The sequence below is a fragment of the Solanum verrucosum genome, unplaced genomic scaffold, assembly GCF_900185275.1.
Source record: "Solanum verrucosum unplaced genomic scaffold, falcon-dt-bn FXZP01000139.1, whole genome shotgun sequence".
Classification (NCBI taxonomy): Eukaryota; Viridiplantae; Streptophyta; class Magnoliopsida; order Solanales; family Solanaceae; genus Solanum; species Solanum verrucosum.
The window spans coordinates 50,807-194,985 of record NW_026020364.1 but is presented as its reverse complement, the minus strand read 5'-3'; the positions used below and the strand labels follow the sequence as shown (position 1 = coordinate 194,985).

Sequence of the window (144,179 nt, the reverse complement as noted above, 5' to 3'; positions counted from 1 at the left end):
TCCAAATGACATCAGTAGATTGAATGTATGAGTATGCGAGGGAAAAACTAAACATGACATAAGCTTGAACTGAATTCTGAAAGAAACACTTACTTCAGCTTTACTCAACTCAATGCAAAAATAAACAACAGTAAAGATGTAGTTTATATAAAGCATTTAAATAGTAAATAGCAACTCAAAGTATTGGAGAAATATGATAAAAACTAAATTTATATATATAATAAAGCAATATAATTCTGTGGGAGTTTCTCTAACCGACAACCATTACTATGAGTTATGTGATGATTCAACGCCTCGCTCACGCTGCCAGAACTGTCCTATAACTTGTCGGGATATAAAACAGCTCAACTAAGTGGATCCACTAGTCTATGCTAAAAGCATTACTAAATCATCTAAAAAGTATGACCCTTTCAACCGACGTTGGCTACATGGTTTATGGAGACTTGAGTTATTATTAACTCGTCCCCATATTAGTGATCAATATTACTCCCAAAATATACGCATCTCGTATGTTTAAAAACATAACTCTTTCTCTGTGGTTTGAGGTTATTACTCAAAAATCTATCTCTTAAAAGAGATTAAACTCAAAACTACTCATGAAAACTCATTCTGAAATCTGTGTTTCCTCTCATCTTAAATGTGAAAACATCTACTCTTTGGGAATACATAGTCCCCATATAACATTTTAAAGAAAATGAACTCGACTCTACTCTTTCTTAATATCAATGTTTTAGTCTTAAAACAAGTTTAAAAGATTTGTAAAAGACTTCTTAAAATGACTCGAAGAACCCTCAAGACTTGACTCTCAACTCTACCTTGAATTTGATTTATGAATTCAAGGTTTTGCTTTGTGATAAGAAAGATCTCGTGATGTTTAGGAGTGTTTTTAGATAGGTAAACATGCGAAACGATCAAGAAATCACTGTCTGGAATCAAGTCCGCGACATGGAGATGGATTTTAATATTTGGTCACGAAATAAATTTTGAGGCAGAGGGGTCCGCATTCTCTCCGCGTCGCGGAGAGAAAAGTTCCACTGCTAAGGAACAGGTCCGCATCGCAAACCTGGTACCCAGTTTCTGCCTGACTTTTTCCTTCTTCACTTTCTAACCCCAATTCTTCTAAATTTGATTCTTTTTATCAATTCCTCTTTAGATTCGGATACCCAGTACATATACACAAGAATCTACTCCTAAAAGACTCTAATATCGACACGATTCCATCAAGAACTCAACAATTCCATCAAATCTTAAGAACGAAAGCCAATTTCAAGAACACAATTCAAGATCATCCAACTTTCAACTTTCAAGAATGAATTCCGCTGAACTAAACATGATTGGCGCTTAGGTGAACAAACCCAACACTATGAAAGTCTCATATACTCTTTTAGGGATCAAACCTTGGCGAAACGACTTTGATTCCGCAAGAAATCTCCAAGAACGCCTTGACTTTTCTCCTTTTTTCTCCTCTCTCAAAGCCTCAGCGTAATTCATAATTGCGTAAACTTAACAAACTCAGTTTAGACCCCAAATAGATTACTAAAAACCAAATAATTTAATTGGGTAATGAAAATACCAAAATACCCCTCTAAAATTTGGTTGATTTTCCTTATTCAGACAACCTGACTTCAATCAAGCAAATCTCCCCCATACAAACTCAAAAATTAGCAAACTCGGTGGTGTTAGAAAGATAATTCAAAGACCTTTCATTTGATATCATGTAGCCCACCAAGCCCATCCTTTACCAGGAGTTATGGTCGTTTGAGAGTATGGAGAACTACTCTGAGATTACTAGCATGATCTTCTTCATTCCTTAAATAGATTAGAATGTCATCAATGAAAACAATAACAAAACATAACTAAATAAGCCTTGAATACTCTGTTCATAAGGTCCATGAATGCTGCCGGAGCATTGGTCAAACCAAAGGACATAACTAGGAAATTATCATGACCGTAGTGGGTCTTGAAAGTTGTCTTAGGGATATCACTTTCCCTTACTCTCAACTGATGAAAGCTAGATCTGAGCTCTATCTTAGAAAAACAAGTGGCACCCTGAAGTTGATCGAAAATATCATCCATTCTCCGAAGTGGATACCTATTCTTGATAGTAACCTTGTTCAACTGACGGTAATCTATGCACATCTAAGAGAACCATCTTTCTTCCTCACAAATAAGACTGGAGCGCCCCAAGGTGAGACACTTATCCTAATAAAACCCTTCTTAAGGAGTTCTTTCAACTTCTCTTACAACTCTTTCAACTCTGTTGGTGCCAATCAATATGTCGGAATAGATGATGCTTATCGTGACAAATAACACGAACTACGATTCGAGTGTCTACGATCGTCGATAATATAGTAACCCAACTGAGGGTTGAGGTCGTGTCCCAAGGGAGCGGTTTTGAGAATATGCAGCCAACAAGAATTTTGTTCTAATCAGTCGTAACTAAACAGATTTGCGAATAAAAAAATTATAAATCAATGGGGGACACAAAAGTTTCAAATATCGATTTAGGGGTTTTGTCAATAAATCAAATAAAAATAGTAAAATGCAAAGGAAAATCAAGTATGAGGGGAGATTCTTGGGTGTGACCGCAATACAAATAAATCTAGATTGTTCAGTACAAGCTTTCGATAGAAAATCTGTAGATTAATAGTGACTAGGCTAAGCTTTAAATGGAAATAAGCTCTCTCTCGAGCAACTAACCCCGTTTCAAATGGGTTCCTCTGGAACACCCACTTGCCGCATGAAGACCAGCCTACACCTTACCCCACTCACTCTCTCGAGCTAAGTGTTAGGATATGGGATTAGGGCTTACCCTTTCGAGCTGAACCTCATGTCAACCCACTCCTTAGGCCAACAGTCTAGCGGTCTTGGTTTCGCAACCTCTCTCTCGAGAAGCCGAAAACACATAGGTGGTTTTGTATTTGCAACTACAAACCCATTAAATTAAACCATAACCACTAGGTGAAATCACCATTAAACCACATTTAAACCATCAACTAGCAAGACCCAACCACAATATTAACTCATATTTGCTAAATCATACCCCAAGAATGGGGTTTTTAGCCACACATCAAGAAATAAGAAATTATACATTCAATGATTTTGAAATCAAATGGGTAAAGAGAAATAACTCTTGATTTAGGCAAAGAAAGAAGAATCAAGGAGACCCACTTCCAATTTTGGGAAGATGAAACCCTTTTTTCTTTAAGTCTTCAAAACTCTCTCAAACTTGAGAGAAAATAAGAGTTACAAAATAAAATATTTAATTGTGAGTATTCTAATGAAGCTTGATACTTAAAACTAATATAGAGCTAGTATTTATAGTGTTCATAATTAATGTTGCAGTGGATCATACGGCGAGGTTAGTTGGAATTGCGGATCAACTGAGCGATTCGCCTAGCGTCTGGTTCATTGCCTTACCTGCTTGCCTATAAAATATCTGCATTCTGGATCATTGGGAGGTATAGTACTGCTTCGTGGAACTTTTTAGCAACACGTCGACTGCTCCTTTTCACCGTTAAATTGATCCTCTTCCTTTAGGGCTCAACTCACTGGAACAAAAGCCGGAGTAAGGCTCTTTGGCGATGCTCAGGCATCCATTTCTTCACTCTTTTCACTCTTTTTGTTCCTTTTTACGACATAGTGTCCATGCTTTCCTTAAATCTTCAAATACCTGAAACTTAAGAGTTTTTATCAGATATTGGGATAAAAGAGGCATTTGAGGACACTAATTCTATTAAAATATGGCCCTAACTGAGTCCAATTTGAGGACTCATCAACACCCTCAACTTAAACTTTTGTTTGTCCTCAAGTAAAACTCAGTTCAGCAGTTCAAATATGATGTCTCAAACAGTGCTACACAAGACCCAATCATGAACATACACAACAAGACTCAAACTACTCATGCAAAGATCAATTGTGTACTCAAAGATTCAAGTTGTGACACACCATTACAAAAAATTCTCATACTCGCAATACTTGCTTCAAATGAGGGTTCAAGCTCAACAGTAGTATCTGAATGCCCTCACACAAAGAATGATTCCATATTCACACACAAATGTATATTCATTTAAAGATCAGGAATCAGATGCAACGCACACACTCAAAAGAAAAGAACATAATGCATGCTTTCACCCATAGGTTTCCCCGTATTTTCCGAGCAACTTTCATTTTGGCTTACTCAAGATCAAAAAGGTCTTTCTAAGGCTTGAAATGGGGCTAAGTGCAAAGGTATGGTCATTTAGGCTCATTGACTTTTTCCTCATGAGATGTGGTATTCTCAAGGCATCCCCTTCTTTTCTTAATCAATTTTTTTTCTAGTGCTTCTAAGTCATCTCTTTAGTCATCTCCATGGATTGCTTGGAAACCCAATTTCTTCTGTACTTTTATTTTTCATTCTTCTCTTTTCTTTTCTTTTCTTTTATTTATATGAAGGGTTTCCATTCTACCGCAACACCATGGGTTAAGGGAGACTTTTCTTGCACTTCTTGACTTCTCCTTTTCCTTTTTCACCACACCCCCAACTTAGGCTTGGCCTAAGTTGGCTATTCACTAAACCACAAATCAAGAGGATTATAGGTAGTGGATCAAGTAAGGTCTAGGGTTCATCAATGTTCTTTCAAAGAAGGTCAAGGTTCAAGGGGTGTTCAAGAGAGATTCACAAATTCACAAGGTAGGCCACAAATGAGGTATATGTAAAATTGGCTCACACTCTTCAAAATTGCCTAAGATCATGTCAAGAGAAAGCTTTACTTAGTCGCCTGGACCAACGGGGAAAATTCTAGTATCTATCATGCATGTTTCAAAGTAAGCTCAGCACAATAGGCATCGACACTAAAGTCAAACAAGACTCTACACTTTTGCTAGTGTGCAACGGTCATCACAATAGAATCGATTTGATAAATGACTAATCACAACGAGATGCAAAGAGTTCACATATTGTGTATGCAACTTCATTTGGCCTCATCGTAGCCGTACATTCATGTCCGTTTGACTGTAAGCACTATTCAAGTCATCAGTATTGATCAAAATCGAGACTTTATTTTCTACAAGAACAGCCACTTTCAACACAAGAGGTGGCAAAAAATTTTGAAAAATGAAATTTTTCAGAAGGGTCAAAATTATTTTTTAATTAAACCAAAAGAGAGCCATAAGCTCAAACAATCGCAAAGAAGTTTTTGAAAAACACAATTTAAAACAGACAACTCAAATGTACACCAAAACACAAGTATCAGAAACAAGCAAAACAAGGTGCGCCTCACCCTACCACAAATAAAAACATTTGTCCTCAAATGCAAATAACAAAAAAAAATCAATGCAAATGAGTACAAAATTGCTAAAAATAAATTCGGGGTTCGAAAAACCAACATTAGATGCCGATTAAAATACTTTTGAAATGCTAGGCAGCAATGTAATCCACTCCAAGCACTAATTATAGACTACAATACTAAAGGCAAGCAATAATCTAGAAAATATTACCTTGATGTGAAGTTGAGAAGTTTAAAAGGAGGGAGAGTGGGAAAATTTAAAAAATTTGAGATTTTTGGCACTTTATAACCGTTCAGTTCTTGTCCATTCGGCGATGTTAGTCAACTCGTCAACCCACTCAGCAGTTCACCGAGTGGTCATTTATCTCACCCTTTTTTCAAAATCATCAATTTTCTCGGGGTAAGATCGGCGGTCTGCTTCAAGATTGCCAAACAGGTTGGCGATGCGCCGAGCTACTTTTCGAGTTCACCAAGTTTTACAGGCTCTGTACAACTCTTGTATTGAGCCAAATGGCAGATCCAGTCGGTCTAGCCGACCTGTTTAGCGACTCGCGAAATGGACTTTCTGCGAGCCAACCTGAGATTTTCCACACTTTCCTCGGTTTATCTACAACATCAACACACTATTATTTATAAAAGTAAAATCCCAAATTTACAACCTTGGGTTGCCTCCCAAGAAGCGCCTTATTTAACGTTGTGGCACGAAACAACTACTCACTCAAGTTCCATTAGTGAGGTCTGCCTCATTTTCATGAGGCCACCCCTTTTTTGGCTCTAGGTAGAGGCCCTGTATACACAAACAATAAACAAAGAAAAACAAAACTAAATGTAAAATTAGTAAAAACTACACTAAAAAGAACAAAAAGCTCTAGTTAACTACATTTTCACGTGACACCACTCCGCGGCAGCGGCACCATTTTGATGCATTTCCTGACCAATGACACAAACTACGGTTTCAGTGTATATGATCGTCAAAAATATAGTAACCCAATTGATGGTTGGGGTCGTGTCCCAAGGAAGCGATTTCGAGAATAAGCAGCCAACTAGAATTTTGTTCTAATCAGTTGTAGCAAAAGAGATTTGCGAATAAAAACATTATAAATCAATGGGGGACACAAAAGTTTCAAATATCGATCTGGGGGTTTTGTCACGAAATTAAATAAAAATGGTAAAATACAAAGGAAAAACATCTTTGAGGGGAGATTCTTGGGGTGTGACCGCAATACAAGTAAATTTAGATTGTTGGGTATAAGCATTTGATAGAAAATCTGTAGATTAATAGTGACTAGGCTAAGCTTTAAATGGAAATAAGTTCTCTCTCGAGCAACTTACCCCGTTTCAAATGGGTTCCTCTCGGACACCCACTTGCCGCATGAAGACCAGTCTACGCCTTACCCCACTCACTCTCTTGAGCTGAGTGTTAGGATATAGGACTAGGGCTCACCCTTTCGGGCTGAACCTCATGTCGACCCACTCCTTAGGCCATCAGTCTAGCGGTCTTGGTTTCGCGACCACTCTCCCAAGCAAGCCAAAAACACATAGGTGGTTTTGTATTTGCAACTACAAACCTATTAAATTAAACCACAACCACTAGGTGAAATCATCATTAAACCATATTTAAACCATCAACTAGCAAGACCCAACAATAATATTAACTCATATTTGCTAAATCACACCCTAAGAATGGGGTTGTTAACCACACTTCAAGAAATAAAAAATTATACCTTCAATGATGTTGGATAAATATGATAAAAACTAAATTTATATATATAATAAAGCAATATAATTCTGTGGGAGATTCTCTAACCGACAACCATTACTATGAGCTATGTGATGATTCAACGCCTCGCTCACGCTGCCAGAACTGTCTTATAACTTGCCGGGATATAAAACGGCTCAACTAAGTGGATCCACTAGTCTATGCTAAAAGCATTATTGAATCATCTAAAAAGTATGACCCTTTCTACCCATGTTGGCTACATGGTTTATGGAGACTTGAGTTATTATTAACTCGTCCCCATATCGGTGATCAATATTACTCCCAAAATATACGCATCTCGTATGTTTAAAAACATAACTCTTTCTCTGTGGTTTGAGGTTATTACTCAAAAATCTATCTCTTAAAAGAGATTAAACTCAAAACTACTCATGAAAACTCATTCTGAAATCTGTGTTTCCTCTCATCTTAAATGTGAAAACATCTACTCTTTGGGAATACATAGTCCCCATATAACATTTTAAAGAAAATGAACTCGACTCTACTCTTTCTTAATATCAATGTTTTAGTCTTAAAACAAGTTTAAAAGATTTTTAAAAGACTTATTAAAATGACTCGAAGAACCCTCAAGACTTAACTCTCAACTCTACCTTGAATTTGATTTATGAATTCAAGGTTTTGATTTGTGATAAGAAAGATCTCGTGATGTTTATGAGTGTTTTTAGATATTTAAACATGCGAAACGATCAAGATATCATTGTCTGGAATCAAGTCCGCGACGCGGAGATGGATGTTAATATTTGGTCACGAAATAAATTTTGAGGCAGAGGGGTCCGTAATCTCTCCGTGGCGCGGAGAGAAAAGTTCCACTTCTAAGGAACAGGTCCGCGTCGCAAATCTGGTACCCAGTTTCTACCTGACTTTTTTCTTCTTCATTTTCTAACCCCAATTCTTTGAAATTTAATTATTTTTATCAATTCCTCTTTAGATTCAGATACCCAGTACATATACACAAGAATCTACTCCTAAAAGAATCTAATATCACCACGATTCCATCAAGAACTCAACAATCCCATCAAATCTTAAGAACGAAAGCCAATTTCAAGAACACAATTCAAGATCATCCAACTTTCAACTTTCAAGAATGAATTCCGTTGAACTAAACATGATTGGCACTTAGGTGAACGAACCCAACACTATGGAAGTCTCATATACTCTTTTAGGGATCAAACCTTCGTGAAACGACTTTGATTCCGCAAGAAATCTCCAAGAACGCCTTGACTCTTCTCCTTTTTTCTCCTCTCTCAAAGCCTCAGCGAAATTCATAATTGCGTAAACTGAACTAACTTAGTTTAGACCCCAAATAGCTTACTAAAAACCAAATAATTTAATTGGGTAATGAAAAGACCAAAATACCCCTCTAAAATTTGGTTGATTTTCCTTATTCAGACAAACTGACTTCAATCAAGCATATCTCCCCCATACAAACTCAAAATTTAGCAAACTCGGTGGTGTTAGAAAGATAATTCAAAGACCTTTCATGTGATATCTTGTAGCCCACCAAGCTCATCCTTTACCAGGAGTTATGGTCGTTTGAGGTTGACCCAAAATTCATACTTAACATACTTGCCAAATTCCAAGATTTTTATTCCTTCCAAAAATGGTTCATTCTAATTCTAGCTCTTTCAAATAGTGGGGTGTTACACTAAGATAAGTGTACATGCTTGACAACAAAAGAAAGATATAATGTAGGCTCTGTTTGATTAAAAGGATGTTTTTATGTCGTCTTATGATGTTATGCCTAGGTTAAGCACTGACATGGTGGTTCACAAGTTGCCGACTGACCCTACGTTTCTGTTGGTTAAAAAATAGTTGAGAAATCTTAAAACTGACATTAGTGTAATAATTTAAGACATAATCACAAAGCAACTTGAAGACAAAGTCATTCTAGTCGCTCAATATCCTTCTTGGTTAGCCATTATCGTGCCTATCCCAAAGAAAGACAACAAGGTTCAAGTGTGTGTTGATTATCATGATTTGAATATAGAAAGTCCAAAAGATGACTTTCCATTGCCCAACATCCACATTTTGTTTTACAATTATTCCAAGCATGAAATTGCATCTTTTTTGGATCACAAGTGGGGTACCATTAGATTATTATGGATGAAGAAGATGCAGAAAAAAGATCTCTATCACATCATGGGGTACCTAATGTTATTGAGTCATGCCAATTGGGCTAAAAAATGTGGGAACAACTTATATGAGAGCAATAAAAATCATGTTCCATGATATGATGCATAAAGAAATAGAAGTTTATATGGATGCGTGTTCATTAAATAAAAAATTGTCAGATCATGTGAAACACTGAAGGAAATTCTTCGAAAGGCTCCGCATGTATAATCTCAAGCTTAATCCTACAAAATGTGTATTTGGAGTATCGTCAGGAAAGCTTTTGGGGGTTATAATTAGCCGACGAGGTATTGCGTTAGATCCTTCAAAGATAAAATCCATTAAGGAATTGCCACCGTGAAAGAACAAGAATGAGGTGATAAGCCTTCTAGGAAGGCAAAACTACATCAGTAGATTCATTGCTCAACTCACAACAACTTGCGAAGCCATTTTTTAAGATATTAAAGAAGAATGTTATGGTCAAATGGATCGGATAATGTTGAGAGGCTTTTGATAGAATCAAAAGGTACTTGTTGAATCTCTCTATGTTGGTTCCTCCTAAGCCGGGAAAACTATTGATATTGTATATTTTAGTGTTGAATAATCCTTTTGGCTGCGTATTGGGTCAGTATGATGTCACTAGTAAGAAAGAAAAGACCTTTTATTACCTCAAAAAGAAATTTACCGCTTCTGAGTCTAAGTAGACTCTTCTTGAAAGAACGTGTTGTGCCCTGACTTGATTCGCGCAAAAGTTGAAGCATTACCTTCCGTCTTACACTTCTTACCTCATTTGTTGCATGGATCCCTTAAAATACATTTTTCAAAAGCCCATGCCCATGGGTAGGCTTGCGAAATGGAAAATATTACTTGCAGAGTTTGACACTATCTATGTGACACAAACAACAATGAAAGCCTAAGCATTGATTGAAAAATCATTTGGTAGAGAACCCCGTTGATGAAAAATATGAACTAATTAAGACCTACTCTCCTTGCGAAGAAATATCATAAGTTGATGACGTTATTCTCAATAACAATCAAGGATGTGCTTTGTTCTTTTACAGAGTCTCTCACAATGAATCAGTTGGGATAGGAGTTGTTTTTATGTCTGAATTAGAGGAATGTTACCGTATAACAACCCAACTTAGATTCTATTGTACCAACAATATGTCAGAGCATGAAGCTTGCATATTGGGTTTGAGATTAGCTACTGAAATAGGCATCCAAGAATTGTCAGTGTTAGGAGACTCAAACTTGCTAGTTCATCAAATTCAAGGAGAAAGAGAAACTTGTGACCTAAAGCTCATACCATATCAACATTTGTTATAAGATCTTTGTTGGCGGTTTGTGTCAATAAAGTTTAGACACATTCATAGAGTTTATAATGATAGTGATTATGCATTGGACACTTTATATTTGTTGCTATAACGTCCTTATGAAGCTCATATTGATCCTTCATACATACAGATTCATGATCAGTGTGCTTACTACAACATGGTTGAGGAGGAATTTGACAGTAATGTAACACCTCGTATTTGAGAAAATAGAAAAATGCAGCTTTCTAGGACCTCGTGCAAGAACCATGGAAGCCATCGACGGTCCGTGGTCAGACACACGGTCCGTAGGTGGGGTCTATCATTGTGCACCAAATGTTTATGGTCTCTGACCCCACCCACGTTCGACCAAGACGGTCCATGGTTGGACCAACGGACCATAGGTCTGACCGTAGGTGAGGGTCAGCAGCTAATTAGAGGAAAATTGTTGTTGGGTCAACTTCAAACTGCCATATCTTTTAGCACAAAATGAATTAGGTGGCTCATGACCTACAAAATGAAAGATAATTGAATCGTCTTTCCAACACCACTGAGTTTGCTAAAATCCCATTTCGAAGTAAAAAGTTATGCTTGTTTTAGTGAAGCTCTATCGAGCAAAGCTTTATCGACGAACCCTACCTACGGTTGTTAGGTCAAATGATGGCCCGTTAGTCCTGTAGTAGGTGGCACTTGTCAGATTTAAGTCAAGTTCATTTCGATCATTTCCCCTATGCGTTTGGCACTTAAACTATGTCGTTTGATGCCTAAACTACGTCGTTTTACTCAGTTTAAGCCTAATAACTTAGTCAAACATACCTAGAACCCTCATTCTCCAAAAATTATCCAAATTATAACGAATAAAAAAGACAAAGAGGCGCCAGTTTCATTCAAGAACAAGCAGTAGTGTTCTTCAAGTTTCCGCCCTGAAATCAAAGGATTTTTCCGTAGATTTTGTCACCACGTGTGTGGGATTTCACTAGTGGGTTCCTTTCATCCACTAGGTCCCTAGAATCTAGTCAGTTCGTTGATTCTCCGTATCTTGTTTAGACCTAGGGTTTCAAAAACCTTGGATATTTACTGTGATTTAGCTATTGTTGCATCCTAAATTGAAATAGCTTGTTTCTTGGAAAGTTTGCTTAATTCCTTGTATGAAACTCTAAACCCTAGTTTATGTAGATTCTCCTAGTTCATGAATTACACTTGCTAGGTCAGTTAAACAGAAAATCATGGATCAGATTTCGAATGTCACATTATCAGTATATAAATGTTGCATTCTCAATTAGCATGTCAGTATTTTGAGCTATTCAATATTCCAGTTGCATTTGTGTCATATACATATTTAGTTGGAAGTAGACTTAGCACCGAGAGGACTAGGGTTCAATGTACCCTCATAGTCCCAGAACTATGTGCCCCCGTAGGATTATAAGTCCCCTCTATTGGGCATCAGATTCAGTGATCATGCCAGTCATGCCTTTATACCCCTGGCAAGGTATATTGGGTCCTCTCGATGGGGCGTATACATCGGATTCCACACTTAGCTCACGTGGTTTTATGTCGGTTAATAGTAGCTCCACTGTCAGCCTCTCAGTACATTTGACCAGGTTTTCAGTATATACTTCATCATTCAGTTTAGCATGTTATTCTCATTATTAGTACTTGGTCATTGCATTCAGCTTAAGTTTTTAGTTAAGTTTTACTACTTACATTCTTGCTCAGTTTTTGTCATTACTCAGCTACGTTTTGTCAGCTTAGTATCTATATCATGCATGCTCAGTACATTCCAAGTACTAACGCATACTTTACGCTTTATCTTTTCATGATGTAGGTTTAGGTACTCAGCATCCAGATCACGCTTAGATCGATTCTCGGTCCTCATTCAATAGCTTTAATGGTGAGTCCTCATATTCTGAGGACAATAGACATGTTTTTCATTATAATCTTTTTATTCCATTTTCAATTTTGTTAGAGTTAGCTAGGGGGCAATTCCAAGAAACTAAACTCAGTTAGAGGCTTTTAAGACATAGTAGTAGAATCAACTTGAATTGTTAAGTTCATCTTTCAGTTGTTATTAAACTCTTAGTATGTTTTATACATTTAGAATAGTTGGGCATTCCCCACTTTCAGTTATCCATTGTTTTAGCTTCTGCATAGTACATGTTTTATTCAGTTATTCTCAGTATGCTTGATATATGCCAGACACAGGGTTAGGTTGGGGTTACTTGTGATCCTAGGTCCCACGTTACGCAAATGAGGTAACCTCGAGGCATGACAAACATGGTATCAGAGCATTAGGTTCAAGAGTCCTAGAATGTCTGAAAGTCGCACAAGTAGATTATCTTTCATGGTTGTCAAGTGCACCACATCTATTAGAGGGAGGCTAAGAAGTGCTTTACGAAAAAAATCACTTTCTTTGCTATTTTTATCATGCGTGAGTATGAACTTTATTCAATCTCCTTCTAACTCCTGCTTTTCGCATTTTGGAAAATGTCTCTCAGAAGAGTTAACGCAAGGAATCAGCAAGCAGCTCCAGCAGACCAATTGAAGGAGCGAATCATGCATACCGAGTTCAGGGCTGCTTACCAAGTACTTTCTCAGGCCATGACTACCTAGGTAAATCAGTAGGTTATGGTCCCAGATCTGCCACATACTAACACTACTACAACAAGAATCCAAGACTTTAATTGGATAAACCCTATAGAGTATCATGGGTCTAAAGCAAGATTAGATCCACAAGATTTTCTCGATGACATTTAAAAGGTAACAAATATTATGGCCATCACTTAAGTCGAGAATGCAGATTTGGCCACCTATTAGTGGAAAGGAGTGACCTACACTTGGTACCGATAATGAAAGGAATCTTGTGGTATTAATGCATGTCCAGAAACCCTTTCAGAACCATTCTTAGTCTCTACTTCGGTTGGTGACCCAGTTATTCCTAGATGGGTATACAAAAAGTGCCCTATCATAGTCTTTCATAAAGTCACCTTAGTAGATCTTGTAGAGTTAAAATGGTAGATTTTGATATCATTCTAGGCATGGATTTGTTACATTTCTTTTATGCCTCAGTCGATTGTAGAACTAGAATCGTTTAGTTTCAGTTTCGAATGAGCTAGTCTTATAGTGGAAAGGTAGTAGCTCAATGCCTATGGGTTGATTTATCTCTTACCTTAAGGCCAGAAAAATGATTTCCAAAGGGTATATCTATCATCCTGTTCGGGTTAAGGATTCAAACACTGAAACCCCAACTCTTGAGTTATTCCCAGTAGTAAATGAGTTTCTAGAAGTGTTTCCAGAAGATCTTCCCGGAGTTCCCCCCGAAAGGGAAATCGACTTTGGAATAGATCTCCTTTCAAATACCCAACCCATTTCGATTCCTCTTTACAAAATGGCTCCATCTGAGCTAAAGGAATTGAAAGAAAAATTGAAAGACCTTCTAGATAAGGGTTTCATAAGACCTAGTATCTCTCCATCAGGTGCTCCAGTGTTGTTCGTGAAAAAGAAAGATGGTTCTCTCACAATGTGCATCGACTACCGTCAATTGAAAAAAGTCACCATCAAGAACAAGTATCCCATCCCCAGGATTAATGACTCATTCGACCAACTTCAGGGTGCTAGTTGCTTTTCTATGATAGACCTCAAATCCGACTATCATCAGCTTAGAGTTAGAGATAGTGAAATTCCAAAGACAACTTTCAGGACTTGATATGGTCATTATGAATTTGTAGTTATGTCTTTTGGACTAACAAATACTCCTGCAACTTTCATGGACTTAATGAACAAGGTATTCAAATAGTATTCGACTTGTTCGTTATCGTCTTTATTAATGATATACTAATTTATTCTCAGAGTAAGGAGGAGTATGCGACTCATTTGAGAGTTGTTCAGCAAACTCTCAAAGATTGTCAGTTATTCGCTAAGTTTAACAAATGTGAATTCTGGTTACAGTCGGTCACTTTCCTCGGTCATGTGGTATCTAGCAAAGGGATCCAAGTAGATTCTTAGAAAATTAAGGCAGTGAGACACTCGCCAAGACCCACCTCTCTAATAGATATTAGAAGTTTCTTGGATTTGGCTGGTTATTATAGGAGATTTGTTGAAGGATTTTCATTCATAGCTTCCCCATTGGCCAAGTTGACTCAGAAGAAGGTCAAATTTCAATGGTTAGATGAGAGTGAGAAAAGCTTCTCAGAACTGAAGACTAGGTTGACTACAACTCCGATCTTGACTCTACCAGGTGGTTCAGATGATTATGTAATTTATTGTGATGCATCCCGAGTCAGCCTGGGTTGTGTGTTGATGCAGAGAAGTAAGGTCATAGCTAATGCTTCTAGACAGCTTAATTTCCATGAGAAGAATTACCCGACTCATGACCTCCAGCTTGTAGCTGTAGTATTTGCCCTAAAGATTTGGAGTCACTACCTGTATGGTGTCCATGTTGCTGTATTCACAGATCATAAGAGCCTCCAGTATGTGTTCACCCAGAAAGAGTTGAATCTTCATCAGAGGAGATGTCTTGAATTCATCAAAGACTATGAAATGAATGTGCTTTACCACTCGGGTAAGGCCAATGTAGTGGTTGATGCTCTCAGCAGGTTGTCTATGGGTAGTGTAGCACATGTTGAGGAAGAAAGGAAAGAGCTAGCCAACGATGTTCACTGGCTTGCTCACTTAGAAGTTTTCCTTACGAACACATCAGATGGTGGGCTGATAGTTCAAAATGGACCAGAATCTTTGTTCGTAGCGGAGGTTAAGGAAAAACAAGATAGTGGTCCGATATTACTTCATTTGAAAGGTGCAGTTCATTAGCAAAATGTTGAGGTTTTCTCCCGGGGGAGATAGTGTGCTTCGATACCAAGGTCGCTTATGTGTTCCTAATGTGGGTGAGTTGAGGCAGTAGATCCTTATAGAAGCTCATAACTCTAGGTATTCCATTCATCCATGTGACACTAAGATATACTGTGATCTATGGGAAATCTTTTGGTGGAACGGCATGAAGAGGGACATAGCAGAGTTTGTGGCTAAATGTGTTAAGGTAGAACATTAGAAACCATGAGGTATGACTCAGGAGATTAACATTCCTACATGGAAATTGGGAGTGATAAATATGGACTTCATTATAGGCTTACCCTATACTCGCAAATAGCATGACTCCATTTGAGTGATAGTAGACAGAGTCACTAAGTCCGCTCACTTCCTAGCTGTCAAGACTATAGATTCAGTGGAGGACTACGCCAAACTCTACATCAATGACATAGTCAGGTTGCTTCCCTTGTCTATCATCTCAGATAGAGGTCCTTAGTTTACCTCTCATTTCTAGAAATCATTTTAGAAAGGCCTTGGTACTCAGGTAAATCTCAGTATAGCATTTTATCCACAGACGGATGGTCAGGCAGAACATACCATTCAGACCTTAGAGGACACGTTAAGAGCTTGCATTATAAATTTCAAGGGCAATTGGGATGATCACCTACTTCTCATAGAGTATCCTATAATAATAGCTTTCATTCTAGTACTCAGATGGCCCCGTATGAGGAACTATATGGGCGTAGATACAGGTCCCCGATTGGTTGGTTTGAAGTAGGTGAAGTACCCTTGATTGGGCCAGATTCGGTTCATGAGGCTATGGAGAAAGTTCAACTCATCAGAGATAGATTAAAGATAGCCCAGAGTCGTTAGAAGTCCTATGCAGATGTGAGGAGAAGGGACTTAGAGTATGAAATTGATGATTGGTTTTTTTTTAAGGTGTCACCTATGAAGGGGTGATGAGATTTTACAAGAAAGGGAAGCTCAGTACTAGATACGTAGGTCGGTACAGAATCCTAAAAAGGCTTGGCAAAGTGTCTTATGAGTTAGAGTTGCCAGCAGAACTAGTAGTGGTTCATCCAATCTTTCACATTTCCTTGTTGAAGAAATGTATGGGTGATCCGGCATCAATAGTACTATTATAGATTGTGGTTGTGAAATATAGTCTCACCTATGAAGAAGTTACAGTTGAAATTCTTCACCGTTAGGTTCGTAGGTCAAGAAATAAAAGAGTCGCTACAGTAAAGGTTTTGCGGAGGAGTTAGTCAGTGGAGGGAGCTACTTGGGAAGCAGAAGCAACCATGATGGCCAAGTACCCTCATCTCTTTCTTCTGATTCCTTTTTAGCTTCAGGTAATAGTTCCTCTCCAGTCTCTCAGTTTACTCGTGCATAAATTTAGTCTTAGTCTCTTGTTCCTTCACTTGTTCTTGCATTTCAGCATATTCGCATGTTCATGGAACTCTGATTAGTTAGATATTAGTTTTTAGTACTTAGTAGTAGGGATTGCAACTCCTTCCCTCCATACTCAGCTTGTTTAGACTTCATTCGAGGACGGACGTTCCCAATGGGGAGATTTTCTAACACCTCGAATTTGAGAAAATAGAAAAAATGTAGATTTCCAGGACCTGGTGCAAGAACCACGGAAGCCATCGATGGTCTGTGGTCTGACACACGATCTGTAGGCGGGCTCCGTCGTTGAGCGCCAAATGTTTATGGTCTATGACCCCACCCACGGTCAACCAGGATGGTCTGTGGTTGGACCTACGGATCGTAGGTGAGGGTCAGCAACCAATTAGAGAAAAATTCCTATTGGGTCAACTTCAAACATTCATATCTTTTAGAACAAAATGAATTAGGTGGCCCATGACAATCAAATGAAAGATAATTGAATCCTCTATCAATGCCACCAAGTTTGCTAAAATCCCATCTCGGATTAAAAATTTATGTTTGTTTTAGTGAATCCTTGTCGGGCAGAGCTTGAGTGACGACCCCTACCAATGGTTGGTAGGTCAAATGACGGTTCGTCTGTCCTATAGTAGGTGGTATTCGTCAGATTTAAGTCAGGGTCATTTTGGTCCTTTCCCCTCTGCATTTGGTACTTAAACTATGTCATTTGATGCCTAAATTACATCGTTTTACTCTATTTAAGCCTAATAACTTAGTCAGACATACCCAAAACCCTCATTCTCCAAAAATCATCAAAATTAGAACGAAAAAAAAAGGAAAGAGGCGCCAATTTCCTTCAAGAACAAGCAGCATTGTTCTTTAAGTTTCAGCCGTGAAAGCAAAGGATTTCTCCGTAGATTTCGTTACCAGGTATGTGGGATTTTACTAGTGGGTTCCTTTGATCCACTAGGTCCCTAGAATTTAGTCAGTTCCTTGATTCTCCATATCTTTTTTAGACATAGGGTTTCAAAATCTTGAATATTTACAATGATTTAGTTTTTGTAGTATCCTAAATCGAAATAGCTTTTTTCTTAGAAACTTTGCTTAATTCCTTGTATGAAACTCAGAACCCTAGTTTGTGTAGATTCTCCTACTTCATGAATTACATTTGCTAGGTCAGTTAAACAGATAATCATGCTTTAAATTTCGAAAGTCATATTATCAATATATAAATGTTGTATTCCCAGCTAACATGTTAGTATTTTGAGCTATTCAGTATTTCAGTTGCATTTCTATCATATACATATTCAATCTAGAGTAGACTTAGCACCAAGTGGACTGTGGTTCAACTTACCCTCAGAGTCCCAGAACTACGTCCCTCATACGATTATAAGACCCCTCTATTGGGCATCAGATTTAGTGATCACGCCAATCATGTATGTATATCCCTAGCAAGGTATATTGGGTCCTATGGATGGGGCGTATACATCGGACTCCACATTTAGCTCAGGTGGTTTTATGTCGGTTAATAGTAGCTCCAACAGTCAGACTCTTACTGCATTTGACCAGGTTTTCAATATATACTTCAGCATTCAGTTCAGCATGTTATTCTCATGATTAGTACTTGGTCATTACATTCAACTTAGCTTTTCATTTATGTTTCAGTATTTACATTCTTGCTTAGTTTATGTCATTGCTCAGTTATTCTTTGCTCGGCTTATATATATTTGTTCAACTTAGTATCTATATCCTCCATGCTCAGTACATTCCAAGTACTGATGCATACTCTACGCTACATCCTTTCATGATGTAGGTTCAGGTACTCAACATCCAGATCACGCTTAGATCAATTCTCAGTCCGCATTCAGCAACTTCAGTGGTGAGTCCTCATATTTTGAGGCCAATAGACATGCTTTTCATTTTAGTCTTTTTTATTCAGTTTTCAGTTTTGTTAATGTTAGCTGGGGGGCATGTCCCAGCAACTCAACTCAGTTAGAGGCATTTCAGACATAGTAGTAGAATCAACTTGAATTGTTAAGTTCATCTTTCAGTTGTTATTAAACTCTTAGTATGTTTTATACATCCAGACTAGTTGGGTACTCCCCAATTTCAGTTATCCATTGTTTTAGCTTCCACATAGTATATGTTTTATTCAGTTATTCTCAGTATGTTTGATATTTGCCAGGCACAGAGTTAGCTTGGGGTCACTCGTTATCCTAGGTCTCGTGTTATGCCATGGGTGTAGCCTCAAGGAGTGAAAGTTAAACATTGATTCCATGATATTAAAGCATACCTTAAGTCAGGAAAGTGTCCGACAAATGCAAATAGTAAAAAAAAGAACTATTCGATCACTAGCTAGCGGGTTTTTCTTAAGTGGGGGAATTATTTATAATAAAACCCCTGATTTGGTCTTCTAAGCTATGTAAATTGTAGAGAGGCTTCAACGGTCATGATTGAAATACACTCTGAAGTTTGTGGACCGCGCATGAATGGGTATGTCCTAGCAAAGAAAATTCTTCAAGTAGGTTATTATTGTTTTACCATGGAGTAAGATTCCATACAATTTATTTGTAAGTGTCATGAATGCCCAATACATAGTGATTTGATACATTCTCCTCCCTCAGAGTTGTATGCATTGTTCGCCTCTTCACCTTTTGTAGCATGGGGAATGGATGTGATTGGACCAATTGAACGAAAAGCATCGATATGTATTTTGATCTTAATCTTGTGGATGCTTGAGCTTGTGGCCCCTTGTTTTGAATGGAAATGGTTTTGAACCTATTTTTTAAAAATAAATTGTCACCTCTATTGTGTGAGATTGTGGTTGTTCTTGTGCAAATTTGAGTATCAGTTGTGATCAATACCGATGACTTGAATAGTACTCTTAATTGAACGAAATGAATGAGCGGCTACGATGAGGCCAATGAAGTTGCATAGACAATGTGTGAACTTTTAGTATCTCGTTGTGACTAGCTGGTTATTGAGTGAGTCTCTTGTGATGAGCATTACACACTAGCTAGAAAGTGTGGAGTCTTGTTTGATATTGGTGTCAATGCCTTGTGTGATGAGATTACTTTGAAAAATGTGTGTGATGACACCTAGAATTTGCCCCGTTGGTGCGGTTGACTAAGTGATACAAGCACTTGAAATGATCTTAGGCAACAATATTGAAGAGTGAAACAATTTGACAATATATCTCTTTTGTGGCCAACCTTGTGAGATGTGTGAACCTTGCTTGAACCCTCTTGAGGGTTATCCTGTTCTTGGAAGAAACTTGAACAATTGTGATCCCTCTTTATCCATTTACCCATAACTTTCATGAAGTGTGGTTTGTTGAATAGCCAACTTAGGCCAAAAGCCTAAGTTGGGGTGTGGTGAAAAGAGAAGGAAAATCAAGAAGTGTGAAAAAGGCCCCCTTGAGTAATGGTTTTGAAAAAGATGGAACCCTTCCATGTAAAAAAATAGAGAAAAAGAGAAAAGAAGAAAGCAAAGAAAAAGAATGAAAAAGTTGCAAAATAAAGTAGTGGAAGTTACAAAAGAAATAGGGTATCCGATAATTCATATGAAGTTGAATAATGGGGTGGATTATGACCATGAGTGAAATGTTAAAAAAAAAGAGGAAAGTGATGTTCAGACCATACTTCATGAAGGTAGAGGCCACTAAGCCTAAATGACCATACCTTTACACTCAGCCCAATTACAAGCTTTGAAAAAACCTTTGTGATCTTGAGTGAACTGAAACGAATGTTGATTGGAAAATAAGGGTAAACCTATGGGTGAAGTCATGCATGTGTTCATCTTTGTGAGTGTGAGAGTTGTATGTGATTCTGCAACTCTAAATTGTTAAAGAATTTTGTGTGAATATGGAATAATCTTTGTTGTGAGGGCATTTGAGTACCTGTGTTGAGCTTGAACTTGCATTTGAAGCAAGTATTGTGAACTTGAGCATCTTTGATAATGATGAGTCATAATTTGAATCTTTGAGTGTACAATTGATTATTGCATGAGTAAGTTGAACCTTGTTGTGTGCATTCAAGTTGAGTCTTATGCAACACTATTTGAGACATCCTTTTTGAACTGCTGATCTTGAGTTTTACTTGAGGACTAACAAAAGTTTAAGTTGGGGGTGTTGTTGAGTACGAGATTTGGACTCATTCGGGGATTTGTTTATATAGATTTAGTGTCCTCAAATGCTTAATTTTTGCCATAAATGATGTTAAAGCCATATGGATTGAGGAGCAAAGCAAGGACACTAACAGGCAAAAACGAACAAAACAAACTAAAAAAGTGAAGAATGGCAAGCCTGATGATCGCCAAGAGCACTTGGCGAATTACCAAGTGGCTGACTGCCTAAGTTCCAGTGTGTCAGCCCTGAGGGAAGAAACCAAGTCGGCGATAGAAAAGGGGCAGTCGGCGAATCACTGAGCAGTTCCGCGATGCAAAGAGTGATCGCCCAAAGTTACAGGACTTGAGGATGCTGAGAGTCAAGGCAAAAAGGCGATAGAAGAGACCAAAGGGTGGTTCTTCGAACCACTCGGCGATCCTGACTTACTTCGCCTAATGGCCAATTGTGGCTTATTTTTGGCGACTATAAATTAGATTTTGAACAGTTAATTTAATATGCTGAATTAGTCTAGAACAATTTTCTCTTGAGTTTTTGATAGTTTCTTAGTAGACTTGAAGGCTTTTTGAGACTCAATTTCGAGATTTTGCAAGTGGGTTTCAAATTTTCTGCAAATTGAAGCATTGTAAAGGCTTAATACTCATACCCAGTTGATGGCTAATCGATTTGGTAACCGTTTTCACTCTTTTATGATGTTTCGCTAAAACCCCAAATCTTAGGGTGTGATCATGTGATTATGGGTTGAATTAGTTTATGGGTATTGTTAATTACTAGTTTAAATGCTATATTGAAGTGGGTTTAATCATTAGTTGTGGTTTAATTTATGAATTGTAGTTGCAAATGCAGTTCTAACCTTGTGTTCTTAGCTTGCTCGAGAAAGAGATTTTAGAACTAAGATTATTGCTTAATGATTTGTAGGTATTGGGTTGAGCTATGTTAAGCTCGAGAGACTGAATCCTATCCATCTAGATCGAGAGAGTGGATGAATTAAGGTGTGGGTTGTTCTTCATTGCTATGCTTGTTGATGTTCGAAAGAAATCACCTGATTCGGGATAGTTGTTCGAGAGAAAGATATCTCCCTTATAGTCTCGCCTACCCACTGATTTTTAGCTATTCAATAGTAGTTTCAATTACCCATATATCAAAATTTTCCTATAATCAATCACATCCCGAGAATTCCTCTTCCTTTTGTTATTTCAAATTGTTTGTGATTGTGTTGTAGTTGATAATTGCAAACTAAAAAAAACCCCATTTGACATTCATGTCACCCTTTTTGATTTGTTTCAGGTCTTTTTCGATAATTTCTATTCCTATATCTAGTTAGATCACATTCGTACTTCTTAATTGAATTTGAACGTGTACCACTCCCTGTGGAATTCGATCCCAACTCATTTATTGGGTTTTATATTGCTTAGCGATCGTTTACACCTAGAATTGGATGAGGTGTGCTTGAAACGTTATTCATCAACCATATATCAAAAGTTGGAACATAAAAAAGTTGTTTCTTTTATATTGAAGAGTAAGATGCCATTAAATATCATAGATTCTATTATGTTAAAGATTTATTTTGTTTATGAAGTACAAACGAACACCCCCTGTATTTATTTTCCCACTACAAGAATAGTAAAACATTATCCTTCCCTAAATTTCATTAATGATGAATTTATCCCGTATTACTAGTCAATTTGACTTTTAACCGGATGAAAATAAATATAAAAGTTTGATGATTAGTATTCCGCTAAATATGAACTCACCCACAATACGTTAATTTTTTATCTCTTGGCTATCCCATAATGAACGATCATTGACTACTTATTTTCATTCAATTCAATAAAGTTTTAAAAGTTTCTTAATAGAACATCTTTTACATCATTCCACAATCAGATAATTCTAAAATTCTACATCATAATATTGTATGCCATTATGAATCTTTTTTCGTGAGTACATATAAAATATATTTCTCCTTCGATGCAATCTACTACAGCATGTATCCGAAATAAGTATCAGAGTACACTTTTAATCTCTCCATGATTCCCTTGAGCCAAGTGTTAAAACCCACTATCTTGTGGGTGAGTATATATTTAGCAGAATACTATTAATAATTGTCAACTTCTTTTCATTCGGTTCAAAACAAAATGAATAGTAATAACAATTACATTATTCATCAATCGAATTTGGGGAAGAGTCATATTTTACCATTCATGAACTAAGATAATAATTAGCATGTGGATTCCCTCTGTACATCATAAGCAAAACAAACCATTAAGATAATGAAGTTTAGATATTTAATGTCATCTTACTACCAAATACTAAGAACATCATTTTTTATATTCCACCTTCTGCTCTATGATATAAGAAAACTTTCGTCTCCTGAACATGTGAGGAATTTATCCTTTCGAGATGTGTTATAGAGAGGCTATGATGGATATCTATGAGAGATGGATGAAGAAGTTTCTAACTCCATAGATCACAATGTTGAATATAAAATGTTATTGTTCTTATTTAGGAGTGAGATGGAAATAAATATCCTAGATTTCATTATGTTAAAGGCTTTTTTTGCTTATGGAGTACAAACAAACACCCCCTGGTATTTATTTTCCTACTACAAGAATAGTAAGATATCATCCTACCCTAAATTCCATTGATGATGAATGTACCCATTATTACTATTCATTTGAATTTTAACCGTATGAAAAGAAGTATAAAATTTTAATTAGTAGTATTCTGCTAAAGATGAATTCACCAACGAGACATTAGTTTTTAGCTCTTGGCTCAAGTTAATCATCGAGAGAGATTAAAAGAGCACCATATTTGTTATATCTAATACTAGATGAAGGACTTTGCATCTAAGGAGCTATCCATTTTTGTAGATACTCATGATAAAAGATTCATAGTGCATTTACTGTAAGGATGATTTTTTTAAAAATAGTTTATCTCATTGTGGAATGACTTAATAGTTGTTTCGCAAAGAAACATTTATAACTGGATAGAAGTGAAATGAAAATTAGTAGTCATTGATCATTCAAGATGGTATGTGGAAGAGATAAATTTGAGGTTTTTCAAAGCTTTGAACCCAAAGAATGGGTGAAGAAAAAAATCGTATTTTCTAAGGAATTTTGTTCTAGTTGTCGATGTATTTCCTAGGTTGCTTTTGTAGTAGTTTACCTGATGGTAAAATAATTTTCATAGCTCACAAATAAAATTTATTGTCTTTTAGGATAGGAAGAAGAAGAGTAGGTGAGAAATTCAAATCACGTATCGTAAAAGGTGGAGATCATTGGTATCTATAGTAGATGAGAAATTAAAATCACGTATCTTAAAAGGTGGAGATCATTGGTATCTAAATTTTGGACTTGATTATTATGGAGTATAGCTATTCTTCTTTTTGGTATAAATTCTTATTGTAAATATCATTGTTTCCTGTTCTCTCTCCCTCTCTCAATATATATATATATATATATATATATATATATATATATATGTATGCTAGTTCTTGGGAACATGTGTTGCACGTTTGTCCCTTGTAATTAATACAAGATTTCTATATAATTAAAAAAATTGAATTTCATAATAGAATATATGTGTGTATTTCACGCTACTTAGTATAAATATTGTAAAGGATTTAAATACAATTACAATATGTATAAATAGTTATTCATAAAATTAAGCAATCAAAAGAGAAGGAGTGTAACACCAGATTAAAGCTTAACATCAAATGGACAATCTGACAATCATATCAAATAGTTTTAAGAAATTGTATCATTTTGATATGTAGATTTCACATGAGTTATTAGTTGTGAAGATGTCATATAATGTTTGAAGAGAATATATAAAAAATTATCAATATCCATTACATTTTTATAGCATTACAATAAATTATACAACTTCAGATGTACATTATGTTCATCCCACAAATATTCAAAAATAAGATGAAATAGAGTAGACTAAAAACAATAAAATAGCTAATGAATTCTAAAACTTTAAATAACAAAAATTAAAGAGAGAAACAGTTTCAGTTTAAACGAATGGAAGAACTTCCTCAATAATTAACAAAAGCATAAATAGATTTACCTGTTTTTCGTTGCATATGTGATGAGCAATAACATCCATCAACAATCATCCATCAACAATTATACATTAGAATAACTAAGTGTATGCATTAACATAAAATGAGTGTGATGAGCAATATAATTACATCCACTAATTATCATCTATCAACAATTATACATCGGAATAAAAAGTGTATGCATTAATATAAAGTGATTTTGAAAACAACTTTTTGGTATGTATCATTATACGTCAGAAATTATAAAGTCATTTAAAATTGATGATATACGTAACATCTATGAGAATTAGATTGGTTAAAGTTGAGATATGTAAAGTTTCTAAGTAAAATCTAAATATGTGTGTCATATTAAGATGTCTGGTAATTCAAAGGACATTTTGTTGTTTAATGTTTAAAGATATTTCAGTTTTTAAAAGATATAATTTACTGTCTTTTGTTGTTACGAAACACTTCATCTACCAAACTCATTTTTAGAATTCCGTGAATTAATTCTATCTAGAAATATAATGGATTAATACCATATAATTATTATTTAATATTTTATTAATTAGTTTTTTTAATAATATTTAAATTTAGTGAAGGGGTAAAATCGTAATCCCATTTTGAAGTTAAGATCTTCCCACTTATAATAATACATGATAATTAGTTTTTTTAATAATATTTAAATTTAGTGAAGGGGTAAAATCGTAATCCAACTTTGAAGTTAAGATCTTCCACTTATAATAATCTATGATATATATATATATATATATATGACTTAACTTTTACTTTTTAATGTCGAGGAAAATAGAGAGATTTGATTGGATTTTCAATTCTTGATTATCAGTTTTTTCTCATTTTTATTTTGATTCCCCCAATCTGCCAGATATATATATGTTGGTTTCCATTCTTATCTTTCCTTGTTTCCTTTAAATTATATTATGTGTTTCCTTTGATTTATATTATTTGATTACATCTACCTTATATGCATGTTATATATATGTGAAAGATCAAACCATTAATCTAGTAGTTACATGTTGAGAGCTACTATAAATAAGTTTAAGTCCCCAAAGTGGACCGATGTAATGACCTCTAGGTTATTTCTCTATTTATGCTACTTGTTCGTCATTTAGAACCTTTCTATAGTGACCCTAAGTTATTAATGACTTGCTCGGACTGACAGTTCGGTCACCTGGTCGTATGTGTGGTTTTGTGAGAGTGTTAGTATTTTATAGTTTGTAAACCTTGAACGGTCAGTTTTGATCAAAAGTTCAAGAAGATGACCTTATAATCAAATTATGATGATTTTAGTAGCTCTAGAAGGGTCATTTTAGGATATTAGCATGGTTGGAATTACTCTCAAGGCTGTTAGTGTGGGTTTATGCAATTACTCATTTTAACTTTCAAGTTAAGGTCTATGTTTGACTTTAGTCAACCTTCTATGTAAATGAGCTCAGATGAGAATTCTTTCAGCGTGGTTAGCTCTGAAATGTTGACTTTGGTCTAGATTAACCCTTCATTTGGTTCTCGAGGCTTTTGGGTTGATTCTGATCCCCCTCGTGTATTTTTGCTTAAAATGGGGTTAGGTGTGGGACCCATATTCTATCAAGATGACCTCGTATGGAAGTTTTGATTGCTCCATTGAGTTTTCAATGTTGAATTTGAGTGGTTGACATATATCGTTTGCGTGTATGGGTTTCTAAACTAATCTCGAGCCCCCAAGCAAAGCTGGGGGGAACTTTGCTAAAAATTTATGGTGCTTGAGTTCTTGTGCAACTGCTTTTGCACCCCTGGGTTCACTAAAGCGAATGTCACTTATGCGAGCAAGGCTCTTCTTAATCGAGGACAATTAGGCAGTTGTCGCTAAAGCGACCCTGGGTACGCTTTTGCGAACTAGTTCACTTAAGCGAGTCTCACTTTTGTGGTTGATGAGTCAGGAGTTTGACTCATTTAGATCTTTTTATTCAATGAATTAGTGTCCTAAACTAATGTTAAAGTGTTTATTTGCAGCAATGAAGGTTTAAGAACAAGGCAATGACATTACGATGCGAAAAGGAGCGAAAAAGTTGGAAAAGCTGAAGAAATGGATAGCTAGAGCTCGCAAAAGCCAATTAACGACTCGCTGAGTGAAAATCCAGCTCGCCAAAAAGTCTAGCTAATTGGCTCATGAACGAAGCCAACTCAGCGAATGAAAAGGCAATTCGGCGATGCACCGAATGGATTGGCAAGCTCCACCCAGCTCGCCTAAATGTACAGAACAATTGGGTGCAAAAGTCAAGAAAAAAGGCAAGAAGAAATGCTTGTCGGTGGATTGCGAAGGTGTTCGGCAATCCCGACTATCTTCACCGAGTGAGCCCGCGTTATCAAATTTTGGGAAAATTTTAGAAATGTATAAATTGATGTTTGAAGAGAGAAAAAACACCCTGACACAGTTTTTAGAGATTCTTACATACTTTGACATTATTGAATACTCTTGGAGAGGTTTTTGAGCCTAGGTCATTGAGGATTGAAGGTTCAAGTCCTAATTTCGGCATTAAGCATTGGAGATTTCGTCTTTCGAATGGAACATCTTTTTGGTAACGATTTCTTGTTTTTTCGATGTTAGGATAAACCCTATTTTCTTAGGGGTGTGACTATGTAATTGAATACATGAATTAGTTATGGGTATTGTTAATTTCTATATTTAATGTTGTTTTGAAATGGGTTCAATCTAGTCATGAGCATGCAAAATCTAGGCTTGCCTTTATGAGGCATGTAGCTTAAGGGACATTAGTGGTTGCTTAAGTGAAGGTCGCTTTGTGTTTTTTGTCTAGTGTTGGTCGCAAATTAATCAGTTATTGGATATTTTTTTTGCGATTTCTCCTCTATCCGAGCTCCCATTTCAGAGATGCAAAGTTCTAGGCAATCGTTGGAAGCATATATATTGGGGTTTGTGATCTAGAGCTTTTGAAGAACCTCCATTTGAGGTAAATTTGCATTTTTTATGCTGCCTTGGCCTATTTGTTGTGGTTATTTCATGGTTGTTTGGTTTGGCTTTTTCGGGCCCCTGATTGTGTTCAATTTTGGAACATAAGTTTTTAGCATAGTTTCGGACCTCTTGCTTAGTCAATTTCAGAAATTTTGATGTGGGTCCCATAATTCCTGTTTGATTCTTAAATTGGTCTATTTAAATTTTATGTGCTTTTGATATCTAAATGACCCAACTGACATAGTGATCCTACTTTAGATAGCGTGGCATCATTTGGAGGCTTTTTAGAAAGGAAAAGCTACAACCTTGTGATTTGGAGCGCACGCGGTTGGCCTACATGTAGGCTATATCTTCCTTTCTTTTTAGATTGAGCTTGAATGCATAAACTCATGTTGACTGGAGTGAGTAGGGGGCGGGTACCTAGCTATTTCTACTTCTCTTCTTAGATACCATGTTTTTTGAATGATCGCTATTGTTCCGGGATTAGTATCATGCTAGCTTGGGGTTGTTTTGAGTGTTGTTGCATGCTATTGTGTTTTACCTTCGTTGTTAATTGATATTTTGAGCATGTTTAGCGTTAGTCTAGGTTAGACTTGTATTGCCTTAGACTTGTGACCCTATTAGCCCTGTTTTAACTCCGACGTCATTTGAGACGGACTAGATCCATGTAGACTGAAATAGCAGACTAAGGTCTGATAGAATGAGCTTTAGTCTGGGAATTTTTGCAACTTTGTAGACTTTCTTTCTTCTCTCTCTATTTCTGAGTCTATGATGGGTTATCGAAAGTTGTGTGCTTTCTTGGGACTAGAGTGTTTTAGTCTTGGAGATTTTGTGATGCTTGTGAATGGACGTTGATCCACGGTGGCTTGGAGCCTACTTGAGATCCTCTTCGGAGTTGACATACCCCGGGGTCACTCTTGCTAGCTGCACAACGTATGTCTCTAAGAATGGACTGGATGGCTTGGCGGCCTTGATATCTGAGATCCTCTTCTAAGTCGATACGCCCCCGGGTCATTCTTGCTAGCTGGGGTGGGAATAGATTGGTTGGATGAGAGGCCTAGACTAATTGTCACTCTTGGTACCTAGGCAGGGAGTTGACTAGAATTGATAGTTAATTGGGCTGGGAGCCCAATTGTTTGGTTCATGGTACTCTTCTCTAATTAGATTTAGCTATACTATGTACTTGTCGGTCTTATGCTGCAATTCAGGTTTTATTTAATCTTGAACATGACTGTACCTTTTGGGCTTATAGAGTCTAGTTAGGTTTAGTTTAGCTTTACTTATATTTACTTTCGGTATACTGTGTGATTTCTTTCATATCCACTTTGACCTCTACATGTGTCTAGATTCTATGTTTTTAGATTGTTTTTACCTTTCTTGCTCTATCGACATGTGATGCCTACTCGGTACCTTTGTTTTGGTACTCATGCTACACTCTGCATCTTTACGTGATGCAGGTTCTAGTACCAGTTACCAACGGTGATCGTCGTTCCATATTTTACAGCTTTGGGATATTGAAGACGAGGGTGAGAACTTAGCATCCTGAATCAATTTATCTTCTTCTAAATATGTTAGCTAGTCTTTTGCCTTTGAGACGGCTTGTTGTGGTCCACTCTTAGAACTTGTATTTGCTCATATTAGACAGTTATATACTTGTGACTTCAAGTTTTGGGAGGGTTTCTAATATATATAGTTTTTGTTTGTTTCCGTTTCTATCATATTTTTACTGCTACTGTTATTTCTGCTTGGTTCTGCCCTTATACCCATTACTTGTCATTCTGGGTTACAATTGGCTTACCTATTGTTGGGTTATAGTAGGTGACATCATAAATCAAGGAATAAGGTAGCTACAACTGAAATAAACAGACGTGTCTCAAAATGCAAAAGACAGTTCAAACTATACGGAAGGAAACATGTATGATCCAGAATGCCATAAGCTCACCTCAAATCCGAGTCTTCCTACAATTTGCAGGATACCAACACGAGTAATTGGTGCTCCGATCTGCATCACAAAAGTATATGTAAAATATAATATAAGTACCAAAACAATAAGTACTCAATAGGCAACATAGGGCGACTGAGCTTGAAAAGTATAGACAATATGAAAAGTGGAAATAACACTACAAAGGCCAAATGAAGGAAATCTAAGAGGAATTCACACAATTCTTGGAAAGAACAGAAATATAAGCAAGTAATTAACTATAACCTAACTAGACGCCCAATGCCTAAAAGGTACAGTCATGTGCAAGTTTGTGTAAATAACTCAAATGAACCCCATAAGCTCGTCAGGTACATAGAAGAGCTTTAACCAATAAGAACGAAACCCGAAGAGTCCAGTAGAGGAGAGTGCATAGCTCGGACCTTGAACAGCAGATTGGACACCCAAAGAAACCAATAAAACTATGCCGCTAGGTATCAGCTCAATAAAGGATAATATGCCCAAAACTCAGACTGCGGCTGAATATCAAGTGTCTAGACCTTGGATATGTGAAGATAAGAGTTGTATGTGAAGACCTTAGATTTGCGACTATACTAGAAATATGCCTAGACCTTAAATTTGTGGCTATAAGATATATCGGAGAAGAGTCCCATATAAAAGTCATTATGATAAGGCCACTGTAGTTCGACATCCACACGAAAGTCACCAATGAATCACTCTGAGCCTGAACAACTCTCAATCCCGAATGATTAAGTGAAGCAAAAATTGCCACCAAGAACCACAAGAATGGAGATATAAGGGGAATTATGGATTTACGGTCATCGAAGTTGAGTTACCGCTTAGCTAAGGCACATTTTATCAAACCTAAGTCAGCTACATTTGTCTTAGGTTGTACAATTTGAAGCACAACCAATAAAAGCACAAGTAGTAACTTTCTTACCCATCTTTGTGATCTTGGGATTCATTAGCCACACAAAGGCTAAACGACCCCAAACTCTTAGATATCCCAAACTTGGCTTGTGACCTTTCCACAATTCAAAAGGTGTAAATTTAGAGTTTTTATGAGTCACACGATTCAACACATAACAAGCAGTTAAAATAGCTTCACCCAATAAATCTAAATGTGCATTTGACTCAATAAACATGACATTAGTCAATTCTACCAAAGTTCTATTTTTCCTTTCCGCTACACCATTAGATGAAAGAGAATAAGGAGAAGTAGTTTCATGAATTATTCTCAATGATCTAACAAAAGAATTAAACTCATTTGACTCATATTCACGGCCTCTATCACTTCTAATTCTTTTTATTTTTCTATCAAACTAATTTTCAACCTCATGGAGATAAGTTTTAAAATTTTCAAAAGCATCACTTTTATTTTTCATCAAGTAAACTTAGAAAATCATCAATGATAGTGATAAAATATCTTTTACCTCAACGAGTTAAAATTCCCTCAAGTTCACAAATATCAGTATGAACTAATTCTAACAAATCAGTTTTTCTTTCAACTTGAAAATGAGGTCTTTTAGTGATTTTAGCTATACTACAAGAGTCACACTTTTCAAAATTATTTTTAACCATTGGGATTAATCCTAAACTACTTATGATTCCAACATAACGATCATTAATATGACACAAACGAGCATGCCAAAAATTGGTAGAAGAGTGCACGAAAACAGAAGTAGAAACTTTATTCATTTAATTTCAACATTCAGTTTGAACATCTCATCACAAGCATACCCCTTTCCCACAAAAATACTCTCCTTCACAATTACATATTGATCGAATTCAATAATCTATTTAAAGTCTTCTTTATTAATAAGAAAACTATACATCAATTTTTTTCTCATGGAAGGAATATAAAATATATCTTTCAAAGTTAATACCCTTCCAGAAGTAGAACACAATTCGACATCACTTGTTCCAAGCACTTGAGTAGTGTGAGAATCACCAAGCATGATGGTTTTGGGTTCTTCAAAATGAGTATATTTTTAAACCCAATCTTTTTCATAACAAACGTGACGTTTGCATCAAAATCAGCCCACCATCCATCAACACTCTCAACCATATTTATGTCTATAATCACCGCCACAAATGATTCTTGTGTAACGTTTGCCTGAGGGTTAGTAGCACGTTTCTGGAATCTGCAAAATCGAGCAATATGCCCACTCTTGCCACATACAAAGCACAGTCCCTTATCTTGAACTTGTTAACTTTGTGCCTGGTTATTTTCACCCTTATTTTTCTTGAATTTTTTCTTCTTAGGCTTCAAACAAGTATTTTTGTGAGATTCAAGAGTAGCATTATTTAAAGTAATTAAATTTACCTTCGTTGTGATGTTGTTCTCATCTGATTGTAAAAGTGCATCTTGGCCCCTTGCCTCTTCTTACTTGTGGATTTTCATTATCAAGGTTTCAAGAGAGGTTTCCTTTTGTTTGTGGCGCATAGTTTTTTGAAATTTCTTCCAAGAAGGTGGAAGTTTATCTACTATGCCACAAACAATAAGATTATCTCCAATTTTGACATCCTCGGACCTGAGTTCCCCAACAATCATTATAATGGCTTGAGATTGGTCTACCACTGATTTATTGTCCACCATATAGAAATGAAAAAATCTACGAGTCGCATATTTTTTTCGCTCTAGCCTTTTCAGTATCATACTTACTCTGCATTCTTTGCACTAGAGTAAGTTCTATCATAAAAATTATCAGATAGACAATTAAGAATATAATACCGACACTTATAGGAATCACCCTCGTACTTCTCCACTTTTTCTTGATGAGAAATAGTTTCATCATCATTCATAGAGGTGATGTCAACTTTATTAGGATTCTTCTCAGTTAACGCATAAGAGACATTGAGAAACTTAAGTAGAAAAGTACTTTACCCTTCCATCTCTTGAAATGATAACTATTGAACCAAAATGGCTTGTTAAGGTCTCCCATCTTGACATCCGTGGTTTTTTTAATTATATCCATTATGAATCTCCTTAAAATTGTTAGTGAAAAATTACAAAATAACAGAATTACAAGATTAAAAGATTACAACTGAAAAAATAAAATGAAGAAATAAAAATCTCTTCAGGCTGAGGCGCGGATATCTCGCTCTCTTTAAAGAGATTCAACCCCACTGCAACAGATGTTTTTCACCGGTCCAGCAGTAGTCCTCTTGATTTGTCCCCTCCAAGATAAAATAGCCTAATCAAAAATACAACTCAACAAACTCTGGACAAGGGTTGAGTCCAAAGCTCCACATAAATAATACCTCCCTTTAACTGATAAGAACTCTCTTTTTTTACTAACATTTACCACTCTAGATTTTTCTTGTATGTGTAAACCAAATGAAGACCACCACTATTTATAGTTGAGAAAGTCTTCCTAATAATGAATAGGAGGATAATGGAGTAGTAAATAGTGAAGATAAATGGCCTAGGAGTTACATAGGTTACAAGGTATAACGGAGGAATAATGAATGAAATAAAGGTGAGGTAAACAAATGCCAAATGAAGATGTTGTCCAAACCTGTTGACTCAACGTTTCATGGAACATTTTGTAACAAAAAATAATGGGCAATAATTCCTATGAGTATTAAAAGATGAGTAAAGCCCATGTCTAACGTTGCAGCATCAGGCTAACAGTCAAAGAATGGCACTCAACTTAATCCCAAAGGCACACATTTTATAATATTAAAATGCTACAAAAACTAATAATGTTGACCTCCTAGGATCCCAAGATTACAAAATTGGATAAGAAAGTTACTACTTGTGCTTTTCTTGGTTATGCTTCAAACAATACAACTTATAGATTTTTAATCTTGAAGATAATATTATAATTAAATCAGGTGATGCTATTTTTCATAAGAATAAATTCCCTTTTGATTCTAAAAATTGTGGGGTCAAAGGATTGAACAAAATATTTTGTCACTACCTAGTTCTTCTACTTCTACTTTGAAAAATAAAGAAATTGATGATTTTGAGTTAAGAAGAAGTAAAAGAGCTAGAGTAGAAAAAGATTTTGGTCCTGATTTTTGTGTCTTTAATGTTGGCGATGACCCTCTCACTTTAAAAGAAGCATTATCTTCACATGATTCTATTTTTTGAAAGAGGCTATAAATGATGAAATGGAATCACTAACTTCTAATAAAACTTGGAAATTAGTTGATTTACCACTGGGTTGTAAAACTATTGGTTGCAAATGGATCTTACGAAAAAAGTTGAAACCGGATGGATCTATTGATAAATAAACGGCTAGACTAGTTGCAAAAGGTTTTAAACAACTAGAAGGCCTAGAATTTTTTGATAATTTTTCTCCGGTAACAAGAATTACATCCACAAGACTTTTAATTGTGATGACTGCATTTTTTTATTTGCAAATTCATCAAATGGATGTAAAAACTACTTTTTAAAATGAAGACCTAAATGAGGAAATTTATATGGATCAACCCGAGTATTTTTTTTAAGCAGGCCAAAAAAGCAAACTATGTAAACTTACAAAATCCCTATATGTCTTGAAACATGCACTAGAGCAATGGCATGAAAAGTTTGATTCCTGCATGATTGAAAATGGGTTAAAAACAAATGAGTTTGATAAGTGTAAATATCATAAGTCTTGTAATAATTCACATGTTATTATTTGTCTATATGTTGATGATTTATTGATCTTTGGCTCTAACATGAATGTGATTTATCAAGCTAAAAATATTCTTAGAAGTCATTTTGATATGAAAGATCTTGGTGAGGCAAATTTTATTCTTGGAATAAAAATTACAACAACATGTGATGGAATTTTCCTTGACCAGTCACATTATGTTGAGAATTTTTTTAAAAAAATATAACTTTCTTGATTGCAAGCATGTTGTAACTCCTTTTGATTCAAGTATTCACTTATTTCCTGTTGAAAGTGAAAATGATGTAATAATTCAATAGGAATATGCTAGCATAATTGGAAGTTTGAGATATGTGACTGATTGCACTAGGCCTAATATTGCATATGCAGTAGGAGTACTTGGCAAGTTTATAAGCAAGTCAGGTAATGAACATTGGCATGTTATAACAAGAGTGATGAGATATTTAATTGGAATAAAAAATTGTGGTTTGTTCTGTAAAAAAATATCATGTTGTTCTTGAAGGATTTTCTAATGCAGATTGGAACACTTTATCAAGTGATTCCTGTTATACCACTGGTTACATTGAACCTTGGGTGGTAGTGTTGTTTGTTGGAAATCAAAAAAGGAAAATAATAATTGCTAACTCTACCATGGAGGCTGAACTAAATGCTTTAGCTTCAGCTAGTGAGGAAGCGAACTGGTTAAGAGATTTGTTATTTCAAATACCTTATTATGAAATACAGTAATGTAAGATCGTATTTGACAAGTGGTACCATTAATGTTGATTATGTCAAATCTTGTGATAATCTTACAGATCCAGTTACCAAGGCCTTAACAAGAGAAAAGGTGTGGAGCACATCAAGGGGATGGTATTGAAACTTATAAATCATTGAGTCATATATGAGGAAACTTAACCTGGGGACTAGAGATCCTATAACCAGGTTCAAACAGAAAAACTAATCATATGATGACTTGTTGTGAAAATATGCACTGTTTTTTTCCCTCCCTATGATGTGAGTGCATTGTTTCCTATAGTGATTTGTGAAGGTTGAGTTGATAAAACTCTTAATGAATATATGAATCCCATATGGGTGGAGTGTCAAACTTATAGGAGCACTCACAACAGTTTTCACCTATGTGAGTGTGGGAGTAGGTCACTTCCTATAAGAATTTGGCCTATTCTCAATAAAACACTCATGAAACCGGGATAGCACAAGGCCGTAACGTACTGATTTTTAAAGCTCATGTCAACACCTTGATTATTATGTGTGGACATTGATATTTTATTTCCCTTAAGAAGCCATAGTTTGAGTCTGAGACCACTAATACTCTGGAGTAAAAGTTATTGTTTTATTAAGTGAAGGTTCAATTCAGAGCACACCTTCATTATGCATAGTAGTCTTCCAATGAGTGGGGGATTGTTAGTTTTTGTAGCATTTTAATATGAGATAAGTGTCAAAAACACACCTAAACTATCCTTTTTTTTAGTTTCATACCTAAACTATTGAGAGTGTGAGTTTCATACCTTAACTATCACTTATTAGTTTGAGAAACACACATCAGTGGTGTGTGTAATAATGCACTCTCTCTTTTATTTGAAAAAACTTTGACATATGGCATTCCTGTCACGACCCAGGGGTATCCCCTAGATGTAACAAGGCATACAAGACCCCGAGAGGCCTCATACAAGCCACTTAGCATATCATAATATAAAGTAATAGAAAAGGTGAGGGAATTTAAAACTTTTCAATACAATCGAAGTCTTTATAAAACGAGCAAAAGTCGAATATCATAGTCTCAAACCATCTAAAACAGCATGAATAAAGTCTTGGGATGCAACCCATACAATAGTTCAACACATAAAGAAAGACATAAGAGAAAAGGGTGATCACATCCTCGAACACAATGAGGACTCACCAAATCTTCACTTCCTCGATAAATCAACGAAGTTAACCACGAGTGTGAGAATCTATGTCGTCGGACCCTACATTTGATAAGAATGTAGGCAAGAGTATGCGTTAGTACAATTAAGTACTAAATATGATAGCTAGCATAAACAACATAAACATCATGGTTAGTCAATATAAACCATAAGCATAATCATTCACATACATCAATATTATAATAAGAAAGGAATACTCCTCAAGTAACCTTACTCATCCTTAGCCAAAACTTGGGTCATCCACCTCTAGTCAACTTACCTCATTGAAGGCATATCAAGCAATAATCCAAGCTATTCATTCTTCATAAGAGAATTCACATAGTTTATACGTACTTTTAAAGACATGGGGATTCGCCTCATTGCCTAACTTACAAAGGCTAACGGGTATTCGCCTTTTGCCTTACTTACCTTAAGATCATGGGTACTCGCCTCCACAATCACATCATATGACACGGGTACTCGCCTCCACATCATTTCATAAGGAGCATGGGTACTCGCCTCCATGTCCATTCATCATATTAGGAACATAGGGAATCACCTCTTGTTCAATTCTAAGGAGTATGGGAAGACACCACATATCAGTCAATATATAGGTCAAGGGTAGTCGTCTCTAGCTTCATCATTCATTTAGCATTTTAGTCTAGATTCATTTTAGGTGAGCAATCCTTTCAAACATAGAATCATTCATGTGAGAAAGCCTTCACATTCATACATTCATAATTAAGCAATTCATGTGGGAAGTATCCCTTCCTCATCAATAACATCAATTACTAACAATTCACATCATAACCTTTACTTTCAAAGCCCTAGATCTCATGTAAGCTTCATTCTCAAGCAATTATAATCATATTTCATTAATCTTATAAGGACAAGCCTAAACTCACAAAGTTTCCCTTCATGGCATCAATCCAATTATATCAATTCTAGGTCAAATCACGAATTAGGCATGGGTGCATGTAATTTAATCCTAAAAACATGTAATCCTATCAATTCAATCATAAACAATCATAATACACTCAATTGGATCAACATTCAACATAACCCACAACATTGGAAGAAACCCTAACTAGAACTGGGGAATTCTAAGGGACTCCATGGGAGGAAGGTGTTGCTCCCAATTGCACACGCAAATGCACGTGGTCGTTCAAGTATTAAAGTGGCTCTTTTTAAGAGCCGGGTATCGTACCCACATGGACTTATGCTTAGAATTACTTAACTTCTCTAACTTTTAGCTAAACACAAGTATATTCAATATTTCAAAAGTGATTTAGTTTCTACTTCTAACATTATAACAAAATGTAACAAAAGCGATTCAATTTCAAGGGTCTAAAAACAGTGATTGGGTAAAGTCCAAGGCTGCAGCTTTTATCAGGAATCATGCAATCAATATCATTTATATGGGTAATGATCAATTATCGAATCAATGAATCACAGGGTTAAATGTATGATCATGGTCTCCTGACCTCTAATTGTCTGCGATAAATAACACCCTAACTACATCGTTGAGCGGGGATATGATGGATTAAGTACCGAGCATTACAATTTCTTCATGTATGGTGACCCAAGCATGGTATCTAGGTATATCCCTCTCCTAGATACAAATTAACCCTAGTTATTTAGAATTAATCATGCTTCTTATGCCCTTACTTCTATCCTCTTATTCCTCTCCCGAGTTCAATTTGGACAATAAATTTATTTCAATGGTGATCAGTCACGAAATATGAAAAGCAAGAACATAAGAAAGATTCATATGATAATTGACATTAAACCAATAACAAAACCAATAGATTACAATCATCATGTAGCCACAACCCTAGAACTAGGGTATTTAGCTACTCAAGATCCAAGAATCGATCAAACAATGTTCAAGTAACATACAAAGATCGAAAGGAAAAGACTTTAGGAAAGAACCCTAAAAATGGTGAAAACATTCTCCCAAGTCGTCGTTCTTCAAAACCCAGAAAAAGAATAATTAATAAAATAAAACAATGACCTATTTATACTAAAAGTTGAAACGGCCAAAACAAGGCACAAAGGGCGCGACACAGAGGCAATCTCTGATTTTGTTTTGAGATAATTTTCTCTTCTCCGCGGTGCGGGGAGCTACACGGACCATTCTGCCTAAATCTTGAATTCGCAAATTAAATTATCATTCCTCTCCGCGACGCAAAGAGGATACGGATATGCCTTAAGTGACATTCCTCCAGCTTATTCCTTGTCCTCTTTTGCCTCGGATCTTTTGTGTTCCTCCGTTGTCCATTTTGGAGCTCGTTTCTCCAATTAAGCTTACCTACAGAACTAATCATGTTGATTACCTCATAGACAACCAAAAGACTCAATAAAACTATAAACGAACACATATTGAATTCAAACTAAGCTTAAATGCAGGCATAATTAGCTTTCTAGGTATATAAATATGCCTACGATCACTACCCAACACTTAGAGCTTTGTTCGTCCTCGAACAACTTATGAACTACTCCTAGACCTAGACTCACTACTATGGTATTTGTGCATCTGCTACTATCTTCCAAGAATATGTACCCAATTAACATAAACATGTTTTTATATGCATGACTTCTGTAATTGACTTGACAACTTTCAGCAACCAATGCATTCAACAACATGTGCACCATTACATATCGCATATCCTTCATATAACAAGTGCCCCTCACTCCAAAGAATAGTCCACACACTCAATCTCAACAACTTGAATATCCTTTAATGATTATGCAGACAAGGTATGCTCTCACTCAACAACAACCTCAAACATGTATGCACTGAGAACCATAAGCTTGCCCATTATGTACATCTCTACTAATAAAGTGTGTTATGCTCAAAATCAAACAGGACTTGTTCTGGTTGTAATGTAGGCTTAAGGTAAGGAAGGATTCATTTAGATAAAATTAGTGACTTATCCTCCCTAATGCAGTGTTTTCAACTTTCCTCTTACATTCACAACTTTTTTTCTTTTTTGTGTTCGTTAGCCCACTCATTTTTCATAGGTTTCCGCTAGTGTTACCAACTTTGCCTCTATTTCTTATTTGCCCCTTTATTTCTTCTTTGTTTTTTTTTACACTCAATAATAGCCACCCTTGCCCTAGAGATTTCTCTCGAGTTAAGGTGCACAATGCCATGGGGTATACAATTACCTCATCTTTTCACTCTTCCCCAACCAACTACACAATTCCACCCTATTTACTCTTTCCGCTATTTTCACTTTTCCTCATAATACAGTGCATTAAGGATTTGGGATCAAAGCTAACGGTATCAATAAAAAGGGATTCGGCTTCATTATGTGGGTTAGAACGAAATCAAGGCAGAAAAGGCTCAATTGGGCTATACTAGGGATATTCTTTTTGACAGGCTACAATTCAAGACAATTCAAAGATAGCATGTTTTCATCTTTTAAGCACAATAACACTTGTATTTCGCTTCAATAACAACCTGGGAGAGTTCTAGAATCAGATGCATTCATGGATATCATCCAAAACTCACCGCTTATGGCACAAGTTATACTTAGAATGGATCAATCACAGCAACACATTTAGATCATGCACAAGGTTCAAATTAAGCTTAAGTTGCAACATTCAAGTCATGTACAAAAATTCATTGCATTCATATCACAACTTCACACATATTTTTCATACATTCCTTTTAGACTTTCAGTTTCAGCACAAATCAACCTATGACTCAATGAAGAAATTGCCCTTAAGACGTGATATACCGTGAGTTTATGGTATTTCTAATACATTTCACTTACAAGTTGTGTATGTCTATGGCCTTTTTGTATTGGTTTTTATGTGTTTTTATCATATTTTGCAGGAAAGATGTTCAGGCGCGGAAGTAAAGAGACAGCTGAAAGAAATGCAGAAAAAGTGCATTCACAGAAGTGATCTACGGACCGTAGGTCCATTGACGGTCCGTAGGTGATGGCCGTAGATCAGCAGGCAAGGTATGTAAGGCAAATCAGGGAAATCTGACCAATGGTGGAACCACGGTGGCCATTGACGGTCCGTAGATTGATCTACGAACCGTACTGTTGATCCGTAGATTGATACTGTGAGGGTTCCAATATCTGATTTTTGAAGATTCTAAGTGTGGAGCTGCGGAGGGGGATTGACGGACCGTAGATCGATCGACGGTCCGTACAACAGTTCCGTCGTTTGCTTCAGAGAAGTTGATTGGTGGAAGCTGAAATAATTTCTATGTCCTGCCTGACGGAAGGGACTCACGGACCGTAAATCCATTGACGGTCCGTGAGTCAGTCTCGTGGAATGAAGACACGTGCCTGAACAAACTTTCCTTAATTTGTTTCCTTTTTAACTTAGGTCTTGTTTTCTATAAATAGGGTATGTAAACCTCGTTTTTGGGGGTTAGACATTATTATTCTAGTTTTACTTTGTGACTGGGGAGATTAATTTGCAAACCTAGCAATTATTGATTTCCTAAGTTCGTTTTGAAGATTTTGGTTTCGCAATTCAAGTTGAATTTTTGGGTTTATTATTCTCTTTACGTAAGTTCATGATTTCTTCATCTAAAACTATGAATTGTGTTCTTGCTAATATGGGTAACAAAATCCACAACTAGGGTTGTGGGAACCATGAGTGATTAACAAAGTATGAATAGTAAATAAGCAATTATTGACTAGTATTTTGCATGCATTGATAATTTTTTCGTTTGGAAGTCTTTTTAACGGTGGCCAACGTTAGAACTCGCCTTGTTACTACTTGCCGGACCAATGAGGTAATTAACAAGAAAATAATTATCAACATAGATTTAGTGTGATACTATCTAATGGTCTAGTGTCGATTGATGCGAAGTAATAACTAAGCCAAACATCGATTATGATGGCTAATATAAGGTATAGGTAAGGGTTAGTAAATTATACACACGTAGCCGGACCAAGGTGTGGGGTGAAATTCTCTAGATGCCGGACCAAAGATTTAGAGATACATAACTTGCCACTTTGCATGTGATATACTAGGAAAGGATTGTTATTACTAGGATTACTGCGTTATGAACTTGTGGGGAGCACATATACCCTAGTTAATTCTCTCATCTTGATAACAACAAAGATTGACTTTTGTGTATTGATCACTTCTTGAATTTTTACAATTTGTTTCACAAATCCCCCCCCCCCCATTTAATTTACTTATTTATGGAAGTAATTTGACTAATTGAATATAATTGTTGGTTAAAGTAAGGTCTAAACCATTTTCCTCGTGGGATCAACCCCAACCTACAAGTTGGGTTCTTTACTTGATAACGATCGCTTATGTTTCTTTAGGGAGCTGTAATTTGAGCGTATCAAGACGGTCATCATCCATCTATCATTGGGTAGCTTGACTCAACTATGACTACCGACTCAATCCTACAAAGAGAAAATCTTTTTTGATATGGTTCAAAAGGACTATCCTTGGCTAAAGAACCTGTAGCGACCCTAAAAATAGATAGGTGAAACTAGAGCCTAACGTATGAATTTTTAAAGTTTAAGCATAAATTGGAAGTAGTCACTTTTGGAAAAAAAAAACAGTTCAGAATCTGGAAATTGGCTAAGTTCAAATCTGGAAATTCTGCCAAGTGTGGAAATCAGTGAGTTTTTGGCCAAATTTGAGCAGTCATAACTCCTAGCTCAGAATTATCCAGGAGTAGTTCCAGTTATGTTTGGAAAGCCCTTGGAACTATCTTTCCAACGCCACCGAGTTTGCTCGATTCCGAGTTCGTATGAGTGAGTTATGCCCTTTGAAAGTTGGGCAGTTGGCAAGGAGTCCGTCCGGAAATTTAAGGGCATTTTGGTCTTTTCACAAATCTTTTCTTTTGAGGTTATATTATTGTGTTAGGCTGATTGTGGATCATTTTGTTCCATTTTAAAAGAGTAAGGAAGGGTTCTCTTTGGAACACCATTGAAGGCCAAGGTGAAGTTGGAGCTAGGGTTGAAGGTTTTGAGTGCTTTCTTCTTCAATTTTTCGTGGGTTTCAACTTAGAGGTATGGTGACCCTTGATCCTTGATCAATCTTTCTTTCAAGGAGTCCAATCAAAAGTGTTTCAAAGAACAAAATCTCAAATTCTAATCTAAGCATGGGTTCATTGGCAAAACGTTTTCTAAGCCATTATATTGATGAATTAATGTTTGATTAATGTTTTTAAGATGATTTCATATGGAATTCCTTGAAGAATCCATGTTTTCCCTAAATTCCTAAATTTGCTTATGAAGTGGGTCTTTTGCTTATGATTCAAAGTTTATGAGATTGTGTTTGGATTGGATTGTATTAGTGACTCTTATGATTTTCTACATCTATCTATGATGAATTGATGATGTATGGATAAATTGAAAGTTGTGGCCTTATGGGCAAGTTATGATGAATTCTCTTGTGGTAAGTAAAATGGTTGGGACTTGAGTGTTGTTGATTATGGCTTTGGAGGATGGTAAGTTGGCTTAATCTCTTATTATGGATAAAATTGTTCTTGCTTAGTTTGATCCACTTATGGTGGAGGTGTTTAATTATGGAATGTATTATGAACATGGACTTGAATGCATTATCTATTGAATTAAAGTGTTATCAAGTTATGAAATGTTATTGTACTATGTGAAGGTATTCTTATGGTTATAAGGTGATCTTGTACAAAGTGTTATTGTATTGTATATTATATATATATATAAATGAGGCTATATGTAAAGTCCTATATGAAGCTATATGTAAAGTTTTATGTGAAGCTTTATGTGTGAAGGTATGATGTGAATGAGTTTACGTGATCTTGTGATGATCCTATGTAAAGTGGATAGCATTGTGATTTAAAGTATGATTTTCTCATGATGTATATATATGAAATGATGTTGGATTATGAAGTATCCTTAGATGATAATGTTGTGACTTGGTTGGTAGACTAAAGTGTCCCTCCTTGTTACTTAAAATCTTGAATGCATGAATGTGTGAAGTGGGCTAGAACTAAGAAATGGTGCCCTTTCTATAAATGCTAAAAGAGGAATTCTAGGCCAAGACTTGAATCGGCAAAACTAAGAAATGGTGCCCTTTCATAAGTCTAGCTTTCCTAAGTAAATGTATAACCTTGAAAGATGGGCCTTAGGGCGAAGTTCCCTTCTTGAGTGAGATGATAGACTTAGAGATGGATGGAGCCGGAACGGCATGAAAATCCTTATCTAAGAAAGTCAAATGAGCTATCCTTACGAACCTTGATTGGCCATGACTAAGAAATGGGGCCTTTCTTGGGAAGAGGTACTATGAGTTGGTTGAACTAGAAAAGGAACCCTCTCTAAGTACATATGTGATTGAATACTCTATGGGAAACAAGGCTAGCACCGAGTGGATGTGGTTAGGAAGGTGGCCTAGTTGAGTATGAGATTAGGCACAATGAACTTCCTTGGACATCTCCTAAACCATGTGCCTACATGGGTTGCTTATTAGTTCTACCTTTGGCAAGTAGAACAACCTCCACGGATTAGGATAGACTCCGGATTCCATACCTAGCTAGTATGGTCTATGTCGGTTATGCCTATTCCCATCATGTGGGATGTGCACTCTAGTTATTGGATAGGTTCTACAACGTGTAGGTAGTAGTATGGGATGCTATCTACACATGGCACGAGTAGGCTTTGAAGATACTAAAGTGAGTTCCCTAAGTCTAACGACTATTATGTGAAAGTCCCCTTATGTGCTTAAATGTCTCCTAAAGTGGTTCATTAAATAATTTTGACTTAGCATGTTATATTGTAATGGTACATTCCTTATCTATGGTAACCCTTAGGAACACTTAGGTGTATATAAAGAGATTGTATGGGCGGTCACTTCATGTTTCACTTAAGTGTGGCTTTGGGTAACTTGAGATAGAGGTCATGAAATGATGAAAAGGCTTACTTGTCAATTATATTCATGTATTGTACATTGGTACTAGTTGAGTATGTCTATTATGTGGGTATTGTCTTATATGTGGATGATGACTTGAAATGTGTCTCTTATAATTGTGATATGAAGGTTTTATCAAAAATGGCATGAAAGCACATATTTCAAATAAATGTCCTTTTTTAGCATGTTTTTGCATGGTCATCATACTTAGTACTTAATTGTGCTAATTCCATATTTCTCTATTTTCTACAAGTGTAGGTTCCGGCAAGTGAGCGGGTTTTGTAGTAAACTTAGGATTTGAAGTTCTTCCTAGATTTTGTGGTATGTCCTCATATGTCGAGGGCAAGACTTTTCTATTCTAGTTTTATGATAAGATTCTTGTAATAGACTTAATAGACTTCTTTTGATTGTAAAGGGCCGTGTCCCTAGTATGTTTTCACGTTTATGTCTAAGATGGCTAAGAGACTTAGTATTCCGCTTGTGTACTTTTGAATGATGTTTTTAAAAGTGACCTTTGAGTCTTATGGGATTTTATTTAAAGAGTTTTTAATTCCGCACTATTTTTCATATCTAATGTGATGAATGCTAAGGGATTGTATGAGACCTCCGAGAGGTCGAATACGCATGTTACGACTTGGGGGTGCTCTCGGGTCGTGACAGAACCGAAAACAACTACCAAAGAACCCACAATAAAACAAAACAAAGACAAAGACAGACACTAACAATGTTCAACAATAAAAAATTATATACAGATCAAGTATGATTTTCTCCCCTCACCCCACACTTATACAATAGCACTGTCCCCAGTGCATTACAAAAATCAGAATAGTTCAAGAGCTAAGGTGAAAACACTCCCTGATCAGTCCTCCATCATATCACCCCCATCAGCCTCAGCATCTGCCTGTGCAGGGTCTATCACCTCCTCAAAGTCAGAATCCACATATGAGCCAGAACGCATGTTCTCCTCATCAGTCGGAATATCATTCTCGATCGGCTCCCGAAACTTAGGACCAATGCCAAGTAGTGCCCTGGCATGGTCATTCAGAGGGTAGCGCCTCGCGACATCGCCCAACTGCATATCAGTAGAAGTATGACAGCCATTCTAGTGCCTTAGCATCTCCAGACCGTACATTCTCGCCATGATAAACTCATCTCTCCTATGGCGCTCAGCTGTGGTGAGAGTCGGGCCAAACTCAGTGTCAGGCCCCTTGGTGCTAGTGATGCCCACCGGTGCTGGATAAAGTGGTGTCATGTAATATACATTCTCCTCAGGGACACCTGCATCACGACACATTTTGGTAATCAGATCACCAAATGCATACATGTGCCCTTTGTGAACCCGTGTCTTCCGCATAGAAGATTTTATGATGGCTCCGATGTTCAGCTCCATGCCAGCCATCAAAGCATAAACCAGGCACACCCGGTCACGCGTGATATCAGTGTAATGTAAGCCCGGGATCAGACAGTTTATCACCACTTTCAGCCAAACACATGTCTCCCGCAGCATATGAGTGTAGGGAAGAGATTGATGATATTTCTTCCCACTAAGCTTAGTCTATTGAGCCATGGATTGTGGCTCCCATAACATGTGGTGGATGGCCTAGTATGGAGGGCATATGTTCAGCCCTGTCAGCACTAGTGGGTCGGTGTCCTGCGGTGTACCCAATATATCATTAATACATGTGGGAGTGAAGGGCACATTCCTACCACGCACCGTCACATAGTGGGACCGTGCCTCTGGCGCCCAGTTGGCGTAAAACTCCTGGACCATGTGCAAGTTGCACTTCTCCGGTTCAACAAAGACGAACTCCATACCTAGCTCCCTAATCTGCCTCAGGATCTGTGGGAACTCACGCGCCAGACTGTCCCTATCGATACACACATCCGAGAAATAGGAGGCCTCAGTGTGTTTCTTAAAGCAAGTCTTCCCTTCTTTGGTTACAACATTAGCTTCGAATCGCCTAGTTTGGCCTCTCGGGATCGCAGGTGCTAGTAGAACATTCCCACTTCGGGAACGTTGCTTTTGGACTGACGTGGCTACTTTTTTGCCGGATCTTCTTGAACTTGACATGATGACCTGCAAACATATAGACAAAGGTCAGGACCAATGACTACAAAATAATGAGAAAAATATGGGTGGTGTGCGCACACCACCCCACACTTAGTTCAATGCAGTCTCATCTTAGGTACTCAGACTACCCCAAATTGACCAACAACATACTCAAGTAATTACCAAGTTCATCAAACCGGATAGGCATCACAATATCAGTTACACCCACGAAACAATTAGGAAATGTTACTCAAAACTTCACACAACTAATATAGACCCCTGAATACACATCATAACCCATCCATATCACCCACAATAATGTCTACTCAAGAATTCGACACTATAGGCATACAATTTGTAGTGCTACTCAAGAATTCACACGATAACCATTAGCCAAATTATCCAATTTATGGCTCACAGACAAGTGATTCGAAGTGTATCTACTCAAGAATTCGAAAACACCACTAACAACAACAACATACATAGCATGACAAGTGGAAAATCCACTTCTAAACCCCCACAATAAGAGCAAACCTCAACCTAGAGCAACACACATTTACACATGCCTAGAATCGCTAGAGCAAAGCAGAAGGGCATACATGGCGACGTGGAGTTGCTAAAAATGGAGAAGAGCAAGGACAGTGTAGTTGCGCGACACGCACCTACTTGAAGAAATCACAGGAGTGAAGAGAAGGGAGAAAATTGTGGTGAAAATAGTGAAAAGGGGAAAGGAATGAGCGAATTAGGGGGAGAAATCAGGGTTAAAAGGGTTGGGGTCGGATAATTTCCAAGGAAACTGGGTAAAACCCAGTTATTTAATGAAAAATGAAAATTACTCACCTGGGTACAGCGCGGGGTGGGCACGGAGTCCACTAGGAATTTAATTCCAGGCGTGGCCAATATTTGGCCCTTGCTTCGCATCGCAAGACTAGCACGGTCTTTCCATCTTTTTGACGTAAAAATAACTTACCATCGAAATCAAAATTCTAGGCTCTCTCCGTGACGCGCCCAGTACACGAAGTCCTCTGCCTCAAATAGTATCAGACGAGGCAAAATTTTGCCTCGCCTCCGCAACGCGCTCTCTACACAGAGTTGCCTTGGGCGAAATTTCTTCATCCTGCATATTAACAGCTTATCACCCATTAGTACAAACATGATGGGTTGCCTCCCATCCAGCACTTTAGTTTTGGTCGTGGCACGATGCATATTTTTGTAATTTTTCTAAATATATCAAATTTTTTTAAGAACTAAAATAACAAAGCAAAATCAAATAAAGCTTATCTATTACAAGGGGTCACGGGTTACCTCTCGTGTAGCGCCTGATTTACCGTCACGGCACGACCCATCTCATGACTCTTTTGTCATTCAATGTGAGTACTTCAAACTCACGATCCACATCATTCCCAAAATAGTGCTTGACCCTTTGACCATTCATAAGGAAAGTACAGCTCTTATCCTTGTTTCTTAACTCCACAGCACCATGTTAGGTCATCCTCACCACTTCAGAAGGACCACTCCATTTAGATCAAAGCTTTCCGGGGAACAACTTCAACCTTGAATTGAATAGCAGCACTAGTTGACCAGGCTCAAAGGTGCGCGACATAATATGCTTGTCATGCCACCTTTTGGTCTTCTCTTTATACAACTTAGCATTTTCATAGGCGTGGAGCCTAAATTCTTCCAACTCATGCAGCTGTGTTATTCTCTTCCTACCGGCTAACTCAGCATCAAAATTTTGCTTCTTGATCGCCCAATATGCCTTATGCGCCAATTCAGCAAGTAGGTCACAAGCTTTCCCAAACACCATTCGATAAGGAGAAGTCACTATCGGTGTCTTGTATGCAGTCCGGTACGCCCACAAGGCATCATCTAACTTGTCAGCCCAATCTTTTCTTTGGGCATTCACAGTCTTTTGGAGGATCTGTTTGACCTCCATATTCGACACTTCCACCTACCCACTAGTTTGAGGGTGGTATGTTGTAGCCACTTTGTGTCTCACTCCATATTTGCTAACAAATTATGCACTGAATTATTAATAAAGTGCGTACCTCCATCACTGATCATAGCGCTTGGGGTTTCGAACCTGGTGAAGATGTGTTTCCGGATGAACTTCACAACCACTTTTGCATCATTGGATGGTAGTGCAACTGCCTCCACCCACTTAGACATGTAGTCCACTGCGACTAGGATGTATTGATTACCACGGGACGATGGGAATGGTTCCATAGAGTCTATCCCCCAAACATCAAAGATCTCCACCTCTAGTATATTTCTTAATGGCATCTCATGCCTCCTCGAAATGGTGCCCATCCTCTGACACTGATCACAACCTTTCACAAACAAAGCAGCATATTTAAATAGAGTAGGCCAAAAGAAACCAGATTGCAATACCTTATGCGTCGTTCGTTGGCCTCCGTTGTGTCCACCATATGGTGAAGAGTGATAACTCTCCTAAACTTGTGTCGCCTCCTGCTCAGTTATACACCTTCTCATCATCTGATCAGGTCCCTACTTAAATAAGAAGGGGTCATCCCATATATAGATGCGTGCATCATACTTCAGCCTCTGCTTTTGATGTGTGAGGCCCTAGGTGGAAATAAACCACTCACCAGAAAATTCGCAATATCAGCATACCAAGGCACTTGAGCAATGTCCAAAGCAAGCAATTGCTCATCAGGAAACTCTTCACGAATCTGCCCCTCATTCTTCACATGAGTTGAATCCTCCAGTCTAGACAGATGATCAGCTATCTGATTCTCAGTTCCCTTCTTGTCCCTTATCTCAAGATCAAACTCTTGTAGTAGCAGAATCCACCCATCAACCTCGGTTTGGCATCCTTCTTGTTAAACAAGTATCGTATTTCAGCGTGATCAGTGTAGACTATAACTTTGATTCCCACCAAGTATGATCTGAACTTATCAAATGCGAACACTAATGCCAGCATCTCTTTTTCAGTCACAGTGTAATTCGATTTAGTTGCATCAAGTGTCTTGCTCGCATAGTAGATGGAATGGAACATCTTTTCTTTTCTCTGCCCAAGTACTGCCCCAACAGCTATGTCAGTGGCGTCACACATAAGCTCAAAAGGAAGCTCCCAATTTGAAGCAATCAGAATAAAAGCTTCAATCAACTTCTTTTTCAGCAGCTCAAATGCCTGCAAACACTTTTCATCAAACACAAACTTAATCTCTTTCTCTAACAGGTTGCACATAAGTCTTGCAGTCTTAGAGAAGTCCTTGATGAACCTCTTATATAACCCAGCATGTCCCAGGAAGCTTCTAACTCCCTTTACTATGATGGGAGGTGGCAGCTTCTCAATAACTTCCACTTTCGCCTTGTCAACTTCCAGCCCACTTTTGGAAATTTTGTACCCCAACACAATGCCTTCTCGAACTAGGAAGTGACACTTCTCCCAGTTTAGCACCAGATTTGTTTCTTCACACCTGGCAAGAACACTATTAAGATTAGTCAAGCAAAGTTCAAAAGACTCACCAAACACCGAGAAGTAGTCCATGAACACTTCAACAAAATCCTCCACCATATCATGGAAGATTGTCATCATACATCTCTGAAATGTGGTTGGGGAATTGCACAAGCCGAATGGCATGCGCTTGAATGCATACTTGTCATACGGGCAAGTGAATGTAGTCTTCTCCTGATCTTCTGGTACAATGATGATCTGATTATACCCGAAATAACCATCAAGTAAACAGTAGTATTCCTAACCTGCCAACCTATCCAACATTTGATCAATGAAAGGTACCGGATAATGGTCCTTTCTGGTGGCGTCATTTAACTTTCTGTAGTCCATGCAAATCCGCCACCCAGTCACTGTTCTTGTAAGGATCAACTCATTTGTTACCACCGTCATTCTGCCCTTCTTGGGCACACACTATACTAGACTGACCCATTTGCTATCTGATATTGGGTACACAATCCCTGCATCCAGCCACTTGATTACCTTTTTTCTCACCACATCCTTCATCAATGGGTTTAGTCTCCGCTAATGTTGTGCACTCGGCTTATGCCCTTCCTCCATGTATATTTTATGCATGCACAGCGCGGGACTAATACCATGGATGTCGGGCATTTGCCACCCCAAAGTTGATTTCCTCTTTTTTAGGATGATTAATGTTGTTTCCACCTGTTCATCAGATAATGTTGCAGACAAAATAACCGGTAAAGTTTTATCTTCACCCAAAAATTCATACCTGAGGTGGGCTGGCAATGCTTTTAACTCCAGCTTGGGTGCTTCTTCAATGGAAGGCTTGAGTGGAGGACCTAACACCCTATTTAGAGGCTCCCATCGATCTACGGATGTACCTACAAGTGCCACATCAAGAAATTGCACAATTTCCTGGGCCTCAGCATCCCCATAAATATCATCCCCCATTCACACTCGCTCTAGAGGGTCCTTAGATGCAATGTAGCGAGTTTCTGCCTCAAGATCTATCACAGTTATGGCAGAAAACTCTTCATACACAGCTGCAGTTTTAAAGCTTTATACACATCGAAAACATCCACCTTATCATGGGCCAGCATAGTGAGTACCCAACTTCTACATCTATTATCGCCCTCCAATAGCCAAGAAAGGTCTTTCTAGAATGAAGGGGGACCTCAGGGTCTAGCTCAAAGTTCAGCACAACAAAATCTACTGAGAAAATCAATTATCCCACCTACACTAACACATCCTCTACAATACCCTTAGGTCTAGCTACAGATCTATCACTCACTGTAAGATAATGGTAGTAGGTTTAGGACTACCCAGCCCCAACTTTTTGTACAAAGAAGTCGGCATCAAATTTATACTAGATCCTAGATGACACAATCCTCGCGCATAAATGCTCTGCCCTATAGTGATCTGAACCGTAAAGCTACCCAACTCTTTCAATTTAGTGGGCAATTTATTTTGGATTCTAGAGCTGCACTCTTCAGTAAGTGCAACAGTCTCATACTCTGTCAGCCTCTTTTTATTCGCCACAATCTCCTTTACATATTTCGCATACCTGGGTATACCCTGCAAATGGCAAGTTAATGTGAACTTGTTTCAAAAGAGAGAGGAACTTACCAAAACATTCATCCTCCTTCTGCTTCTTGAACTTTTGAAGGAATGGAGGAGGTGGTTTAATAATTGGTTGCACTCTTTCTTCTTGTGCAACAACTTTGCCCTCATTCGGTTCACTCTTTTTATTCACAGCATCAATGTTTCTTTTCTTATGAGGTAACTCCTCCAATCGTAAACCACTGCGAGTACCTACTGCATTTACTTTCTTGGGATTTGGGTCAGTGTTACCCAGCAAACCTCCTTGTGGTCGTGAGTTCTGGGCACTAGCCAGCTACCCAAATTGCTTCTCCAGATTCTGTATAGCTAACTGATTGTTTCTTGCATCATCAGCTAATTGGGCTTGATCAGCCATAATCTTTTTCAACATCTCCTCCATGTTCATGTTTCCAGATTGTTGTTTAGGTTACTCCCGTTGGGCCTGTTGTTGGTACCCCTATGTATTTCCTTAAGGTCTATATTGATTCTGGCCTTGACCTTGATTTTGATTTCCACCACAAGAAAAGTTTGGGTGGTTGCGCTAACTTAGGTTATATGAGTTCCCATAATTTTGATGGCCTCCTCCTCATTGGGCATTACCTACAAAATTAATAGAGTCTAGGTTTGCACCAGATACCTCTGGGCTATGGTCACCAGCTCCGCAGATCTCACACCAAGATGGTGGTTGTTGAACTGTAGTCCCACCCGGCCCAAGCCTCGTGGGCCAAGGAATTTGAAGGGCTAGGGCAGGCTGGTCTTTCTTTCGAAAGGGCCTGAAAATGCTCAGCCCAACCCAACCCTAGAAGGGTCGAGGGCTGGGGCAAGCAGCCCTTCTTTTTTTCATTTTTTTTCTTTTCAAACTTATATATAATTCTATTACATTAAGAAAATAAGAAGATTTTCAAATCAAATATGACAATCAATGGTGTTGTTTTAATAACACTAGCAAAAAATCTAGTGTAATCAGCATGTATCTCGCATACCAAATACACGAGCGAGATAAAAAAGTGACAAGCAAGATTGGAGGGAGGCGAGAGGGCGAGATTTGTCTATGCATGTTAGATACATATGAATCTACTTGGATAGAGTGTATCTAGAATAGATTAACCTAATTTTGAGTCCATATATTCAGAGATACATGTACCTGAACATACCACAATTTGGTAAGATTCATAATATTACAACATAGTGTGTATTTAAGTAATTAGATTATATACTAGTGAGATTATTGTGAGTTACCCTTAAATGTTTTGGACCATTGGCCGACCCCGGCCAACTCTCGATCAAGCCTCAAGGGCCAATGGCTTATATGGGCTGAGCTTATAAGCCCTAGTTTTAAATGGGCTTGAAAAATTCTATCCCAACCCTACCCCAATAACGGGTTGGGTTGGGCCTGCCCCATGGGCTCAGCCCATTTTGATGGCTCTAGTAGAAAGGTATCACATCAAATTTTTTATTCTTTAGCTGATATTTTCTTATTAATAATGGATATTAGATTCTTTAAAACAATTAAATGAAAATAATAGTGAAAGATGTCAATAAAAAATATGAATAAAATTATGAATAGTTGTTATGGAAAAGTATCAGTAATGACCTGTTCCCGTCATTATAGAAATGTCAACGGGGGGAAATTGAAGCCGGAAAACTTTTTCGTATTATTTGGATTTTCCCAACCTAGTCCAGATTTGGACGAAATCAGAGTCTTTAAGGTGTAGGGAAATTTGGTAACAACCGGGTGAGTTAATTATGATTATGATTACATGAGTAGTTAGATAACTTATTAAAGAACCCGTATGACTTTACGAAATTGAATTCGGGCGAGTAGAACTCCCGGAATCGATCTTAGCATAATTGAATTGGTTAGAGGTGTTTTGTGAAATGGGGGTCTTGAATTCTTTAAATAACTCACTGGTTTCGTGCAAGCCGCTTTAGCGGAATTGGTGTCACTCTGGCGGGGCCGCTGCAGCGGGGTAAGGGCCGTTATGGTAGGTTCGACGTGACTTAAAGTCGTAAATAAACCCTTAAACGACCTTATTTGGCACTTTTTGATATTTAGAGCTAAGGAACGAACCCCAGGTGACTCCCACTCATTTTTCACCATTCTTGAGGCTAAAGGTAAGCTTCTCACTCCCCGAATCCGTTTTTCGATCATTAAAACGTAATATAGTGGGTGAATATTGATGGGGGAGGGTTTTGTTATAGATTGTATGGTGGAAACAACCCTAATTTGTATAATTGGGATCATGGGATTGATCTGGGGTTCATAGAATTGTTAGAGTAATTCGGGTAATTAGTGATTGTTTATTGATTCCCGTATTATATTGATTGTTTGTAGACCAAGAACAAGTGAAACTAAGCCGAAAAGGGAAGGATCAAGTTTCTTAGGGTTTCAAGCTTGTTTCGAGGTAGGTGATGGTTGTGATTCTATGATTGTATGATGTATGTTTGTTCTTGCTTCATTATGATACATGTATGTATATGAACGTTGCATTATTGATCACACTTGTTGTAAATGAGATAGATGAATGATGGTACCATAAAATCATGACTTAATTGTATGATCTTGAGGATATACTTGTGATTGTGATTGTGGTGTGTTGAATGGATCGGTTGCCACGTTTCGGCATAACTAACTTGGATCAATTGCCACGTTCCAGCATAATTATGGGATCGGTTGCCACGTTTTGGCATAATCATTGGATCGGGTACCACATTCTGATATGCTAACTGTTTGGGTTTGGGTTTGGGTTCCATGATAGGACCAATGATTTGATATAATTGTGTATCTTGAGAAATGTGAAGTTGTTCGTTGTTCGTTGTTAGTAAATGTTGATAATATTGTATATGTTTGTTATATGCATGTGCTTATATTGTTGTGATGACTTATGTATGTTGCACTTAGTGGGATAGCCGTGTGATCCTACCAGTACATTGTGGTTGTGTATTGATACTGCACTTGCTCTTATTTTTGTTGAGTACATGGCATCTTCAAGCGGCTACTGACATACCTCTCTTAGGAGATCAGTGATCGTCGTTCGAATTCAAGGGTGAGTCAATTCTTCCGGTCTGCCATGAGTTCTCCTTTCGTCTATGTCCTCATTTCATACTTAGAAAGTTCTATTAGTTATTAGTACATTAGTTGGGGTTGTATCCCTTCTTGTTTAAACCTGGTTCATTGTTAGATGTTTTGGTACATTGACTTTCAGGTTCTAGGCATTACTTCCGCATTGTTAGTTTATTATTGTTAGACTTTTGTTGGAGTTTATGGGAACTCTATTTATTTCCTTAGTATTTAACTTGCTTTCGTAACTTAAATGTCTTAGTTTTAGTTTAGTTGCTTGGTTTGGGTTGTAGTAGTGGTTCTTCCACCGGAGAATTAGTGTGGGTGCCAATCACGACGGTCTAGGTCATGACAGTAACATATTGTCTTGTACATGCTTTATTTTTTATGTGTATATACGATATAGATAATCAAAAAAATATAAGAAAATAAAAATAATTGATGGAACATCTATTAATAATATTGAGTTATCTATTATGTAGAATAAATATAAAATTGAATACTTTCACTTTCATGGATAATGCATTTTTTTCATTCTTTTTTTCCAAACACAAGGTATTATATACATTTATAAGCTCATGAAAATATATAGTTATATATATATATATAGTTATATAGTTATATTAGAAATGACAGTTTCTATCATGTCAGTTTGTTGACATTAAGCATTTTATAAGATAAAGTTTGCCTGAAAAGGCTGTCTTTTGTGCTTTGATATTTGCACAATATTAATGACTTCAAAAAAGTACCCTTCTTTTCTATAAAATTACGGAAAATGCCCTACACTAAAGTGACAACGAATATAGTGGGACCCATTGTATAATGCCTACACTATATAGTAGATGTGGATCACGTTGGTCAGGTTTTGTACATGAAAATATTCAAGTGGACAAAATTATTAACAAACGTGTAGAACTCGCACATTTTGCGGTAATTAGTATTGTTTAGTGTTAATAAAATTAATACTAAATTGTCATATATTGTATTATTTTGCTCAATGTTTATTATATTTGAGAAAATCAAGGATGTTTTTATTTTTTTGCAAATGTTACACATGAATCTCTGAAGTATACCAAAGATCAAGTAGCAATGCCCATTCTCATTTCTGTTGGACTAAACTGATCTTAAATATTTTTAACTAATGCCAAGATTTTATTTGTAGTACTTAATAATTTTCTTTTCGAATTAAGTTTCTCATGGCTTATTACTATGATTCACGAGTAAAAAAATTCAATGTGTTTGTGTGTCTTCCACGTCATCAAAATATTTATAGTCATAAGACGATCGATGAAAATTTTATGAGTCACGATCACATTTTTTGAAGATGTAAATGAAATTATCGAAAGAAGAATTCTCTACGATGAAGAGTTCCCTAGCTGGAGGGCTTTGCACCAAAAATGAATGAATGAAATAGTAGAGTCTTAATAACAGTAAGGATCCAACACTTATTGAAGAATAGTTCAATTGTTTTTTTACACTCTCTTTATTCCATATTAACTGAATTTGTGAGACAACACATACTTATTAAAAAAATAAATTCAAGGACATAATTTCCATTATTATCTTTTGTAAATCATAAACATAACTTTGTAAGTAGTGCAGTTTATCTCTTAAAAAATATCAAACTCCATTAAAGAAATGAGCAAATATGGAAAAAATTTCAAACATCTATCTTGAACTTGGGACAATTCGATTATTTTGAACAATAAAAAAGATCCAGAAAACTCAGTTAATATGAAATAGAGGAAGTAATTCAGAAGACGTTACGAAAAGAAAGAGTAAGGTGACGAAAAAAATAAAAATATATTTCTTTTATTTAAATATATATAGTGCAATTTAACTAAAAATATTTTTTCCATATAAGTTTATGCTATATATAACTTTATCCTAATATTTGTTATTTTGACAGAAATATATTAATAAGTTCGGTTTGAATAATATTCGGCTCGTGCTGACACAGGCCATTTTTTCTAGTATATATATATATATATATATATATATATATATATATATATAATACTTCCACCTCTAAGAATCATATCACAGAGGAGATCCCCACCAAAGAAAGTTCATATACCATGACAGAAGTAAAGAATCTTCTACTGGAAAGAAGGAAACTTATAAGTTCTCTTACCACTATCAGTGATTTAAAACAAGAGATTAATAATCTCAAAGAAGACATTCATCGGTTAAAAGAAAAGAATGTCACTATAGAAATTAGACTCGATAATATCGAAAGTCTAAAAGAAATGGGTAATAGCTCAGAATCTTCTTCTTATGAAGAAGAAAGAAAAGATCTTGATTTTCTAAAAACTCTTAATTTTGGTAATAGAAAAGAAGATTTTCTACAAAGTTCAAAAGCTTTTACTTCCCAAAAGTTTTATACAAAAATTACTCTTCTCATAGATTATAATTACAAAAAAAGAATTTACTGCTCTTATAGACAGTGTTGCTGATTTAAATTGTATTCAAGAAGGACTCATTCCTTCAAGGTATTTTCATAAAACTACTCATAGTCTCAGATCAGCTAATGGTAGTAAAATGAGTATTGAATATAAATTACTCAAAGCTTTCATATGTAAAGGAAAAAATTGTATTCCTCAAAGTTTTGTCCTAGTTAAGGATATTACTAACCAAATTATTTTGGGAGTTCCTTTTATAAATGAAATTTCCCCCCTTACTCATTGGGACAATATAAAGATTATTGGTACTTGGAATGAAAAACCTTTTATACTTGAGTTTATTACAAAACCATTTACTAGAATGATAAATGAATTATCTTCAAAAATGATTTTAAAAAGCAATCAAGTCAGTTTTACCAAAGGAGAAATTAATAGTATGAAGATTGATAATATTCTTCAAAATCCTAAATTATAGGTTAAAATAGCTACTTTGAAAAATCAGTTCTCCCTTGATATATGTGGAGATCATCCAATTGCTTTTTGTAATAGGGAAAATCATGTTGTTAGTCTCCCATATGAGGATAACTTTAGTGAGGATAATATTCCTACGAAAGCAAGGCCTTGCCAGATGAATTCGGATTATCTAGAGTTATGCAAAAAATAGATTGGCTCCTTGCTTCAGAAGGGCCTTATAAGGCATTCTAAATATCCATGGTCTTGTACAATATCTATGTTAATAAACATGTTGAACAAGAAAGAGGTGCGCCCAGGTTGGTAATTAATTATAAACCTCTTAACAAAGCTCTAAAATGGATTAGATATCCCATCCCTAATAAAAAGGATCTTTTGGATAGAGTTTATGATGCAATTATATTTTCAAAATTTGATTTGAAATCAGGTTATTGGCAGATTCAGATAGCTGAGTCAGACAGATTTAAAACAACTTTCAATGTACCTATGGGTCAATATGCGTGGAACGTTATGCCATTTGGTTTAAAAAAATTCTCCATCAGAATTTCAAAAAATTATGAATGATATTTTTCTACCTTATAGTAATTTCATAATAGTTTATATAGATGATATTCTTGTATTTTCCAAAAATGTGGAAACTCATTTTAAACTTCTTGATTTATTTAAAAAAATTATTATTCAAAATGGCTTGGTAATTTCTAGTCCCAAAATGGCTTTATTCCAAACAAAGGTTAGATTCTTGGGTCATAATATTGAAAGGGGTAACATTAGCCCTATTAATAAAAGTATTGAATTTGCATCCAAATTCCCTGATATTATGACTAATAAAACTCAACTATAGAGATTTCTAGGAAGTCTCAACTATGTCGCTCCTTTTATAAAGGATTTAGCCAAGGATACGGCTATATTATATGACAGGTTGAAAAATAATCCTAAAGCCTGGTCAAATGATCATACTGAAGCGGTGAAGAGAATTAAGGCAAAGGTTAAGAACCTTTCTTGTCTTACTTTTTCAAACCCAAATTAGGAGAAGACGGTTAAGACAGATGCCTCAGATATTGGATATGGTGGTATCCTAACACAATATTGTCCTGATAATAAACAACATTACATTATTCAATTTTATTCGGGTAAATGGAATGATGCCCAGAAAAATTATACCACTATTGCAAAAGAAATTTTGGCAATAGTTAAAAGTGTTCTAAAATTTCAAGGTGACCTTTATAACAAAAGGTTTGTAATAAAAACTGATTGCCGAGCGGCGATATTTATGTTCAATAAAGATTGTAAGCATGATGTTTCTAAACAGATGTTTGCTAGATGGCAAGCTCTATTAGCACCTTTTGATTTCAACATTCATTATAAAAAAAAGGGTCTGATAATAGTCTGCCTGATTGTCTTACAAGAGACTATTTGGACTAATCTTTATTTTCCTTTCAGGATGAGAACTTCATGGCCTCCGCCCTCAAGGAGAGGAAGAGGAAGGACATGAGCGGAAAGAGGAGGTCATATCCTCACTCAAACAAGGAATAAGCAATTGATAGCGGCCAATAGTGCTTCTACAAGCGGTCTTAATACAGACCATCCTATGTATAAGGAATTTATGGATTTTATGCAATCCAAGCAAAAGAAGGATGATACTCCTCCAACTTATTCAACAGTTCTTATAGACGAAGAAAGCACAAAAATGTTCGATCAAAATGATAAAAAAGAAGTTATACTTCTTTTAGAACACAGTGATTTGCGATGGAAGAATGACCCATGACAGTTAATGTCCAGGTATCTCGATTCAGTTTGTTATACTACACCTGCTTATAAATACATTATGCATTATGAGATGATACTCTCAGCCATAGGGACGGGTGAATTTCAGCAATTTTACCCAGTCAACACAAGAAAAGTTTATAACTTTTCAAAGATCATTTTAAAATGGATTTTGACTCCAGAAGAATAAAAGAATGAGGAATGAGTCCTTTAAAGGAAAGGGATTATATCCATTCGGAACAAAAAATCACAGTAAAATTTAATTACTGGAATTATGTGAAGAACTTTAGTAAAGCCCTATTATATGAAATGCTAATAGAAAGCATTCATGGTTCATAAAAAATTATTCTCATGTTTGCAACCAACCAATTCCAAATTGGTTTTGCAAATGGTGAACTTTATATGGCCCATCAATAAAATTTCTACCAGAACCCTACAAGAGATTATATTCTGAATGGGTAGACATATCCCCTAAACTCATAAGTTTAGAACAAGATAATATCTTTTTTCAGGAAATGTCTTTAATGTATTTCTTCATAGAATTCTCAATACCCTGGATTATGAAATGGTCCGTAGAAGTTAATAACACTTCTGAAGGATTTCCTTGTCTACAACGAACTTTTTATACAAAGTTTTAGTACAAGTTGATACACAAGGACCTTGAAGGCAAAATTCATGGTCAGAAAATTTTAGATTTAATAAATGAAACGATCAACAAATAGCATAAAACAGATTGATTAAAACCACAAGAAGATACTCTCAGTCCTTTTAAACAAATTTCAAGGAAACTTCTAATGAAGAAAGGAGTAATATCTAAATCAGAGGCAATAGTCATGTACATGGAGGAAGTGAAAAGAGATCTAATAAAAAATCTCGACATAGATATCAGGGATGATATTTCCATGGCATCAGCGAGCCACACCAATAATGATGATGAAGCATGCATAGCGGGAGAAGCCAGAGTGATAATAGCAATGAGGAAATTGACATTGATGCTCTTCTCAAAAAATTCCAAGAGCAAGTGGAAGAATCTTCCAACAAAACCACCTGCAAAGGAAAAGATAAGATGTGAAAGAAGGCCCCATAAAAGTTAAATAATTGGGGTAATATGCCAAAATACTTTAATAAAGAAGAAAAGTAGGCCAAAATAATATGTCGGCCACATGTTGTAATGGAAAGACCACGCTTGTTTGTCGGTCTTATCCTTTTATTATTGGCCATTGTAAATTGCGTGGGCCACCCTATCTTATCACTTTAGATTTCTCGACCTCTATATAAAGAGGTGAAACTTTCTTTAGTGAGGCAGGTTTTAGAACCCCCTCTCTCTCTATCTCTCTCTCTAGTATTTTCTATAAATCTTTTGAGTTTGAATAAAAGCCTTCAGTTTGGTTGGTACGTCATCTCGTGTGGAGTTCTACTCCAGGTACTTTAATTTATTTCCAATTTATATTTTTATGCACTTAGCCTAAATGATAGGCTAAACTATTTGTGTTGAACTATAACATACTAGGATACTATCAAAAATGGTGATTTTGTCTATTATTAAGACATTTTGAAAAGTAATACTAAGGTCAAGCATAGATGATCCAAGCAGGTTAATGAAAGGTTGTCAAAGGAATCCATTGGATTACCCGTTAGCCAGGAGGGCGTGTAGGACGAGCCCAAATAGTAGAAGCTTTCATTAACCATTGTCAGGCTTATCTGTGATTGTAAAGGCCCCTTGAGTAAAACTGATCGATCCGTCTTGAAAATTTGTATCAGAGTCATGGACTGTTAGTAACTATAGGTGGTATAGTTCAACACATTGCTTCTCTATGCATATGATAAAGAGGAAATCTACTGTTAAAAATAGTAGGAAAGTAGAGTATGATATACCTCAACACCTTGATCTACTTAATAAGTGGACTATTCCTAAAATTCCTCCCAGAATTATATACCAGATGGGAACTTTTGAGAAACTTGGTCTCAAACAAGTGGTTAAAACCACTGAAGAAACTATTACTATTGATAGTGATCACCAGACTTTTAGGTTATTATCTGAAAATGATTTGGCCCCTTATAGGGATATTTACCGATTTATGCATATTGGCTTGGTCCAGGTGGCATTTAAGCCCCTCACCTTGAAAGGTTTACCAGAAAGCTTTATAGCAGCTTTAAGAGATGGTAGAAATCATAATTGGAAGAAATCCCTTATAGGGACGATACAAACTAGTTTTGCTTATGGACCAGTTTATTGTAATGCTTACCCTAATTTACAAGTTTCCTTGCAGGATGAGAATTCATTAAGTTCTCTTACGCTTAATGTTAAGCTTCATGGTTATGATTATATGTTTGGCACTGAAGTTGTTTGCATATGTTATAGAATTTATTATAAACTCTTACATACTTTGAATCCTATGTGTAAGATGATTGATTTTAAAAATGAAACTATTCTTATAGAAACTAATTTTGGTAAATCGAAGGTTGTTACCAGAAGACCTATTCAAAAAGATGAAATTGATTTCCCGCAAGAGTGGGTTATTGAAAGAGCAACACAACCTAAAGATAATACCAATAATGAAGTATCAGAAATTGAACAGTTTAATGATGGAACTGTTAAAATTAAGTTTTCTGACTCTGTGGCTATGCATAATAGGAATGATAATCATATCATGTCTTCTAGAATTTCTAGATCTAACTCTTCTTATATTTCTCCTGTTGATTATATTGTACAGATTCCTTCTCGAGCATCTACTTCTCATATTAGAGAAAATTATAGATGTGATAATATCATAATTGATAAAGAGAATATTGCTAGACCTATGCCTAGGCCCAACTCAGATTTAGATATAACTGAGTCTGAAATGAATTTTCCAGATGAAATCTCTACTTAGAAACTATTTTATGATGTCTGAAAATTAAATTGATTTTAGTCCGGGTTCACCGACAAGAGAAAAGATTTCAAAAGAATTTCAGAAATCTAGATAGGTTTTCAAGAAGAATTGTATATTGATCTTATTAATTCAAAACAAAATGTTTTAATTGTTTTTGTTCCTTGGTTCATGACTAAGCATGTTCATAATTATATCTCTATGATAGAAAAAGATTTTACTTTAAGCACTGGAGAAGTTACGAAATCTGTTTTCCCTCCTTTGCAATCCTTCCAAATTAATAAGGATGATAAAACTATTTATTTTAATGCCTTTTCAAAATTATTTGAAGATAATACTGCTTTAGTGACTACTCAGCATATTAATGTCATGATCAAGCAACAGAATTATGCTAACATTTATATGAGCATTCTGGGAGAACAAATCACTTCTCTTCATGGCAATGTTGATAAACTACTTTCTAAACTCAATTCCAATAATAAAGGATAAGAGAAAGTAGCAAATACCAGTATCCAACCTCCACCAGAAATCGGTGACTTTAAGTTAAAATACTTTTCAGATCTGGAGGATTTCTTGGAAAAGAGATTTAAAGGCGGTAATTTGAAGCCTTTGAAGGTTAATAACCTTTCAGAAGGAGAAAGCAGTCATACAAAAGAATTTTTTTGATGATATTAATAAAATCTCATAAAAGTATGCTAGGAAGCCGGTTCAAAGGATATACTACTATCCTAGATCGACTCCTCAGGATGTGCTCTTGGAAGAGCATGAACATATTATAACTAATTGTTATAATGGTAAAGAAATCTATGAATGGAATATAGATGGTTATACATATAGGCAGATCTATACAACGGTACATAGGATGCTCATGTACAACACTATCTGTAAAGCTAACAAGAATAGTGATAAGACTATTGCTGATATGATAACAACAGAATTTACAATGGCCAATAATAGAGGATAACCAACTTCTAACTACCATTAATATACAAAGAAGTTACTAATTTACTTGAATGATATCTTTATTAAGAAAAATTTAAAAATTACCGTTACTTAGTGAATAGTTTGACTCTTGCAATGATATCTTTATTAAGAAAAATTAAAAAATTATAGTTACTTAGTGAATAGTTTGGCTCTTGCACTACTCATAACAATTATTTCAAATGTTATGACATATAAATGACTTATTTTTAATAGTAGGCTTCTTTCCTTTTAATTTCTTGTTAAGAAATTATTTTTTGCCTATATTTTTGAGTCATTTACTTCAAAATAGTTTCAAAGTTGCACCAATATCAATCATTAATCATATTATTGAACAAAGTTAATCTAAGAAAATTATATATCATAAAGAAATGGAAATAAAATAGGAGCAAAATTTTTTTTTATGAATTTAAAATTGAGTGTGTAAAATCACCTTAGAAGAAATCTATTGTATGTATCAAGCTTCTCAATATAGATGACATAGCATGAATCATTAAATTTAGCAAATGTTGAGCAAAAAATAATAATGAAGCAAAAATATAAAAAAATTCAACCAATAAGATGAGAAATCTTACCCTATGATGAAATTTTACAGAGAATAAAACACATATAGTAAGTGTAATTAAGATAAATATTCATCAATACATGATCTCATTAGATAAATTGCTACTACTCAAAAAAAATAAATTGAAATACATTGAAAATTATGTTGAAGCATTTCCTAAGAACAACTAAAACTAAAATAAATTCATGTATGCATAGTTTGGTAGTGAAAGGTATATATATATAGACTAATTTTTGTCTTTTAATCTCTCATATTTTAATACATTATTACTCCACATTAATAAAATTAACTAAAAAATATAAAATTTAAGGTGGATGAATCATATAAAATCTCTAATTAATTAAGAAGGTAGTTATAGTGGGAGGTGAAAAGTTGATTGAATTGAATAAATATTTTTTTAATTATAAAAAATAAAATATTTATCTCCCATCTTTTAACATGTTATTATTCCACATCAATAAAATTTAATTAAAAATTATAAAAATTTAAGGTGGAAGAATACGTGAATATATATTATAAACTCTAATAAAGAAGACAATTATAGTGGGAGATACATATACCTCAAAAAAAAATCTATTAAAATGATTTTAAGATGTTATAAATTTGTACATTAAATAATTGAAAGTTATGAATATGAAAAGTTTGACAGTTATGATTTTATTTATTAAGGAACTATGAGTTAAGGGGATGCTTTTACAAAATAAAATAAAAAGTAAAAAAAAAAAGATAAAAAATAAAGAAGAATGGAGATCATAGAGATGTGCCACATCAACTTGTCTATCTTTCTCCTTTTTATATATATATATATACCAACGATACAGGATCACTGACCTGACGGTGGTCCGCCCAGTCATAGCAAGTCAATATCCTTAGAGGTAGTCCAACTACATAAGAATCGAAATACACAAGAATTTTAACATAGTTTCTCAGACTGCATGGTTTATTTATTTTACCCAAGCAAAGGGCCTGTCAAGAAGCTAATACATACTTTTATTGAGCCCATGTGTCTGATAGTTCTAACTGGGTATCAGGCGCCCTACGTATCAAACACTTTTTCGGGCTAAAAACCACGGCTCATCAGACGGAGTCACAAAGACAAAGCCAATAAAAGTAGTACTAGATCCGACTGTACCTCAATCTCAAAACCAAGTCGAGAAGTCATACTAAAATTCTTCTATATTTAAATAAAGCTTAGATCCGTTCATGGTTAATACAAAAGAGAAGTTAGTTATCCGGCATAGATATAATTTTTTAGCCGGACATAGTCACGGCTTAACTCAGAGATAAAAAGATAAAACTGAAACTAAAAGGAAGTACCTTATAGTAAACACCACTCTTTATTGCTCCGGCCAAAGTCCGGTAAGCTTACAATACTTAGAAGATTTTACAAGAGAGAGAGAGAAACGTAAACAAGAAGAGGTGGTTTCTAAAACCTGCCCTCAATTAAAGAAAAACAAACTTATTTATAGAAAAAAGAAAGCATCTTTGTACAGGATACTGGGCCCCTATCTGGGTCCTAATAATAGTGTATCTATTGTAGGTAAACAGTGTATCTACTGTACGTGAACAGTGTATTTACTGTAGGTGAACAGTGTTGCTACAGTAGTGCGGGCCTACTACCGATGCAGATAAGCTTTACACTTCTTTTTACATCTTGTCCTTTAATTTTGCCAAAAAATCTTCGGCTTTCTTCAGTGCATCCATTGGTGCTTCTTCTTCATATGGTTGTGCTTCGTGCATATCTTCACTTGTTTCACTACGCATTGATGAATCTGATTTTGCATAATGACTTATATTTAGAAGAATTTTTTTCTTTACTTCTTCTAGATACTTCATAATCATTTCATTTTGTTCTCCTTCATCATGATTAGAAATTTTCTAGCCATATATTTTACGAAGGTTGAGTCATCAGTCATAATTCCTTTATTAGGAATCGATTTACAATTGTGTATGGTTTTTGTTATTAGATCCAACAATTCTTGTCCGTATAAAGACTTTGTTTGAGGATCTTTCTTCATCAACTTGTCCCAAAAATTATTATAATAAGTTCTGTATAGGCAAGGGATTTGTTCCTCAGTGAAATCTACTTCCAGAACCCATTTATGAATCCATGGAACAGAGAATTCTATAAAAAAGTATATATGTTCAATTTGTTGAAAATAACAAATATGTTCTTGATGATATAACTTGTTGAGATCTGGGGAAATCTTGACCCATTCTTTGTATAACTTGAGAAATGGTTCAGGCAATATTTTTATGGTTGGCCTGTGGTATGACCACCAATTTAAAAACCAATTTGGTATAGAGTTAGCAAATATCTTGGCACATACTTTTATAAACCAAGTATGTTTATGCCTCTCATTGTTATAACATAGGACTTTATTAAATGCCTGAATATAATCCCAATAGGTAAAGCTTTACCATGACTTTGTTCAGACTGAATTGTCTTTCAGTCATTGAGGAAATACCCCAATCTTCAATATGAATGACATGTTTTATAATCATTTTAGAGAATTATAAACATTCTCACTTGTATTATATCCTGAAAAATGTTGAAATTCAACACCTGTGCTTATCAGCAGAGTCTCATAATATTTTCGAGCTTTGTATGACTCACCCGGGAAATAAAGCCCATTAACTAAATACCTATGGAATATCTTCCAAGGTTCTTCTTTTCTCTGTATGTCAGGGTTTTCTAAGAGAAATATCATTTCTCTTTTTTCTACCTTTTCATATGTTTTGATATCATCAACTTCTTCTTTGGCGATTGAAGCAAAAGAATCACCTTGCTTTTGAGTTAGAAACTCCTGTAGTTTAGCATATAATGGATCACTTTCTGGAATATCTTCCAGATGTATTGATGATGAAGCTTTTTCTTGTGCTCTAGAGTTTAAATTATATAAACTCATTCCTCCCTTTTGTATAATTGGAGTACTAGATGATGAAGATCCGTATGATGATCATGATGAACTTGGGGATGATCTTCCCCTTCCGCAAGTATAACTGTCTTTTCCTCTAGCCTTGGTTATCCAAGGAGGATCCATCCTGCAAACATAACATTTAGTTTTAATCATTCAAGAGGTTATATTTTTAATCATTCAAGAGGTTATAAACTTCATTACAATAAAATCTTTCATAAAGCTCTTGTTCAATCATGTAATTATTGACGATATCTATCACCATTCCGTCTATAATTTTCCATAATATAAGTTCCTTTAAATTTCTATTAAGAGGAACTGCCTTCAAAATCGTAACCAAATCTTTATCAGGAAATAAGTCAAGAAAACCCATTAGAAGAAAGATATTCTCTTGATAAGAAGTCTGGGAGGGAATTATCACTTCCCTTTTTATAATGAATTTCGAAATCAAAAGGGGCTAATTGTGCCTGCCACCTAGCAAAAATTAACTTAGACGCATCATCTTTAAAAACATATACTTGACTGACTGAGCATTAGTTTTTATCAAGAATTTTTTATTATATAAATCATCTTGAAATTTTAAAACGCACTTAACGATAGTTAACATTTCATGAGCTACCATCGCATATTTTTTCTGAGCATCGCTCCATTTTCCTGAATGAAATCGAATAAGATATTCATTTTTATCATGCGGATTAATTTGCTTCAATATACCTCCATACCCAATATTAGACGCATCCGTCTCTACAATCTTTGGCCAAGCAGGATTAGCAAGGGTTAAACAAGGTAAAGATTTAACTCTTTCTTTAATAGTCTTTACAAGATCTGTGAGACTATTAGTCCAAGGCTTCTTATTATCCTTTTTTAGCCTGTCATATAACGGAGCTAAATCTCGAGACAAATTCTTGTAGAATGGGGAAATGTGGTTTAAACTTCCCAGAAACCGCTGCAATTGCGTCTTATCTGTAATATTATTAGGGAATTTCGATGCAAATTCAATAGAACGCTGAATAGGAGTCATTTTTCCTTGACAAATCAAATGACCCAAAAATCTAACTTCTGTTTGAAAAAGACTCATTTTAGGTTTATATATGACCAAACCATTTTTAATAACTATTTTCTTAAAAATGTCTAAATGCTTAATATGCATTTCAAGAGTCTTTGAGTATACCAAAATATCATCAATATAAACTATGATGAAATTCAAATAGGGATTAAAAATATCATTCATTATCTTTTGAAATTCTGAGGGAGCATTTTTTAACCCTAAATGCATTACATTCCATTCGTACTGTCCAAACGGAACATTAAATGTCGTTCTATATGAATGGTCTCTAAATATTTGGATTTGCCAATATCCAGATTTTAAATCAAAATTTGAAAAGATATTAGCATCATATAATCTGGTTAATAAATCTCTTTTATTTGGAATAGGATATCTAATCCATTTTAAAAATTTATTTAAAGGTTTATAATTTATAACTAACCTGGGAACACCTCGTTCTTTTTCTGTTGCGTTATTAATATAAAAAGCAGTACATGACCATGGTGATTTAGAAGGCTCTATCAAACCCTTTTGTAATAAATTATCAATTTTCTTTTTGTAGAATTCAACCAATTCGGTATTCATCTGACAAGGACGTGATTTGGTAGGGATATTTTCCTCAGAGAAATCATCTTCATATGGAAGAGTTACAATATGCTTTTTTCGATTCCAAAAGGCACTAGGATGATCAGCACAAATATCAATGGCCATTTTTTCAAAAATGAGTTTAATCTTTTCCTGTACTTTAGCAGATTTTAAAGTATCGAATATATTCATACTAAATATCTCAAGCTTTAAATAATCAACATGCTTTTGTTTCATTTCAATTAGAGCATTAATATTTCTAGAAATAGGCTCGGTGAAAAAAGTATAACTAATATCTTGATTTTTATAAGTAGCAGAAAATCATTTAGCATTTATATTAGTAAAAGGATAAATTGCATTTATAAAAGGAGTTCCTAGAATAATAGGAGGGTATAACTGATTTTTTACTAAGAAAAAGAAGTGAGGAATAAAAACTTTATTCTGGCAAATACGAGTATTAGATAATTTATACTTTATATCTAAAGCATGACCAGATGCAGATTTAACCATATGAGTTGTTTTTTCAAAATGTTTAGTAGGTACAAGACCTTCTTGAATGCAACTCACATCAGCGCCACTATCAATCATAGCAATGTTAGTCATAGAAAAAGTATTATCAATTAATATAGTACATTTAACATACCATTTATGAGCAGTAACAATTTGCATCATTCCTAAAAACATATTTTGTTTCGGATCGATATTCAAAGTGTTGGCAAGAGTATTTTCTTCAGTAGTAGATTCATCAGCCTTATTTTTTCCGTTGCTATTAGTAGACTCAATCTGAGTAAGACGGTGATCATAAATAATATGATTTTGTTTAAGAAATTTAATTTCTTCTTTCAAATGTTCAATTTCTCCTTTTAAATCATCAAAAGAGATATCACGAATAACCATGGTTTGTTTAGAAGAGAGTCTATTATGAACTTCAGACAAGGAGTAAGGAGCAGAATAATTAAATTCATCTTTAACCTTTTTATCACTAGGAATACCAGTTGAAGAGCTAGTTTTACTAGCAGCCAATTGAATGATCTTTTCACGAAGAGTATTATCGGTAACTTCCTTTAGAAGTTCTATCACATTGTCTGCAGTGATAGTGAACATATTCATATCTTCGAACTGAGATTGTAGCTTGTAGAAATCATCATGTTCGCAGTGACAAACATCACCATGACATTTGCAAGCATCATTCAAATCTTGATGAACCTTAGAAGACTCAGGTTGCTCATTCGAATCTTGATGAACCATTTATATATATATGATTTATTAGGTTAAAATTAAATGCAAATTCTAAATTGAATAAAAAAAGGAGTAAAGAAACGTGGTTACGTTCATTATTAATGAGTAAGGTTTTTTTTTAAAGTAATTTTTTTGTGCATTATTCTAAAAATGTCAAGTGAATTAATGAGTAAGACTTTTTTTTAAAAAAAAAAAAAGAAAACGTGTGTTGATGGTTCCTATTTTTATGGTATGTGTGGTTATGCAGTGGAAGTAATAATATATATATCATATATATATATATATATATATATATATATATATAGGAAAACCCTCAACCCGGTGACGTGGCACAGCCAAAAGCAAGGAATCTCCTTTTATTTATATATTTACACAACTACCCTTTCCCTTTGCACTGAAAACGCCAAAATCAAACGATGCTTCACCCTCATAAACCTTCAAAAGACGCTTCTCAGCTTCATTTGTTTTTAAACTATTTTTGCTTATCATAAAGTTGTGTTTGTTTACAAGGACGCCTCCATCTTACAAATTGAAGCACCGACTATTCATCTTCTCCAAACGTTGTTCATGTTATTGTTGCATCTCCATGTTTCTCCTCACCAACATCCATTCCCTTCCCGCCTTCTTCTACCAAAAACAATCTCCAAACAAATTCCGGCCTTCTTCACGACAACCTTTGAATCAAATCTTGCCTACCTGACAGTCTCACTGATAAGTAAACGCTTTTGAACTTTTTCCACTAAAATAACCCTTTCTGTAGCCTCTGAAAAAATAAAACCAACACTTGGCCTTCACTACTATGCACTACACCTACGATTACTCATCACAAACCTGGACTAGATTCTGCACAGAGCATTCAACATGAACAAATCCTGAACCAGAGTGCAATTAATGTAGTGATTTAGTTCATCCGTAGATTCATACAAATATTATTTGATGCATTGTCGTACATATTCCAAGGTTCTCTTTCTTGCATGAGAGTTGTTACTGTTCTTAAAAAAGCCCTTTTTATGTTTGTTGGATTTTCATAATTCAGTCTGGGTTCACTTATGTTTCACTGCTACACATATTTTTTCTTAATTTCTAACCCATCCCTGTTGTGAATGTTGAAACCAATAAGGCTTTTTGAAGAAATTGTTTACTAATGGGATTTGACTACGACGAGAATGCTAATCAACAATCAGATCTCGGTTTCTCTTCTGTACAATTCATAATTAAAGTAATTCAATATTTCATCCTCATTTTTCTATATTCTGCTTATTTTGTTCTTTGCTAGTGGAATCTTTTTTTTCCTTTTTGTGTGTATGTTTCTGTGTGTATGAAGAAGTTGAGTTCGTCAAGAAAATTGTTGGCTTAACTGTTCATCTTTTGAGAAAAAAAAGGTATATAGTTATGTATAAAAAGGTATATAGTGATGCATAAAGTAGAATCTCTTTGTATAAATATTGTACAAGCACTAATATGTGCGCTTTTAGATTTTCTCCAGATTTGAAATCTGATTAAATTTAGGTTTGTTGTAGCTATAAAATTAACGTATTTTGGTTAATGTGTCTCTCTTAGAGATTTTTTTGTGTCTTGAAATGTAACTTAAGGCTTTCGTATGAGCAGTTAAAAAATCTAGAAGACATCCCTTACATGATGCACTACTTTTGGGGGAAATAACGAAGTACAACTTAATTCTGATCTCACCCAATATAACATTATGTTCTATGAAACATGTTTGCAATTTTAATGACTCACTCGGTTTGAATATAATTTGAGTGACCTAATATAATTTATTTTGAATGTATACTGACCAACTTGAAGTCCATTATTCATCTTTCTTTTTTTAAATTTGAATGTTGGAGACTCAACGGAGATGAAAGTCTCCATAATTCTGTCCCAGAAACTTATACCACCAAACTAGGTGATTCACCAGAAAGAAGACAGACAAAAACAGAGTTCTGTTGCCTCTCATCAGAGAAAAAAAACCCTAAAAAAATCTTTATTTTTATCCCTCCTGTATGTACAAGGAGTCAAGGACATAATGTTTCAATCTCACATAAATTTTCAGGTATAATTATTTTATTTAGTACTCTTTCCGTCAACAATTGTTTATAATCTCTTTCTGAGATGGATGTTTATATTGTATTCTCCCTGGAGTTTAGAGATCCTGTTATGGCATCGAAAGAAGAAAAGAAGACTAAGATTTTGTCACGACCCGAACCTACACCCTGGACGTGGCTGGCACTCGAAGACCTTTGTTGGCCCCCAAGCGAACCCTCATCCTGGCTGACTACAAGCGGAAAACTGATTCAAGCATACAAAGCTTAAAAACTGAAATAAAAGTTCGTAAAACTTAAATATAAACTTTAAGTCCAAAGAAAACTCTGTATAATAAAATATATACAACTCGCCATAAAAATGCAACTTTAGTCTTTAAAACATTTAATAAAATAAATGATACATACTTCTCAACTATATTGACTATCTATAAAGCCTCTAACTGATAAAGATGGAAGTCGGGACAAGACCCACGACATCCTAACAACTGATATAACTGAAAGGTAAATGAAGTCCTCCGAAAGCAAGGAGGCTCACCATAGCTAAATCAAACTCTTTGATGTATCAACAAAGCTCCTGTTGATGATCCTGAATACCTGTGTCTGCATCATGAGAAGATGCAGGCCAAATGGCTCAGTACGTGGAATGTACGAGCATGTAAGAGGAATTCTAAAACATAAACATAAGCTTGAAACTTGATAGAAATGAAACATACTTACCTCTTCTCAAACTTACTCAACTCAAGGAATACTCAAGGGTACTCAAAACTACTCAAACGTACTCAACTCAGAAGTACTCAAGGATAAGATACTCAACTCCGAGATTAGATACTCAACTCAAGGATATGATATTCGATTCAAAGATATGATATTCGACTCTGGATACTCAACTTTGAATACTCAACTCTGAACTCATTTCAATATAAAGCAATTTAAAACAAGTGCAATATAAAGAAACAAAATGTTTAAAAATATGCTGTCAAATCTGTGTGTATGCAAGGATACAACATAACTCTGAAATGTATATAAAAATACAATAAACTGATGTATATAAAAATACAATAACTTCTGTGGGAGTTTCTCTAACCGACAACCATCACATAAGAGCTATTGTGATGATACAACGATCTTCCTCACGCTGCCAGCGCATCCTATACCTGGCCAAAGGTATAGGACCTGAACTGCCTAATGGATCCACTAGTCTATTTCGAAAAAGGTTCATCTAAAAAGTATGACCATTTTCTACCCATGGTGGCTACATGGTTTATGGAGGTTGTGAGTTGTCTAAACTCTCCCCCATATCGGTGCTCAATACTACTCCTAAAAATATACTAGCTCTTATGTTTTAAAAACATAATTCTTTCTGCCGATTTCAGATAATTGCTCAAAAACTTTGCTCAAAGGCTATCTTGGAAATCTCAGTTTCCCTGCTTGCTTTATTTAGAAAGCTATTACTCTTTTGTGAAAACTAGCCCGAAGGCCCTTTGGAAATCTCAGTTTCCGTTCTTATTTAAATGTGAAAATATTTATAAACTCTTTGGGAATACTTAGTCCCCATATACTTTTGAAGAAAAGGACTTCAAACTTTACTCTTTACTCTTTACTGAACTCAAAACTTAAGTCTTAAAACAAAGTTAAAACGTTTGTAAAAGACTTCTTAAAATATGGTTCATACCAAATTATGTACATGAACTACTCAATGCAAGATTTTCAATAACCATAGATAGAACTCAAATACTTAGAACTCAAGAACTTCAATGATACTACTAATTTCAAGAATGCTCAACTCAAAGGGTTCGTGCGGAATTATGAGCATGAACGACTCAACTCAAGGACTCAAAGATACTTCTCTTCTCAAGACTGCTCGACTTATAGGATTCATGCCGAATTATGGGCATGAAAAATTCAACTCAAAGACTTTATGGGTAACATGTAATAGTCCCATGCTTAGAAATATAATCTCAAAGGGGATTAGGAACTCAATACTCAAGACTTAGAACTTGAAGATACTACTCCTCTCAAAGATACTCAACTTCTGGAGTTCATGCGGAATTTATGGGCATGAACGACTTGACTCGTAGGTCTACATAACATTATGAAACTCATGTATGTGACTCTTCTCATTCTCTGACTTACTTGCTCAAAACTTAGTTCAAATCGATAGTTGATCTCAAAGGATTCACAATTGATCTCAAAGGCTTTCTTGAACTCTACTCTTAACTCTCTCTTGAATTTGAATTATGAATTCAAGAGTTATGATTCATGATATGAAGGATCTCAATAACAATATAACTATTCGATAATAAGGAATATAACTTTTAAAAGAAACGTGAATTCAAGGACCCAAAATCAACTTATCTCAAGAATACTCAAATCTAGGGAAAGTATCTTAGATTACTCTTTTACTAATCTGAAAGTAGAGGTAGGGCGTGAGGACGAACTAGTCCAACACTATGATAGCCTTACATACTTAGAAGAACAAGATTCTTGAAGAATCTTGAAGAAGAACTTGATTAGAATCCTTGAAACCCTAGCTTGAAGGTAAACAATCAAGAAAACCTTTCTTGAGATTCTCGAGTTAGTTTCTTGAAATCTCTATGGCCAAAAATATGATTTTCATGAGTGAAGATGAAAATCTGATTGTTTTGAGCTTTTTATTTGTCAAGAAATTCGTTGATGGTTTTCTTGGAGGTAAAAGGCAAAAACGACTCTTTTTAATATTTTCCCGTCGGCTAATTCGTAACAGCACTGTATAGGTTACTAAAATAGTCATAACTTTTTGCTCAGAAATTGGATTGACGCGAAATTGGTGGGGTTGGAAAGTAGATTCAATTACCTTTAATTGGATAGGTTATGGCTCACGTAACTCTTAATATTCTAAGAGATATGGTCATTTAAAGTTGACCCAAGCAGAATCTTACATCAAAACTTAATGAAACTTCAAGAACACTTATCAAGAACTCTAATCATTAAATTTCAAGAACGAAATTACGCTGAATAAATCATGATTGGTGTGTGGGTGAAAGAACCCAACACTATGGAAGCTTACATACCTCTTAGGGATTAAACCCATGGCGAAAATCCGCAACAAGATGCAAGAATCTCGACGAACGCTTTCATCCTTTCTCTTTTCTCCTCTTTTCTCTTCTTCTTTTCTCTTCTTGAATTCTCTTCTTGAATTCTCAACTAAAACCCTAGGCGTATTTTAGGATTATAAAACTGAACCTAATAGGATTAGACCCTTAAAATATTACTAAAAACGAATTAAATCTGATTGGGTAAGGAAAAGACCAAAATACCCCTCTCTATTTTCGGCTAACCTTCCTTAACTGGTCAGCCTATCTTCAAAAGGTCATATCTCACTCATCCGACCTCGAAACTTAGCAAACTCAGCGGCGTTGGAAAGATAATTTAAAGATCTTCGCTACGGTATCTGGTAGCACACCTAATTCATCTTGATCTAGGAATTATGGTCATTTGAAGTCGACCCAAAACTCATACTTAGCTTAACTTAGAAAATTCCAATTTAATTCTTTTTGGAACTCAAGGTGCTACATCTAATGACCTTAATACTTAAGAAATTTTTAATTCCTTGCAAAAATCTCACTCACTACGAAGGAAGGTTCGGGTCTTAGCGCAAAAAAATTTCTGGGGTGTTACAGATTTCTTCTCTCAATTGATTGAGCCATTGTAAGCTTTGAAGACTCCTCTTCGTTTACTTATTATAATTTATTTATTGATGCGTTCTATCATCAAGAAATTGCAGTATTAATATTTTTCCTTTAAGGAGATAATTGTTACTTATATGCCCTTTTTGAGAATTTTTTTTTTATAATATCTTCACGCCAGAGATCACAAATCATGCATAAATGATATTTCTATTTTAGTATAAGTGGTGAATTATGTACTTTTTGTACTGAAATTTCTCAAAGTTTTATTTCTTACTTGTCATGAATGAAGTTGAATCACTCACTTCTATTTGTGACTGATTTGATAGTTTCACATTAGATTGACAGAGAAACTTAGTATTTAGTTCAAACCAGTATTCTCTATCTGGTGTCCACATGTCTGGAAGGATGATGGGTTATATTCTTGGCTCTTAGTTTGTCAAATTAACTTTAAAATTTTGATCTGGAGTGTGTCAATTGCTTATGCATCTTTCTACTTTGCTTTTATACAAACTTATTTAGTTGGCAATCCTAAGGAATAATTGATTCAACTATTTAGTTGGCAATACTAAGGAATAACTAATTCAACGAAAATGGTAACTTTAAAATTACAATTTTTTCTTTTCGGTGGAATTAGATCGATAGGTAGATATGAACCTAATTTCCTTTGTACCTAGGTTGCGAAAGAGATACTTAAGATATCTTAATGTCCTATTGTGGTTCTCTTGAGTTGCAGTTATTTGCTACAAAATTAAGTATAAGTTTGTTCTTAGCACATTACTCCATTGTTCTCTATTGTTTTTGAGATAGCAATAACATCTTTTTCTTTCGAACTAACAAAAAAAATTGAAAATGACTCAATTTGTTTGGAACTTCCTTGGGAAATTACCAAAATAATGTTGCAATAGTCGTTAAACATTCTTTTGGCAACTAAACTTTCCTCACAGCTCATGGCAGGTTTCAAAATCAAGGAAATATAGCATGCCAACGTATAATACAATATGGATCCAACATCATTCAAAGATCTTATGTAGTTCAACCTTCAAGAGATATACTAAGCCTATTGATTATTTTTCTTGATAAATTTTGGGATAATTGTAGGCACACAATTTAGCCAGGCTTAGTAAAAACACATTCACATTTGATCATGCTCACTTTTTTGGCACAAACGAAAAAGTGGGATACTAGCCAATCTTGTAGATGATTATTTTTTCCCAAATGTTAACCCCGCTTATGTGAATTCGAATTCCAATATTTTGATTGAGAACTTCTGAAAATTGTGTTCTGACTCTTAATTGTGGTATAAAACAAAATAAGCTTTTTTTTTGGATGAAACACATAGATCATTGAATGCTATTAGCATAAGGTAGTTCACCACCGCGCGAAGTGCGAATTATTTACCTAGCATATATAAATATATTTGTTATTATTTTTTTTAAAAAAAAGGAACAATAATTTATTTATTTTAAAAACTAATTGAATATATAGGGAAACGTACGTATGCTGAGATTGTGTCATTTTTTATTCAAATTTTGAAATTTTAAATAAATTAAAAATTAACCATATTTGGGGTATAATATTTAAAATATTAAATTGAAGAATAATTATGGTGATCAGTCACCTCTAACATGTGTCATCTTTAGAAAAATTTAATAAAATATTAATTAAATAATTAAAAATTGAAGAATAAATATAGCGTTGACATGTATTTTTTTTCTTCTCCTTTTATATATAGATAAAAGATATTTTATTATTTAAAATTCTAAAATTTGTGAAATATGTGACATTTTTTCTTCTCGTATTATATATGAATAGATATATAAATGTTTTTTTATAGGTTAACACGTAGGCGCTATCACTTCTCTTGTATATATATAAAATAAAAATACATGGTGTACTATAAAGCTGCTGGGCTTCGTCCCAATCCCTCGGACCCAGACCGTATGCTTCCAAAATTTTTAGAGAAAAAAAAATATATACTCCTTTGTTTTCAGTAATATTTTTAAAGTGGCATCTCCTTCACCGTAAGCAATGACGCTAGCAGTTTCAACATTGTTGTTGTTTGGAGTTTGGACCATTTTCAGATTCCACTCTTACCTTTTTTTTTCCTTCATGTATTGCTTCCTCCTGGCTGCAGATGCTCATTTGCTCACTTCACTGTCTCAGTTGGAGAGGTATCATTCTTTCTCTTGTTTAATTATCTCAATTTGAAGTTATTTACTTGAAAATTTGAACAACTTTTGGGGCTAAGGGCTTAAATGGTTAGTGTCTGTAAAGCCTATGTCGATGTCATGCTATTTAACTTCACTCTCTCCTTTTCCCGCTTAATGCATAAACCAATTATTAGTATGCATATCTATACTTGTCTCCACTGTATCATCTAGAAACTTTATGTGCCATGTTAGCATCGGGTCCATGAGATATAGTGGGGATGAGTTGGAGTGTGTAGTTGCCAGTTGAGATCAAGTTGAGGTGTCTACATGTGGTCTCTCAAAGTTGGAGTGCTTACTTCTTAGCTCAGGCGAAGTTTGAGTGTGTTTATGTATTGTGTGTACATTATAAATATTCAGTTTCACTGTCTGGTTTTGTTAGATCACTAAGTATTTAATTCTTCCTCTCATTATTAAATCATCTTCATATGGATGCCTTTGATTCCATTTATGCTCATCTGGACTTTGGTCATTGTCTACTTTCTGTCTGTTAACTTTCTCATATTTTAGAAAGCTACAACTTTCTAGTCTTTCTGTCATAACCATTGGTGCAATTTTCGTTGCTTGATTGCTCCACATCTAGCTAATGGCTGCGTATGTTTTTTTCCCTAATTGCAGTAAATTTTTTACGCACAACTGTGAGCAGTTCTTGGTTGATTGAAAATGATGAAGGTTTGAATATGCACAGACCTTAGTGCACTCCAGAATATTTCACTGGCATACAGAGGACCACTATTTATAGCTAGCCCCTACTTGCTTGGGATTGAGGCGTGTTGTTTTTGTTGTACAGTACAGTGGACCTCTAACGTGGTGAAATTTTGGTAGAGTAGTTACAGAAAATGATTTTCGATGCACTAGTTTGGTATTGCAAGCCGGTGGCAAATGGGATATGGGCCAAAGAAACTAACAGTGCTTTTGGTGCTTATACACCTTGTGCTATTGAATCAGCTGATTGCATATCTAATGTGGTTCTTTTTGTGCTTTGTGTGTATCGCTTATGGCTGGTCAGGATGGACCACAACATTCGCAGATTTCAGTTAAGGTCGAAATATTACAATTACATATTGATCCTTTTGGGAAGTTGTTGTGCTGCTGAGCCCTTGCTCAGATTGTTTATGGGCATTTCAATCTTCAATCTGGATGCAGACACTGACCTTGCTCCTTTTGAGGTTCTATCTACTTCGTGTTATAATTTATCTGTTTTCTTATTTCTCCCATGCTCTTCTGACATCAGCATTTCCTTTTGTTTATACGAAATTCATCTTGTTTTCATTCCCTTAGCACATATAAAAAAAAATAAAAAAATCTTACCAAACTGTTTATGTATCTGCAATTGCATGTACCTATCAGAAATGAAGAAACTTGCAGTTGGCATGTATAATCATGGCTCAAAATTATGCACCACTTTCCTTTCAAAGAAATTAAATCATCTTCATCGTTCATTTCTTAGGTATATGGTAGGTGAATTATTGTCATACTGTTTAATTTAACTGTCTTCAATAATTTACTTTGAAGTACTTGTCCTAGTGATTCTTCAATTTCTTTTTGGATCAGAATCACCCCAAAGGACTAATAATGGAAATCAAAACTACATGAACTATGAACTAATGCACTATGTGTGAATCCCAGTGTAGTTGGAGTCGGATATATGAGTTCCTATTTATACTACTCTATTCGGTCCTTTTTAATTCCAAAGTGATAAAGTAATTTGTTTTCTAAAGCAGGTCAGGGTTCCTGAAGCTAAAGATTCTCTAAATCTCATACCATTTGTCGGGTAGTTCACTTTGTGTACCAGATAGCTTCTGCATAGGTGACTGAATTTCATATTCATCACACAGTAGACAGTGTCAATAAAGTCGCTATGATTCATTCAGTTACATTATTGAATATTTGACCTCATAAAAAGGCATATGTGTAGTCTTTTGAAGTTCAACTTGCAATTTTACTCTCCTTTCCTTCTTCTTGTATCGGCGGGGGCCGGAATAGGTCACGGTAGCGGAGTTTGGTTTAGGGCGATATGTGGATAGGTGACATTCCTCTCGTTGTTTCTTATTTACATGATTCTCTACTCTCATCATTTTTGTATCTCTGAAGGTAAAACATTTTCTTGGAACTTTTATCTTTTCCATAAACTTGATGTTTAGAGAGGCATTTAATCTTGATATACTCATAAATTTTCTTCACAAATTTAAGATGTCTGCATCTCCTAATACTATAGATTTCTCAATAGAAGGCTTTAAGTCTTCACTTTGCAAAACTTTCTTCTCTTGCTTCATTCAATCTGGAATCCAACTGGAGGTAGAGATAACCTTAAAGAAATATTTTATAAACACTCGTAGAAACACATCAGAATGTGAGCCTTTCCCGGCTATCTTCACAGGAAATGGCCTCCCTGTAACACCTACAGGTTTTTTCTTATGAAAGTTTTTCTCCGTTGCAACTCACCTATTGTTTCTGATCTTAGATCTGTTCTGTGACTTCTTTAACACCTACAGATGTTTTCCGGCGAAATTTTATCTCCCCTGCAACTCACCTACTGTTTTGATTTCAGATTTTTGACAACTTTTTCCTGCCGATTCTGCTAGTCTTTTTCAGCATTCCTCAGCCTAGAAATGTTCCTAGGCACTCTTGTGAAGAACTTCCTTTCTCCTACTTTCTAGGAGTGGAGAGCACCTTTTCCATCGACTTCCTCGCTGGAACCCCTCTTCTTTCATCACCTTCTTCTCAGCTATCACCTTCAATGGTAGCATTCCAACCTTTTTCGTTTCTTTCTTGTCAAGTTCTGATCACAAATATGGGGGAGAATAGGATATATTTCAATGCAAGCTTTAAATCATTTGATATTACAAGATGCGCTACGATTGAGCTATCTGGTATGAATGGGTGGAGAGAAGTGGTCATATGATGAGAAGCTCTTCAATGAGCAGTAAAGCCATGGAATGGATTTGTCATAATCTTAAGGAAGCCTCCAAGCACCAAAATAATGTGGTAAGAGAGATGGAGAACCAAAGAATTGGATATATAGTCACATACAACTTTCATACGAGCAAATTCAATGCACATTGCAGATATATGAGCATTTTATCCTTAAAGGGGATCAAAGGTTGGTCCTAATCATTCAAGAAAAAGCATTAAATGCTGGTTGGCTCGATGTTTCATTTAAGGTAGAAAGATTCTTTCTCTCCACCTATTGATTAGGTAGGTCCCCATTCCCCTATGTTGACTGAAACCCACTATCCATATGCTAAAACAGTACAAGAAAGTAAATGGCAATCCAAAAGCTTTGGGAAGCAGACATAGAGATTAAGAAGGAGAATATTCTTAATTCTGAATCCTCAGGGACAAAGGTTGATGGATTGCTAAAGATATGTTTGGTTAGCCACTTTGGTAGGGAAGATGAGGAGAAACCTTTTCTAGCAGACCTCAGGAGTGGACATATTCCAACTGGAAAACAACTTTTAGGGTAAACATATTTGAGATGGTGGGTAATCTATTTCGTATAGATTTCTCTCATAGAAATATGGAAAAGAAGATTCTTCAAGGAAACCGTTTCTCGAAAAACCTCCAGATTTCTCTTAGAATGGCGGAGATCCATAGCAGGATGCACCCCAACAACTCAGAGGGCTATTGGAGTTCCTCTCACCTGGTCCAACCACAAGATAGGAGAAAAATGCGGAGGAATGGATTGCTACCGAGGAGGAGACCTAACTGAAAAATCACCTCAAATGGGAGGACCTTGATCAATGGAGAGGTCTGGAATATCCTCTACGAAGTGGTCATTGTTGAGAAGGAGTCAAGTTTTTTATTCCAATTTGGGTTGAGAGAAACCCTAGATTTGAGTCGCCGACATTATCCTATATTATAACTGTTGGAGTGGTCGAGGAAATGACCTTAGATAAGAGGTTATGGAGGATACAAATTAGGGTAGAATGCTAGTAGTTAGTAGACCCTTGTCCTTATCCTTACATACTGGTAGTCATAGTATTTCTCCTGTAGTTTATTGTCTTTCAATTTCTGCTACTATTTACTGTCGCTTGTACTTTTATTATCGCACTATTTTATTGTAGTTGTTTTGTTCTTTTTTCCAGTATGCTTTGTCATGATTTCTATAATTTATTGCTATAATTTCTTGACTTTCATTATTTCTTTTTCAATTTTTTTTGGATATGCTTTTCTTTGAGCCGACTCTCTACCTTCCAAGGTAGAGGTAAGGTCTGCCTACACTCACCCTCCTCAGATTCCACTTGTGGGATTACACTGTGTATGTTGCTGCTGCTGTGTTTGGTGTAAACAGTCCTACTGAGAGAAACTGTCGAAATTCTGGATGTGCTGATTCAATTTAGTTGGTCAAAATAGCTTCAGTTTCTTAGTGTCTTATTGTAAACTGTTTTGCTCATTTATAGAAATAGACACAAGTTACCAGTTTCAATAGAAATCTAGAATCCAACTGAAGTTTTGTCTTTTCTTAAAAAAAATTGCGAAGCAAAGTTCCTTGTGAAATGAAGATTTTTATGATCTTTACTTCATAACACTCTTTTAAATATTTTCAAGCGTAGAGGCCAGAAATGTGCAAGCTTTTCTTTTACATTTTTCCTGCTATTTTTTTAACCTTCTGAAGTAACTGTTAAAACGAGAGATAAAAGTTATTCTGTATTTTTTATCATCACAATGTACAATGCAGGGGCTTATATATATGAGGCTAATAATGCCAGTTAGTGATAAATCTCTACAAATATGGGATACAAATCAGATCTTATCTTAGGATAAACATGGAAAAAGTATCTCAGCTATTTAAAAGATTGTCTGCTAGTTGTGCCTGGGTGACATGAATGGAGTACAAATCAGACCACTGTCCAATTTTTCTTTGATGAAGTGTCAATCAATTTGTTCGATCATGCTGCAGGGCTATACTTATTGTTGACTTAGAATCACATTATAGCTTTGTAGAAGGGGTCCCACTTTACTTTCAAAGATTTTATTTTAGCCACAGTAGCTCACAAACATCCATGTATCGCTTTGGACTCTGATTCAACACTTGACCTTGGCACACCATTCTTCTTTTTATTACTCCATGCCACCAGATTACTACTCAAGAAAGTGCAATACCCTGAAATTTACTTCTTGTTAAATAGGGACCCGGCATAGTCTGCATCCGTATAATTTTCTAAAGTCAAGGTGCTTCCCCTTTTGAATTGAAGTCTTCTTAAGAGATCCTTTTCAGATTCTCTTTATTTTGTGTGCTTCTCTTAGGTGGACTACCTTTGGATTGTGCATAAACTGCCTCACCATGCTCATGACATAGACTATATTAAGTCTAGTGTGGAATGGGTAATTTAACCTTCCAACAAGTCGTTGTTATGACCTTTTATCAACTACTAGATCATCTGGTGCTTCACTCAACCCATGATTGTACTCGATAGGTGTATTCCCCAGTTTCCCCGTCTCCTTTAGTAAATTATAGACTTTTTTTTTTTAGACAAGTTATAGACTTATTTTTGGAATAGGTATAGACGGAAGGTTACTAAGGAAAGATTACCACTTGGTGAGAAATTTTGGTAGGTCATTGAGTAGCTTTAGGGTATGCACATATTTTTTGATGAAGTATGCTCTTTCTTTTGATAATGTTGATACAAAGATGCTTGGATCATCTTTTGCTGGGTATTCAAGTAATGATGCTCATGCTTCTTGGAAACATCAAACAGTTAAGACAGTTGGTCATTAGTTTACAATATGATTAGTTGGTCTGGACTTTGGAGAAGAAAATACTAGCATGATAACTTACATGTTCATCCAAGATCTGATCAGTTCTTTGCATTTAGTTATACATAACAGCAGCAATTTTGATTACTCCTACTTGTGGACCAGTCTAGTGAGATTTTTGCTTCATATATCTAGTCAACTGACATATGTACTCTTTTCTTCCAGATGGTTTCTTTGAGCATAGAGGCACTTGCTTGGATGTCCATTATTGTTATGAATCTAGTGGAAACTAAAGTCTATATCAAAGAGTTCCGATGGTATGTCAGATTCGGAGTAATGTATGTCTTGGTAGGTGAACTTGTGATCCTCAACTTCGTTTTTTCAATGCAGAGTTTCTACTCAAGGTGAGTTTGATATTTTTATTTTTGGTCAATCGCTATTTGAAGTAATTTCCTTTCTCAAGGCTTATTAATGTTGTCAAGTCATCTGGTCAACTTCATGAATGTTGGATGACCCATGAAGGGCTTTTCTATTAAGGAAAAAAAATTACATGCCAACATGTCAGATAAAATAACTGCGTTGGATAATTATACTCCCATTGATTTTAAGAATTTGATTAATGAACGTGGCAGTAAGAAGTAAAATATGAAGGATCCCCTACAATTTCAAAGGCTTAATGAGTTTGAGAAATCAACAAAACTCTCCACCAATCTTCCCCTAAGAGCAAACAAGGGTTGCACACCAAACTTAAAAAGAAAAAAACACTCAGGAGATGAATCTCATGGTATGAAAAAGAGATCCTGTATATGCAAGAGAAGTCTGCATCTTGTCAGATATTCTCTGGAGAAAAAAATTAGAAAGAGCTTAAACATGTGAAACCCTTGGCATTATATTCTAGGAAGCAGCAATTGAGAAATCAGATGGTAAGAAAACAATAAAACAAGCTAGTTGTCTTTTTGGAGCCTTGGCACGAATTTAAACTTCTGAATTGTACAGCCTGCAAAATCTCAGATGAGTTGAGTCAGAATGAGGAGAGAACCAAGTTTCCTCGCCGGAACAAGTCCAGAAGTGGCACACACGCTCGGTTGTCCTGATTACATATTGAATATTAAACTAAGAATGCTAAAGCAGAAACTCAAGGAGTGGAGCAAGTCAAATTTTGGGGAGCTCACTAGTAAGAAAAATAGCTTACTGGAGGAACTCGCAGAAATTGATTTGATACAAGAAACCAGGGAATTGACTGAAGATGAAGTGATAATAAGAGCCACCATAGTAGTGGAGCTGGAAGAGTTGGCAAAAAATGAAGAATCGAAATGGAGACAAAAATCAAGGGTTTTATGGCTGAAACAAGGAGATAATAACACAAGGTTTTTTCAGAGAATGGCAACAGCCCACAGAAGGATCAACACTATTGATAGGTTGATAGACAGAGGAGAGGTTGTAGAAGACCCTGTAGAGATCAGGAACACCGTGATTAATTTCTACAAAGAACTTTACACTGAATCTGAGGAGTGGAGACCCAACTTTGACCTTATGGAATGTCCAACTATTTCTCAGGAAGAAAAGGATTGGATGCAAAGACCATTTACTGAATCAGAGGTCTTGCAATGCCTACAACTTTGTGATGGAGATAAAGCTCCAGGGCCAGATGGCTACACAATGAGTTTCTTTAAATCTTGTTGGGGAATTGTAAAAGAGGATCTGATGCTGACAATTCACAACTTCCATCAAAATGGAATTTTTGAAAAGTCTTTCAATGCCACCTTCCTAGCACTGATTCCTAAAAAACCTGGAGCAAAAGAGTTGAAAGATTTCAGGCCTATTAGCTTGATAGGAGGAGTCTACAAGATCATTTCCAAACTGATTACTGAGAGGTTGAAGACAGTAATGGGGAAACTGGTTGATGTACACCAAATGGCCTTTCTGAAAGGAAGGCAAATCATGGATGCTGCACTAATTGTTAATGAGTTGGTAGACTCCAGAGTTAAGCAAAAAATTCCTGGAATTTTATGTAAGTTGGACATAGAGAAGGCCTATGATCACGTCAATTGGGCTTTTCTGCTGAAGGTCTTAAAGGACATGGGATTTGGGAGGAAATGGCTCAATTGGATAAAGTTCTGTATATCCACTGTTAAATTCTCCCTGATCATAAATGGAAACTCTGAAGGTTTTTTCCAATCACAAAGAGGTTTGAGACAAGGTGACCCTCTCTCACCTTTTCTCTTCTTGTTAGCCATGGAAGGCCTCAATCACATGATCAGAAAAGCAAATGTTAATGGATGGATTAAAGGCTTTAAGGCTCAGAATCAGGGGAATAGGGACAATGAGGTGGGGATTACGCATCTACTATATGCAGATGATACTTTAGTTTTCTGTGAGGCTGAGGTGATACAAATTAGACACATCAGAGCAATCCTTACTATCTTTGAAGGTATATCTGGTCTGCATGTAAATTGGCAAAAAAGTTTTCTCTATCCTGTGAATCAAGTGGATAATATGGAGTTGCTAGCTAGAAATCTTGGCTGCCAAATAGCAACCCTACCTACAAGGTATCTGGGCATGCCTTTAGGAGCACAAAATAAGGAGACAACTGTGTGGAGTGAAGTTTTGGAGAGATGTAACAAGAAGCTTGCTAGGTGGAAGAGTCAATACCTCTCCCTGGGAGGTAGGTTGACTCTAGTTAAATCTGTCCTTGATGCCCTTCCTTCATATATGATGAGCCTATTTCCAATTCCAAAGAACATTGTGAAAAAGATCGATCAACTCAGAAGGTCTTTCCTATGGAATGGAAATAAAGAGCACAAAAGTTGCCATCTAGTTAAGTGGGATACTCTTACTCTTAGCAGAAAGCAAGGGGGGCTGGGAATAAAAAAGCTCAATCTTCAGAACAACTGTCTCCTTCAAAAATAGTTGTGGAGATTCTGCATTGAAGATCAGTCACTCTGGAAAAGAGTTATCACAATGAAGTATGGACTACAAAGCCATTGGATTACTGAGGAGGCTCTTGGAACTTTTGGATGCAGTGTGTGGAAGACTATTAGAAGATTATGGCCCCAATTCAAAGGCAACATCTCACTAAAGGTGGGAAATGGTAGGAAAATTGATTTTTGGAATGAACATTGGATTGGGGATGAAAGCCTGCAATCACTCTTCCCAGACCTGTTTATGCTCACCACTCAAAACAAGGCCACAATCTCACAACTATGGAGTCCTCAGGGTTGGAATCTCATTTTCAGGAGAGCTTTGAATGATTGGGAAATCGAGAGGGTCATTAATTTGTTTCAGATCCTCAATGCCTTCCCAGGCACCTCCACTGAACCTGATAAGCCTATTTGGAGATGGCAAAGCAAAGGTGTGTTTACAGTAAAGTCATGTTACTGCAGATACAATATTGGCCAAACACAGATCAGAAACTGGCCATGGAAGTTAATATGGAAGATAAAAATACCATTGAAGATCTCATGTTTTGCCTGGTTAGTGTGCAAAAGGGCCTGCTTAACACATGAAGTGCTTCAAAAGAAAGGCAGACAATTATGCTCAAGATGCTTTATGTGTGATCAAGATGCAGAAGTTAATAGTCACTTATTCCTTCATTGCAAAGTAGCTACAAGCTTGTGGAACATGTTTCTTGGTCTTCTTGGTGTATGCTGGACAATTCCAAAGTCCACTAAGGATTTGCTCTACAGCTGGAAGGAGATAGGAAGAAGGGAGTCAAATGAAGATTGGTGGGAGTTAATCCCAGCCTGCATCTGGTGGTCCCTATGGAAAGAAAGGAACGGAAGATGCTTTGAGGATAAGAGAAACAACATCCAGAAAATTAGAATGAATTGTCTTAGTCTTTTGTACTTTTGGTGTAAACAAAATATGATGGGGGATATAGAACTTTTTGATGACTTCATAGGTAATTTGTAATCTCCCATAGGGTAGTTTGATATGCTCTGATGAGATTGTAAGTGACCTATGCTCATCATTTATTTGATGATGAGCCTTTTGTGAATACACAGTTACCTTTATCTCAAAAAAAAAAAAAAAACGACATACCCAGTGAAATTCGACAAGTGGGGTATAGGGAGGGTGGTGTGTACACACCCCTATCTATGGAGGTAGAGAGGCTGTTTTTGATAGACCCTCGGCTCAAGTAAAGCATATCACAACGTTTATGAAAATATAATACAGTAAAAGGATTATGGAGAAAAAAACATTAGAAACAATATAATACGATAATCGAAGCAAAGAAAACAACATGTAATAATACATTCAAAGAATAAGAAAATAGGAGAATAGTACTAATACTACTAATAAGGTAAACTATATAGCCCAAGTCTACTTACAAACCTTACTTCCATATCCTCCTATCTAAGGTTATGTCCTCAGTGATGAGCTACATGTTTCTCCTCAATACTTCTTGGGCCTACCTTTACCTCTTCTCATACCTACAATAGCCAACCTCTCACACCTTCTCACTGGGGCGTCTACACATTTCCTCTTCACATGCCCGAACCATCTCAACCTCACTTTCCTCGTCTTGTCCACCATGGAGGCCACTCCCACCTTGTCCCTAATATCCTTGTTCCTTATCCTATACCTCATAGTATGCCCACACATTCGTCTTAACATCCTCATTTCCTCTACTTTTATCTTCTGGATGTGCGAGTTCTTGACTGACCAACACTTCACCTCATACAATAGAGTTGGTCTAACATCACTTTATAAAACTCATCTTTTATTCTTGGTTGCACATTCTTATCTCACAAACACCGGAAGCCTCCATTCATCCCTCCCTCTAATACGATATGTAACGTCCTCGTCGATCTCACCATTACCTTGGATCGTACACCTAAGATACTTGAAACTTCCTCTCTTGGAGATGCCATGAGTCTCGATCTTCACATGAGTTATGTCACTACACTCTACATTCTCCGTCTTAGTCCTGCTCAACCTGAAACCCTTTAGACTTTAGGTTCTATCTCCAAACTTCCATCTTATTGTTTACTCGCGTTGTGTGTCTTGTCAATCAGTACTATGTCATTCGCAAATAGCATACAACCATACACCATAGTACCTCTCTTTGGTTACGCCGCGTTAGTTCTCACCAAAACGAATAAAAACGGGGTAAGAGTTGATCCCTAGTGCAACATTATGACAACTGGAAAGTGCTCGGAGTTTCCTCTTCCATCCTCACCCGTGTCTTGGCTCCATCGTAGATGTCCTTAATCACCCTAATGTAAGCTACAATACACTTCTAGTTCCCAAACATCTCCATAGAACCCCTAGAGACTTTGTCGTATTTTTTTTCTAGGTTAATGAACAACATGTGTAAGTCTCTCTTCCTCTTTGTTTTTTTCTCAACCACCTCCTTATGAGATGAATGACTTTTGTAGTTGAATGTCACAACATGAATCCAAATTGGTTCTCGTAATAGACACACCCCTTCTGATCCTCAACTCCACCACCCTAATTGTTTTCCTACTTACATTCATTCAGTAGATCTATAAGAAAACCTCTTTTATAAGAATTAGACTGTTCTCTGTACTGGAGGATTTATAATCTCGAGTTGCAACTTTTTTTCATTCACTCAGTAGATTTATAAGAAAACCTTTTTGATTGCGTTGAAAGATTCTTTTCTATATGTGGACTTATGCTATCAAAGGAATCAGTACTTTACTCATAGCTTTTACTAAATTGTGCAGGTTTACACTGTACATCTATTACAGTTCAGTCATCTGTCAGGTACTTATCTTGTCCTTATCATCTGTTAGCTTTTAGTGGGTGCATTTTGCATGTTTTCCTAGCTTTAAAAAATTAATCAGTCATATAATTCTTCAAGGGGATTTACCTAGGATTAGAGCTGATTTATATTGATGAAAGGATATATTGATTTTGCATGAGGTCTAGGAGTATTTCTTGACTGTAATATATTGTGCCCTGAATATCAGTTTATGTAAGATTACATTCAAGTAGTTTGAACAGTTGTAAAATCAATTTATATAGTTGAAGAATCGGAAAAATATTAATCATATTGGTTGGAGAGGAAATTGTGCCTTGTATCAGGCTGCAGTTGGAACACAATTCTGGTAACCAAGTTTATCTTTTATTCTGAAATGCATGGAAAACTAACATTTATATCTTAACTACCTACATTTTGTTCCATTAGAGATTGAACTACAAAATCTGAAATGTTTTATGCAGATTGTATTTGGGGCCCTGCTTCTTGTCCATCTTCCTCATTTGAATCCTTTTCCTGGCTATATTCCATTAAGGAGTGAGTCCGTTGATGATAAAAATGATGAAACAATCCTTGGAGAAGACCATATTTGTCCTGAGAGATATGCAAGCATTTTGTCAAGTCAGTGGATTCTGCTTATTAATTTTAACCATGGCCACTTAATCCTGAAATGGTTTCATACTTTCATTTGGTTTGTTGTACTATAAGAAAGTTTATAGAAACAATATGAATGATTTGCACTGATGGACTTTGCATACATCTCTTGTTCATTCTTTCAGAATACAATGACTTTATGCCTTCTCTATTTAATGACCTGAATCTAATTTTCTTATGACTTTTCATTAAAACTGGTAGGTCCTGTGGGACATTGAACTATCTTTTTTCAATAGCTAAATGATAATTGGAGTTGCTTAACTGTGGTAGGGATATCTTTTGGATGGATAACTCCCCTCTTGCGACAAGGTTATAACAGACCAATCACTGAAAAGGATGTTTGGAAGTTAGACTCATGGGATAAGACAGAGACATTGAGTGCAAGGTTGTAATCGGTGTATCTTTCTCCCTCAATATTTGCATAATCAACTGTAAGAGCGTTGTCACAATTTATGCATTTCAACTCTTTAGATTCCAAAGATGTTGGACTGAGGAATCTCAGAGGAAAAAACCATGGCTTCTACGCGCTTTGAATTGCAGTCTTGGAGGCAGGTATGATTTTTTCTACATTCTATTCCCAACAGTCTTCTTTTGCCTATTTTGTGAGAGGAAACTATATCCATGCTTCTTTTCCCTCCTCTGCATGTTCTCTTATTTCTTTCTGCAATTTTCTACAGGTTCTGGTATGGAGGTCTCTTCAAAGTAATGTGCTTATTCCCTGGATTGTCATAAAATCTAGTTCGCTTTTCCTTTAATGTTTAGTTTTTCCACTGGATGTTAAAAGTTACTTTGAGATACCAAAAAGTAAAGAACCTACAACACAACATGGTTCTCTACAAAAGACGCCCAATCCTCTGAACAACCCAATATATATATATGTATGTATATATCTATATATAGTACATGGCATGATTAGTTTAGTCTACGAAACCTCTAAGACGTAACATCAATAATAAAAGTGTTAGGACAAGGCTCTAACGTACCCAAAATAGCTAAATATACATATGACAAGAAAAATACCCCGAATGATGAGTGAGGCTCACCAATAGCAGTTGAAGATGAGAGAGATGCCTAATGTGGAATCTTGTTACCCGAAGTCTCGAAACCTGCATAATGAAATGCAGCATCCCCAACAAAAGGGATGCGAGAACCGTTTGTTAGAGTTGGTAAAAGTCCCACATTGGTTAGGGAATGGACTAGTGGTCTCCTTATATGGACTTGGGCAATCCTCCCCTCATGGGCTAGCTTTTGGGGTTGAGTTAGGCCATGTGTCATATCTTTACATGGTATCAGAGCCAGGTCCAACCCCGTTTGGGCTCCCGGTCCACGCTTCAGTCGTGCCTGGGCGTGTAGGGGGTTGTTAGAGTGGGTAAAAGTCCCACACTGGTTGGGGAATGAACTAGTGGTCCCCTTATATGGACTTGGGCAATCCTCCCCTCATGAGCTAGCTTTTGGGGTTGAGTTAAGCCCAGGTGTCATATCTTTACACCGGTGAATAACACTTGTATGATAGAGCATAATCAACATAGTAAAGAAATGTGAGGGCATATTAAAGGAAAGGACATTCCATATTTCTATAAGTGTATCATGAGAACTAAGAGAGCCATTATCATCAAAATAAGATTCAATAAACATAAATGAACAAAAGTAATTGTAGTGGGAGTTATCTAGTCATCGACACCACAATGTAATATATATGGGGTCTGATCTTGGCCCGGTCCACTAGGCCATCCCACCTTGCCGGGATGACTACACATTCATAACTTTTTCTACCATTGGACCCACATCATAAAACCCTCTTTTTGGGTAACATTAAGGTATCGCCCGCACCAATGGTACAGCCTTGTCCTACGTAGTTTCGAGTGCTTTAGACGTAGACTAAAACCTTTTTGGCTAACCAAGTAGTACTCCCAAAACATTTGATAACATATATGGCTCATTGGCCCCTTTTTCATTAACAGTAAATAATGTGGCTCTTTTGGCTTATTATATCCCTTTAGCATAATTTCATGGGTCACAATGTAAGAAGGAGAAATCTTTGGTCATCATGTAAACTTTTAAGTGAAATCATTGATTTTGTCAATACACAGATAGTAGGATATCGTAAGAGACATCTAAAGGTTTATTGAACTGGAAACATTGAGAATATAAGTCCATTCCCTCTTTCTCTTACTTCGTAGCCTTTGAAATGGAAGAAATAGGTAGATTTTTGGCCTATCGTGAGGCATAATGAAAAAAAATCGATTTCGAGAAGTTTACCATGCTCGCACCAGGCCATTTCAAATGAACTTCACTAAATGTACATATAATTATGTACAAAGCTTAGATTGATGAACAGTTTGTTGAATTTGAATGTAGACTCGAAGACCTTTAGTTGGATAGGTAATTCACCACATAAAACTTTATACACTGGAAGATATGCTTGTTAGAAGTTGTACCTTGTGCCAACATTCGAAAACTTAATCCGCGGCATAGCTTCCGATCGACCTTGTGCTAGAGCTCCCCTTAGACCTTAATTTACTTCCAGCACACCTCCTACTCTAGTTATCATTCCTGTTTGATAAGGTACCAGTCTGTAGCCTCCTTTGGCACACAAAGGTATTATTTCTAATCATTGATGTCACACTTAAATTTTTTTAAAATCTTTTTGGGCTTTCATCCTTTATTGCAAAGTACCTTGACATCCTTCCTAGTCCGTTTAATTACTTTTGACCTCATAATCATTGGGTGGTCCCCACCTTCCTGTTTTGGTGTGGTTTTCATGGTTCAAATTCATGATCTTACATTGGTGGTCCCCATGATCTGGTTTTGTTTGGTTTTCAAGGTTTGAATTCATGGAGTCTTACAAAGCTCCCTTTTCAAATATAAAACCAGCAGGGTAGCTATAAAGAAATCTGACAAGATAGAGTATTGTGTATTGAGGGAGATGACTGTCAACGTTAAGGGTAAAGATTAAATGTGATAACAGAACTAATCAAATGGATATAATTCTTTTTAACTGGAGATGTAGTGGACAATATAGTTGTTAGAATAGAAATAAGTATTTTCTACTTAGAATAGGAATAGGAATAGGAATAAGAAAAGGAATCCTAGTTGGAAAAGGATTCCAATGTAGTGTCTATAAATAGGGTCTCAATGTAACTATTTAGATATACAATTCAATAATATTTTCCCCATGTATTTCTCACATGGTATCAGAGCATTGGTGAGAAACTTCAAGTCACCGTGTCAAATTCCGGCGACGACGGTTGGGACTGATTTGTGTCATCTTTCGTTCTGAAGGTGTTGTGCGAAAGACAACACCATCACAAGGCTCGGGAAGCTCAGGCGACCGAACCCCAATTAGATCCACCGGAAAACAGCCCCTCACGAGCCGTTCGAAGGTGAAAGTTTTTCGGCAAGATTTGGTCACGCGTTGGCGCGTGAGTGCTGCTCCGGTCATCTGTTTTCGAGCAGTTTTCTTCTGTTAGGGTTGTCCAGTATTCCCGACCAGAACCCAGTCAGTTTTCTCCAGATTCGATCACCGGAATTAGGGTTCCGGTGATTTACAAGCAGTTTCCGGTGAAAGCAGACCACTGTAGGGCAGTTTCCGGCAAGTTCCCGGTAAAATTAGAATTTCAGGCCACTGTGGGCAGATTCCGGCAGCTTCCAATATTTCCAAACCACTGTAGCAGTTTCTGTCAGTTTCCAGCATACATACCAGTCTATGGAGAATCGACGAAGGAGAGAATTTTTTGGAAAATCTCGATCCAAGTGTAGTCATTGTCATAAACTTGGACACACTCGTGACGTATGTTATATTTTGCATGGTCCACCACCTAGTTATGATCCTGTTGTTCTAAAGGAATATAATGAGCTCCTTCGAAATCGCGCAAGTAAACAACGTTTTGGAAAACCTTGATCCAAGTGTAGTCATTGTCATAAACCTGGACATACTCGTGACATATGTTATATTTTGCATGGTCCACCACCCAGTTGTGATCCTATTGTTCTATAAAGGAATATAAAGAGTTTCTTCGGTATCGTGCAAATAAACAAACGTCTCCACAAGTAGTTTCGGTTGCACAACCTGATGTTTCTGTTGCGGGTAATTCATTTACTTGTGTGTCACAGTCTAGCACTCTTGGATCATGGGTCATAAACTCAGGGGCTTCTGATCATATCTCTGGTAATAAATCACTATTGTCTGATATTGTTTATTCACAATCTCTTCCATCTATTACTTTAGCCAATGGGATCCAAACAAAACCAAAGGGGGTTGGAAAAGCCAAACCCGTATCTTCTGTCACCCTAGACTCTGTTCTTTATGTCCCTGGTTCTCCTTTTAATCTAGCATCGGTTAGTCGTTTGAGGAAAGCCCTACATTGTAGCATAACCTTTTTTGATGATTTTTTTCTCATGCAGGACCGCAATACGGGACAGATGATTGGAACAGGACATGAATCACAAGGCCTTTACTATCTTACCTCTTCAAATTCCTTAACAGCATGCTCCGTTACAGATTCCCCAGATCTAATTCACAAACGTTTAGGACATCCAAGTCTATCCAAACTGCAAAAGATGGTGCCTAGTTTGTCTAGTTTATCCACATTAGATTGTGAGTCGTGTCAACTTGGGAAACACACTCGTGCTACATTTTCACGTAGTACTGAGGATCGTTCAGAGTCTATGTTTTCATTAGTTCATTCTGATATTTGGGGTCCTAGTAGAGTCGGTTCCACCTTAGGATTTCGTTATTTTGTTAGTTTCATTGATGATTATTCGAGATGCACTTGGGTTTTCTTAATGAAAGATCGTTCTGAGTTATTTTCTATATTCAAAAGTTCCTTTGCTGAAATACAAAATCAGTTTGGTGCTTCTATTCGTACTTTTCATAGTGATAATGCCTTAGAATACTTATCATCCCAAATTTAGGAGTTTATGTCTCACCAAGGAATTATTCACCAAACATCTTGTCCATACACTCCTCAGCAAAATGGTGTAGCAGAAAGAAAGAATAGGCATCTCATTGAGACTGCTCGCACTCTCCTTATTGAATCCCATGTTCCGCTGCGTTTTTGGGGTGATGCAGTCCTTTCATCTTGTTATTTAATTAATAGAATGTCGTCTTCTTCTATTCAGAATCAGGTTCCACATTCCATACTGTTTCCTCAGTCACATCGTCTATCATCACCCCATTATGCATTTGTGTCGTCTTTGTCCTCTATTTCCATTCCTAAGACTACAGGTGAAGCACTTTCTCATTCTGGATGGAGGCAGGCTATGGTTGATGAGATGTCTGCTTTACATAAGAGTGGTACTTGGGAGCTTGTCTCCCTTCCTGCAGGTAAATCTACTGTTGGTTGTCGTTGGGTTTATGCAGTCAAAATTGGTCCAGACGGTCAGGTTGATCGACTTAAGGCTCACCTTGTTGCCAAAGGGTATACTCAGATATTTGGGCTAGATTATAGTGACACTTTTTACTCCTGTGGCTAAAATAGCATCAGTTCGTCTTTTTCTATCTATGGCTGCCGTTCGTCATTGGCCTCTTCATCAGTTGGACATTAAGAATGCTTTTCCGCATGGTGATCTTAAGGAAGAAGTCTATATGGAGCAACCACCTGGTTTTGTTGCTCAGGGGGAGTCTAGTGCCTTGTATGTCGATTGCGTAGGTCACTCTATGGTCTGAAACAGTCTCCTCGAGCTTGGTTTGGGAAGTTCAGCACAGTAATTCAGGAGTTTGGCATGACTTGTAATGGAGCTGATCACTCTGTGTTTTATCGGCATTCTGCACCAAGTCGATGTATCTATTTGGTTGTTTACGTTGATGATATTGTTATTATCGGTAATGATCAAGATGGTATCACAGATTTGAAACAACATCTCTTTAAGCACTTCCAGACTAAAGACCTTGGCAGATTGAAGTATTTTCTAGGTATTGAGGTTGCTCAGTTTAGATCAGGTATTGTTATTTCTCAACGCAAGTATGCCTTAGACATTTTTGAGGAGACAGGAATGATAGGATGTAGACCTATTGACACTTCTATGGATCCGAATGTTAAACTCCTTCCAGGACAGGGGGAGCCACTAAGTAATCCTGAAAGGTATAGACGGCTTGTTGGAAAGTTGAATTATCTCACAGTGACTAGACCTGACATCTCTTTTCCTGTGAGTGTTGTAAGTCAGTTTATGACTTCCCCTTGTGATAGTCATTGGGAAGCAGTTGTTCGTATTCTGCGATATATAAAATTAGCTCCCAGTAAAGGACTACTCTTTGAGGATCAAGGCCATGAGCATATCAGTGGATATACAGACGCTGATTGGGCAGGATCACCCTCTGACAGACGTTCGACATCCGGATATTGTGTTTTAGTAGGAGGTAATTTGGTGTCGTGGAAGAGTAAGAAACAAAATGTGGTTGCTCGATCTAGTGCAGAATCAGAATATCGAGCAATGGCGATAGCAACTTGTGAGCTAGTTTGGATCAAACAGTTGCTGGGAGAACTAAAATTTGGCAAAATTGATCAGATGAAACTTGTGTGTGATAATCAAGCGGCTCTTCATATCGCATCAAATCCAGTGTTTCATGAAAGGACTAAGCACATTGAGATTGACTGTCACTTTGTCAGAGAAAAGATACTCTCGAGAGATATTGTTACGAAATTTGTGAAGTCAAATGATCAGCTTGCAGATATCTTCACCAAGTCCCTCACATGTCCTCGTATTAATTACATCTGTAACAAGCTAGGTACATATGAATAGGGGGAGTGTTAGAATAGAAATAAGTATTTCCTACTTAGAATAGGAATAGGAATAGGAATAAGAATAGGAATCCTAGTTGGAAAAAGATTCCAATGTAGTGTCTATAAATAGGGTCTCAATGTAACTATTTAGATACACAATTCAATAATATTTTTCCCATATATTTCTCACAATAGTAAAAGGGAAAATAATTTTTTCTCTGATGCCTGATTTTCTTTCTTCCTTGTTTTGAATTCATCCTGACATTCAGGTTCCTTTCCATCACTCCATTTCAAAAAAAGCATGCTGAAATCTTCTCTCTGGTTACTTTTCTCACCATGACAAGATATTTTAGGCTTACATTTTCCTGTTTGGATCTGAAATTCTTTAATTGAGTCATCTTTTAATCCTCTACCATTTCTGATTTTTGAATTCCGTGTGAATATGTTCTTTTCCTATTTTAATTTTCAGGTTGGTAGTGATCTTTGTCAGTTTGTGGGACCACTACTACTGAATCGTCTCTTAGAGGTAACTTTTGGTTGCTGGGATTTGTTTACTTTGATCTCTAATCTGGTGGGCCATTTTCTCATAATTAGTACACATACATAAGAAAAGTTGCTGATTCTTATTTTGTGAATATTGTTATGTTGTTTGACAAGTAACAAGTATGAAAAAAGTTAATATATGTAGATGACTGATTAATAAGGAATACAAAAGTCTACACTTGTGATACATTCTCAATGAGGGAATCTAACTAGTCTTACATGTCATATTAATCATCTTATCAATCTTTACTTCCAAATGTTTTTCAACCACTGCTAATATAATATGCACATATTCTTCAAATCTATATTCAAGTTAATTTTAAGCTCGATAAAAGAATTTCAAATGGGACTGTTGAGAATATAATTAACTAATAAAATTGTGCTCTCTCTAACAGCTTAAGCTTTTAGATGAAATGGTCACATACTTCAACTTGGTATCAGAGCAGACTGAGGTCCTGGGATCGAATCTCACCGTCATCCATATCAAAAAGAATTTCCATGTGTTTGGCCAATGAAAAAGAATCAGGTCCGCACGTGAGGGGGCGTGTTGAGAATATAATTAACTAATAAAAGTGTGCTCTCTCTAACATCTTAAGCTTTTAGATGAGGATGGTCACCCACTTCAACACCATTGTTAGAGAGAACACACTTTTATTAGTTAAATATATTCTCAACAGGGACAACTGTTAGAGAGAAAACACACTTTTATTAGTTAAATATATTCTCAATTGGGACAATGGTGTAATTACAAATTAAAGAACATAATATACTGGGGCAGATGTAGTGTAATTGTTATGGGTTCATCCGAACCCAATAGCTTTGTCTCAGACTTCATATATGTACTAAAAAATTTAAACAATTACACATACTGATTTTGAACCTTATAAAACAAATAGGCTGTGGTATTCCCGAATTTGAACCTATAAAGTTAAAATTGTGGATTTGCCTATGATATTATGGAAGAGAGTGCATTTTGTTTAGTGGTGGATTTGTTTAATAGCCATCTTATCTTAATATTGAGATTCAATCTACTGTGTCTTCACTAGATATAGACAAGCATAAGTGATGTTAAAAATATTAAATATATAAGAAATTTGGATAGAGAGCCTATAAGAGAGACTAATCCCCGTTATGTTTCCTCCTCGTAGAGCTGTTACCTTCCTGTTTCTGGTATGCCATTGTTGTTTTGCTTTGCATATTATGCATGGAAGTAGTGCACTTTTTTGGGTTTTCTGATATTATATCTCCTCATTGTCAACTTGATATTGCTTACAGTCTTTGGAACGCGGTGATCCAGCTTGGATTGGCCACTTATATGCTTTTCTGATATTTGTTGGGGTGGTAAGATTCAATCTTCATCATATTAAAAGCATATATTTCATTGCTTTCACTATAATAGCACCAAGATGGTGTACCAAATTACTATGTGTATGATTTAGCGTGGAGCTTAGAAGATCAACATTCATTTACTCAGAGAATTCATATAGTTATCATAACATAAAATAAAATAAAGGACTAAGTTATGATATAGGATAGATCTTGATATACTTAATGCTCGTCTATTGTCAATCTGTGTCGATCTAGAATGACATAGTGGATTCACTTCTTGTCTGCTTCCCTTAATCTTTTGTAGCTTCCAATTTGCCAGAGTCTGCTCTTGTCTTTACTAATGCCATGAACACAACAGAATTGCTAAAGCTCATAATTCAGCACGAAAAGGGCAGTGTTACAAGTAGATAGGCCACAATATTGTCTTTTGCAGATCAGTGCAACTCACATAAATTGACTTTCTTTTCCAAAAGTTGCCAGAAATTATTACTGCACTTTTGGTCATACACAACCAAAAAGAAAAAGAAAAAGAAAAAGAAAAAGAAAAAGAAAAGGAAAAGGAAGAGGAAAAGGAAAAGGAAGAGGAAAAGGAGGAAGAGGAAAAGGAGGAAGAGGAAGAGGAAGAGGAAAAGGAAAAGGAAGGCCTCCCTTTTTTCCGTCTCAATGAGCATCTGGAAGGCACTCCTGTCTCCTCCTTTGTAAAGATACCTGTAAAAAGATTTGACTGGAAGTACCCCTTTACTCAATTTTTTCAAAAGCAACCTTTTTTGTTCATCTTAAAATGTGTTTGATTGTGTCTTCAGACAATTCTGCAGCTTCTTCATACTCCTTTCACTGAGGAAGTTTCTAAAACATGTATTTCAAACCATTCCTGAATGAACACATATAAAGGGTCAGGTAGCAGTTGAATATGACTGCATCTTTTGTGTGAAACACCATACCACAGATCCAACCAGAAAAGGATATGATTAGTGTTTGTTAACTACATGACCCATGAATTTTAGGGACTTTTTCTGTCCTTATCTTCCTCACCCCATGTGAACTTGTGGCTTCCTCTAATAACCTTCCATTTCTGAGACATCCCTGATTTGCTATTCTGGCAAACAATAAAAACATCTTCATGAGCAAATGTTGACAACCGCTTAAGCAATAGGGCTTGGTTGAACAAGGGTAATCTGCAAATAAGCAGGCACACACAAGGTAAACGAGCTCCATTGGCCCCTTCCCATAGAGTTCACTCTTAATTTCTCTGGTTTCGCACCCAAGGGTGTGGCGTAGTGGTCAATGAAGTGGGTAAGAACCATGAGGTCTCAGATTCAAATCCTAGAAAAGACAAAAACACTAGGTGATTTCTTCCCATCTGTCCTAGCCTTCATGGATAGAGTTACCTAGTATTTGTTGTTGCTGGTTACCTAGTATTTGTTGTTGCTGGTGAGAGGTGACAGGTATCCTGTGGAATTAGTCGAGGTATGCAGAAGTTGGCCCGAACACCATGGTTATCCAAAATAAATAAATCTGGTTTCTTGGCCACTAAAGAAAGGTAATTGATAGGATTGGTTGAAAAATTACTTTATCGGAGCCCCAAATTAAGTACATATTGCTTGTTCTATCCTCCTAGTCTCTTCTCAAGTATGTTAACTATTGTTTTAATTTGAATATTTCCAACATTACCAAATATTTTTTTGATACTGAAGCACTGTGATATTAAAGGATATAGGCTGATTGTGCCCATTATGAACCTTCCTCATTGAGAGTAATTGAGACTTCATCATATCAATGTGTAGCCCAAAAGATCGCGTCAAACCAAACTAGGAGGACTGTTTGACAGGGTTAGAAAATGAGTAAATTTTAGTTCACATAATCATAAGCTTTCTTGCCTTGTTTAATATTTTGCCTTGGTTGCTTCACTCCTATTCTTTTCTTGAGCCGAGGGTCTATCGGAAACAACCTCTTTACCTCCCAAGGTTGTTGAGGTGGCTGGTGGTGGTATACATGGTTGGTTGTGGTGGTGAATATGGTTGGTGGTGGTGGTGAATATGGTTGGTGGTGGTGGTTGCCAGTTGAAGTAAAGATTGTGGAGATGGTGATTAATGGTGTTGGTGGTTGTCAATGGTCATTATGCAATGCATGTTCATGGTGGAGGTGGCTGGCTATTAAGGTTGTTGATGATAGTGGTTCTTTGCTGCTATGTTGCTCGGACTCCTTAAAAATGTCGACGGGTGCGTGTCTGATTCTTCCAAACTAGTGCTTGTTTGAAGGATCCGACACAGGTGCGACATCATCTTAGGAGAGTCTGAGTAACATAGGTTCGCGCTTTATTTGTTGGTAGTGGTTATCTACCTGATGCTTCACTATTTGGTTGTAGTAAACAACATTGTTTAATTTTCAAGAGATCTTTCCTTTAGCATGGGATAGAGTAGAAATATTACATCATACGGATGTGGTTTTATACCAACAGATAACCTTAATATCTAATGAGATTGGTGATATTTCTCATGTCTTAAATGTAACTTCCACACTAAATTATTCCCTATAATAGAAATCTTCTCCCTTGTGAAAAAAATAGTGGGCCAATATGTATGGCTCTGTACTGCTGGAATCAAGCATGTCATTTGGGTGCTATCTTAATATGCTTCATTGGTTTGGTAAGGACACTGGTTACTGGTAGAGCAGTACAGTGAGAGGAAGGACTTACACATGGTGTTCATCGTCCTGGAAAAGACTTACGACAAAGTCCCAAGGGAGGTTCTATGGAGATGCTTGGACACTAGAGTATACTTGTGGACTATACTATGGCGATCAAGGACATGTATGATGGAGCCAAGACCTGGGTAAGGATAGTAGGAGGATAGTTGGAGCATTTCCTAGTTTTGATGGGGTTGTACCAGGGATCAACCCTTAGCTTGTTTTTATTTGCCTTGATGATGGATACATTAATGCGTCAAATTAAGGTAAGGTGCCATAGTGTAAGCTATTTGCAGATGACATACTTTTGATTGATGCGACTCGCGACAGAGTTAATGCTAAGCTACACGTTTGGAGACAGACCTTGGAGTTTAAAGGCTTAAGGTTAAGTAGGACCAAAACAAAATATTTGACATAACACATGCGACTGGTGTAGAAGTAGATTTGATACACAGGTCATCCAAAAGAGAAGAAATTTCAAGTGTCTTGAGCCTTATTATCCAAGAAAATGGGGAAATTGACGAGTATGTCACCCATCGTATTGGTGCAGAGTGGATGAAATGAAGGCTTGCATTGGGAGTCTTGTGTGATAAGAAGGTGTCACCAAAACTTAAAGACAAATTATACAAAGTGGTAGTTAGACCAACTATGTTGTATGAGGCGGAGTGTTGTATGGTCCAGAACTCTCACGTTTAGAAATTGAAAGTTGCAGAAATGAGGATGCTAGATATTCGAAAAAAGGTTTAGTGGCTTTGGTGGAGGACAAGATGCAGAAACTGAGACTGAGTTGGTTCGGACATTTGAAGAGGAGATGTTCGGATGCCCTAGTGCGGAAGCGTGAGAGACTAGCTATGGATGGTTTCAGGAGAGGTGGAAGTAGATCAAAGAAGTATTAAGGAAAAGTGATTAGACAAGACATGATGCAGTTTCAGCTTACCGAGGACATGACCCTAGATAGGAGGGTGTGGAGGATGCACATTAGGATAAAAGGTTAGAAGGTAGCAGTTTGTTGTCTTGTTATTCGTCTATACTAGTAGTTGTAGTATTCCCTTGGTAGTTTCTTGTTCTTAAATTTCTGTTATTGTTTGTTGTATTTCAACTATCACATTATTTTGTTGTAGTTAGTGTCCAGTTACTATTTGCTGTTATTGTTACTATCTTCTATTTCCTCTGCACCTGTTGCTTATTTTTTCGACTGCTTTGGACAATTTTTCTTGAGCTGAGGATCTAATTTTTTGAGAAAAGGTAACTTGTATTATAAACAAAGGAATACTCCGGACGTATTCCAATAATAGTTACAATCAGAAATACAAAAGTGTTGTTGTTTTCCTATGACCTCATAAAGTATTCTGAGATACTAGGGATATCATAAGGATTGTCACGCCCCGAAGCTACCCCAGGACGCGGACACGGGACCTAGGATCACGAGTGACCCAAGCTAACCCTGTTGGCATATCATAAGCATACTAAATAAACTGAAGTAAAGAAATACTGTGCGGAAGCTAAATCATAAGCTATGCTGAAAATGATGGGGAATACCCATAATCTATCTGAATATATAAAGACTGAGAGTTTAACAACAACTGAAAAGTCAAACTCAAATGCTAAAGCTGAAACTAACTATGTTTGAAAATAGTCTCTAACTAACTAGAAATGCTGGGACATGCCCCAACTAAATCTAACAAAACTGAAACTAAGACTAAAAGCAAAAGAAACATGTCTGTCGTCCTCGGAGAATGATGACTCACCACTGATGCTGCTGAGCTGAAGATCGGGAACCGATCTATGCGTGATCTGGAAGCTGAGGACCTGAACCTACATCACGAGAAGATGTAGTGCAGAGTATGCGTCAGTACTTGAAGGGTACTGAGCATGCAGGATAGAATAAAGCTGAACAATAAACATAACTGAACCAAAGCAATATATCTAAGCAATGATAAGAGATAAGCATGATGCTATACTGAGAATACTGAACATGAACTAACTAAATGCAATGACCAAGTTAATAACATGCTCAGACTGAAATCTGACTGTAACTGATAACATAGTCAATGCAATAGAATCTGACTGTAAGGGAGCTACTAATAATCGACATAAAACCATATGAACTAAAATGTGGAGTATGATGTATACGCCCCATCGAGGGGACTCAATCTACCTTGCTAGAGGTATAGAGGCATGACTGGCGTGATCACTAAATTGATGCCCACAGAGGGGACTTACAACCTATGGTGCACGTAGTTCTGGGACTTGAGGGTGACTGACCTTAGTCCACTCGGTATTAAGCTACTCCCAATTGATTATGTAATTAACAATTTATGACTGAATTTCTGTAATACTGGATAGCTCAAAATACTGACATGCTAACTGAAAATGCAACATTAATGTACTGATAATGAAACATTCAAATCTGAGGCATGTATATATGAAAATATCTGACCTAGCATGTGTAATTTATGAACTAAAAGAACTACATAGCCAGGGTTCTGAATTTATGAAAGAACCTACGCAAAACAATATTAATATCATGATAATTTGATTAGGAACATTAAAGTAACTAATTCGTAGTAATCTGCTGAAATTCTAGAAACCCTAGGTCTAGATAATATTAAGGGAATCAAGAATCTGACTGAATTCTAGGGACCTAATGGGCGAAAGGAACCCACTAGTGAAATCCCACATACCTGGTGACGAAATTCACGGAGAAATCTTTCGATTTCGGGGCTGGAACTGATGAAAACTCGTTGCGTTCTTGAACTAGGGCTGCTCGACTTCCTCCTCTATTTTGCTCTAAGTTGGATGAAATTTTGGTGAATAATTGATTAGGTTAGGTTCTAATTAGTTTACTAGGCTTAAACTGACCAAAACGACGTAGTTTAGGGGTTCAATGCATAGGGAAAAGACCAAACGACCCGTGACTTAAAAGTTGTCGGTGCCACCAACGGACCAGAACGACGGACCATGGGTGGACCGACGGTCCATGCTGGTCAATCGTCGACGGGGTTCTGGGGCTTCGATCCACGGGCCAAGACCACAGGCCGTGGTCTGACCTACGGTCCGTGAGTCCGGCCGTGGGTTGACACTTAGCTGATTTTCTTGAGCTGATTCTGGGAAGGGCTGCAGGTGGTGCACCACGGACTACCAGGATGGACCGTGGGTCACCCTACAGTCCGTGGGTTGCACCTGCAACTTCTGGATATCTGCTGGTTGGTTTGTTTTCGGATACGGGGTGTTACAAGGATATTCATGTTTACACCAAAAATAGAAAAGAGCTAAACAATTCAACTTCATCTTATCCATAGAGCAACTCTTGTTCCGAAAATATCTCTGATTCCTTTCCCACCAAATAGTCCACCAAAAGCAGGCTGGGACAATCTTCCATCTCTCCCTATGCCCTGACTGATTTCCATCCCGATTCCAACATTCCAAAGATTCGGCATAGACCAACTGATGCCCCTTATATTGATGAAAATCTGCCAAAGTTTCACTGCTTCCTTCCTATGTAAAAAGAGGTGATTTATTGTCTCTGCTTCACATTCACAAAAAAACATCTGGAGCACAAATGGGGGCCCTTCTTCATACGGTTATTATGTGTGAGAACAACCTGTTTTGCTAAGAGCCAAGTAAAACATGCCACCTTGGTGGGCACCTTAACTTTCTAGATCATTTTCCATGGCCAGTAGCTTGGTTGAGTGTGTGTCCTTGGTGATTTTCTGTAAGATGATCCAACTGAGATCCACCGAGGATCTATTGGAAACAAGCTTTCTATCTTTGAGGTAGAGGTAAGGTTTGCGTACACTCTACCTTTCCTAGACTCCACTTAATGGGATTATACTGGGTATGTTGTTATTGTTGTTCATTGTAATGGAAGGAAATATATATATATATTCATTTGATATTCCCAACTCAACTATGTAGAAGCCAAACAACTTTTTTGATGCTTAGCATACAATCTTGAACTAAGTTACATTATCTAAATTATGTAACGGTGATCATGTGGTTTTCTTCTTGCTCACCACTGGATAATTCAGAACTTGAATATCTTGAATATTTGGGAATTCCATTAACTTTGCATACTTTAAGAATATTGTACAATCTAACTGCTTATGTATATAATTTCTCAATTGTATTTTTTACTTGATTCAGTCATTTGGAGTACTATGTGAAGCTCAGTACTTTCAAAATGTCATGCGTGTTGGTTTCAGGATGAGATCAACTCTGGTAATGTCTTTCTTAATTCTACAGTGCATGTCCTATTCTTATTTTTGGATTTATCCTCCAGTCTCTTATGTTTTTAAATGATTCTATACACTTGAGCACACTGCCCACATGATTGATTTCAATGATATTTTATTTACCTTATTCTTTGCTTCACTGCCAAGATAAATTATGGTATAACCAATTTCCTTTTTATTCCCTTCTTTTTTGTGTACGATTAAATTCCACATGTTGCAACAACAATGACAATATGGCTATGAACACCATGAAGACATCCTACGACACAAAATTATGCTCTTTGGTAAATGCAGAGTAAAAAAAGTAAAGCATAAACAAAACTTCAGTATACTTTGTTTGACAATCATAATTTTTGTGGAGACAAAAGATAAGCCAATTCACCTTCCACCTTTGGTGCAAACACATTACCCTAGTCAATGTACTTATTTTCCTGCTATTTTTGGCATCTTAAATGTTGTGTGATTATTAACTATGACAATTCTAGAAGCTGTTTCTTACTTCGAAAAAATTGCCTATAAAATATTAAGCTGTATATCTTAATGGGATAGTTACCGATGTATACTATTCGGCCATCTAGTGTACCAAAAAAGGCCGAAGTATACTCTAAATATACACATGGTTGTATATGTTGTGTATATATATGTATAGGTTTGTATAAATATGTATAGGTATGTAAGATATGTATATATATATATATGTATATGTATATGTATGTATGTATAATTGTATAGTATATGTATATTAGTATGAAGTATACACTACCTATACATTGTGTACATATTTTGTAAACTTGATGGCCCAAAGATATTGAGCTGTATTTTTCTCTATCTTTTAGTTGTAGAGAGGATCACATCTAATCTGTTTTTGAAAGTTTTGTGGGTGAGTTTAATAAAAATCATATTTTCTTGCTTTAAGGTCGCAGCCATATTCCGCAAATCTGTAAGATTAACACTTGAAGACCGTAAGCAGTTTCCATCTGGAAAAATTACAAATATGATCACAACAGATGCTAATGCACTTCAGGTATGCATGGAACAAGAATCTCTTATGCCTCCATCCCTCCTTTCAATGTGTACAATGGTGCCACATGATAGAAAATTTAGTTAAGACATGAAAGAAAGGTTCAGTTTACTAGTAATTAAGTGTGGGACCATATATTAGTGGTGCAAATATGAATGACAGCAGAGATAAGTTCAGATTTACATATTCGACTAAATGTTCAATGTTGAAATTGAAACTAGTACACTCCCTTATATCCCATGTTATGTTATGCTTTCTATTTGGGAATATAACAAATATCCAACACATTTGAAGTACAAGCATTCTCTACAACTTTCACAAGTTTCAAGAATTGAAATTCATTTTGTTATTCAATATTTTAAATGATACTAGTCTCTGGGAACGTGCGTTGCACGTTTATCGCTTACTACTTTATAAAACTTATACATGATTGACTTTATGTTGGTAGCTATTTATCGCATATTATTTCAATTCATAAAATATGATATGGATAAGTACATACAATGCTTAATGGAGAAATAAGTTTCAGTTAAATATGTGGAAGATGAAATGCGGAAAGTTTGATCTATATCTTTAGCTTGGAATAAAGATAATATAGGAGGTGAAAAGGTTGTGTAAATAAATTCTATAATTCACCATTAATATGATCCCACTTACCACCTAACTATGTTCTTTTTTGCAAATTAGATATTTACGGGTAAAATTGTAATACAACTTTGAAGTTAGGAGCTTCCCACTTTTAGCATTGTGTGATGATGATGATATGATGATACAGTTTTTTCTTTTCCAAATATTATTCACAACTATTCCAATATTGTTCCTTATGCAAGTCAAAGGTATATTCTTCGTCGCTGTAGAATAGGAGAGAAAATCTAATTTAATTCTTTATTTTTACAAAAACTTTACGAAAAAAAGGAGAGTAAGCTTGTGACACGTTTATTTAAAAAATCCCTTTGTTTAGTCTCAGCAACTAGTCAATGATCTGATGCTCACACATCCCAATACTTAACTTACTCTTATAATGATCTATGGCTATGTTATTATATTTTCCTTATGAAGAATCTATTAAAATGATATATTGGCTTTATTTAACATCCGTAATGATGGACTACAATATAAAACAGATGCCTCCAAATTGTTTATTAGCAATTAATGGAACCCAAGGCTTTTAGTTGAAGTCTTTGCTTTTGGGTATCTCGTGTAGGATCTTAGACAAGATTGTATGGCTATTATTTACATGCATTACAGATGACTAGAAAAAATTGTGGTTTTTTTATGGAGGTTAATCACTTTTTGTTGGATAAGGGCTAATATGATTCTTAATTTGTTCAGCAAGTATGCCAGCAGCTTCATGTTATATGGTCAGCTCCATTTCGGATTGTCATTGCCATGGTTCTTCTTTACCAGCAACTAGGTCTGGCTTCACTTCTGGGTGCTCTTATGCTGGTATTGATGATCCCAATGCAGGTGGTCTATTCTTCCTCCAAGTTTGAGTTATAACTTGCCACTAGTAGCTTCATCATCTAATCTTTACTTAGAATGGCTTTTTTGCAGTGGAGTGCTTATTAAAACTATTTTCCTGTTGCAGTCTTGCCACTACATCTAACTGATTTCTCCAAACTTTAGTTCTCTGGGCAATTGTTAACCCAAACTAGCTTACAAGTTGCTACACCCATTGGTCGATATTATGCTTCTGCACTAGATCGAGTAACCACTCTCTGTTTCTTACTCTTCCAAGACACCAAATTACCTCCTACTATAACTCAATATGTAGATGTAGAATGTCTATCAAAAGGTGATCCTGCCCTATAAGCTTCTGTATATCCAGCAATCTGTAGATGTCCTCAATCCTTGGAAAGTACTCCTTTGCCTAGAGCGTACTTAACATGTTGCAGAATGCGGACTACTGCATCCCAATGACTATCACAGGTTGAATCCATAGACCGACTTTCAACACATTCAGGAGAAGAAATGTTTGGTCTAGTCACCGTGAGATAATTCAACTTACCAACCAACCATCTATATCTTCTGGGATAATTAAGTGGCTCCCCCCTTCCCGGAAGGAATTTAGCATTCAGATGTATAAGTGTGTCAATGGGTTTACATCATATCTCCTCCAGACTATCTAAGAAATACTTTCATTGTGAAATAGCAATACCTAATCTGGACTGAGCAGCCTCAATACTTAGAAAATACTCCAGTTTGTCAAGAAATTTTGTCTAAAGTTAGTGATACCATCTTGATCAATGTTGGTGATAACGATTTCGTGAACATTAAACCAAATAAATTCATAGATCTGGATCAGAATGTCGATAAAACACAATGATTAATTTCACTGAGTCATGCCAAACTTTTAAATTACCAGTTTCAACAAAGAAAAAACTCTCAAACTAGGCTTGAGGAGACTGTTTCAGAAAGATTGATTGGGGCTATCGACATACAAGACTACTAGACTCTCCCCCCTCCAAACAAAACGTCTTCCTCAAGGTCACCATGGAGAAAAATATTCCCCGCAACTTTAGTTTTAGGGGGCGCATGAGGGTGCATGAGAGTTTCTGTTGGGAGGTTTGATTGGGTTTTTATTGCCAGATGATGATGAACCTTATGGCGGTGTTAATTTTTGCTCAACACCAGTGGAAATAGAGATGATCTTCCATAGTTCACTTGTAAATTTCATAGTAATTACTTTTCCAGTTCTAATACCATGTGAGTAATAATGACCCGAGAGCTTAGTTGCACGGACTCTTCACTATTGATGCCACACCCGTCTCGGATTCTTCAAAAATACACTACTTTTGGCGAATCCGACATGCACTCGTTGGCATTTTTGAAGAATCCGAGCAACATAGCCCGAGAGCATATATTATTAATATATGTTCTCTATTGTATAACCCTGTTTATACTTATATTCTAGTAATTCTACATTGTACATTATACACCTTTTCCATTATGGGACACTAAAGTCCACTAAAATACATTAGGGGTGGTGTGATTTTTGGTTAAAATTATGAAATTATTAAAAATGTAAAGATTAGTTATAAAGGGATTAGTAATGGAGAGTTTAATTATGCAGGGTTTAGTTATTCCATCTTCACCATGCATAAGATTATAAATAGATTCCCTCATGACTTATACATGTATTAGTTACGCGGGATTGTAAACCGGTAACCAAACACACACTTGGTATGTTGAATTATGTACACAACAACTAAATGTTACCAAACGTAGTATTAGTTATGTTGATTTTAATACATGAATATTTACTTCTTAACCAGAAACAACGACCAATAACTATCTAACAGTCGTGTTAAAGACATGCTATCTTCGAGAAAGTAGAAGAGGCTGGCGATAGAACTTGTTAAATTAGGTTTTAGGCCTAACTCACTAAAAGTTAGCTCATGAGGAGAGGTTTGTCCAAGCCTTATAAGGAGCCCACTCATCTCATTAACCACCAATGTGGGACTTTTGTCATTTTTAACACCCCACCTCACCCCCAGTAGTTATCATCTGGTGCTTGAGCAATTTGATTTTTGGGGGCCCAACATTGGGTGAGGGGGCCCTGCTCTGATACCATGAGAAATTAGAAGAAGAAAAGAAGAGATATGGGGAACTTGAATTGATTATAAGCTAGTGAGAAAGGCATGATATGATGGTGACAGAGATGATAACTTAAATAAGCATAAATGGAAGTTTGATTGGCAGTAGTTCTAGTACGTTTGCGAAGAGCAATGGGAAGATCATCTAATAAGTGCTCGACCGAAGCAGAAGACGTTGTTGGAGCAAGTAATGAGTCACCGGGATTGCTTTGTGTACCTGTATCAGAGTTAGAAATACTAATTGGGTTAGGAGGCTCAGAAGGAGGTTGGGGTCGTCGGGAATAGACCTTAAGAGTCGGAGGTGGAGCTGGGATTGGAATAATTGGAATTGGAAGGACTGATATGGCCTTTTGATTTTCCGTATTAGGAGAAAAATACGGAGAAGTCTCGAAAAAAGTAACATCTGATGAGATCAAGTATTTATTAGTAGAGGGATCAAAGCATTTGTAACCTTTTTGTAGACGAGAATACCCAAGAAAGACACATTTGAATGCCTTGTGCTGAAGTTTATCTTTTCCAGGGGTAAGATTATGACAAAACAGGTGCAACCAAACGCACGTGGAGGAGGAGGAAACAAATTTTGGTCCAGATAGAGGACTGAGTGTGGACTTTGGTACTGCAAAAGAGATGAAGGCATGCGATTGATTAAATAACAAGCAATAATAATGGCATCACCCCAAAAACATAAAGGGACATGATTGTGAATGAGCAATGTCCGAGCTGTTTCAATTAGATGCCTGTTCTTTCGCTCATCAACTCCATTTTGTTGAGGAGTATGTGCGCAAGAAGACAAGTGTAATATGCCCTGGGATGACATAAAAGAAGAGAGAGAAGTAGAGAAGTATTCTCGGGCATTATCACTGATTAACTTCTTAATGGAAATACCAAATTGATTGTGAATTTCAGCACAAAATTTCTGAAAGATAGAGAATAACTCAGATCTATTCTTCATTAAAAATAACCATGTGCATCGAGAATAGTCATCAATAAAAGTAACAAAATAATGAAAGCCTAAGGAAGAACTGACACGACTTGGACCCCATATATCAGAATGAACAATTTCAAACATAGAGGTAGCCCTATTATTGATGCGCTTTGGGAAAGAGGCACAAGTATGTTTCCCAAGTTGACACGACTCACATTCTAACAAAGATAAACTAGATAAACAGGGGACCATCTTCTGCAATTTCAAGAGACTTGGATGACCCAATTGACTATGGAGCAATTCAGAAGAAACAGCGGAAGTGAAAGCAACATGTGGTGTTGGAATAGATAGCAGGTACAATCCTTGTGACTCATGTCCTTTTCCAATCATCTGTCCCGTACTCCGATCCTGCACAATAACAGAATCATCAAGGAAGGTTATAGCACATTTCAGGTTTTTTTTGTCAATTTGCTAATGGAAATAAGATTATACAGGCATTTGCAAAAAGGACTGATTTTAAAGGTATAGAAGGTAGAGGTTGAGCTACACCTATCCCTTTTACAATAGTCTTTGATCCATTAGCCAAAGTAACAGTAGAGAAGGTAGAAGGGGTAGTAAGAGTAGAGAGAGTATTTTTGTTACCAGAAATATGGTCAGAAGCACCATAATCAAGAATCCATTGTCCCTGAGATGAAGATTGTGCGACATAAGCAAAGGAGTTACCAGATTGTGTTGTGCAAGCAACCGATGAGGTTGATAATTGTTGCCTTGATGTTTGGTACTGAAGGTAGTCATTATAGTCTGCTCCAGTTAATGTGACTGATTGAGATGATCCATCCTTGGCATTAGGTATAGGTAGAATACCATCTCCATTATGAGTCATATTTGTTGTGTGTCGAGGACGATCTTTATTGTGTGGAGGCTTACCATGAAGAAGCCGACATTCTTCTCTTATATGCCCTCCCTTATTACAATGAGTACAATGTAAGAAGAGAAGTCGACATTCCTCTCGTATATGTCCTCCCTTATTACAATGAGTGCAATGTTTATTGTTCCTCTATTTTCCTTTCCTGTATCCACCTTGGAAATTGTTAGTTTGGACAGCCATGATAGATGCATCATAAGAATTTACCTCTGGTGGTGCAGATGTGATGCGTAGTAATCTTGCAATTACTTCTTCCAAGGTAGGAATAGATGGGCGAAAGGATTTGGTCACGAACTGAGGTTAGGTCTGCTCGCAACCCAATCAAAGCCAAGACCATAAAGAACCTGTCTCTTTGTGTCTCCTGCTCATTTAATTTGTCAGTAGAAGGCACAAGAGAATCAAATTTATCCTTTAAGGATTCTACCTGACCCAAATAAGTTGCCATGTCTTGTTGATTCTGTTGTAAATGAACAATATCTGACACAACTTTGAAAATGAGTTGTATATCATTTGTATACAAAGTTTTGGCTTAGTTCCACACTTTGCAACAAGTTTTACAAGACTGAAATAAATTTAACAACTTAGGATCAAGTGAATTCCACAGAAGACTACACAATTGTGCATCAATTTTAACCCAAGCAGGTCTATCAGTTGCTCCAATATTACTACTGTTTTTGAGCAAGTGATCTTCAAATCCTTGACCTATAAACCACAATTCTACAGAGGCTGCCAAGGAGGTGTAATTACCACTACCATCTAACTTTACCGTAGTAATTACCAGTGATGGTGTAGAAGAAACAATTGACTTAAACAATCTGATTTGGAGTAATCTGATTATCAGTTTGGTTATGAGGCATTTTTATTTGTCACATGAGAGGTACTGATGAAGTAAGAAAGTAAGCGTCTTCAACAGATATGGAGAAACAAAGAAGTAGACAACCAAATGTAAGAAAGAAAGAAATTAAACAGACTTTAAATGACCTGGAGAAAGAGAGAAGAAAGAGGGAGGTGAGAATGAAGTGAATCTGATATGATTGATTTAACAGCTATTGATCGATCCCTCCCTTCTTTTTTTTTCAGTTTTTGTTACTGCAGAGAACATTCAGAGAGAGAGGGCTGAAAAAAAAGCCTTGTGGCTCTGATACCATGTTAAATTAGGTTTTAGGCCTAACTCACACCTCAAAAGCTAGCTCATGAGGAAAGGTTTGTCCAAGCCTTATAAGGATCCCACTCATCTCATTAACCACCAATGTGGGACTTTTGTCATTCTTTAACAGAACTTTTACTTTTTTATTTTCATTTTTGGAACAGCTATAAATATATAAACCATAGGGTGTTTTTAATTGAGAATCATGCTTTTGTATGAGATACAATACTCTCTTTATGCATTTATGCAGGAAATTCCCTCTTCAATTAATAAATTTGATCACTTCATAAAAGAAGCCCACATTGCACTAATAAACTATAGATCTGAAGCTTCATTATTTTACTCAATCTTAGTCATTTCAAACTGTTATCTTCCACAACACTATGCAATTTCCTTTTTCAACTGGTCTCTAAAACATGTGTTTATCCTTTTGGCGCAGACAATTATTGTTAGCTATATGCGAAAACTATCCAAAGAAGGATTGCAATATACTGACAAAAGGGTTGGTCTAACTAATGAAATACTTGCTGCAATGGATGTAGTGAAGTATGATGTTTTCTTTTTTCCTTCTGTTTCCCTTCCTTTTTCAGAAAATTTGAAAATGGGTTTGATTTTCTGCTGATTGATATAGATGTTACGCATGGGAGAAGAGCTTCCAATCTAAAGTCCAAGGATTGAGGAATGGTGAACTTTCTTGGTTCAGGAAAGCACAACTATTGGCAGCGGTATGTTATAACCCGCTTGTGCATAGAATCAAACTAAATTAGCCTCAAGAAAGTTCTTTTGTTTTGGAGTGACACCTCAGCATTTGGTTCCTTATATGCCTCATCTTTTCATTGAAACGATATGATCCAGTAATTGTCAAGGTTTTTCAGAAATCCTGATCTTTAAGAGAATTTTAACTTTCGAGAATTTTACGTAGAGTTTTTAATTAGACACTTCTGAAGCTATACAAACCAAACAACTGGAATAATCTAGTGGGTAAGCATTGTGAAAATAGGACATGGTAGAGGAATAATGAACCGGGTTATCTTTTAGAGATGGAGAATTAGGTTTTGCATAATGATGGTTTGACATGTTCTCTACATGACCAGATAGGGGACCTTGACTCAAATGACTTTGCATATTTTGCTTGAGATGCGGATCATTCTTTTTCTCATTGTTTCTTTTCTTTCCTTCTCTATCAACAGTTCAACAATTTCATGCTGAACAGCATTCCCGTTCTCGTGACAGTGATTTCATTTGGAGGTTTCACTTTGCTTGGTGGAAATTTGACAGCTGCCAGAGCTTTTTCATCACTTTCTCTCTTCGCAATTCTGAGGTTCCCTTTGAACATGCTTCCAAACATAATAACTCAGGTTCTTTTTCTCAGCTTACTTGAATTGTCCTTTCTTATAAGTTAGCTGCGTGGAGTTCTTTCCTTTAATATAGTATTCTTCATATGTCTGCTTAATTCTGATGCTGTGTATACTTCAATCTCTCTCGTGAATCTCCCTAAACATCACTTCCTAGTTATTCCCTCTGTGCTTTGTCTACAGCAATTTACTAGCAGCAATTTTTTACTAACATTAACCACCGTGAGTAGAAGATTATGCAGAACAATACTTCTCTTTATTGAGGAATACTTTAGGTATGTGGGCCTCAGTATCTCAGCATTCTACATGGAACTCATAAATCATCCAAAACTATTTCTTTGATATCAACGTCCTATAATAATAATGAGAAAGTTCTTGAGAATGTGTGCAAGTGTTTGTTGACAGACTTGCTATGTACTGTTGTGGACGTGGAAGACAAGATTACCAATTTTGTTTCCTTTTCAATTGGCTAAAATTACCAAATCTGGCACGACCCAGTCCAAGATTGTGACCGGTGCTAAGGGGGTAGAACCTCAAAGCAAGCCTTAACAGAAACTTACAGAAAATACTAATTCCTCTCCAAATATGGAAAGAAGTTTAATACTAGTCACACGTCTAAAAAACGAAAGAATACTCATGACTCAAGTAAAAGAAGTGACTATGGAGCGACTCTAAAAGTTCAAAAAAAGGTCCATAACAAGTCACTATGGATTTTCAACTCGTGAGCTCTAGTTAATGAAATCATCGCCAACGTCACCTGTGTTCTCTGTAAAAACATTTAGCGGGAGTTAGACGCTAGGTCAGTGAGTTATTACACTTTAACCACAACCATTTTAAGGGACAAGTCGGAAAATATGCTAGTATGATAATCAAAATCATGAAATAAATGCCCTTTTAGAAAAACTATAACAATAATCAATCTTGTTTGTTTCATGTAAGCAAAATCAACTTAACCATTTAGTAATAAATTCAGTAGACACTGTCATATCAAATCTTATATTGGGAGGTTTCCAAGAAAGAATCATGTAATCAGTGTGTGGCTTTTTACTTAAGATATGACTAATAACAGTGGACCCCTTATAAATGAGTCAAATATCCATATCAGTAGGTCCCTACTTGAGGAGATCAGTAACAGTATGCTAGTTCTACCTTCCCACTAGTGAGGGCTATATGAGTAACTGTAAATACAAGGTGCACTAGGTCTAACAAACCCGCCGTTAGCTATGGAATCCATCAAGGTCTATTCCCATTTATACTTTTTCTTTATGAACCGTAGGTACTTCTATGAAAGCATTTTCCAAAAATAGAACAGGCCATTTAGTTCTTATCAAAATCACTAGTTTTGATATACGTGTGTTGCACGTGAATATTAAATCATGTAGAACACTATTTTTAAAAATAATGTCAATATTATTAGGCGAAAAGACATGAAGCCTCCACTGAAGTTGTCTCGAATTTTTAAAAAGACACCTTAACTTTGTGGGTGTCCTATTTCCCCATTGAACAATTTAAGAGTGTTATAAATATCCCACTTTTCACCCAACCTCAATTGCAAGAAAAGAAGTGCAATCACGCACCAATTGTTGTTTGCCACGTATTAAATTCTTTTAATTTTTAATTTTTAGTTTCATTTTCATTTTCATTTTCATTTTTTCTATTTTTATTAACTTTATTTTCATTTTTTTCTTCTTTCTTCTTCAACCTTCATTACTCAAATCCTTCGTTCTTTGCTGGAAATCCTCCAAAAGTAGCCGCCATTGTCGCCTTCAACGTGGCCTCCATGATGCTTCCCTGTTACAACACTGTTTCCGTCACTAAATCATCACTAAAAAAAATCAATTCAACTCTCAAGTTACTAAAGCAAGGTAATGGAGTTATATATTTAGGCCAAAAATAAGAATAAAAATGGAGTTTCATAGTACTCTCTAATCAACTGAATAATGGAGTTCACATTTGTTTTTTTTAAAAAAAGGATAAAAGAAGAAAAAGAAACAAAGAAAAGCAAGAGACAAGAAAAAAAGTGATAAAAATGGATGAAGTAAATGGATCTTCTAAGTTGAAGAAGATGAAGAAAAGGTAATTGGGTTTATTTGGGTGAAGAAGATAATGGAAAAGAATGAATTCGTCAAAGAGAGCACCAACGTTGAGCTTGCTTTGGAAAAAAAAGTTGCAATCGATTTTAGGGCTACCAACGGCTCTTTTCTCTTTAAATTTGGGGAAGATGATGTAAATTAATTAAATAATTAATAATAAAGAAATAAAATGACACGTGGCACTTTATAGCTGGTTAATGGCAGTGAAAACACTGTCTCACGTGCCTCATGTGCGTGGTAACAACCCAGACGAGGAAATGGGTCAAAATGGCCCATTTACAAAGATATTAAATAGTTATGTGGGGTGATAGGACACTTTCAAAGTTAAGATATCTTTATGCAAATACGGGACAACTTTAGTTGTGACTTTATGTCTTTTCTCTATTATTAAATCAATAATTGAAGTAGACAATTATAAATTAAATAATAAAGCATAAGTTTCTATGAATAATGTAGGTAAACTTTCTTATGGTTACTAACGGTGTGCATACTGAAAGTTGTGAAATCAATATCCTAAAACATTTATAACTATTTATAATATAAAGCATTTATATAGTTAAGGTAATGTGACAGTTTTCTATGGCCTCCAATTACATTTGTTTTTTTCTCCTTTTTTGACTTTTTTCTCCTTTTAAATCAATTGTGATGTGTAAAAATAAAAAAAAGTCACTCTTAAAATTTCTTAATTACATCTCTTAAATATACCTCCGCCTCTCTCCCTATAATTCATTGCTTAGTTATTGTTGTATTGTTGAAGTTCCTGCTTTTAATACAGTATAAATAAATAGAAATTATATATATATATATATATATAAAAGAGAACCTTAGTCCCGCCTACGTGACGCCACCACAAACCAGAATTCCCTTTTAATTTATTTACTAGTAAAATTATCCGCGCTTCGTGCGGAAATTTAATATTACGGAATTTATAAAATAATATTGCTAATCTATCGGTCATTAAAACTAAAACACCATATTATCTTACATACAAGATTATGTAGTAACAAACATTAATAATATAAAGGAAAATGAAAATTATATCTTATCATTTATCCTTAATAACGTAAGCATAAATTAATGACTGTAAAAATACATACCAGGATTTGTAACATAAGCAATGACATCAGTGAGCCACTCAACAGGAGCAAAGTACATAAATATTTAATTGTGAAGAAGAAGAAGAGGTTCAGAATTTTCGTTGTTTTAGAATGAGAGAAAATCGCTCTATTTAGTGTGAACAATTTTTTATTATGACTTATCGGAAAGGTTACAACTATTTGAAAAAGTTACAACCCTTCGAAAAGGTCACAACCTTTCAGAAAAGTCGCAACTTTTCATAAAAGTCGCAACTCTTCATTAAAGTCGCAACTTATCATAAAAGTCGCAACTTTTTATAAAAGTCACAAGTTTTCATAAAAGTCGCAACTCTTCAGAAAATTCGCAACTCTTCATTAAAGTCGCAACTTTTCATAAAAGTCACAACATTTCATAAATGTCAAAACTTTTCATGAAAGGGAAGACTAGTTTTGGAAATAAATAAATTAAAAGGGATTTCTTGTTTGTGGTAGCGCCACGTAGGCGGGCCTAAGGTTCTCTTTTATATATATATATATATATGATATGATATGATATATGATATATGATTCCCAAAACTAGCCTTCCCTTTTCATGAAAAGTTGTGACATTTATGAAAAGTTGTGACTTTTATAAAAGTTGTGACATTTATGAAAAATTGTGACTTTTATGAAAAGTTGTGACATTTATGAAAAATTGTGACTTTTATGAAAAGTTGTGACTTTTATAAAAGTTGTGACATTTATGAAAAGTTGTGACATTTATGAAAAGTTGTGACTTTTATAAAAGCTGTGACATTTATGAAAAATTGTGACTTTTATGAAAAGTTGCGATTTTAATGAAGAATTTCGACTTTTATGAAAAGTTGTGACTTTTATGAAAAGTTGCGACTTTAATGAAGAGTTGCGACTTTTATGAAGAGTTGCGACTTTTATGAAAGGTTGTGACCTTTCCGAAGGGTTGCAACTTCTCCAAATAGTTGTAACCTTTCCGATAAGGCATAATAAACATTTGTTCACGCTACCTTTTGTTGTCTATAAATAGAGGGATTTCCTCTCATTTTTAAACAACGAAAATTTTGAACCTCTTCTTCTTCACAATTAAATATTTGTGTACTTCGCTCTTGTTGAGTGACTCACTGACACCATTGCTTATGTTACAGATCCTGGTATGCATTTTTAGAGTCATTAATTTATACTTATGTTATTAAGGATACATGAGAAGATGTAATAATTTTCATTTTCCTTTACATTATTAATGTTTGTTACTACGTAATCTTGTATGTAAGATAATATAATGTTTTAGTTTTAATGATTGATAGGTTTTAAGTATTATTTTATAAATTGCCGCACGAAGTGTGGGTAATTTTACTAGTATAAATATAAATTATAAAAGATACACTAAATTGAGTGTTTTAAGTTGGAGTATTATAATCATTTAACATTCAAGTTTGGGGGTGTTTCAATTTCATTGAACTTTTAACTCACTCAACACCTACAAATCACACTTGAATTTTTTAAGAATAGAAAATTGAGAAAATTCGTAGTTTATAAATGTGAGGAAACCCTTTAATTTATAGCCAACAAAGGGTAGTATGAACAAATGCTTATTGCGCCTTATCAGAAAAGTCACAACCCTTTAGAAAAGTCATAATCCTTTCGAAATGTCACAACTCAGCAGAAAAATCACAACTCTTTGAAAAGGTCCAACCCTTTGGAAAAGTCACAACCCTTCCATGTAAAAAGGTGTCTGATTTTAATGTAATATAATATAAATAAATAAGTACAATATGTAATATAATATATGTACCAAATTGGGGGTTTTAAGAAAAAAATAGAAAACTTAGAAAATTCGTATTTTAAAAATATGAGAGAACCCTGTATATATAGCGCTAACAAAGAATAATATGAACATGTGCTTATTATGCCTTATTAGAAAAGTCACCAATCCATTAGAAAGATCATAATGCATCGAAAAAGTCACAACTCTGTGAGAAGTCACAATCCTTTGGAAAGTCACAACCCTTCAATACGAAAGGGTGTCTTCTTTTAATATAATATAATATAATATAATATAATATAAATGATAAATAAATAAATATAATATGAAATATAGAAGATGTACTGGATTGGATGTTTTCAGCACAGGAAAAATAGAAAACTTATAAAATTCATAGTTTAAAAATGTGAGGGAACCCTTTTATTTATAGCCAACAAACAGTAGAATGAACATGTGCTTATTAGAAAAGTCAACCCTTTGAAAAGGTCACAACTCATCGAAACAATCACAACTCTTTGGAAAAGTTATAACCCTGTTCACAACTCATTGGAAAAGTCATAACCCTTCAATGTGAAAAATTGTCTTCTTTAAATATAATATATATATATATATATATATATATATATATATATATAAAACTTAATAACGAATAATTAAATAAATATAACATGAAATATAGAAGTTGTACTAAATTTAGTGTATTATGAAGAAGAATAGAAAACTTAGAAAATTTGTAGTTTAAAAATGTGAGAGGATCCCTCTATTTATAACCAACAAAGGGTAGGATGAATAGGTGCTTTGTGTTCCTTATCAAAACAGTCAACATTTTAGAAAGGTCACAACTTTTTGAAAAGTCACAACCTTTTGAAAAAGTCAAACTCTTTGGAAAAGTCACAACCCTTCATAAAAGTCACAACTTTTTGGAAAAGTCACAACTCTTTGGAAAAGTCACAACTCTTATGAAAAGTCACAACCTTCAGAATAGTCACAACTCTTTGAAAAAATTACAATCCTTCGTAAAAGTCACAAAAGGTGTTTGTTTTTAATATATTTTATAATATAAATAAATATAGTATGAGATATAGAATATGTACTAAATTTGGTGTTTTAAGAAGAAAAAAAATAAAAAACTTAGAAAAATCGTAGTTTAAAAATGTGACAGAACCCTTCTATTTATAACCAACAATGGTAGTATCAATAAATGCTTATTGTGCCTTATTGAAAAAGACACATGTCACGACCCAACTTCTCGAGTCATGATGGCACCTACTAACCCACCAGTAGGTAAGCCAACCCGTACCCAAAACGACAAGTAGTGAGTACAAGGGTAGAACTAAACAAAAAATAGCACTAACAATAAGAAAAGACGAAAACAGAAGCAAACCAAAACTATATACAATGGAAACCAAAATTGGTTGACCAAATCGGACACGGATCCCACACCCACAACCATGTCGTGTCGACACGGGTGCGGACCAAAAGTGATGAGTCCGAGCAACTTAGACGAAATCTAAAATTTAAGCTTCAATCAGAGAAAGGGCAGCAGCTATAAGGAGAAATTCACCTCAAACGGAGGTTCCTCAACGCTCTCCAATCACTCTACCACATAGCCACCCTTCCAACGAACACACAAGACTTTGAATCGCCAAAATTAGAGTTCAGACGGAGGAGAAATCGCCAAATCACTCTCTAAAGTCATGGCTGGTCGCGACCTTGGCTTTAATAAATAGGCCATACAGCTGGCCCTCGCGAACGCACGTGCCAGGCCAGCTGCGCACCGCGAACGTAACAGCTTTGGCGTGAATGCGCAGGCCAGGCTGCTGCCCCGAATCCAGCTCCAATGGAGCGAATGCGCCTGCCAAGGTGCCAGCCCTCTGCGAATGCGGCCCTAGGCGCGCGAACGCGAGGCATGCCTCAGTTGAGACCACTTCAGCTGATGTGCTAAGGCACCAAAACTCCGATGGGGTGCTCAGGATTCGTTCGGAACCCTGTGCGTGCAAACGAACTATGCTACCCCATCAATTTTGACATTCCAGACTCAACAGAACCATCAAAACTTCCATCCGAGGTCGTTTAGATGAAAAGTAGGTTCCACACCCAAGTTCTGTTTTAAACCAAACTTCACAAGGGGGCTCAAAATTAGTACAGAAGCTTCAAGATTAAACGAATGGTCGTTTTATGTCAAACTCAACATTCCGAAACTAACTGCACTGACGGAATTCTCATCCAAGCTCATTTACTCAGAATGTAGGCCTCAACTTGAAAGTTAAAACACCTAATCGCATAGACTCGCACTGAAAGTCTCGGGAGTCGTGCCAACTATCCTACTAGCCTAAAATAACCAAACGACCAGGTGATAATCATATCTCAATTAACCAAAAACATATCTTAGACAAATTAGAACATCTCAAATAATCATTTCAATACCATATCAAGTAAACGACTTGTCCCACATGCAAATTCAAAATATTCGGTTACATATTCACTTTATAAACCATGTGTATACCATGAAAGTTATAAAACACAAATTGTGGTAAGATAACCACTCAGAATACTCGTGTTGAAGTACCAAACTTGTCACTCAAACAATCCATAAGACGTCCTTCAATCAATCTATAATTATTCGTATCAATCTCGAGTTAATTTCCTGGTTAAGGCTAATTCACAAAATAAAAATAAAAGATTATTCAACTGCTTTTGGACTTCCTGTTTTCTCATCAAGTTGATGAATTATATGTATCCATGCCATGAGTAATTTAATTGGTGCAAAATCTACGAACTTCGACTAATTTATCCACCTTATTTCATCTAATTTTGTATCAAGAACTACACCTCACTGCCCAAACTCTTGCCTTTGGTAATTAGATATCAGCACCCAAAGTGAATTTCCTAGACTACGATTCATGGGAAAGCAATTGAACTAAACAAAACAAAATTACCTCTAACCCATAGAAAACTCCGACAAATCCCTTTCTTGTTTGCGTTTTGCCCCCTTTCTTTTTCACATTTCTTTTCTTCCTCTCTTTATTCAATTTGATTTCTTTCTCCTTGGTTGTTGTACGCATTAAAGTTTCCTATTCCTAATCCCTCTCTCTATTTATTTTTTTAAAACTGCCAGGTTGCCCATTGTTTCTCGCTTTAGCCCAAATATATATTTTTCCCTTCTCGGTCTTATTTTAAAAGAAAGAATTTAATTCTTGCTACTTTTAAATGACATATTGTCACAATACGATCTCTCAGGTCATGTTGACACCTATTATGTCCCACCAGTAAGTAAGCCTAACCCATAGCCCGAATCTAGAAGCAATGGGCTATCACGTGGAAGAACAGATTAAGGAAGCAGGGAACAATAACAACGAGAAGAATAAAAAAATATATATACATAACAAGACAATCCCAAGACCTCACATCAGTCGGTAGTTGAGCTTCGGACCAAAATAAGAGTACAAGGCTTTACAAATACTATAACTGCAGAACTATCTCCAATCGGTGACTCCGAACGTTAAGAGCTCACCCCAGTCTCTGAATCCCAAAAGTTGCTCTGAACGAGATCCAAATCAACGACGATAACTCGTACTATGATCTGCAGGGTGCAAAAATGTAATTTGAGTAACAATAAGTGGTACTTAGTAGCTAAGTTGCTCGGACTCTTTAAAAATGTTGTCGACTGTGTGTTGGATCCTTCAAAAGTAGTGCATTTTTGGAGGATCCGACACGGGTGTGGCAACAAATTTGGAGAGTCCAAGCAACTTAGCTCAGTAGCTCCAAAGACAACAAATAAAAACAAGTAAATAAGGAAAGTACAACACATGTATCTAACGATGATATATAACATGATAATACAAGTAACAAGAACGAAGAAATATAATACACTATGTAAGAAACCGAGTCAAAGGAACATACCTAGAGTCGTAAGCCCAACAACCTAATCACAATAAGATCCTACCATAGAAGTCAACTTACCAAGGGAAGACCCACGGTAACACCGCTACTCAACATAACCACAATGAATCAAGAGTATCAAGATAGGGCAAAAGCAATCACTTAAGCAACAAACGATCAATCCAACAAATATACACAATTATAGTCAAACAACAACCTAATCGGACCCCGATAAGTCCGGAAAGAACAAACAACAAACAGAACCCAACCGACCCCCATAACACCGATGGGTGCAAACAACAATAGTGATAGGCAGTGCATATGAATGTAGATAATGCAGTAAAAACCAGCTAAGCCATCAACACCAATTGTCACACAACCACGTATATATACCTACATTTTGTCCCTTCAGCTAGGTAGGACCTACATGGGACCCTCATCCGGTTAAATGTGTTACACGATCAGAGGGACTCATAGGGAACTCAGGAAGTACATATACACTGCCTAGTTCGATCCAGGACTTCCACATATACATATATCCGTTGCGGTACCAGATCTACTCCGTCATGGTACCAGAGGTACGAGTAGCCAAATTAGTAGAGAAAAAGGGAGACGGCGCGTCGACTAATCAAGTAAAACCTGAGCACATCCTAGAAGCCTTTAATGTAACAAAAACCAACTTATCAAAGTAATCGAGGTGGTACGACTCCCGTTAAAACCAGTTTTAAAAAAGTAAAAGTATGAATACAACTTTCTCAAATGGCAATAATAATCCAATGGACCAGGATCGTACCAAAAAATAAGTGAAGCAAGTGTCAAATCCAATGCATGCCATTACTAGAATCCAAACAATAGTAGTCAAAGAGCTAGATAAACACTACCAATGTTACAACACTCCCAGAGCAAAGAAGACTATCCTAAACTCCAGTTGGTCCTCGACCAAGGCCTCGGGCCCAACAATATACCAACATCCTCAACAGTAATAGCATAACAAGCTCACCAACACTCATGAAACAATGGAAAAAAGGAGGGGCTTCAACAAGACAATGGGGACCCAAGGATCGACACCTTACCCCAAACATACCACCCAACAACCACAGAGCTTAGCCTAAGCCAACCTATACCTACGACAAGAAACTAAGGCCCAAGCAATAACAGAAAGTACCAAGAACCGCAATAAGTATATTGCGAGGAGCAATAAATAACTATCAAAATTGCTGAAACACGACTACAACATCTAGGTCCCAACCTAGGCTAAGGCCCGAAGTATCAATCCTAAGGAGGATAAGGGAACCAATTATGCTATAAGCAAGGGCTACTAGCCAAAGCTAAGGATCCTGCCTTCCAAAACAATCTGAAAGCTTTTATGGGAATCAAACAAATGAAAAAAAGGATGGGATCTCTAAGCCTGGCATATTCATTTCTAGTTCACATGCAATTCATATTAAACTTTATCTGATAGAGCACAATCAAGAAAAGTAGACTGTAACCTACCTCAAAGAGGAACTGCAATCTCGAACCATCCATGAGTTGTCTGTCTCTTCTCACATCCACAAAATCCCACACCACTATCAATATTGTAAACTACACGTCATTACAAGAAGAACAATACCTATATTGCTACAATATATCTCGAGCCCATAATCGGGTTAAAAATGGTTCCGTGGGACCCGTTAAATGAATTTCGAAATTGAAACCGTCACTAAGTTCCCAAATAGCTCAAGGAATTTGTGCTCAAAATTTGAGCACAATTGGAGCTGGGAAACCCACCCAAATCAGTCCAATAAATTAAAGTTAAGAACAGTAATTTTAAGGAAATTAACGGAGGATTTGACGAAAATGTACGAGACTATCAGTAGATTATAGACCCCCAAATCAAACACTTCAATTCCCACCAAAAGCAAGCTCCAACGGATGGATCTTTAATGGAGAAAAATGATTTGGGAAATGACTGAAAATTGCAGGGGACTGATCTTAAAAGGCCTAAAAATTGTTCATACTTAATCGCTATCGCGAGCCCAATGGGTTGGGACCGCGATGAAGAAAAAATGGATTTTCAGAATTTGTTCATCGCTATCGCGAGGCCAAGGGTCGCGATTCCGATGAATAAAATGCTAGGCGCAAAGCCAAAAATATCAGCTAAAGGCTCCGATGTTCGATTGCTCCTGATTCATTCGGGACCCCGTGGGTGCAAACGAACTATGCCCCACCAAATTAGACATTTCGGGCTCAACGAAACCATCAAAACTTCCCTTGTAGGTCGTCTTGGCAAGAAGTGGCCCCACACCACATGACCCTGTTTTAGCTAAAATCCACAAAGACGCTCGAAATGAGCCCGGAAACCTCGGGACCCAAACCAAAGGACCTTCTAGACTGAACACGACGTTCCGAAGCTAACAAACCGTTAGATTCCATTCTAAAGCCGCCCACCTGAGATTTTGATCGAAATCAACCGTTAAAACTTCAAAAGCTCCAAAACACGGAAACTTGCACGAAACTTAAACGACAACCAGACAAACGAACTGTCAGTCCCAGCAAGTCATAAATGACTTGAGATCGCTACAAGAAAGCTCTAAAAGCTGAAAAGATCGGAAAACAGAGGAAATAACCTGGAGGATTATTAGTTATTACACATATGTGCCCTTATATAAGTAAAGGATAATACATAATCATTTATCGAAAATTGGGTTATTACATATTGTTCCGTCTATCTTACATACAGGTTGTAAATTCAAATGTATCATTGCAACGAATGGAGGAGTTGTTCTTAGCTGAAGAGAGAGTGCTCTTACCTAATCCACCACTTGAACCTGGGCTTCCTGCGATTTCAATCAGGGGGGGATTCTTTTCATGGGATTCTAAGGTCTGACTATTCTTTATCTATCTGTTATGTTGCACTAAGCCACTGGAGGAGTATTCTTTTACTCATGAAACTGGTGGTTGCATAGTTCTAAGCAGCTTGCCTTTATCATCATTTGACTTTTCCTAGCTGAAGTATTTCTTGTAGCGCAAGTCCATGTGGATCTGGAATATTGTGTTAATGCACAGAAAGGCCTTGAAACTACTTGCTAGTACCAATGCATCCCTATTGCTTTAATGCATTTCAAGTGTATGCTTGCCAATGGTTACTGTAGAACTCTTACAAATCATTAATTATCTGATGGTTGCTGCATGGGATCTCTCTAGTGTAGCAAATGTGTGGAAAATCCAATAAGTAAAGTAATTTATAAAGCTTGTTGTTTATAAATTCATTTCTTTGGTTTAGAATACCTGGAGCACTAAAAATATGTGAATTTGTAACTTGTCTCTGAACCTTGAGGTTGAGTGAAGAGAGGGCTTTCACTTCATTTTCATGTTCCATATTTTTTCATTTTTATTATCACATGTTACAATTTATGCAGAAGATAAGCAATTACACAGCACAAGTTCTTCTACAAAAGTATTCTTAAGTGTCTGAGAATGTGGAGAAATGTATGAAAAAAGATAACCAAGGGAAAGGATATCAATTGTTTTTGATCATTTTCTCGTTCGATTGGCCTCTAAGACTCTTATAATCCTTCCAAATTAAATTTAGCCATTTTTTTTTTACTTTCAAGACATGTTTGCACTTAGTTGTCTTACTGTTGATCTTGTTTGGCGGGGGTTTATAATTTCACCTAAACTGTTTGTTCTCTAACTGGTAATCTTGTTTGGTGAGGATTTACTAGTGTTTTGGACGGCGAAAGGCGATAAAAGGTGACAAGGGTCTGCCTCGCCACAAGGCGAGGCGAGCGGCTAGGTGCTCGCCTTTTTGAAGTGCGGCACCATTTAATACCAAAAAATTAAAATATTTAATTGCATATGTAAATGATCAAACAATAACATATTAAAAAAAATTTCAATTCAGAAACTAAAAATAGATGGTACATACTAAAAGTCTAGAACTTGAATGAGAAAAAAAACAGAACAAAAGTCAAAACAAAGGTAGAAGTGACTCTAAAGTCGGAAGAAGAAGAAGGAAAAAGAAAAGAGGAAGAAGAAATTTGAAGAAGAAAAGAAGAAATATGTATTGGTTAGACTTTGGAGTCGCCGGAAAAGTCTGGCTAGTTGCCGGAGGAGTCTAGTTGAAAAACCCTAAAATTACCTTTTAACTTTTGAAACCCTAAATTGGTCGCCTTTTTTTTAAGAAAATACAAAAGATGACGCCTTTCTAGCCTTTCTTGCCTCTTGCCTCTCGCCTTTTGTCGTCATGGCGTCGCCTTTTGAAGATCCCCTCGCCACAAAGCTAAAAGGCGATGAAGGGTCGCCTCGCCTTGCCTCTTGCCATTGGTGACGAGACGATCGCCTTTCACAACACCGGGATTTACAATTTTCTCCGAAATTCCTTTATGAACCAAATGAGCTTAGTGCATTTTCCCTAGGCAGAAACAAGCAAAAACATAAATGGCATTTTGTGGGAAGAGTTTAAGTCTTCCCGAAATGCTCCGAGGTACACAAAGTAGTGGAATAGAAAAATAATAATAATTTGAAACAAAGTAAAGATAGAATTCAAATAAATATCGAGAATAGTTTAAATACTCGAAAATAAGAAGAAATCTAGAACCCTGGATAAACATCTCAAGCAACAATCACTATATGATATTTGATCTCCTCCAGAGAATGCCAAACTAGAACCGAAGATATAAAAAAACAAGATTACCTTAAAGAATTCCAATTTCCTTTGTTGTGAGCCTAGTCAGTCAGTTCACGCATTCTCCACGAGAAGAACACCAAGAAGCTGTGTATCGAATCCTAAAACACTTCCAGACCTCTCGGACCTGTCCCATCCATACCTAAGTCATAAATTACCAAATGTACCACTGGAAGTCGCAAATAAGGAAATTGGGTCCTAGAACTCGAAACGACCTACTGGGCCATTACCTATCATTGCCTTGTGAAAACTTGAAAATGATTACTTCATGGTAGAACTTCGATCCATGTTCCTCAAATTGTTCTTTCACACTGACATTTTTGTTTTCCCGGATAACTGTCACGAGGTTGGAGGTTTTTGTTTCTTTTTCAATTTTTATACATCCAATATTAACCTCCTATTTTTACAGCCTGAGCATCCCACTTTGTCAAATATTAATTTGGATATACCAGTTGGTGAGCTAGTTGCTATTGTGGGTGGGACTGGAGAAGGAAAGACATCGCTGATTTCAGCAATTCTTGGGGAGCTTCCTCCCTTAGGCAATGCAAGTGTCACTATCAGAGGTTCTATTGCATATGTTCCTCAAGTTTCCTGGATCTTCAATGCCACTGTGAGCTTCAATTTATCCCCATTCCTTGTAATGCCTGTAGCATAAGTCTGTTTACATGAACATGCTATTTCTGGGAGTCATTATAATATTTCGTAGATATTTTTAAAATGTGTTAAATTATCTTTGTGTATTTATATGGAACAATGCAATTACCTTTACCTTACTGTTTTTTAGGTACGTGAAAATGTATTATTTGGTTCCAACTTTGAACCAACAAGATATTGGAAGGCAATAGACATCACTGCCTTGGACCATGATCTTGAGTTACTTCCAGTTAAGTACATTTGATGGTAGTGTAGTTGTGTCAATATATCTTTGTGATGTATGGAATTCTCTATTTACTAGTTGGTCTTCATGAAACATCTATGTTCAGTTGTTCACACATCTAAAATATTCAGGGTCGGGACCTTACAGAAATCGGCGAAAGAGGAGTGAATATTAGCGGAGGACAAAAACAAAGAGTGTCAATGGCTAGGGCAGTCTACAAAAATTCCGATATCTATATATTTGATGATCCCTTAAGTGCTCTTGATGCACATGTTTCCCATGAGGTAATTATCTTGTATGAATGCCAGGACAACACCATTTCAGCGAGGGAAAAGGGATATCAACTTACCTGAGAACACCTTCCTTCAATATCCAATCTTCATATCCACCACCTGTAGATTTTTCCAAATTGACTAACCTCTTACGTGTATATGTACAGGACTAATTTGCAGTAATTGGTTTCTTCACATAATTCACTGATTGCAATTGTTCCATCCTTCTCGTTGCAGTTTGTAAGCATATGGTAGATTCAATTTGGATCTAACTTGCAGTGCAATGGGATTTTTCAGGTTTTTAAAAACTGTATAAAGGAAGAATTGCAAGGAAAGACTAGGGTGCTTGTGACAAATCAGCTGCATTTTCTACCTCAGGTGGATCGGATCATTTTGGTTTCTGAAGGAATGGTGAAAGAAGATGGGACCTTCGAGAAGCTTTTGGAACATGGCACACTTTTTCCAAAGCTAATGGAAAATGCTGGAAAAATGGAAAGTTATGGTGTTGAAACTGAATATGACCCAAACTTTGACAGTAAGAGTTCACAGTCTTCGAACATAAGGCATGAGCTCCAAAAAGATGTAACCTCCGTAACCAAAAGGAAGGCTGGTAAATCTGTTCTTATCAGGCAGGAAGAGCGGGAAACTGGTATTATCAACTGGAGTGTTTTGATGAGGTAATAAGTTGAAGTATATGCTTTGAGACATTTATCCTTGGAAATTTTAATCAAGTCACTCGTACATGAATATCCTGGTCATTCAACAATTTTAGAATCCTAATTTCTTTTCCACAATTTTTATAAAGAGAGTTACAACACTTATTAAGAGAAAAATTCTAGGCACAAACTTTTCTCACATATTTCCGTTCTCTTGCTTCTCCCATTGCATCTAGACACTGGTGGAAAGAAAATGTTATATTCTGTAGTGCAATAGCTTCTAGCATGGAATATTCCATTTATTTCTAGTGGTTTGTCTACCTCCTTTAGGAACACAACGTCATCATTGAGGTTTTCCTAACCTCCATACTAGGGGATGTATCGGCTCCGATACCACCTGTAACAGCTAGGCCCCAACTGCCAAGGTATTCCCGAACGCAACCTTTGAGTCCTTGCGGTTTTCTCCCCTTGGTACCAAAAGGCATCCCAGAATTGAATTCCTGACCTCGCTCTGTATAACCCCTAATTTTTTTCTCCCATTCTGATGTGCTATTTATCTAAGGTAAGTGATAACAACGAGGTTAGGGAGATCCCAGTTTTAGAGTTTTGAGTACTAGATGTGCGGAAGAAAAATATGAATGAATGTGGAATATGAGAAATAAAGATATGGGAATTCGACGGAACAATCCACAAATTTCCATGAATGCGATGTTTTAAAGCTTTGACAAGGTCAGAGTAACAAAATATAGATTATGAGAAGAAATATAACACCTTTGCTTGAGAAAATGAATCAAAACGATTGATTCGGATCTTGTCCACTACTCCACTTTATGATAACTTAAAACAACAATTAGTATGTAAAATCTATTCGCCTTCTAAAGAATATCAAAAAGGAATCAATGATATCACAAGAAGAAACTACCTTACATCAAGGCTTGAACTATGAAACTAGTTACAACACTTTATCTTGCTAAAAAAACAGAAAACAAAAGTTTTAACTTGCTGATTTGATTTTCTGAATTGGTGGAGAACAATCTCTCATTCAAATCAAGAAATTAATCTGGTCAAGATGAATCTGATTGATTTGATAGAACAACAATACATCTCCAAATAAAAACCATATCTAACCTAAATATCTAACAAATACCATTCAACTTTGAACCAAGGGGCAAATATGACTGTTTATAATAGATTTAAGGGAGATTTCACCATATCATCCCCTTGTACAATTTTTATTGCATTTGTTTAGATGATATAAAGTAACGGAGTCCAATGTTTCATTCATCATCATAGATTCAAGAAAAAATTCTCATTTAACTATGTTTAATAGAAACCCTTAGCTTATGGTTTGAAATGTGCTTTTGTTCAAATTTCCTTTTCAGGTACAAAGATGCTTTGGGAGGGTTGTGGGTTGTCATATTTCTGTTTGGCTGCTACACATTGACTGAAATTCTTCGAATTCTGAGTAGCACCTGGCTAAGTGTCTGGACAAAAGCAAGTTCCTCAAAGAGCAATGGAGCTGGATTTTATATTTTGGTGTATGCTATTTTGTCATTCAGTCAGGTACGAGTGCAGTTTTCCACCTTAATTAATTGCAATCATCGGTGATCATCCTTGGTTATTCAGGTTGCTGTGCTTTATCTACTTTTCTTTTTCCTCTCTTCCCTACATCTAAAGATGGGTACCTAGCCCTATTTAAAGGAGAAAATTTCCTGCTACGGAATTCATTTCAATAAGCACGACGCCCAGTAATATATTTGTATATAAGGGAGCTCCTCCATTAGCTTAGTATTTTAGCTTTTCAGTTGAAAATGAAGACAAAGGAACAGGAGATTTCCTAAATGTCATTATGTTTCTTCAGAAGAGTATTGTGTAACTCTTAAGTCCATGAATATAAATTAAAGGAGGCTCATTCTGGATTCACTTTCTACAGGTGTTTGTAACACTGGCAAATTCCTTCTGGTTGATTATCTCAAGTCTAAATGCAGCTAAAAGGATTCATGACACGATGCTGCATTCGATACTTCGAGCACCAATGGTATTCTTCCACACTAATCCATCTGGACGAATAATCAACAGATTTGCAAAGGATCTTGGAGATATTGATCGCAATGTGGCAAATATTGGTAATATGTGTCTCAGCCAATTGTGGCAGCTGCTCTCGACCTTTGTTCTAATTGGAGTCGTCAGCACTATATCTTTGTGGGCCATAATGCCACTTCTAATTCTATTTTATGCTGCCTATTTATATTATCAGGTTCGCTAAACTCCATATTTTTGGTTGCCCATTATTTTCTCTTTTCCTCTACAAATGGTTTTCTTTTCTTGCCTTAAGCCCCCCTTTTTTTTACATTGGTGCTTTAGGGGTGGGATGGTCTCTTGGGCTTCTCTCATGAGCTAGCTTCTGGAGTTGAGTTAGGCCCAAGGTCCATTTATTTATCATGGTATCAGAGCTAGGCTTATTCCAATTTCTTGTTTGCCTAATGTTGGAACTCCATCTTATATTTTGTCCATGCTTCAAATGTTCGATCAGACATATGGCGGGAGGGAGTGTTTAGTCCAACATTAGTGCTTTAGAGGTGGGGAACTGTTTCTTTACAAGGTCTTGAGCAATCCTTCCATCATTAGCTAGATTTTTGGAGTTGAATTACCCCAAATTCCATTTCTTTATTAATTTTTGCAACTTCAAAAAACTCAAAAGGGAGTAGAAAGTTCCACCATTTAAAGAAGCTACACTTATAGTGGTATAATTCAACTTCCCAACTAATCTCATGTTCCCTCCTGAGGTCATGTCATACTTCTCTTGACCTGACTAAAATTTCACGATTAGGAATATTGAAATCTACAGTTTGTCCCTATCTCCTTAAATATGTCCATTGTGAAATGGCAATGTCTAAATATGCCTATTGTGAAATGGCGATGTTTGACCAGAATTAAACTGCTTCAATACCAAGGAAATATTGTGATTTACATACGCCTCGTGCTGGTCAAAGGAGCCCATATATAATCAACCCGCACAACCCACCCATTTTTAATGGGTAAAATTTTGGCTTCAATGACTGGTAAGAATATGAGTACACATGAGTAATATATGGGCAAAATATAAAAATCAAAGGAACATCTAGTGTGTTTCTGGTATGAAGGAAATTTTCTTTCCAATTTTCTCATGTTTGGTTGTCAATGATTTGGAAAATGTTTTCCAAATAAACATATTTTCCTCCAATTTAAGGAAAATGACTTTCCTACAGCCACCAGATGGACCTTATGTGGATCAATCTGACCATCTGATTCAGCGCATAGCCCCGTAGTGTACAATAGTTTTACTTTGAGCGGAGTAATAAGTTCCCAAGTACCACTAGTGTATCAAGAAAATCTCCTTAACCATATCTTATCTTCATAATTTGAGATGATAGAACAGAAGAATTCACTGATGGTGGGAGATCATTGAGTGACTAGGAGTAGTAAGACATAGTAAGCAAGAGAATGCTTAATAATCTATTGTCAGTATGGTCGGACTGGCCAAAATCTGGTCTTGCACTCAGTCAATACCACTTAGAAGCTTGATTGTTAAAATGTTAAATTGTATATGTCAAAGTAACTGTTAACTTGATGAAACGGCATCTTATGTGTTAATGGCATGACCAGAAAGTGTTGAACAAGTATCATAAAGCATCGCAGACTGAACAAAATGAATGCATATTTGTGCAGGAGGAGGATTAACCATAATATATCAAACTACCCAGATTAATTCTTCTTTAATGATTTTAGAGTATGAATAGTAAAAATTACTCAAATTCAAAATCAAAGGTCAAACTAGTTATAAAGGGGGTGAAAATTGTATAGTAGACCCACGCTGACTTCCAGTTTTGTATGTACTACACACTTTGGTGATGTAGGGGACAAACTCTTATGATGAAAATGCTAATTCGTTGAGATTATTGCTACCATTTAATATTCTGTTTGGTTGGACTTTTGACAATGCTTGATAGATTGTAGGAGTCACAATGTTATGTGGAAAATGTCTCTTAAGATATTGTAGGAGATTACTACATTTGTCTCTCATCAGTTGTGTAGGTTACTCCATTCATTACCTTAAGTTTTGGGTTGAATTCTTATATTCTTTCACATGGTACTAGAGTCAAACTTTGATGAGCCCTTTTTCTCTCTTCATGCCTATCAATCTTGGCTTCTCCTCTCTCAGCTGAGACAATAAGCTACTCTGGGATTTTCTTTCAATTCAACCCATCGAGCCACTAGTATTGCTCCGGGCCCACTCATTAGCCTATTGAGAGTAATATCTTTTACTCCACTCCAGACCCGCTCATGTTGAGCCTCATCACTTTCTACTTTAGACCAAATGGAGGCAACAGAAAAGAAAACAAAATCAGATTCACGTGTAAATCCCATACTCAGGTTACACATACAGGAGGGTACTAAAGAATGCTACATTGTCCCTTTCAGCTACCTAAGGGTTTCCAAATTGATTATAATGATACTAGGCTACTCCATCCATTACTTCAAGGTTTGGGGTAACCTGCTCTGATTCTTATATAGAAACTGGTTTTTGTATTAGTCCTGTACCCTTGTATTTCCCTTTTAGTTTTCAGGACTACATGTGAAAAGTCTGTCTTCTCTATATTTTTAATACTTCACTTCATCCGTGCCTGCGTACCCTGGCTGTTGTTTTTGATGAAGCAGATACCTCTACTTAACCTCATAAGTGATTGTGTGCCTCTGGCCGTTGTTCTTGATTAAGTAGATACTTCTTTTGTCTTCTTCCCATTCTTTTAGGCATATTACCGAATCATATGTACTATCTATGATAATTTATCAACTGTTGATTTTACATTATTCTATTATGAGGATCAGATGACATACCACTACTACAACGTATGTTTCACAGAATACATCCCGCGAAGTGAAACGTCTAGATTCCATTACCAGGTCCCCTGTGTATGCACAGTTTGGAGAAGCTATAAATGGTTTATCAACCATCCGTGCATATAAAGCACATGACCAGTTAGCTGCCATTAATGGGAAGTCTATGGACAACAATATCAGATTCACTCTTGCCAACACAAGTACAAACCGCTGGCTTACCATAAGGCTTGAGGCACTAGGAGGCATAATGATCTGGTTGACTGCAACTTTTGCTGTTATACAGAATGGGAGAGCAGACGACAAGGTCGCGGTTGCTGCTACTATGGGTCTGCTCCTAAGTTATTCTTTAAATATTACTACCTTACTCAGTAATACTCTGAGACAAGCAAGCAGAGCTGAAAATAGTTTAAATGCCGTTGAGCGTGTTGGTACATATATTGATTTGCCATCAGAGGCTCAAAATGTTATTAGCAGCCAGCCTCCTCCAGATTGGCCATCATCAGGGTTCATCAAATTTGAGGATGTTGTCCTACGTTACAGACCTGGACTTCCTCCTGTTTTGCATGGTTTGTCATTCGAAATTTCTTCAGGTCAAAAAGTTGGCATTGTTGGAAGAACTGGTGCTGGAAAATCGAGCATGCTTAACGCTTTGTTTCGAATTGTGGAACTTGAAAGAGGGAGAATATTGATTGATGATTGTGATGTTGCTAATATTGAACTGACAGATCTTCGAAGTGCTCTTAGTATCATACCTCAATCGCCAGTTCTTTTCTCTGGTACGTATTTTTATTTTCAGCTGTTTCGATACTACGTCACTCTTCCACAGCCCAGGATTGACACAAATTGGAAAAATATAATATGCAACTCAAAATTAATGCATGCATTAATCAATTTTGAATAGTCTACTCAATCTGTTTGGAATTATATTATAAGCAAATATGAGTGTTTATGTGTCACAAACTGAGTCTACACCCTAGGTTTGACCAACACTTGGAACCACAAGTAGCCCCAAGTTGACCCTTGGCATATAGCATATCTAAGGAGCAATAAATGGGCAATAATCCTTTTAACTTTTAACATGATATATTTTTGGGATAAGGGTCTGAAAAATACCCCAACTTTGATCGAATTTGCTATTGCGATATTAAACTTTCGTGAGGACCTATTACCTCCCTAGACTATTTAATACCGTATTTTTTTACCCCCTGAGCTATTTAATAGTGTATTTTAAAGGTATATATGTGCCCACGTGGACACATTACTATTTATAATTTTGCATTATATTTTATGTCCACGTGGGAAAATATATATGTTTAAAATACGGTATTAAATAGTCTAAGGAGATAATAGGTCCTCATGAAAGTTTAGTATCACAACAGCAAATCCGACCAAAGTTGGGATATTTTTTAGACCCTTATCCCTATATTTTATGAATCTTTTGGGAAGGATCGATTCACAGGGCAATATATAAATTCAGCTCGTTAAAGGGATGCTGAAACCTTAGAGTTCATTAAAAGAGAGAACTCTGATCTCTTCAGTTCTTCAAAGGGAAATGGAAACCTTAGAGTTCAATGGAAGAGAAAACTCTAATCTCTTGCTTTTGCTGAAATATGACTTACTGATTTATTCATCAAAAGCTCCTTTAAATTGGAGTCTTATTGCATCAATAGAAAGTCTAATTCTTATGAAAGTAGGAAACCTAAATTCTATTCCAAACTAATACTTATAGCTTAACCTAATCCTTATAAAACTATGAAACATAAACCATTCTAGAATAATAAATAAAGCTACTTAAATTATAAATAAATAATAAATAAATTTACTTAAAAGTATAATTAAATACTTCAATTAATTGACTTCCTCGCATCTACAACATTACTCCCCTCACGGTGAAAGAGCTTGTCCTCAAGCTCAAATTTCAGGCCAATCATTCAAAAGATCTGGAATAGTGTCAACTTAATTATCCAATTCCAGCCCTAGCCAATTTATCTTGAAGTTGACATTGATAAATTTCAACTCTATCAGCTTGCTGAAGCTTGAATAATTCTACCATCAGGTTGCCACTTTCATGAGGTCCAAATCGCTCAAGAAATTGTTCACAACGATGTGCCCAAATTAATGGGTTGTTGGTACCGTTAAAAGTAGGAAAATTCATCTTTGCATAACTTGGTATTATCGAATGTGAATTATCACTTGTTGGGTGATTCTTATCGACTAGTTGAATAGGTGGTGTATTGCCTTTAGTAGCAGAATTTGTTGATCTATGGGTTGCTGGTTTTGTGGAGCGAACTCCAAATCTAGACAATTGTTGTTGGATGACTTGGACAATTCTTTCACCGAGGCACTGTTCCATTGCTGCAATTTTAGAGTCCATTAGGGTTTCTGTAATGGTACGCTCTTCTTGAAATCTGGGATCTCATTGCCTATTGTGTTAGGCTCTGATACCAAATTGTTATGGATCTTTAGGGAGAGATCAATTCACATGGCGATGTATAAATTCAGCTCGTTAAAGGGAGGTTGAAACCTTAGAGTTCATTAAAAGAGAGAACTCCAATCTTTTCAGTTCTTCAAAGGGAGACTGAAGAGAAAACTCTAATCTCTTGTTTTTTGCTGAAATGTGACTTGCTGATTTATTCATCAAAAACTCTTTTAAATAGGAGTCTTATTACATCAACAGGAAGTCTAATTCTTATGAAAGTAGGAGACCTAAATCCTATTCCAAACTAATAACTATAGTTTAACCTAATCCTTATAAAACTATGAAACATAAACCATTCTAGAATAATAAATAAAGTTACTTAAATTATAAATAAATAATAAATAAATCTTCTTAAAAATATAATTAAATACTTAAATTAATTGACTTCCTCACATCCACAACAATATAACAACTCTAAATCCATGGAGATCTGAAACAACTAATGTCTGAATTAAGCCTCTAATAACTGAAAGAAATAGATTCATTGAGACATGGCCCCAGCTACCCATAAAATGACATAATAGTTTGAAATAAATCTAAAATACTAAACTACTCCATGAAGTTCTCGAATGAGGGAGACTCACCAACTGCTGACCGGAGAAGATGCAATTGTCTAGCCACGAGCCTGAGAACAAAAGCCTGAATCTACATCAATGACAAGATGCATCGCAAAGAGAAGAATGTGTTCAGTATGTGGACTGAGTATGTAAGGTTAAAGTGAAATGAATCATAGTGGTAACAACATGTTTATAGAGACTAATGAAGTTCAATAATCATGAATAAATGAAATGAATATTTCAAAATCAGTATATAAAGATCATTTGAGAGTCGGCTTTCAAATTCTGTAAAGGTAAATCTGTTTCTATAGCTCTGAACTGAAAATACGACTAGAATTGCTAATATGAGAAATCATGATGTAAATTTCAGATGTATTGAAATAATATCACTTTACGTGGGGAGTTTCGTACAACCGATATACATGATGTGAGGTCATGATGTCCAATGTATAGTCCCAGCTGGAAGGGCTACTCTAAACATTGCTAGGTATAGAATTTACATTGGGTGTAAAACTTGTCTGTCTAATGTGGATCTAATACTGAAGAACCTCTTGAGCTAAAGAGAGCTAATCAACTCGCGGTGTGGTCAAAGCCTACAGTGGCACGCAGTTATGGGACTTGGTTTTTCTAAACCCACTTCCTCTTGGTGCTAAATAATCCTTCCAAAACCATAAGTAGAATCAAATGCTCATAAGTAGGGGTGGCAGAATGGGTAATTTATATGGGTATCCACTCATATTTGTCCATTCTAGATGGGTTGGGTATCCAACTCATTTAAAATGGATAAAAAATGAATAATACTCATATTACCCATTTAAAAATGGGTAGTTAAATGGGTAAAATATATTCATTCATAAAAGAAAGAAAAGGGCTAGTATTAATATATTTTTTTTGGCTATAGGTGGTTGGGGTAGGGGGTTGAAGTGGGGTGGGATAAGGAAAAAATTCTGAATTTTTTTTAAAAAAAAATTAACTTTTTTTTGGGAAGGGGCTAGAAGGGGATGGGGGTAGGGGGTGGGGGCGGTGGGGGGAGGGGGGCTGGTAGAGGGTAGGGTGGTAAATAAACATTTAAATTTTTTTTAAAAAAATTAATTTTCTTTACATTTTTTTTGGGTTAGGGGGGCGTGGGGGTGGGGCTAGTAGGGGGAGGGGGTTGGTAGGGGGTGGAGTGATAAAAAATATTTTACAATTTTTTGGGATAGGGGGGCTAGTAGGGGGTTGGGGTGATCAATAAAACTTTAAAAAGATTTTGTTTTTAATGTTTTTAACAAAATTCCTCCTATAATATGGGTATTCATAGTTACCCATATTATCCATTGGGTAACTCTTTTACCCATTTAAAATATGAATCGAATCGAGTACTTTATCCATTTTTGTTTAACTTGTTTTTGATCGACTCATATTCGACTCGACTGCTCGTTTGCCACTCCTACTCATAAGTAATGAATTTTTTTTCTGTTTTTCAGTTTGTCTGAGAGTATGGTATGAGACTTGGCTCAAATTCATCTTTCGAATAATATGTACTTAATCTGCAAACTGTATCAATATAGATTAAAAATCAAGTAAATCAATGAGAACTGAAATTTATGTTGAATTTGCTTAATTAGAGTAAAAGCCCAAACTTGAATCATCAAAATTCTGTAATACCTTCTGAAAAATAAAACTTTTGTATGAGGGTGGAACGATACCCTCATTGATGCCTCACATATCTGGTAGACACAAGGACTTTTGACTGTTAGTTTGAATTGATAAGGCTGAGAGAGGAACCCTAGGTCTGCTTTTACTTGAGAGAGGTTTATTCTGACTGTGAGAGTTATAATGTTGAATATGAGAGAACTTATCGACTTGTCTGATATATTCTCTCCTAGGAGAAGCTAAAATATTGTAGTTCAGGTGTAAAAAGGTAAGGAATGGATGAAATTGCCCATGTGGAAAAGTTTTAAAATTTTTGAAAGTAGTGACCCATGAGTCACTCCACGACTCGTGGACTGATTCCACGGATCATGGTTTGGATCGTGATTTCCCAGAGGATTTTGCATATCTTTTGAATCCACTTCACGGATCGTGGATTGCCTTCCACGACTCGTGCTGTCAATTGTGGTTCTGAGGAAAATTTGTCAACTCTCTGTCCACGTTCCATGTGCCACTCTCCGACTAGTGATCCCATTCCACGAGTCGTATTGTGTGTCTTGGGAACCTGGGAGTTGAACTAATTGGAGGCTAGCTCCACGAGTGGTTCCACGGATCGTGGACCTGGTTAACTACTCATGAACCAATCTGTGGAACCTGGGACTGCAAAATTTCAGACTGGTTTACCTGTGGTAAGTGCTAAATATTCATAGGCTCAAAATTCGAGGTGTTCATTATGCTAGGTGCTGATGAATGAGTTTGTACTCCATGTTCTTTTCCTTAAACAAATTCACATAATCTGACAATTAGTACATATGTGAGTAGGTTTATGTAGATTTCCATGATAACTTGTGAGGTGAAACTCTAGTGTGTTACAATCTTCTCCCTGGAAAACCAAGCTCTGCGGCACACAATCACATATGCGATAAAGTCTTCTACAAAATTTTATCTCGGGTTATCCTGCATCTGCATCTGGAAGCACAAGGTATTGGGAAAATAGAGATCCTTAATCTATTAATCTATATTGGGTATAAGAGTGATATTGTAATCCAGGACTCGATAATCCTCAGAATTAGTCCCCTTTCATTTATTCTTTTCCTTCTCTTCTTTCAATTCCTTCTCCCTTCATTCTCATTCTATAGCTATTATGAAAAATAGGCATACATGGGTCCTGATCTTGCTTGCCCTTGATATAATTTGGGACTACCAAATCTTGCCCCAGACCTAGTGAACCCTTATTTATATTCAAATGTATGCTGAAGATATTGTTGCATGACTACGGATTATCCCCAAAATGTATTACTGGTATGCATGTTTTTTTCACATTAATTATCTTTTCATTTTCATTAGGTACTGTACGATTTAATCTTGATCCTTTTAACGAACATAATGATGCTGACTTATGGGAGGCATTAGAGCGGGCACACTTGAAGGATGTCATAAGCAGGAATACCTTCGGTCTAGATGCTGAGGTGAGCTTATTTCCTTTCAATCTGCTTTAAGTTGAATTCATTACTGTTAAAATGATCAGTAGGTGTGGAAAATTGCTGCTATCGAGAATTAGCCCAGACCCATAAAAGATAAACTCAAAAGTTTAGATTTCACTCTTTCTAGATGAAATTCTTATTTAGGTACCTAATAAGCCCTAGTAAGGTAACCCTTCGGGGTGGCCCAGTGGTTTGAGCTTGGGACTTCCATGTTGGAGGTCTCAAGTTCGAAACCCCTTGCCAGCGAAAGCAAGGGGTTTGCCTTCTAGGTCGAGCTCGTCGCATCAGGCTTTCCTAGTGCGGGTTACCTCTCCTATGTGGTTTGCGAGCTATTGCGTAGGAGCGGGGGTTTTATCCTGTGCACACCCAAAGGGTAGCGGCTGCGGGTTTCCCTTGTCATCCAAAAAAAAAAAAGCCCTAGTAAGGTAGAAGCATATATCTTACATGATAGAAGTCCTTATAAGACTTACACAGGCATATAGATCTGCAAGAGGCTGAAAAGCCGTAGTCCACTAGCACTAGCAGGTTAGCAAATAACTCAGTGTCTTCTTTTTTATTTTTTGCTGCCCTTTTTTTTTAATTCTATTAGGTTAAAGAAAGTTGGGGTGGGGTCATGATGAGGGAGGTTAACCCAGTGTTGTCAAAGGTGGAGTTAAGCCCTAAAGTGAGGCTCAAATTGTGTTGAGTGCCTCGCTTTGCTTAATGTGCAGTTTAGTGTCGTCATCAAGGTTCGAATACATACTTTTCCTTGCCACTGAACCTCTTACGAAGCGGTGACACTAAATAATTGGTATTTCACTTTACTGTATTTTTTTAAATTGCTTTGTTCATATATTTGTCATTCTTGCTTATAATTATTAGTCTTAGACTAAATATATTCATTTTATTTTTTCGCCCTTTGTGCCTTTTTCCGTAAAACCCCACACTTTATTTGCACTTTGTGCTTAAAGCCCCAACGAACCTTAGAGTTATTTTTGTGCTTTTTGCTTTTGACAACACTGGTTAATCTATGTGAGGACTGAGGACTTTGAATTGTGGAACAACGATCATTCTATTCTTAGCAAGATATTCTGACAGAAATGTGATTTCGGATGATAAAAACATCTTCAACCATTTGGAGCCACAGGAAGTCATGGTGATTGGTGAATTATTTTCAAGATTAAGAATGTTTTTCCATATTTTCATACCACTGATGAATTTTGATAGTCTTAAAGTACCATAATTGAACATTAGGTAGTTACTTACTGTAACATAAACAGGATTATGCATTTGAAAAGAGTGAAATAAATGCTTGATACGCACACAAGTATACTATTGTGGTATAATAATCATGTATGTATTTATTTCGGTGTGTGGTTTGTGAATGTATATTGTTCTAATATAATCTTCTTTGGAATGCTTAATGTTGGAGAAACTTTTGGCCTGAGATGGGTTGTTAGTGAAGAAACATGGATGAGGATTCAATTAGTCGACCACAACTTGGTTTGGATTGAGGCATTGTTGTTTGTGTTGTTGTTCATAAAGATTTATGTAATTCTTTGCAAATCAAATGGCAGATATTAAAAAGAAGTGTATGATGTATGTCTTACACATGTTCTGGTAGAAGAAAATGTTATGATAACTAGACAAGTTTGTTTGGTAGAAAAACATGTTCTGGATTATATTTCAGTTGTTTAAAGCATTTGTTAGAACTTGTTTAATATGGATAGAATTTTACATGGAATGTGTCAAAAAGTCTTGGGATGATTCTGAGGGAAAAAGTGTTATCTCATATTGAGAAGGTGTGTCTCTAAAAAATGTTGCTTTGGTCATAATGTTGTTTTGGGCTTAATCAAGGTTTCAGAAGGTGGCGAGAACTTCAGTGTTGGACAGAGACAACTTTTAAGTCTGGCTCGAGCAATACTGCGAAGGTCAAAGATCCTTGTTCTTGATGAAGCCACAGCAGCTGTTGATGTTAGAACTGATGCACTTATTCAGAGAACCATAAGAGAAGAATTCAAAACATGTACAATGCTCATTATTGCTCACCGTCTAAACACCATAATTCACACTAATTGTATCCTAGTGCTTGATGCTGGGAAGGTATATTCTTGTGAATCTCGTTCTTCCACTGTTCTTTCATTTCCTGCTATACTTTTTTCTAACTTCCTTCTTTCTAACATTTTCCTCTTGCTTATATTAGGTTGTTGAGTATGATACTCCGCAGAACCTCTTGCTTAACGAAAGAAGTGTTTTCTCTAATATCGTTCAGAGCACAGGTGCTGCAAATGCCCAGTATTTACGTAACTTAGTACTTAACAAAGAGAGAGATGACATGTTCATGGAAGAAGAACTCATGCATATAAATAGGATGAGTAGATGAAGGTATCTTCTCAGTGGAATGACAAAGGAGGCAATTGTATATCTGAAAGATGTTTTGGAGGGAAACTCATTATTGAAGAGATAAACTTAGTTGCTCTAAGGTCTCTACAGAAAGATGGTGGTCAATTTTCCTTCATGTTATTGAAGATACAATTTTTATTTTGATTCTACACTTCTCATTTCCCTCTATTTCACCATATTACTCTTAACTTGGTTCCTCGTATTTTGTAATAACATAGCTGCTAGCCAATACTATATCTACATTACATACTCTTTTTCTTCGAGATTCTGGGAATCCCGTTGAGTTAGAAACCATGCTGTGACATGATTTATGAGATATAGACTTCTATTTCCACTAAAATTTTGATACTTGGAACATGAAAAGAAAATTCAAGGTTGCAGTTACTGCTAGTCATATTGAGAATGCATTCCACACTCTCAACTGGAGTAATACAGAAATTCAAGGTAATGACTACTTCAGTCATTTTCACTATAGTGTTCCTCAGTGTTTATTCTCATTAATTTATGCCTCTCAAAATGCTATAACTAGATCAAAATTTAGTATGAAAAATTTCATGCTTCTGTTTTGGTTCGAGTCATGATATGATGAGCAGATTGACACAGGACAAAGCACCTCATCTTGGAGATGATTTGGAAGAGGAATCCAAATTCTAATGAAATGCAGTGACATATTTTCCAGTTCTTTTTCCCTATCTCCATGTTGTATTTTATTTCACTGGAATACAACCTTCTATTGCCATATCAAATTGGGACATAGTTGTTCAGCTCGCACCAAGGAAGTGATTTTGGTGAAGATAATTTATGTACGTAATTATTTTTTTAGGGGGAAGAGAGGTAAGGAGATGCTAATAACCATCATTATCTATAAACTTTTTCAGATTTTTTTTCTGCCCCCTTTGATGAACAATTGCCTTAACTAATCTCCAATTTAAAATATTTGGAGTTTTTTGAGATTATACTTTCTACAGATCATCATTTCATTAGCATTTTTCAGACCTAAAGCAGTGACTTGCTTTCTATTAATACGATTGAAAGAGTATCAACCAATTGAATGGAACTATCCTATCCCTTATTATGTAATAAATCAAAATCCTTATATTTAGTAATTGCATCCTGTGTTCTGAAACTTTTAAGTAAATTGATATTGAGTTTTAAGATGGGCAGGGATGGTTTTGGTTGGTACCCGAGTAAAACAGGTGAGTTTTAACACTTTTGACGTACTTTGGAAAATTCCAGAAATATGTAGGTCGTGCTTTGGCACAAGCATAGTGTGCACCAGTAACACCTCAAAAATTACTAAGCTAAAATTTGAACCATTCTGCATATGCATATAGGTCTATTCCAGGTGATTCTTAATTGTGCATAGGTGTTACGATCAATTCTTAAGTGTGGGAAGTGTCTTGAAAATGAATTAAGGTCACAATACTTCTCTAGTACAAAGTTGAGTTGAAAGCTTCCTTACGGGTTCAGTTTCGATACAAGATTTTCTTCAGTCAACTTCAAACATATCTTTTAGAATATGAAGAGTTATGTATCCCACCATTAACCAGATTAAAGGCTTTGAGACTTCTTCCAAGATTGTCGAGCTCTCGTCAAACCTTTTAAGTTGGTTTTAGTTTGATTTTTTTTCTCATTTTTGGCCATTTTTTCAAGCCCTAAAAGTGATTTTCTCTCCTCCTTTCACTCTCCTTCTTCAAGGTAAGTCCTCCTCGAATAGCTTTCCAAATCAAATTCGTTCATCTATTCATTGATCATTAAAATGATTCAAATGTCATTTTAACAATTCCGTTATTTTTTATATTTTATAAATTATTTAATAGAAGATAATTAATGATTTGATATAAATTTATT

The 144,179-nt window shown here is 36.2% G+C and overlaps 1 protein-coding gene across 4 annotated transcripts; it reads left to right on the top strand.

Annotated features, from left to right (window-relative positions):
* The first annotated feature begins 77,670 nt into the window (after positions 1 to 77,670).
* On the top strand, positions 77,671 to 142,576 carry LOC125837813 (ABC transporter C family member 12-like). 4 transcript variants are annotated; one of them, XM_049516882.1, is made up of 26 exons: positions 77,671 to 78,218; positions 82,975 to 83,153; positions 88,440 to 88,479; positions 88,939 to 89,095; positions 89,399 to 89,513; positions 89,600 to 89,680; positions 89,806 to 89,830; positions 96,320 to 96,376; positions 97,669 to 97,734; positions 104,554 to 104,628; positions 105,559 to 105,666; positions 106,996 to 107,130; positions 112,696 to 112,802; positions 112,888 to 112,981; positions 113,447 to 113,614; positions 125,162 to 125,302; positions 127,518 to 127,718; positions 127,893 to 127,991; positions 128,117 to 128,269; positions 128,555 to 128,934; positions 130,296 to 130,476; positions 130,847 to 131,170; positions 133,817 to 134,570; positions 139,810 to 139,931; positions 141,783 to 142,028; positions 142,129 to 142,576. In XM_049516882.1, the coding sequence occupies exons 1-26, from the start codon at positions 77,889 to 77,891 to the stop codon at positions 142,306 to 142,308; spliced, it is 4,518 nt and encodes a 1,505-aa protein (XP_049372839.1). In that variant the 5' UTR covers positions 77,671 to 77,888; the 3' UTR covers positions 142,309 to 142,576. The 4 variants fall into 4 exon arrangements, with proteins under 4 accessions (XP_049372839.1, XP_049372840.1, XP_049372841.1 ...); XM_049516883.1 differs by lacking the exon at positions 97,669 to 97,734; XM_049516884.1 differs by lacking the exon at positions 142,129 to 142,576 and having other exon boundaries at positions 141,790 to 142,024.
* The last annotated feature ends 1,603 nt before the right edge of the window (positions 142,577 to 144,179 follow it).

Bases quoted from the DNA above. Each gene is read 5' to 3' on its own strand.
- LOC125837813 (XM_049516882.1), top strand. From the start codon at position 77,889: ATGATTTTCGATGCACTAGTTTGGTATTGCAAGCCGGTGGCAAATGGG. The intron at 83,154-88,439 runs GTGAGTTTGATA...TAAATTGTGCAG, and splicing joins ATGCAGAGTTTCTACTCAAG to GTTTACACTGTACATCTATT. The intron at 112,982-113,446 runs GTATGTTATAAC...CTCTATCAACAG, and splicing joins AAGCACAACTATTGGCAGCG to TTCAACAATTTCATGCTGAA.